The sequence below is a fragment of the Panicum hallii genome, chromosome 6, assembly GCF_002211085.1.
Source record: "Panicum hallii strain FIL2 chromosome 6, PHallii_v3.1, whole genome shotgun sequence".
In the NCBI taxonomy this organism is placed as follows: Eukaryota; Viridiplantae; Streptophyta; class Magnoliopsida; order Poales; family Poaceae; genus Panicum; species Panicum hallii.
Window position 1 is genome coordinate 290,054 of NC_038047.1, and position 129,937 is coordinate 419,990.

A 129,937-nucleotide genomic window follows, 5' to 3' on the forward strand; every position below is an offset into this window, starting at 1 on the left:
AACAAGTAGGTCTAATTTTACTCTTTACACGTCCGCAATAAAATGCAATATATGGGTAAGTAAACTTCTATATTCCAAATTAAACACTTGTGATGTTCAGCTTCTAAATGCATAGATGCCACCATATTGTGTGTCTTGCATTGCTTAAATATATTTTTCTAGTAAAAAATAAACTATTGCAAAATTTAAAGAGGAAGGAGCCAAGGGTAAAGAAGATTTTTTTATAAATCTCATATTATCATGCAGTATTATTATATTATTATGGAGTATAATGTCACCATAAGGATGAGTTTGACCAAAAACGAAAGTTGAGGGACTATATTGGCCAATTTGAAAGTTAAGGGATGAAATTGACTCTCGGATCAAAGTTAAGGGACCAATACGCTTATTTCGCCTACAAGTTGGTAACACCACCCGATACTAAAAGGTTATCCATGAGTTCCTTAAAAGTATCTCTCTTCCAATTATAAATATTGTGTAGGTAAAATTGTAAGAAGTATCGCGCGAGGTAAAAGGTTCCCAATTCGAATCCTCCTCCCGGGTTTGAAATTTTTGTTTATAGTTTTTTTATATCAAACAGTTTGGTATCGGATGAAAACATCACCGGTACTTAAAAAGATATTTTTAGTACCGAGTTATGCAACCAATATTAATTCTCGGAATTTTCAGGACCGCTTACTGATAGCCTATTTCACCCGGGAACGATCGACCTTTGATCAACCTTTCTCTAGTAGTAAACGGACGGTAATGCAAGGTGGGTTTTGCGGGAGTGCGGATGTTGTTCCTCGTAGATGGGTTCTTTTCATCTGTGTAAACAATAAAACAACGGCAGCCTTTTTTGGACGCCAGTGCTCATCATTTACCATTGTTGAGGTGTCTTCCACGTGGTTGGATTCATTGGTGAAAACCTTGTCTACGAGTATTGTCCTAGACAGGCAACAACGGCAACATGCATCAAGGTCTTTATAGACGTTTTACCAATTGCCATAAGTAGATTAAAGACTGCGATGTTTTGAGTTATTATAGGCACACATATTTTATATATGTTGGAATATATGTAGGCTTGCCCAATTATTCTATAATTCAATAAAAGAACTAAAGCCCATTAATAAAGGCTAGGGAGTCAATAGTGGTTAATACCACGTTGATTGTTGAGGAAACTTCCAATCAACTTATAGGATGGACTGCTGGTATACCCCATGTGAAATTGAAAAAGGGAATTGGCGAGCCACATGCGCGCGTGCCTTGCTGAGGCGCGGCGCGGCGCGATGTGCTAAGATGAAAAAGGTTTTGCTGTTGAACATAAGACATTGGCAGGTACTGGTGATTCATGGCAGCGAATTAATCTTGGAAGTTACTAGTGATTCATGGCACCAACACCTATATAAGAGATGCCCCTCCTCTGGTCATAACACACCTCAGGTACTCCTGTTCAGGAGATCTCTCCCTTTCTCCCTATATTTTCTACTCCTCTTAGCATCACTAGTGCTGCGCGCAAAGTTCTAGCGAGATGAGGTCTCCGAAACCCTGCACGCCGAAGGTCCTGCACGAGATAGCGGGCAATCAAATTTTTGGGGAGCGTCTTCACGCGACTGCTTGTGTCTGTGTTTCGATCACCAGCTAGTAATTAGCGCTGTGCTTCTCTGTGGCTCGATGGCTAACAATCGAAGGTACTGGTTCGGGCGATCGCCCTATGTCCAATATAGGGGTGTTCTTCATGTTCCTCATGTTCGAATGTTGGGTGCTTATAACGGGGCGCTTGCAAGCGGTGTATGTGTTTCACTCTTCCTAGAGAAGGCCCAGCTCCACCTTATACGTCCGGTGGGCTAGGCAACCATGTGTGAAAGAGGGGGTGCCTCGCCCCTAGGGTTGATATCCGGGAGGAAGGTCGGCTATCCTACACGTGTCCTGTCCGGACCCTCGGTCGAATGTGCCCCACCGCTTCCCGAAGTCAAGTCTCGTCCACGGCGCCGCCTGACACACGTCCTTGGTCCTGTTCGCCTTCCCTGTGGCAGGGGATGGCGCCATCGTACTTGCGACACACCCCTTCTAATGCGCCGGGGCGAGCCTCTCGTCTGGTCGGCAGGGTCAACCTCCATCATGATGGTCAGGAGACCGGACGCCCTGGTACCATTCTCGTTGGTCTGAGGCGGGGCCCGCTAGCTCGGCGTACCCACCTCGCCCTACACCTAACGGCGGATGGTGACTTGGTACGAACTATCCCGTCGAGGTGACGGTGGGTGGGGCGGTCGGCGTTAGCACCGTTTCACGGTGTCATGATGGCCTGGCTGACCAGAGGTGCTCCCGCTGGTCCTACGGTTCGTAGGCGACACCATTACCCTGGCTGTCAGGAGAGGGGTGCGCCTGCACGTCTTGTTGGATCTTGTGCAGTTAATGCTGTCTCGCGCCTTCCTAGGAGATCTCGAGGTTGGACTCCTTCCCGGGCTGGCTTGGGCCTCTTCATGTTGTGGGTCGGGAAGCCGCCATGTGTCCATGGTGCCGCCAGGCCTTTGCGCCCTTTTCCCACCGGTGGGTCGGCGCTGGCCGCGCTCCAGTCCTGGTGGACCAGGCCTCCTGACAGCGGCCGGCTAATCTTTACTTAGGCCTTTGAGGACCGTGCTTTCGGGTACCCGTGGTACTTAACCCCGTCGCTCGCTTGCTCCCCGAACAACTACTTCGTCTACATCCCGGTGGCCGAACCCCGAACGACTACTTCGTCTACATCCTGGTGGCCGAACAACTACTTCATCTACATCCCGTTGACCCGAATGACTACTTTGTCTACTTCCTGGTGGTCGTAGCTATGTTCCCCAGGTGAACATCAATATCGTCCCGACTACTTCCCGACAACCATCTGCACTACAACGACTTAGTTCGGCCACATCAAACAGACACAATGTCCAATCTCCTAGGAATGGCGCAATCAGTGTCTCCGGCACTATTCCCGCCTATATATACATGTATATATGTATGTGTATCTATATATATAATATGTATATGTATATAACAATATATGCTTATATGAACCGAATCGCCATCTAATTTTGACATGGTAAATTTAAAGTTCTCCAAGCAGGCTTAAACCCTGTTTGTTTACCCATGAGATTATATAATCTAGCTTAAAATTAAAAAAATAATCTAACAAGGAAACAAACACTCTAGCTTATACATCAGATTATATAATCTACACTCCTAGACTATAATAATTCATAAGTTGTTGAAAATATGCTTATTTCAAATTATATAATCACCATCAATAAAGCTAAATTATATAATTTAAACAAACAGGACTTTATAATCGGTCAGCAAAAGCCTGCAATTTCGCATAAAACAGTAGAAACGAGGCAATTGGATGAGCTACATACGCTTTCAGGCCTGCCTGTCAAAGTAATAAAGGCAGTAGTGGTGTGCATTTGCTTGCTGCCCCCCATTTGGATTGGAATTGGAATTGGAATTGGATGGACCACACGACACCACACGAAATATCGGGGAGACGAGACGAGACGACGACGAGAAATCAGCCGACCATGTCCTCCGGCGACCTCCACCTCGACGGCGCCGCCCTCATCCTCTCCCTCCCCGAGGACGTCCTCGCCCTGATCTCCGCGCACCTCCGCCCCCGCGACCTCCTCGCGCTCTCCGCCACCTCCCGCCGCCTCCGCGACGCGCTCTACGGGGGCGGCGCCGACAAGGCCTGGCTCGCCCAGTGCCGCCGCCTTCTCCCCTCGCCGCCCCACCTCCTCGCCTGGCGCGCCGCCGCGGGGGGATCCTCCCTCGCCGTCTGCCGCTTCCTCCACTCCGCCGCGCCGCTGCTCGGCGCCCTCTGGGCCCACCAGAACCCCGAGCTCGGCAACCTCGTCGCCGCCGTCCCGGGCTTCCTCTCCGTCGTCGCCGCCCGCGCCATCCCGCAGGAGCTCTCCCCGCGCCTCCGATGGGCCCCCGTCTTCGAGCTCCTCGCCGACGCCCACGGCCGCCCCGCCATCCTCTTCCTCCACGGCCACCAACCCGCCGACCTCTTCCCGGCCCGCCTCTCCTCCCTCCAACCCCACGCCAACGTCCTCTTCCTCGAGGCCCAAACCGACCAGGATCCCATCGCCTCCTCCTCGCACCAGTTTCCCCGCCTCGCGTTCGGCGACCGCCGCCGCCTGCTCGACTCCCTCGTCGCCGCCTGCCGCGTCACGCTCCCGCCCGACCTCGTCGCCGCGCCACTCTTCGCGCGCTCTGAGGACGACCTTCCGGTTCTCGCAGCTCGACGGGAGGCGATGCTGCGGCTGCACAGGGAGGCCGGCGGGGGCATGGTGTGCACCACGGAGGTCGAGGGACTCCTCGAAGCCAAGAAGAAGGGAGAGCCGACGCCGTTGCCGAGCAACGGTGGGGAGAGGATCCGCCTGCGGAGGAGCCTCTCCGCTGTAGCAGGGTATGTCAGGAACAGCCTGCGCCAGATGGTGACGAGATCGGTGTCAGCAAATTCCAGGGCTGAGTATGTGGACACCAAACATCTGCCGTTGGCTGACTTCTTGCACAATGGTGAGAGCGTCGGCCTGAGCCTCCGAGGCGCTAGAGTGCGGCTATCCACTTACCGAGCATGGCCGAGCATGCATGACAACCGGTTCGCACTCTACAAGCTCACGCTGCAAGCGCCCATGCCAGGAAGGGAGTATGCCGGGCTGTGGGGAGGCACCTTCGGGTGGCCTCCAGGGCGACCCGAGGATGAGTGCAAGCCCAGGAAGGCGCTTTTCTTCTTGCTGCTATCATATGAGGTGGACAGTGAGGGGAAGCTTCTGCTCATTGCCACTAAGGTGTTGGAGGGGACACACTATGTCGTGCATCCGAATGGGTCATCCATGTTTATCGCAAGGATGTGTGAGCCATCAACAGAGGCTTTTCCCTGGCAGACAGATGGGGAGTCCCGAAATGTGGATGTTGAGAGAGGCTTTGCAGGAGAGGGGATTGCCAACGGGTATGGCTTCAGGTACCCTGGCTCTAAGCCCGGCTCACTGTTTGTCCTCCAGGATGGTCAGCTTGCATTTGTTTGGAGAGAGACCGGAGCTGTGCTCACCTTGCAAAGACTCAATTTGGAGGAGTTGATGAAGAAAGGGGAGCGTGTGCCTGCATTGCAGCCAGTACCAAATTTTGCATACCTGACAAAGTCTTACTCCAACGTGTTCACTGGTTTCCCTGGCAGTTCGGCTTCACCCAGGTATATTTCCAGTTCCCCATTGCCACCTGTAATATGTTGAGATACATGTTGTGCATTTCATTCTGTCTTGCTTTCCAGTTGCGGGTGTGTTTATCCTGCTGTTCAGGTTTACTGTCTTTGAAATTCAGCTCTGCAAAAATGAATGTTACAAGATGCACCTAGTTTGTGGTATTAAAGTCCCAAGTCCACAAGGAGCCAACTGGTGTTGTTGTTAAGGCATTTGTTACATTCCTTCAATGAAACTTTTGGTCTGTTATTACTGTTATATGCGGAGTAGGTCTAATTCTTGTATGTTGTTTAATTTGTTCTCTGTGTGAGTATTCAAAGAGGTTACTATTTGATAAGCTGTGCATGCTGAACGTTGTACCCTGCAAAATGTAACACTTAATTGTTCTTTGCTTTTGTTCTAGAACTATAACACAATGCCAAATATGTTTATTTGCTGGTAAGGTCTGTGTATTCAATTTGGCTAACGACTGGCCTGCAATATGTTCCTAGGCTGACCAGTTGCAAAAATTCTGCTTACCTTATTGTGTTTCTCAAGCTACAAAATGCATCTGTGACTGGCTAATTAGTTTTTGTTCTGAAACATGTGCTGGGACTCTAAATGCTCATCAGATACCCTATGCTTTTTCTACTCTGCTCTTGTATTGACGACTTGACATGGTGTGAACTAAGCAATCCCCGATCTAACCTTGGATATCAAAATCATCTTACCTTGCATTATCCTTTGTAACTTCTTAGTCGCTTGACATCCCATCTCTGACTGTGTATCCTCATCTGACTAGATGGACATCCTTTGTTCAGGTAAAAAGCATGAATGGAGGATGTAAAAAATGACCGCCCTATGCAGAGCAATGGAGAAATTGTCTCTGCATCATGTTCTGTGCTTCTTCCCTGCCAAGCCATACATGTGCCTGCTTCTCCTCTGGCTGTGTAGGTTGGGCGTCACCAGGCGATGGTTCCATGTCTGGCTGCTGCTAAGGGAGAGGAGCAAAACAACAGCCATACTTGAGGAATTCAAATACTTTATCCTGAAGGAAATAGGCAAATAGGAACCACACCCCATATTCCTTACTAAAGCTATTTTCCATGACTGCTGTAAATGAAATCCATTTGGAGTATGAGATAGATATATAGTCACGACTCACTAGCGGAACTTGTTTTCTGGGGGCCGTATCCTATCCTATGGTATGGATCTTGGATTGTTGGCGGATCCATGGCGTGCATTTCAGTCATTTTGCTGTCTTTTTTTTTCTAATAGTATATAAGATGTTTGCTCAAGTTATCTTTTGTCTCGGTTCGAATTGGAATGTTTCCATCATTCCTCCATCATGCCTCGTGCGTCCATTATTCCTATTATCTTATTAGGTGATATTCTAGCGCTAATCTTGCCTTTTGGGTAGCCCTAGAATACTAAGACCTCAGAACCGGATAGGTTGCGCTTCCTAAACTGGATGTACTTAAATTTATGAAGAATTCAATTGATGGCTCCAGGGAGTAGCCATTTGTTTCATACTGCACACTCCATATGAAAGCATTACTTGATAATCCTATATAGGATTGTTATAGACATAATGACAAAGAGGTGCACCAGGGTGCTCTTGGATCTAGCTTCGCCTCTGGTCGCAGCCCCCTCCCATCCACTCGCGCCGCCAGGGTGTGGCACTGCTGCCCAAGCTTGGCTCCTCAAACCTGGATTCCTGCCGACATCAGATTTGCTGAAGGGGCACCGTGCTGCCTACTCAAACTGCTCCTCCAGCTCAGTAACAAAGGTCCGTACTCCCCAGATTTTTCAAACGAGGTCACTTAGTACTTCTTGTTATTAGCGACGATGGTGGGTAGTGGGATTGATCAATAGGGGATTGATGGCTGTGATGCTGAATCTTGATTGGAGCATGCGTTGTCTAATTATATGCAGAACGGCCGTGGAATCACAGCTACAACCTGCAGGATGGACGATGGCTTGGCAGTGGTCGTGATCGCCGGTTAGGCCTAGGCTCTACCACTCTCCTGGATGAGGAGGTCAGTACCACTAAAACAGGAGGAGAGACAGAGACCACAACTGTGATAATTCACGTCTTCTAAATTATTGCCTCCATACATATCTTGTGCATACCATGTGTTCGATAAAATGCATTAATAATAATAATGGAGATAAGTTGTGTATCAGTCATCCATTCATCCACCAAAATATTTTTTCTCTAAAACTAGCTGAATAGAGAACTCTGGGCAATCCATATGTTATGCTCTTTCAAGAGTCGATTCTCTAAAACAAGGCTTAGCTGTTATTTTTTTACCTGATTTAACCAAGTTCTTTAACCTGTTCATTCCAAAATTGGTTTCATGCATAAATGCTACGGAGTTCAGGTGCCAGAATAATGTTTATTTCCATTCACTCCAGTGCTAATTCTTTTTATGTGCAGGGTTCTTACTAGAACAACCGGTCATTGAGCATGTCCTGGGCAACATCGGGTGTCTGGATAGCTTAGAGGGCTCTCTGGGCAGTAGTTTATCGACTATAACGTAAACTTTAAGCACTTTTCTACTACACATCATCTAAAAAATATGTGAGCTGTTTCATAGAGCTTCCTACTATGCATATTCAGATTATAAATATATACAATGATGATGAAGAAAGCTATATAAGGACAGTTGGAACAATGTCTTATGCTATTGTTGGAATGGAGAATCATATGGCTCTGAATCAAATAATTTAGGTACCTAAAACTTTGCATATGTATATGCCTTTTTGTTAGCTAAGTTTGTTCTTAGTGATCTGGTTTGCATACCCATTTATAAGAGGAACTACTATTTGTATAGTTCTATTTCTCGGTTGTCGTTCTAGTTTGCCAGAAATACAGCAAATAAAATACCTATGGTTTTTGTCAGAACAGGTCTGAATCTATGTCCTTCTTAGTTCCGAAATGCGGCAGACAAGCAAATAACAAACAAAAATACTATCTAAGATTGTCGTAGACAGGTAGGACGAGGTTTCTGCTTGATGCCTGCGCATATGCAAAATCATTTAGTGCAGGATCTGAAAAATCAGGTGGATGGGTGGCATCTCGCTTGCATTTCCAATTGTGCTCTGGTTTTTTACAAATCTCTCTCTATTTGATTGATTACTATCTTGAGATGAACTACCAATTATTCTTGGATGGTTGTGCAGGTCTGATTGTCGCCTCCTCGCACAACTGCAGCTTCCCAGTTATGATGCAGCGGCGGTTCGGTGGCAGCACAGAGAGTTTGCATGGCAGTTAAAAAAAACGAGATTTGCTTCTACAGCATTTTAATACTGGACAACAATTTGGATAAGTAATCCTGGTTGCAGAAGCAATGATTATTTGTTCATGTTCGAGGTTGTTGGAACAGAGTCAACTCTTCGGACAAATATAGAGACCAAAGGTAAGTAGTTTTATTTTTTTCCCTCCTTGATTATAAGTTCAGACTGGTCTTGTTTTAGTTTATCACATACTAAAAGGCGGAGGAGATAGAATCTCATATTCAATGCTGCTTGATGCACTACAGAGACATTGTTATGATGGAATGCAATTTTTTTTAGGGATACTCTTTTCTTTTTCTTATGAAATCTGCATGGATTCTCATGGGGTTGTAGATCTTTGCCAAGCTGGTCTTTCCAACGTGATCAAAGATACTCTGTGAGAGATGAAAGATCTCGTAGTTATTAAGGTATCGATTGTATTGAATAGCAGAATTGGTGCTTGGGGATTGTGGTAATATGCATGTCAGGACTCAGGATTGAAAGCTTGTGATACCATACTGAGCATCATCAACCTATGATGTGTACATGATACCTTCATGAGGTTTTCTGTTGCGTCAATGATCGAAACTAATATTGTGATGTTGAATTGTCCTTTTCTAGTTTCAGTACAATTCATATCTAATAAAAAAGTTGTTAGATATTGCCTGAAGAATCAGTCTTATGGAAAAAGTAATGAAGCTAAGTAAAGGAGTTGATCTAAGCCTGCAAATCAAAGTTTTAGTTAGGACTTGATCCAGGCCTACAAACCAAATTTTCTATTAAGACTTGAATTAGTAGACTTGAGATTAGTATAACCACATAGCTGTATATATTGTTTCAAGAATTTAACTGATGCATTAGTGCATTACTAATTGATATTAACTATATGCTGCAGAGTTTCTTGACTTCTGCAATTTTATCTTACCTTCTACTGAAGAGTAATCTTCAGACAGCTGTCGTGCAAGCTGTCTCCAATGTTGTCAAACATATATGGCCTCAGTTTTAATTCTCTCTTGTGCTAGGTAGAGACATATCTTTAAACTAGATTTCCAGTTTTGTATGGCAGTTGGAAATTTTTGGATCTTTCAAAACATGAATCTATCTTCCAAGAAACAATATTGATGTAAGCATTTTCATTTCCTCTTCTCTAGATTTCTTTCTTGGCATTTCACTTGCCTTTATGTTGAGTTTCTGCAGCATAGTGCTTAATTTGTTACAAAAAAAATTATTCTTATCTATGCTACTACAGAAAAGAGCTGAAGATTTGCTTTCATGTCTTCTAATTCTGTTTTGTATAATATGCAAGGTTCTACCTATTCGATGGAGAAGATGGCAGCTAGCGGTGGAGAGGAGCAGGGGCTGAAGGTATGCGAGTTTTTTTAAAAAAGGATAAAAAAATAAAATTTGAAAAAGGGGAGCCGGATGGGAAAAATTGAAAAAATGGGTACCTTCCGTCCGTTGATCGAGCGGGAGGTGTGGGGCCGGGGACCTCCCGCCTATCCAGCGGGCGAGAGGTTGGAAAAATATTTCCAGGCCCCTCCTGAGGGTTTCTTCGCGAATAAGAAAAGTTTTTTATTCGTAAAGAGGTCCCTGAGGCTGGGCGGGAGGTATTCCGTCCGGCCAGTGGGCGGGAGGTGGTCCTGCTTATTTTTTGTTGGAATTTATGTTTCACAAACTATTTAAAATTTAATTTTTTTAAATACAAGATTTATTCGTCATACTTTGTTTAGTTCAATTTTACGAAGAAGATTACGGTATCTAAAATTCGTATGAAGATCGTTAAGCGATAACGTTTTGCAACGTAGAATCCAAAAATTACGATAGTACGATGTATGAAGCCATTAAAAAAATAAAATAGTATGATAACACACAAGTTTAAATATACAAATACCAAGTCACAGTTATCATTACAAACACAAATAATGATCTATCTTTAGTCAATGCGACAAATATTATAAATACACATTCAGGTCTGATATAAACTCGACGCGGTAAATATTACACATGAGCAAACAACGTTCAAATAAAATTATAACTAAATGATGCCTGATGATGTAGTAGCACTCAATCGGCGACGTCTCCCGCTCCTTGATGCAACCGGAGGTCTTCCATCTCTAGCATCACCTGCAGGGCCAGCTTCAGCACAATTAGGGCTAGCATCGCATCATTGTTTGGACAACGTTTATACGTGTGTCCACTCTGATTATATGCACTGCAACGCTGTATCCTTGGATGGAACTCTGACTCATCCATATCATTACGAATACGCCGTGTCTGACGGCACCCTCTCTTAACCCGAGCTGATCTTGTGTCTGGAATATATATCACAGGATTCACTATCTCAGTGAACGATCCAACCATACGGAACCCATAGATCTCATACTACCAGGTGCTGGCAATTATCTCCTTTCTGAAGTAATGGGACATTTATATATCGACAGGACGTCGAATATCCGCACAAGCAGCCATTACATGAGAACAAGGTACGTGCAGCAACTTTGACCCCATGTATGAGCAACAACAAGTTCCATCAAATTTAAGAATGCACTCCTTTATAAGAGTTTGACGTCTCATGCCACGTCGTGCTCTGTCTTTAGGAGTTACCTCAAACTTAAGCTCCTGTATACCACATTGCCGTGCATGGTGTAACTGGGTGCTAGCTGCCTTTTTAGTCATATATTCTGTCATCATTTTTCCAAAATATCTGTCAAAATGTTGCATGAATGCCTGATTTTTAATGAACCGATCCCTAAAGTAATCGGTACACCCGCGGACGATGAATTCCACAATTGCAACTAGGGGAAGTCCACGAACACCTTGCAGCACCCAATTTTAAACCTCGACGAAGTTGGTGGTCATTATGCCGTACCTTGCACCATCGGTATGGTAAAGTAACGCCCACTTCTCCTTCGGTTCATTCTCAATCCATTCAGAAAAGGTTTTCACCGCTGACCCAGACCTTCTGCGAGTACGTGCAGTATCTGTTGGTAAAGGATACAAAACCTCTGCTTCATCCTGTGCAGTTCTGTTTTTTGCTGCGTCCTCGCTTCTTTTCTTCCCAGTCAGTTCATCAAGTTTCTGCCACTGCTTGTTAAATTTTTACTGATTTATTTTCTTGCATAGCCTTTTGAACAAATCCATAAGGTGCTTGTTCTTAAATTGCCTGAAAAAGTTTGCACCGATATGTCTCATGCACCACCTACTGCGAACATCACGCCACTTGGGCGGCTCTCCGGTCTCCACACACCCCTCCTGCAAATCTAGTATTGCCCTCAGTATGCCGGCGTGACGATCATGAATCAGGCAGACATCTTTCCTATCCCGAACGACTGCAAATTTAACCCGTTCCATGAACCAGTACCAACTGTCTGTGTTCCTACTCTCAACAAAAGCAAAAGCAACAGGAAGCAATTGATTGTTTCCGTCCACTCCAATAGCTGTTAGTATTTGCAATCTATACATTCCTTTGAGAAAGGTCCCATCAATGCACAGGAGAGGTCGGCAGTGTTGGAATGCGTTAATGCATGGACCCAAGCTGAAAAAGACCCGCTGCAATATGTATGGCGGACCTTCTCCTCTGTCTAGACTTTTCAGGTCATAATAGCTTTCAGGATTTCTCTGACATAGGACAGGCAGCAATCGAGAAATATTATCATATGCAGTCTCGAACTTATCAAACCTCATCTCCAATACCTTCTGTTTTGCACTCCACGCCTTGCTGTACGAGATGGTTCAAATGACATGTTCTCTACTATCATCCCGTACATCTTATTTGCGATGTATTGCGATGGGTCTTCTGCAGCCCCGGCAAATGACAAGTGTGCTGAGTGACAATTGAGCATTCCCAATAATCTTTCCATTTACCCTTATAGGTGTGCACCCGCCACGGACAGCCCTCCTTCACACATACCACATCGTACTTACGAGATTTGCACTCGACTGTTTTAAACTCTCGCATAAAAGAGAGAGACCGACACTTAGCAGCTTTCGTCACCTCTTCAATTGAGTGGTACCTCGCACCCTGGATAATTTCATTCTCCCTGCAATCCGAAGGCACGCTAAATCCGTCATCTACGACAAGATGACTGAAGTCGCTGCTTATCCATTCTTCAGGCACATCATCATCATCATCAGACGAATCGGCATTCATTACTTCATCCAATTCACGTTCTTCGTCTTGCAGCTGTTCAACAATAAAGGGTATGTGTCGGAGGAATTCTCCAGCCGGGTGGCGGAAAGCACCCGCCTAATCCTAGTTAAGGATGGGTTTGGAGGAGACTTAGGAGCGCTCGATCGGTGGACAGATGAACACAGGAAGGACACGAAGATTTAGAGTGGTTCGGGCCGCCGGAGCGTAACACCCTACGTCCACTTTGGTGTCGTATTGGCTGTGTTTCTGATTGTTGAAAACCTTGGATGTTCTATCGAGTACACTCTCCCTTTTACAGTACAAGGGGAGTGCTTACACCGTGCGGGACCCCGACAGGTGGGCCCGGCCAATAGGAGCTGTTCTACGAGAGATATAGAGGTCATCTCCTCGAGCTCCTCTCCGTAGTCCTCTCGATCGAGAAGTTGATGTGCGTATCTACCGCCAGGATATGGCCGTGTACAGCCTTGTCTTGTACAGTGTCCGGCGTCAGCGTTACCCAACAGTGAAGCCGTGCTGTCACTGTTGGGATGGGACCTTCGGTCAGAGGGCGAGAAGGAGCTGTCCCGTGGCGCGCGCACTGTTACAGCGCACGCCTTGGCTCGCCTATTACAGGCCATCATCACGCGCGCAGCGCCGTGACGGGACTGCACACAGTCCGCGTACTGTGCGCGGTGATACGACGCGCCGCCTTGGAAACAGACGAGCTTACCGTGGTGTCAGCTTACCTGCCCCGTGTGTCAGTGGCAGGCCGCACCTTTTGACTTTGGCGCGCCCGACTCGGCTACCGCATTGAATGCGGGTAGGTGAGGAGGCGACCCGTAAGGGGCCTGAGGCCGCAGGCACGCGGCGGGGCCAGCCCCGCTCCTCCCGCTGGGCAACACGTGGTGGCGTCGGACCCCTAATCAGGGAAAGGGGGGCCCGGGGCCGCCGAGACCGGTTGGAACGGGCTGGTCTGTGATGGTCCGGCCATCACACGTGGCGGCCCCGGACCTCCCAAGGGAGGCCGGGTCCGCAGGGGCTACCCGTGAGCTCTCCCCCTCATCTGGGTGTGCAGAGGCCCCGGGCCTCATGGAGCTCGGGGGAGGGTCCGGAGGCCGCGGCCCCAGCTGTCAGGCCCGGAGGCCGTATGCCACGTGGCCCAGAGGCGAGGGGGAGTATGGATTATGGGAATCCGAAGGCCTGGACACCCTAGCGGGAGGTACCCCTATCTGTATGTACCGACAGTATGTTCTCGCCCTCGTCAGCCACGTATTGAGGTGCTGCGGTGCCACCTGCCTCAATATTTGCCTCCTCAACTTCTTCATCAATATTTTCATCCCCCAGAGCAGCTGCTTCAATATTTATCAAAGGGTTCTGGTGCACACTGACAAGGAGTACCAATGGCCATTGCCAATGACTTGCATTTTGCAAATAGGTTAACCAGTCCTCGTTGCTTGCAAGTGGCATCAGCTCCCAGATCAAAGCATGAGTGGTACGATTTATGACGCACTGAACACTCACAATGTGTGTCTCCTGATTAATTCTTAATCCCCTCATTAACCAGTTGTATAGGGATTTAAATATTCTCTCGTGCGGTCTGGTAATTTTTCTGACCGCACAGTTGAATTCACTTAAATCTACCCCATTCGGCCCATAAATCACATTTCTTTCTCCGTAATATATACTGAAAATACCCTTCTCGGAAGATATATCTGTCAATCATTAATAAACTAGTTATACTACATATTAATACACAACAACGCTAAATTTCAGCGATTCTCAGATTATATTTTCCAGAATCTAAACTATTCAGAATATAAATTATACTAAAACAATTGAAAATATTAAAAATTATTGAAAACATAACTGCCCTAAGAAATATTTCCTAGATTATAGTTATTTTCAAGTAATTATACGCCTAGAATGAGAATATACCTCCAAATCGACGTGTGAACAGGCCTTCGCCGCTTCCTCTTCTCTCTTCCTCTCCTCCCTTTCTTTTTTTTTTCTGGTTTTTGCTGAATAAAATGGAAATTTTAGGGCAGGTGGGGGCTTATATAGCCGGGGGGGGACCTCCCGCCCGACCAACGGGCGGGATGCCCCTCGGCACCACCTCCCGCCCGTTGGACGGGCGGAATGCCTCTGCAGGAACCTTTTCGCGAATAAGATAATTTTCTTATTTGCGAAGAGGCCCTCGGGGAACCTCCCGCCCGCTGGATGGGCGGGAGGTCCCTGGCCCCACGCCTCCTGCCCGATCAACGGGCGGGAGATACCTATTTTTTGAATTTTTCTCAACCGGCTCCCCTTTTCCGAATTTTATTTTTTTATCCCTTTTAAAAAAAATTTGAAGGTATGCGACCTTGAGAGCAGCAGGATGGCCCAGTAAGAGGCGAGGCATCAGTGTTGGCGGAACAGAGAAGTACGATTATGTAATAATTCATTGATGAGTTCATTCTTTGATATTATCATCTGAATGCTGGTAGCATCGTAGATCATGAAAGGCGCATTCATGGGCTGATGCTACGACACAAGATCTCCTGAAGTTACAGATACAATGCAACTCTGCTTGTTCTTCAAATGGATGTATCAAAGCATGTTAATTGTGAATAGGATGTATAAAATGATATAACTGTGAGCAAATGTCAATCAACATACTATCTCCTTTTATGAGCATGGTGTTAAAATTCATCAACGTAATATAATCTATGATAGGATTTTTTTTACCCGTAGCAACGTACGGGCACGGACCTAGTAGGTAACTAAGATATAATCCCCCTTCATACTATGCTCTAAGTTTAGGGTGTGTGATATAAATTTGGTTGGCACAACACCATTTATTAAAAGAAAAACAACATTGTGCATATTGAAGGTACTTTCTTAAGGTGTAATAAGAACAATAATCTCTTATGCTCATCCTGGAACGAACCTTTTATTTCTGAAGGTGTAATAAGAACTTTTCTTACTACATCATGGCTCTCAACCTTAAGTCCTCAACTTTATTAACTACGACTAGACCCAATCCCCTCTCGTGTGAGTAAATTAGAAAAAAAAATCTCTTATTGTCACCCCAAAACTAGCGTTTTTGTTTCATAGCCTTCTAAGGCTATCTTCAACCGTCGTTCTCTATATCCTTCTCTATTTCCGTTATTTTTTTACAGACTTCTCTACAAAATTCTCTCCTCTATATCTTATTTCTCTCCAACAACATTCTCTAAATCTCGTTCTCTATACATTAAACCCTATATTAGAAACGTATTTTGTTCCAAATTTTTATACGTACGTATTTATCATACCTCAAATGCTATGGACATATTTTATTTTTATTTAATCCAGTGTTTAAAATGTAAAGAAAAAATAGAGAAGAGGAGAGAGAATCTCTATATATAGAGGAGCTATTTTAGAGGACCATTTAGAGAACGCTGCTGGAGCATATAGAGAACGGAATCTTCTCTATATATAGGATAAAGAACGGTTTAGAGTCTCCTGTTGGAGACACCCTAAGGCTAAACATCAGAGAGATGACAAGGACGATTGTATTATTAAATGAACCTTACCTAAAAAACATTCCTCCACGAGCATGTAAATAGGTATTAATTAAGAAGAGGATATCTCACCGCGTGTCCGTTGTGTAACGGTAATTGTTACCGATATAACTTGTACATCCGTTTCTTCTTTTGCATTCTACCGTTTTGGCGGCTTTTTTCCCCCACGTGCTGCACGGGAGTCCTACGTAAATGTGTCGTTATGTTTCAATTGCTATTATGCTTATTTGCCATCTATGGCAAAGCGATCAGACACCATGCAACAATATGCAGACACTCGTCCAACATCATTCTTCCTTCTTACTAATTTCCGTTTTGCCGCTACTTCAATTTGAACCCGTTTAATTTGGAGGGGTTTATTATAACCCTATAAGCCCCTCACATAGAGGCTTGTTATAAGCTTAAAATGGTGTTTTGTTGCAGGGCCTTATAAGCCCCTCACGTGGAGGAAATATGGAGAAAATGTGAGAGATGTTTGTAAGGTCCACAGAAAATAAATCCCATAAGCATTCCTTCGAAGGGCTTATAGGCTTATGGGGTTTATATAGACATAAGCCTCACCAATAAACCCTCATGTTTGGATAAAAAGAGGATTATTAGTGGCTTATTGGTGGGACTTATAATAAACCTCTCCAAACCAAACACGCCCTTTATTCTTTAGTTAGAGTTGGCATCGTTAAACTGAAGGAAAAGATTAAGTGGCTGTTTGGATTCCAGGGGCTTATTACTCTGTCAATCGAATATTTTGATACCAATTAGCATAAAATAATTATAAAACTAACCGTATAAGCTTAGGATTTATTCATGAGACGAATCTATTAAATCTACTTAATCCATAATTAGCGTATATTTAACGTAGCATCACAGGCTAATTATGGACTAATTAGGTTTAATAGATTCGTCTCGAAGAAAATCTAGGGATTATGGAATTTTTTATCATTAATCTATATTTAATACTTCTAATTAGCATCAAACATCCGATATGATGAAGTTTATAATAAACTCGTAAGTTAACATATTTTGTATTTGTAAGTTATAAGACATGAAAAGAGAATAGGGAAAGGGGGAGGTGGGGAGACAATGCGGTTTTGGCTCTCTCCGGTTTCCCCCGCTCCTCCAATTTGGACTCACGCTCTCCCCCACCACTTCATCCCGCCCCTCCCTTCCCCGCTTAACCTCCGCTCCGGCGTGCGCTCCCCGGCTTGCCGCGCGAGATCTCCAAAATCCCCCGCAAACCCTAGCCCCTCACCCTCTTTACTACTCGCCACCCTCGCGCCGCCTCCCCTCCGAGCCTCTCGTCCTCCTCGCGCTTCCCATTCCGATCTCGCCGCTGTTTCTTGGGGGCTGGCTGGGGCATGCTTTAGCTGCCCGCGTATGGCCTCCGACGGCGCCGCCAGCCGCCTCCCGCCCCTGGCCCAGCCTCCCAAGCGCCGCGCCGCGGGAGACCCGCTCCAGCCCGACCTCCTCACCTACAAGCGACGCCGCCGCGCCACCAGCGCCAACGCCAGCGGGGGCAGCGCCATCACATCCCGGCCCGACAAGGTACGCATTCCCCTCCTAGCCCTAGGCGGATCATCTTTCCCTCCCCGCTTCTTCTTTCTTTGCTACTGGGTGGATTTAGCAGAGCATCTGCCCAGCTCCGGGGTGCCTTCAGCCCGCCAAGATTTCGTTTCTACTCTACAGTATGCCGCAAGATTTCGTTTCCCAGATTCCCTTTTTCATGTCGCAATGTTTTGTCTAGGCTAGGTTTTCTTGAAATTCTCTTGCCTCTTGCAGTCATGGCTTGGGCTCCCCAAGATGTATCATTTATACCCCTGCTTTCTTCCTGCGCAGAATCTGATGGGCATGGTGCCACACGCCAGCAATTCTCAGCACCAGATGCTTGCCAGGCATTGGAGAAGCTGGAGGGACATGCTGGAGGGCCTCCTGCAATCCCCTGCTGTGAACCAGGGCTCTGGAGGGATCCGGAGCTGCATTCGTGATGCGCTCAGACATAATAGCTGCCAGCCCCTGGAACATGTCAGGAATCCCGTCCTTCAGATTGAACAAAACTTCGGTTAATGATTACCCTTTTTTTTCTTCCCTAACAAAAGCTTCTCTTTTGGTTTCCTGTATCTACCAGGGGAACCTAGGTGAGAGCCGAGGACGAGGCAGAGAAAACCCAAGTGGAGAGGTAGGTGATGAAGAGAATAATGATGCCTTGGTTAAGGCAGAATATGCAACCGCAAAAAATGGTGCCTTGGTTAAGTTAGAAGATGGAACTGCAGCATCATTGGAAGCCAACAAGGCAATGTGCCATAATGCTCTCTTTGATATTCTAGTCTCCGAGAAGTTTGCCTTGTTGTGTGATTTGCTAGCTGCAACTTTCCATGTCAATAAGCCTGATGATGTGATTGGCTTGCAAAAAATTGATGCCAAGATGAGAAATGGAGATTATGCACAGAACCCGGCGCAGCTTGACCATGATATCAAACAGGTACCCATTTGTTTGTTTCACTCATTTTCTTCATTTATTTCTGTACTGTTTCCTCTGATAAGATAAAGCTGTACCTGGGCTTTTTCTTGGGACCCTACAGTAGGTTCCTTGAATGCTCGAGATTTAAAAATTGTCCCTTTCACTTGTCTGTTTGATCACATAGATTCAAAAGGCCATATATTTGGTCAATGGTATGATTCTTTCTGTGTTGTGCTGCCTATTTTGGTCCCTTTTTCCAGCATATTGATTGGCCCTTGCAAATTCTTCTAACCATCCAAGTTCCAAACAACAGAATCATGGGAAGAAGGGTGCATGTTTTTCCTACCCAATTTTAGCTAGAATAGGTGTGCTCAACCAAAACGGCATATATGTAACTGGCTAACCGCATAGCCATGTTTCTCTACTGACTTGCGGTAAATCTGAGATCTAGGGGCTGTTTGGTTGCAGCCCTGCCAGGCAGCTTGCCAGCCAGGCAGCGCTGCCAGCTGAAGGCGTCCAATTTCGGATGCCTGGGATTGCTGCCTGGGCAGGCAGCTCTGGCCAGGAGCGAACCAAACAAGCCCTAGTGCCTCCTTTCCTATGAAGGATGCCTAATATCTGTTATTTGTGGAAAGGGATCTGTTCTCTTGTCTTCATGAATTCATGCTATGTCTCTCTCCACCCACGACACTACAAGATGAAACATTTTACACTAGCAGGAACTTTACATCATTTATTACGTGCTCTGATGATTGCAGTCCATATGTACGTATTCCTCTTCTTCCTCGACCTCGGCAAATAAAAGGAACGAGTACCCTGTATAGGGGTACTCAATAAGTAGGTTTAAATCCATTTATTGTGAGGAAGGTTTTATTTACCGTGTTCACTTCTTTTCTTAAATGGAAGAAGGCAAAAGGGATAACCCATCTTAATGTTTTGGGGCGCAAGTGATGAGTGATTAGATTTGGTTTACGTGTTAGTACCTTCTATACATCTCAAAGGCCAAAGCGGTTGTCTTATACTTGTTTTTCATTTTTTTTTCTTGCCCACAAATTTGCTTGTTTCTTTTTGTTCATGTACCAAACATCCACCCATAAACAATGCTCTTTCTTTCTTTTACCATGTATTTACTTAGCACATTCTCCACCACATCTTGCTGGTTTGAGACAAAGATTTGACATATTTGTTTATTATGTAGATATGGAAGAAGTTTGAACAAGTTGGCCAAGAAATGGTTGGTCTGGCGAGCAGTCTTTCAGTCATTTCACAAGCATCTTATCGAAAGCAGGTAAGCTGTTAGTTTTCCTTAGTGTTTCCTTGACATAAATGATGGTGCTAGGCTGGTAGCACCAAGATGGATAGATGTTGTCTTGAGGGATGTTACTATATTGTTGAAATTATTCGTTTCATGCTGGCCATTGGTAATAGAAATATTCTTTGTAGGCTTCTGGCGTTTCAGAAATTGATATGGCTGAGCACAAGATAGAGGTGAGTGGTGGTGTGCTATGAGCATTTCTGCTAACAAGTGTTTCATTGTTAGTATTTGTAAAATCCTGTTACTAATTGCATTCTTCATTAGGAAACAAGTTTGGTTGGTGTTGCCCACAAAGTCCTAAGGGAGTCGACTCCCCCATGTGATTCTGGGCATTCTACCATACCAATACGAAGTGGGACATCTGGACCAGATGGAATTTGCAAGGATTGTGGCAGAAAGGCAGATAGCGAAGGCAGAATTATCTGTGATAGATGTGAAGCCGCGTTCCATGTTTCATGTCTAAAGCCTGCCATTGATGATGTCCCAGCAAAATGGTACTGTCCCGCCTGCAATGAATTAGACACAGCTATAAAGAATAACAACAATGGCAGATCACATGAAGATTGCAATGTATGCGAATGGCTTGAGTTCAAGGTGCCAGAAGAACATCCTCAGGATGCTAGCAGAACTGAGTTGGTCGTCAAAACACAGGAGAGCTCAGTCTCAAGCATGGATGGAGATAGTGAACCAGACCTCTCAACTACTGCGCTATCAAAGTTGTGCAAGCATTGTGGCACATGTGAAGATGAAGACAAGAAGTTCTTGGTATGCGACCATCCTTACTGTGCCTACAAGTTCTATCATGTCCTGTGCCTGAAACAAAGCCAGATTGCAATTGAGAAGCAAAAGAACCGATCATGCTGGTACTGCCCATCTTGCCTGTGCAGAGGCTGCTTCAAGGCCAAGGATGATGAATGGACGGTCCTGTGTGATGGCTGTGATGATGCTTATCACATATACTGCATGAATCCGCCACGCAATACTATCCCGAAAGGTTCGTGGTACTGCACATCGTGTAGTACGCGGAAGTCGGTGGATGGAATGCAGAAGTATGAGAAGTTGGTCCTGGAGAGTGTTATGCATGTTCCTGGTGCCAAAAGGTCGAAAGTGTTGGCAGGTGGTGCTCCAGAGAATAAGTAGCAGAAGAGGAGGAGCAGCGTGGATCAGCTTGAGGGGTGGTGCTTTCACAGGCTTAGGGTACAAGAAAGGAAATGATTCTTTGGTCCCTCTAAAGGGGTATACATTACTCTGACAGCTTGAATAATGGGTTGTGTATACACAGGAAGACATCTTGTTGGCTGGCAAAGACGAGATGGTGGCGTATGTAGCTGGAGATGAATTGTTGATTCCCTCTTCTGTTTGTTTCTTTTTCTGAATTGAAAATTCTGGTGAATATTTTGAGTAGGTTGTTGTTGTTATGTTGTGTTGTGTTGTGTGTGCCCTCCCTTACCTTGGGGCAGCACCTGACACCCTTGTTGACATGGTCTGTTGATGATAGGTACATGTTGCTCACCTTTTATTTTGTTGGACAAAATGTGTGTATTTCTATGATTTTGCGTAGGCTGTGGTTGATGGTTGCGCAGTTTTCTTGATGCTATATCGCTAGCTAGTGACTGAGTGGTACATGAACACCTTCATCTTGTGTGTGTGAATTGTGATGGCTTGGTAACCCGAGTACACAACCCAGAAGAGACTTTGCAGAAGGCTGAGGCTGGGTAGAACTCTTTTTATATATATATATATATATATATATATATATATATATATATATATATTTCTGTATACACACGCACACACACTGAATGGTTTGGAAGATATTGATGGAAGCAACCATCAACTTGTGTTGTGTGCTTTGGAGAAAATGTTTGTATGGTATGTGTTCCCTGCTGTTAATGCAATGTACCTGCTTTGGTGCCTAAATTAGTTAGACAAGAGGGAGGGAGTTTGATGCATTCCTTGATAGCTTGATGGTACCTAAGGGACAGGAGGCCTGACTGATACGATTACCTGAAATTCAGAGAAAAACTGGGCTTGTCCCATGTGTGTGCATGTGGAAGGCCAAGTTGCTGCTAGCAGATGTGGGCGTCCTAATGGAGCAAGCGCCTACTTGATGTGGCCTTCCTTAGAGCAGCAGGGACAAAAAGCCTTTTCTTCGTCAACCATCTACGTTCTAAAGCACTGCATAATATAGTACTTAGGCAGCATCCACGTCGATCTGAATGAGGTAAAGTCAGAATCGAAAAGCTAAAAGGAACGCTGACCCTTCTTTCCTTGTATCTCTGTAACTGTTCACCTTTCTACATGGTTTCCTCTAAAAAACTACTTTCTTTGAGATAATCTTGCTAAAAACCCTGGGCCGTTACTGGACTGCGAGAATGAATTCCGTAGGATTACTATGGATGGGGCTTGCGCTGATTCCGTAGTTGTTTCATCATCATGTATTTATTTTCTTCCAAGATGAGACAACTGAATTTATCCGGTCCAATTTGGAGACGCCTCGATTAGAATCAGAAGATGCATGCAATGGATTGAATTATATCTAGTTAAAATATTTTAAATTTCTACCAAAATACTATGAAATATAATATGTTATTACTCTCTTCGTTCTATATCGTAGGATACATAGTTTAACATTTTGAAACAGATAGAGCAGTAAACAACATCGTGGCTGGGGCACACCGCACACGTAGGCTAGGCTATAGCTGAGGGGAAAAAAGGGAGCAGACGAGGCACACGTAACGCGTGGCAAAAGGCGGCACCACCGTCAGCTGACTCCTGATGCTTGAGAAATCATATCTCACATATTCACATCACACCAACAGAATTCCCAACCTAAAACGAACGAACGAGCAGAATATCCCCTGGATCGTCTTCCTTCGTCCTGCTTGAGATCGCCCCCTCCCCTCTTCTCTTCCTCGTCTCGCCTCCTCCTATCCATCTATTCTAAGCCAACACAACACCACACCACTTCCTTACAAGAATCTTATCCAAGAACCTTCTACAAGAAGAAGAAGAAGAAGGAGGAGGAGGAGGAGGAGGAGGAGGAGGAGGAGGAGCCCTCGTTCGTTGATGTACGATGGATCACTGGGCGGGTATCGAATTGATCAATTAATACTAGAGATACACACATCATATACATAGGGAGGCGCCGCCCGGTTTCGCTTGGTTCCTCCCCAACGGACCAATCCTTGCTTCCCGGCCTTCCATGGAGGACGGCAAGATGGGGAACGCCGCCACCATGCGCGCGGTGCTCGCCATCCTCCAGTGGTGGGGCTTCAACGTCACCGTCATCATCATCAACAAGTGGATCTTCCAGGTCCGTTAAACAGCCCAATATTCTTCCTCTGCTGAGAATCCCTGACGCGTAGAAAAAAAGGGGCGACCCGCCGCCGCCGCCGCCCACAGCCCCTCCCACGAGCTTGGCGGCGGCGGGGCCTCCTCCCACGAGCCCCTTTTCCCCATGGTTTTCTTCCTCCCTCAACTCCAAGACAAGCTTGGCGGCCGGGAGATCCACACCGTGTCCGACCGGATCTCCCCCTCCCCCCTTCCTGCGGTTTCCCCTCTTCTACACCCTGCTCCTTGGGTTCACCGGCGGCCATGGCCTCCCCCGGTGCAGCGCGGGTCGGGCATCTCAAGGGCGGATCCGGTCCTCCCGGATCTGCGCGGCTGTCTTTGGAGGTCTGCTGCCTGCTGCTGGTATTCATGATCTACCTCCTCCTGACTCTTCAACGGCGAGGCTAGCACTGGCTGTTGGCTGCCATTGTGGTTCGGCGAGTGTCCTACTCTGGCGCCTCTGCTTCGTCGGTGTTCTCCTTGGTGGTGGCAGTAAATCAATTGTTGGGTGGTGTTTCCACCGCTTCCGTCATTCCCCCTCATGGGTTCCTCCCTTGGATGGCGATAATATTCACTCAAGGGTGATTTCCGGAGATGATTCCTTTGTCTATAATATTCATTCAAGGGAATTTAGGGGTTGATCCGTGAGTATAGGACTCAAAAGGTAGCGCCTTTCATGCCAAAGATTGTCCTCTTTATTTTCTTTGTTTCTTCCCATGGGTGCAGATGATTCGCCAATAGTGCTGTTGTAGTGTTTTGACAGAAACAAAAAAGATACCACCTTTAAGCCTGAAAATTGTTCCACTTGGTTATTTGCAGTTACGTTCGGGCTGTTTATGATGAAGAACAGTAGGATCCTTTTCTTTTTTTTTTCTATTGGGGACAATTAAGGGAATCTATTCATGGATTTCGAGGTTAACTGAGAACGATAGTGTGTAAATGCCGTGCAGGGAAAATGACTCAGTGCTTTGACAATCTTGCTAGCATAAAGTACAGCTGAAAAAAAAGATCCTTGAAGATCATTAGTTTGGTTCCAGTCAGATGGGCGTCCAATCTTCAGAGTTAATTGTAATTATGGGGTGGTCCTGGAAACAGCATCTGTGCAATCAAATTTATTTATGAATAAAATGAAAACTATAGTGCTACCTGTGCTAGCTATATATCCTGACATTTCTCTTTTGACAAATAAAAGTTAATAAAAGAGAATGAGTGCACGGGTAGCAATAGCATCCAAGTTTCACGTCTGTGCAGTCATCCAATTTCGTAGACCACAGCCAGGTACTGAAGTTTGCAATCATGCGTTCCTCAAGATTGTGGTTTACTAAAACTTGTTAGACTGAGCAGCTAAGGTTTCTATTCCGTCATGCTGACTCATTTTTGTTGATGAAGTGTCACCATACAGGATCACCGTTGACTCCAGCAGGCTCAGTACAAATTCCCTGAGGATAGTTAGGACCCAAACATTTCCCTTCAGGCTTTTCCTGCCCGAGACTGTTTCTTTAAAGGGAGCTTGAAAAATAGCAGTATATTGCTTCTCTCTTGACTTGACACGCTAGCTTGGTAGTAAGATGTATTGATTCTTTATTTATCAAATGATCTGTCTCGTGAACTAGCGCAAAACTGTAAATAAGCCTAGAAGTTAGAAACATGCTAGTAAGATATTGCCCTGCTTGCTGTGTTCTTTAAGAAACCGTCTGCTTGCACGTGGTATGCTCTCTGTCAGAGAGACCCTTAAAGAAGAAGCCTTCTGTTTCTCCCTTTTCATTTCTTTGAATTGACTTTCATTGCTTGAATGCTGAAAAAGGGGTATTACAACTTGCTTGGCACAAAGGCACCAACTTGACGATTTTGAATTTGAATTTGGCAGAAATTGGAGTTCAAATTTCCTTTGACTGTGTCGTGCGTCCACTTCATATGCTCTTCTATTGGAGCATATATCGCAATCAAAGTGCTGAAAACAAAGCCGTTGATCGAGGTTGCCTCGGAGGATCGATGGAGAAGGATATTCCCAATGTCATTTGTATTCTGCATAAACATCGTGTTGGGGAATGTCAGCCTGCGCTACATTCCAGTCTCCTTCATGCAGACAATAAAATCTTTCACTCCTGCAACAACAGGTTAGTGATCTGATCTTGTCATCCAATGTTTCCTGTGTTAGTGTTTCAGCAAGTTCTGACCAATCTCTTCCACTGCGATACAGTGATTCTTCAGTGGTTGGTCTGGAGGAAATATTTCGAGTGGCGCATCTGGGCTTCTTTGGTCCCAATAGTGGGAGGGATTATGCTGACTTCCGTAACTGAGCTGAGCTTCAACACGTTTGGCTTTTGTGCTGCCATGGTGGGCTGCCTGGCCACATCCACAAAGACCATCCTGGCAGAGTCCCTGCTCCATGGATACAAGTTTGACAGGTAGGAGAGGATGTCGTTTACCTTTTCATAAAAGGAAAAAGAAAGAAAGAGACGATCTTGTTTATTATATATAGGTTTGGCATCTGACATTTGGTATGAACAATTCTACCATTTCTATGTACAGCATCAACACTGTGTACTACATGGCACCATTTGCGACGATGATCCTGTCGATTCCAGCAATCGTGCTTGAAGGCAGCGGCGTGGTGAGCTGGCTCTACACCTACGACTCCGTGCCCCCCGCGCTGGTGATTATCATCACATCAGGGGTGCTGGCCTTCTGCCTCAACTTCTCCATCTTCTACGTGATCCACTCGACGACCGCCGTGACCTTCAACGTGGCCGGCAACCTCAAGGTGGCTGTGGCGGTGCTGGTGTCATGGATGATCTTCCGGAACCCCATCTCAGCCATGAATGCCATCGGCTGCGCCATCACCCTCGTCGGCTGCACCTTCTACGGCTATGTGAGGCACCTCATCTCGCAGCAGGCCACTGCGGCGCCAGGCCCGGGCACGCCCAGAAGCCGCATGGAGATGCTGCCGCTCACTGGCGAGAAGCAAGGCGACAAGATTTAGCAGCAGTTACCCCATCTTCTTCTTACCGTTGATATCATTAGGAAGGAATAAAGCAGCATATATACATCTGATCTAACAGCCGTTTCAGCATGGATCATAAGGAGATTTTTGGCATATAGCAGAGAAGCGAAATGGCACAAGTTTCAGTCGAGTTGGTGTAGAGCTCCGTAAAAGCGTTGCTGATTTTTTCTTTTTCTTTTTTTTTTTGCTCATACTATCATCTTTGTCTGTCTTTATTTTTTGGTCTTGATGACGATGATACATTTGGTAACCCAGATTTTGGTGCTGTCATTATTATTGCAATTGTCGCGTTCATCTTTTTTAGCATTTTAGATTACAATCAGAAATTATTTGCTGTCAGATTCTGATATGAAATATTTTTGGCTGTGTTGCTTGAATACAAACTTTGACAACTTGTACGAAATTCAAATCATAGGCAAGTGGAATGAACTGCGTCCGGATTGTGAAAGCTATTGAGATTCATCTCCGTATCGGATGGGAATAACATGTCAGCAGAATCTCTTCACTTGGCAATCGGAAGCCGAAAAAATTAGTCTGAATTCCAGTACAGATGTGTATGTGTGGATCCAAAACGCTACTTTGCAATTTGTTATAAAAGAAGAAACAGAGCAGGGTACGTTTCCAGGAAGAGAACTAGGGAAGATAAAAATAAAAATAAAAGCACGCTCGGTGGGACTCGAACCCACAATCCTTTGATTAGAAGTCAAATGCCTTATCCATTAGGCCACGAGCGCTTGTGTGGTACTGGAGTACAGGAAACATTTGTTATAAGTAAAAAAATGGTTGACATAGCTAGTGCGCATATCTGTTAGTTTTAGGTATTTTGATATTGACTAAAATGGTACGAATAGTAGCCCATGCTATAGCTACCTATACCTTTTTTTTCACTCTGTCTTGACGCTTTGTCGCGACAAATGCTATTTATTAGGTGAGTGAATTGTTCTGTATTTTAGGTGTTAGATTGGTTTATTCATATATATATACACACACACATACTTTTGCTAAACTGGCTCTACTATAGTATTTGATTAGTTTTTCTTGTCTGCATTGATTGAGAAATTAAAGCCGCGAGATTGAGTGAATCTAAGCAGCAGAAAGACGATGATGGTTGTCGTCGTTTGAAACGGGACAAGACTTGCTCGTCGCATGGCACTCGATGGAGCAGGGGGCTCCATGGCAATCCATGGATGTTGCCTCCTGCTCACGCAGCACATTTTCTGGATTCGGGGAGCGGCCTGGCAATCGATCGAGGCAGGACAGCGAAAAGCCATGAGCCGGCTGCAGATATGACAGCATGATGAGTGACTCTCATGGCGGCTCATTGGCTTGGGTTGGAGGGAGAAGGAAAGAAGCAGCAAGGCAGCTAGATCCTGCAAAAAGCGCCCCAACTTTGCAGCTCCCATCTCATCCCGGCCTCTTTTAACATTTCTTTCTTTCTTTCTTTCTTTCTTTCTTTCTTTCTTTTTCTTTCTTTTTTTTTTAGTCGTCAGTAGTCTTATAGCTGGAGGGGGAGGGCCTTTACAACTTGCATCTGTGCTTCCATGCATGCCAGCCTCTGTTTGTCTTGTTTCCTAGGTTGGTAGGTACTAGCTAGCCGGCCTCTTGTTTTCAAAATTGAACTCAAATCGGTTTCATCCAGTTTGAAAAACGCGCGCGTAATGCTTGTGCTTGTCTTGTCTTTGCAGCCTTTGCATTGGCCTGTGTATGCAGTGCAAGGCAATGCAACCTTCATTGCCTTGAGCATGCAGTGAGTATCTTCGATCCTCATCAAGCATCATGCATGCATAGTCGATCAATCATCAGCTGTCAGCCACTCAATTAGTGCAGTGCCTTGTAATTTGCAGTGCAGCCGATCTTGATTGACGGGACGGGCGCATCAATCATGGAGATGGAGTCGTATCGATCGATCGATTGCAAACAAAGAAATTAAGCAGCAGGTGGGCACGCATCATGAGCTCTGTTTGTATTTTCCAGAAACCTAGGAGCGGTCGAGGAGGACGAGCAGAGAAAGAAAGCACTCGCTCCGTCTGTGTCCTGTTGTGAACCTTGTATGTATGCAGAATATGCAATCGATCGATCGATCGAGTGATTGTTGCAGAGCAGTCAGTCCATGAACAACCATGATAGATTCTACTAGGTGCTGCTGCAGCAGCTGCTGCTGCTGCTACTACTACATTGCAGCTGCAGATGAGTTTCTGTAGTGCAGGCAGCCTTATGCATGGCCAGCTAGCAGCTCCATGATGATAGTCTCTAGCTCTGCAGAGAGCCCTGAGTATCATATCCCACTTGCATTGCATCATGTGTGTTGCTGCTGCGACAACAAAGGCAAAGCTGCTGCTGCTGCGCGTGACTTTGGCTCCTCGTCTGTCTATCGATTCGATCTGTAGACTACTGTGTCCAAGCAACCATCCAGTGCAGCTCCCAATGCAAAGTTTTCGGTCAAGACCTGAGCCCTGAGCTGAGCCAGCCGCCCTACATCACCTACACACCACGCAGGCCTAGCTACTGTATCATGAATAGCAATGCTTATAATTATTAAAGTTAAATATTTTTATATTTGACCAACAATATCTCTAAATTTAATTAATTTTAAATAAAAAGGTTGCATAGTCGGTTTTATGATGAATCAGATTAAGAGGAGTTTAGCTCCAGAGTGCTAAACTTTTAGCCCTGTTACGTAAAAAGAATCTTATCATTTAAAATATTAAATAAAATCTAATTATAAAACTAATTGCATAATAACTAACCTAATTCGCGAGATGAATCTAATGATGTATAATAATCCATAATTAGCAGATGGTTAATGTAGCAAATTATACGGATGGCTAATGTAGCAAATTATAGATTAATTAGGCTCATTAAATTTATTTCGTGAATTAGTACTCATCTGTGAAAAAGTTTTGTAAACAAATTTTATCTAATACTTCTAAATGGCAAGATTCTTTTTGATGTGATAGGGCTAAATTTTAGAACTCCTGAACCAAATGGAATCTTAATATAATTTTTATACATTATTAATTTTATATTTTCCTATCTACAGTTAAAAGTTTAAGAGGGTCTGGTTTGTCAAAAATTCTAAATGCAGCTATATTCTTAGGCAGAGGGAGTAGCAACTATACCATCATTGTTGCAAATTATGGATTAATTAGGCTTATTTAAATTCGTCTCGCGAATTAGCATCCATCTATATAAAAAATTTAAGCAAATTTTATTTAATATTTCTAAATGATAAGATTCCTTTTTATATGATGGGGCCTTTGGAAACTAAGTGGGACCTTTATATATTTTATATATGTTGTTCTGTTTTTGCCCAATTACAGTGTGTCAGTGTGGCATGCATGATACGCAGAGCTGGTGAGCTATCTACATGCATATATATCATGTACTCCCTTCGTTTTTAAATACACGACGTCAATAAATTTTTCCCTTAAATTTTGACCAACAATATTACTTGTTGAGGTAAATAAGTGCGACTGGATCTATCATCAACTAGATTTAACTTGCAGATTTATCTATTTGTATAAATATTTACAGAAAAGATGAAAAGTTAACTGAATGAAAAAAAAACAGTGAGGACACACATATATTTAAGAATGGAGATCCTACTAGCTAATATTACCATGGGATATGATAAGCATGATATTCAGAAGAGATGAAGAGAGATCTAGGAGGAATGCAATTGCAATGCAGGGATATACGGGGTGGCGTGGAGCCTAACGGTCAACCACGGCCACGCACGAGTATTATTATATGCTCCATGAAACCGTCATGCATGTCCTTCCTGTAGTGGAAGATGTTGTATTCCGGTCTAGTACTCAGCATCGGCATTCAACGTAGTAACTAGCTAGTAGTGTTTACGAGACTGATGGCCAGGTTTGTAACAGTATTCATGCATAGAAGATCCATCCATAGTTGGCCATTCGGGCTGCACGGCACGGCCCGACCTGGGCCCAATTCGGCCGGGCACAGTTAGGTCCGGGCCCAATCAGGCCCGATTACTTAATCATGCCGTACCAGGCTGGCCCACTTGCCGAGACCTCGGTCCAGACACGGCACGAAAGTCTATTTTTCGTGTCGAGCCAGCCCGATTACCCATTCGAATTCTGCGTGCTGTGCTAGCCCGCGGCCCGTCATCCTCTTCACCACTTCATCTTTCCAGAATTTCACCATTCATTTCAATTTCACAAGTAAAAATTTGAAGTTTCAAACATACACATACACGTAGACAGAAACATACACCGATACACATCCAAACTTGCAAACATACACATCCAAACATTCACACATACACATTGAGAAGGACAACATATATTAAGTTTAGCTGTTTTATTTGCTGCCTTATTAAAAATCTTTATAGGTAAAATAGGAGAAAACCCTACAAAGGAAAAAAGAGTACACCCAGCTCTAAATTGATCAAATACATCAGTTTAAGTTCAAGTTCTGGACCATATGTCCACACCAGTATACCATAGACCACATTACACAGATTATTCATCAACAAACAAGTTCCGGAGAGTCTTCGAGTTCTTGATCCTTCACGGAATGCTGAAGTTTTGCATCTTCTAGCTCCCAATCCTTCATTGGAGCCAGCATCTCCACCATCTCAGGCCAGACGCCGTTGCCGCTCCTCGACGATCCTACCAATAGTACTAAAAGCAGATTCTGATGATATTCTAGAAACAAGCACAGTCCTGACATCTCTAGCTATGATTGAAAGAACAAGATATGATAGTTTATGCTCATGCCACCGGTTCATAGAAGCACCAGAAGTAGCAGCCTGCAGCAAGGCATGACGTCCTATGCAAGGAAGGAGAAACACAGCCCAGCACCAAGACTAGCACAACTAGAACCAGCACCATCACTCCCAAAGATCTTACCCCAAGCAATCTTTTTTTTACCTGTAGACCCTAGTTGTGCAGCCCTTTGCAACCTTATAGAACCAAACTTATCTTCGTACTTATAAAAAATGACAGATAATTTAGCTCTTACCTCAGTTAAGTAGCAGGAGTAATCATTACCATTGAGCTGAGACAAAAGTCCAAAAATATTGCTAAAACCTTTCATCTTAGCCCTAAGATCCAATATAAATACAAAGGCATAAAGCATATGTATGTCACACTAGTATTGTAAAAACTTATCTTTCATGGGAACAACCACATTTCTTAAATCTTTGTTATTTTCACAATTATTTAGATGGCTAGCTATCTCAAGAACATGATGCAATACTAATGGAGATGTGGGATAATAAATACTAGACAGAACAACAGTAGAATCATAGAAATGTTCAAAGAACTCAAATATTTTTTCAGCCACATACCAGTGTTGCTCTGTCAAGAGTGGCTGGCCATCGATCAAAGGATGGTTAGTAGTGATAAAAATAGAGAATGAGTTCTTATGGGGCAAGAGATGTTTTAACATGAGATAAGAAAAATTTCATCCCGCATCCATATCCAAGCCAAACTTGCGAGGTCTTGCATTAACAATAATACAATATAATTTATATGCAGCAATACGTTGGTTAGATGAATTTAAAAATGATATGGCAGTTCTAAATGCAGACAACATAGGCTTAAACACGTCAAGGCCAGCCTTAACAATAAGATTGATGATATGATAAGCACATCTCTGATGTAGGAACAAGCTACCAACATAACAAGCTACCAACATAACCGAACAGAATAGGATTAAGTTGACCAATAGCCCTAGTGTTAGCAGCAGCATTATCCAATATAACAGAGAATACTTTATCAGTTAATCCATAATCAGCAAGAACAGAAGTAATACGCTCAGCAATATTCTCAGCATTGTAAGATACATCAATCAGCCTTAGACCTATGACCCTCTTCTCTAATTCCCAATCAGCATTCATATAGTGAGCAACCACACAAAGATAATCCTCGTTAGCATTGCCAGTATAGCAACAGAGGATGCAGATTTCAAACACTTAACAAGATGTGCACGACGATCATCAACATACTTAGCAAAATATCTAGTGGTTGTTTGCCTAGAGACACGATAAAATCTAGGATTATAGGCAGTAGTAATGTACTCTTCAAAAGCATCAGTTTCACCGATGCGTAAAGGCAGATCAAGACATGCAATTAACCTACACAACTAAGTACAAACAACATTAGAACTATACTCCTAAGTACGAACAGAGCCATCAGGGTTAAACTTAAGCTAAGATTGAGCCATGGCAAAACAACCTTGCAAAACAGAGCATATAAGAATGCGCCTAATCAAGTGGACAGTACCATGGGTGGATTTACCTTGAAAGTCCTTTTTACAATGCCTACATTTATCACAAGTTCGATATTTCTTACCATTGATTACCTCATAGATCCCATCGAAGTCTTTCCAAACTTTAGAGGTGGACGCCCTCCTCTTCATGGAAGCACCACTGCCACTGGCAGCACTGGTGCTCACGCTCTCAGACCCGGATGGGTGAGTAGCCTGCCCCTGAGGAACTTCCTGGACGTCTGCGTCAAGGTCGATAACCGCATTGCTGCCAAACAACTCCTCTGCATCCGCAGCCAGGTCTTCCTAATCATCTCCGTGAAGACCCATCGCCCGCAACTCATAATTGTGGGACGTAGGGTCGTCACCTTCAGCCATCGCCAGCCTCTGGTCCCTCAACGGCCTGCGCAAGAAATAAGTGAAGCAGTAAGCTGAGAACAAATCAAGTAAGTGTTGGATCAAGAAACAAAAGGAGAAAGAAAAGAGGAAGGCGAGCAGAGGGGACACCGGACTTACCTTGGTCGGAGCACCGGAGTTGCCGTCAACGACCTCTCCGGAGATAGCTTGGGCAAACCACACGGACTCGGAGAGGGAGAGGGAGATTGGAGAAGAGGAAGGCGAAGAAGGTCGAAAGAAACAAAACAAGGAAGGTGGAGCAGATCTGATGGCGAGCAGAGAAGCCGAAGAGGCCACTAGATCTGGCACCGCTGGCTTGCGTTGCCACCACTCGGCCTTCCCCGCCTTCCCCTTTTTCAATCCCTGCCACCGGCAACAGGAGAGGGAGGAGAAGGGCTGCCGGCATCGAATCCGGCGAGGAACGGCGAGGCGGAGGCGGAGGCGAGGAGGACCGCCGAGGCGTCGAGGAGCTAGATCCAGCGAGCAGAGGGGGAGGAGAAGGAAGGGGGCACCGGATCTAGGTAAGGAGAGGCAGAGGAGGCGAGGGGAGCGGTGGACTACGCTGGCGATGGCGGCGAGGCTAGGGTTCGAGGGGGGCAGGGGGAGGCGCGCGAGGGGAGAGGGGGAGGCGAATGGAAGGCTAGGGTTTAGGGGCTGGGCGTCTCCCCTTATATATGGAGGGGCGCTCAGGCTCCCGGATCTTAGCATGCCTTCCGTGTTCGGGCCGGCCCATGGGCCTGGTCGGGCCGTAGCTTAATCGTGTCAGGCCGGGCCAGCCCACGTGCCGAGACCTCGGCCAGGCACGGCACGAGGCTCATGCTGAGCCGGCCTGGGCCTGTTTAATTTTGTGCCGGGCCAAAAAGTCAGCCCGTGGGCCGGCCCACAGGGCATGGGCCGGATGGAAAACTATAGATCCATCTTACTAAACTAGTATTAGTTGATAATTAAGTAGTAGCATTATATTTTATTCAGTGGCATATATATTGTTGTTAGCCTTTGCTTGGGAGGGCTAATAAAGTAAGACAAAGCCATAAGTCCATAACATACATGCTCTTCGATTTCCCCCCAATCAAATAATCCTAATGCTCCTTACTGATCAATCTCTCGTTCTCCGAAACCCCACGAGCACCTAGACATGTACACTAGCTAGGCTCTTTTTTAACATAATACTCCTACTATACTAGGAGGAGAGGACCATGCATGCATCTATCCACTATTACTTCCTTTCCTTGGAATCCCACTCTACTTTTGGACTCAGCATCATCATTCATGTTGACTGTGTCAATGACGCGTACGTGGGGCCGCGTAATCGGACGGTCGATGAGCATTGTGGGATTTGAAGAAGCTTGAGATGAGAGGAGGAGGAGTACTTGAAGCTTGAGATTAGAGAGTGGTAAGTAGTAGTATTATAGAAGCAAGCAGGAGAGGGTGGAGAAGAGAGAGAGAGGGGAGGGCAGGGCACGGACCAGGACGCATATTATCAGGCATGATTGCTGTCCCGGCGCCGGCCCGGGTGAGGAGGGAGAGGGCCTCCCTCCGGCCTCAAAAGGAGGGAGGGAGGGGTGGCCGCGGCCGGCCAGAGAGATTTGTACGGGTACAAGGAGACCCATCATTCCAGCTGCAGCAACAAGTGTCGACGCCTCCTGCTGCCATGCCATGGGGACTTGGATTCCTTTCATTCCTAGTTCCTGCCTTCCTCTTCCTCTCTTGCACTCACTAGTCACCAGCAGTACTCCTCACTAGACTCTACTAGCTAGGCTGGCTGCAAAAAGACAAATCTCTTGGACTCACTGCCCGCCTTTGAAACTCTGTCCAACTAGCTTCTCTCTCTAATCGATCACCACCACTACTGATGCTCAACTAGTCAGATGAACAAGATTTAATTTGTCCTAGTACAGTACAACAACAATAATAATGCAGTCTAAATGCGTGCACCCAATTGCTTACTACTGACTGGTATCTCTACAAGGAAGGAAGGAATGAGAAACCATCATCATCATCCTTCCCCCTGCGCATCGGACACCCCATCATGACAATCACACCCTCTCTTCTTCCTCTCTCCTACCATACCAATCTATAAAACCCCATCGCCAAGCAGAACCATGCAAGCACAACATACCAGCAGACAGACCACCACCAGCCCAGCCAAGCCACGCCATGGCCATGAACGGCTTCTACTCGTCCATGGCGCACGGCCTGGACGCCCTCCACCGCAGCCCGCACGCGTGCCTGTCGGCGCCCTTCCTCCAGCAGGCCGCCGCGCTGCTGCGCTCCCTCCACTCGCAGCTCCTCCACCTCGTGCAGCGCCTCCACCTGCCGCCCGGCGAGCGCTGGCTCGACGAGTACATGGACGAGACCTCCCGCCTCTGGGACGCCTGCCAGCTCGCCCGCGCCGGGGCCTCCGCGCTCGACGCCTACTGCGCCGCCGCCGCCCGCGTCGCGCCGGCGATCCATGGCTGGCTCTACGCCGCCGCCGCCGCCCCGCACGTCCAGCGCGCCATCAGCGCCCCCAGGCGCCACGCCGCCGGCCTCCAGCAGGACAACCGCGCGCTCGCCGACGCAAGGCTCGACCCGGCGACGCTCCTCCTTGACGACCGCTCCCCGCTCGAGTTCAAGCTCAACGCCTTCAACGGCTTCCGGGGGGTCCTCTACGCACTGCGCAACGCCAGCTCCTTCCTCCTCATCGTCCTCATCTCCGGCACCGTCACCTGCCTCCCCGACCTCCTCACCTGCTGCGCTCCTGGCGCCGGCGCCCACCACCAGCACCTCCGCACGCCCTCGGGCTACGTAGCATCCATGGCACGTCTGCGCCAGCGCGTCGCCCAGGAGGTGGACTCCATCCTCAGCACCGCCCCTGGCGACGGCGACCGCCACTCTGGGTCTGCTGGGATCATGATGTACGAGTTCCGCCAGGCCAGGGCCGCCATCGACAGCCTCAAGCAAGACTTCGACAGGATCGTCGCCATGGGCTACTGCAACCCTGACGAGATCGGCGACAGCCTCGCCCAGAGAGCGGAGATCATCAATGGCTGGGTCGGGATGCTGCGATCAGGAGCTGAGAGCCTCATCGTTGAACTTGATGACTTCTTCGACGAGATCGTCGAGGGCAGGAAGATGCTTTCCGACCTGTGCAGCCATCGCTAGCAGCTGAAACAAACAAACAAACCTCACAAGACTTCAGTTCAGTTCAGTTCTTCTATGATGCTACTAGTACTAGTAGACACAACAAGACTAACAATTCTAGGGAACGGAAGGTGCTTTTTTGTTTGCTTGTTTTCCTCCATCAGCTGGTTGAGTTGCTGTGTTTATTATCTAGAATCTAGATAATAGCAAACCATTCTAGTAGGGTGTCCATACTTAAGTCGTGTCGTGTGCATGCAGAATCATCATGGTCATCTTTAGTTTGTATGCTTCCCAATCAAGAATCAACGCCACTGTGCCTGCCTCCCTATTGTCAGAATCAGAACCAGAATATATCCCAGCATTCTTTTTAATCCAACATATTTTTTAGATATTATAAAAATATAGTAGTTGATGGTGAAAAGGAGAATCTGCAAGCGCGACCAATCAGACCTCGGAAAAAGGAAACCAACTCTTTGCCCCTTTTCTATAACTGGAAAAGGCCTACCGAGGTGTGGCCAACTTGTTGGACATAGTAGACATAGTAGGAGACAAAAAGAAACACACTGGGGGGGGGGGGGGGGGTGTTTGGCGATTAGCCTTTATAGTTGTCGTTCTTTTTGCTTGTCCGTGGTGTTTCGGTGGTAAGCTTATGCTTTCATTATCATTGATCGTATCGCCCCACCAGCTCAAGAATATGCTGGATGGTAGCGTAAAGATTAGTCATGTTGCTAAGATAGATAACAAGGGAAGGAGCTAGAGAGATGGTACCTTTGTGCTGCTTTGCGAGGTTGTTTCTCTTTGATCTCCGACAACAGTCACCATTTGCTTTCTGAGATGATGAGAGAGACAGCCTTCTGGATTTGGAACAGAGTGATCACCTTGTGGACCTCTTGTCAGCCAACCAAAATCAGCTTCTGCGACAGGCTGAATGCCAAATTGATGGAGTTGTGCCTTCCAGAGCCAAAAGGATAGGATACATCCTGGTAAGCAGCAGCAGCAGCAGCACCGCAATCCATATTCCACACTTTGGGGTTGGGATGCTGCCTCTGCTGGGAAAAGCTGACCTTGATCAATCCACCAAATCAGATCCCCTCTTTCTGAAAACAGATACAATGATCATTTTTCAAGCAGGTGCCGATACTTCTTCAAGCAGGTTTCTGTACGCCCCTCGAATTGATCTGTTCACCACCAGCTGCTGCTAGAAACAATTTGCAGATTGTGAACTAACATTGAACAGAAAAATCCAGTGCAAACTGATCAGGAGAATATCATGTTAAAAAAATCAGTCAAACTGTTGAGAACGAGCAAACAGCTGAAAAGCTCTTAACATAAGCCCTAGCTGGATCATTATCCTCCATGTGCATCACCAGACAGCTACTTTCCCTAGAGAAGTCTGAAAATGAATAGGATAAGAACAAATTAAATTTGGGGCATACATATTGGAGTAATATTCAGAAAAAAATAGAATATAGAACAAAAGCAACTTGATCTCACCCATAGAATTGTTTTATGAAAGAAAATAGCTTAGCAGTGTGGACCGTACCTCGTGCTCTGAAAAAATTGTACACTGTACAGTACCAAAAAAGGTGAAGGGGGCATAGGGGAAAAATTATATTGTACCGTATGTGGCAAGACCAGGAGCATTATACCGCTCCTCCCCTTCCAGATTCCAGCAGCCACATTGAAGTAAATAGGACATGGTACTCAAATTGAACTAATTTCAAAAGAGAGGAAATGTCTATACTTGGACAGAAGGCTGCTTCAGACTCATAGGTGATGGGTCCAAAAAATGATCATATGGAATTTTTTAATTTCACTATAATAATTGTGAAATTAACAATGAACATTTGTATAGGTACACGTCTTGTGGACCTCACGCGCCCCAACAATTTGCCTAAAAGCTGCAAACTTTTGGATAGATCAACAGTGAGGTCCTCCTATGTACACCATTTTACAAAAGTGAAAATTAGCCCAATGATAACTAAATAGGCTTCAAGAAAACTGCATAGGATCAGGCACACGCCTCAGCCTCATTTGGATGCTGAAGCTGGCTATCACCATTCTGGACTTCTACCGACTTGTGATTGCTATGACCAATGGATTTGCATTGCTTAGAAGGATTATCAGGACTCCAAGTGTCAGGAACTGTGAGGAAGTACTTCGACATGAACTTCCTAAACCTTTTCTTGTACTCCTTGGGGGAAATTACAGTTGGTGAAACATTCTTGGGTACTACCAGAGAAGTCTTCACCCATGTCTCCAGTTGTTTGTCCCAAGTATATTGCCTCAGATAATCAATGATGCCAAATACAAGTTCGTGCTTTTGTTTATCCACTCCCACAAGCAGAGAATAGTCCATGACGTTGACCGACTGCAAGCACAACAATTATGTTAACAAATATTTTTGTTGAAGAATATAATTACAATTTACAAGTGATTACGGCAAAGATGTGCCTTATACATACAGTGAGGAAAGATGTGTCATTCCAGATTGCACGCTGCAAAAGATGCTTTGTTCTTCCACCAATATAGATTGGAGAAACGCCCATGTCCTCAACATAGTTTTGGTCCAGGTAAACAGTGTCATGATCATTTGAATCAGTGACACGCCGCGAAAAAGTAGCACCTTTGAGGTCATAAATCCGTGAAATATTGTGGCCAAAGAGAAGATTCTCCATCACCATCAGGTCGATCTTTACCTCTTTGCCATGCCTAATTTGCTTAACCTGCAAAAGGCAAGTGAGACTACATAGAAAAAATAGCCAGGAAGATGAACTTAGATAAAACTCGAGCTGTTGATATAAACTACCTGATAGATTCCTAATATTTTAGCAAGGCAAGTTTGGCTTCCAGTGTCCAGAGAATGGAAAACATGCTGGAAGTAATGAGGAGCAAATTCAATAAATGATTCAAATTCTGTTTTCTTGATTTGCTTTATGATAAATCGGTCATCCATTGTCTTTGCAAAAAATGCCTTGCTCTTTCCACCCTGAGCATCCCACTTTTTACAGCGGCTTAAAGAAGTAATATATGCAAGCTCAGATGGGCAGCACTTCTTTCGTAGTTCGTAGAATTCATTAGCATATATACTAGTGACTGAGTATTTGTCTCTGAAAGTTACTTTCCCGTTGACGGTCATTTCTGGATGTGCTGAGGACAATAAAGATGAGCTATCATAACCAGAAAAATCGTCAGATGAAACTGTAGAGAGAGATGAGAAGCTTGCTTCATATTCTTGAGATCCAGCAGATGACCATTGTGATGAGCTGTAAGAACTTGCAGATAGAAAACTATATGATTTCTCCATCATTCTAGCATGCTCTCCCCTGGAATTCTCCATTTCATTCTCAAAAAAGGAATCTTTTGAATGGTGACGTTCATCAGACATGGCAAGAGCACGAGCTATTATGCTTGATATCTCATCCTCCTGCACACACAGAATATTACTACCTGGACCAACTGTGAACTGTGGAGGGTATGCCTCGTCTCGTTGTTCAAACAAGGGAGGCAGGTAAGATGGTTTATAATGGTTAATGATATCAAATTTGTCCAAATATCCATCTTGAATGTCATTCCTGTAAGCCAATTGAGATTCATGCATTGGATTCCAAATCCACCTTTCTCTGTCATCCCAATAAGGATATTTGAATTGTTGGGTAGAAGGCTCCTGTTCTGCATGTGTTGGGTCTGCCACAGTAACATTTCCCTGGACCCCCTTCTCATTGGATATCTCAAAACAAGGACCTTTTGGGGCTTCTGTTGTGCTATCTATGTCTATTTGACCAGGAACAGTGGAAGATTCTTCATCTTTACTGCCTCCATTGCAAGAAAGTTCGGAGTGCCCAGCTTCCGGACTTTCATCAAGCAAGGGTGCTCCAGTCTCACCTGATTGATGGTCAAGGTAAAGTTTGTTACCTGCAGATTCAGTGGCACTAGCTGCCACAAAAGCTGTCATAGTTTCATCATATGTGAATCCACTGATTTTCTTTCCAATTTCAAAGTTGCCATCAGAAATCTCATTCACAATATCAGCAGGATTCTTGCAATTAGCAGCAGTTTGTAGCCCAACAGATTTACAGTAGAACAGTTGATGCAGACGACGGTCCCATAAGTAAAGTATAAGTAGAAGGTCCTGATAGGACCAATTTATATTCAAAAGTTCATGCACAGATGAGGATGGTCTCCCATTATGGTCAATGGCCTTGTCCAGAGAACCCTGCATAACAATACAGATATTGACAAACCAATAAACAATAATGAACAGAATAATTACGTAGAAACCAGGATAACCGAAATGAATACAAGGATACCTACCTCAAAGCTAGCCTTTTCTTTGATCAACAACTCATCGAGTTCAGTAAAGTCCTTAATAGGGAGTGAAAGGCCACAATTGATTGCAACTGTTATCGCATCAGGATGTTCATTCTTCAACTTTTGTAGCAAGGTTGCAACCTTAGAGTAAAGTGTCATACCTCTAGCATGAACCTTGAAAGATGCAGCATAAAAATTAGGATCACTGTACATTAACTGAAGATAATTAATGAACAAAACGGTAAAGAGAATAAGCCATACATGTCTCCTTTGTCCTTCGAACCACTCCTGTCTGATGGGGTTGATGAACTGTAGAGTGGGTTGTGGTTTGCAGGTAGTGTAAATTTTAACTGATGAGTACCGGAACATAGCAACTCTAGAGCCCAACCTGAAATCAGTACGAAACAGAAAGTATCCATCACCAAAATGGAAAAACAATAGTTTCCATGGGAATGCCATGCTACAGCCTAAAGGCTATCAAGAAGTTACTTCTATTTAAATCATTTGTACATGTAAAATAAATTTGTGTAGCATACCCAAAAAAGCGCAAGCAATCTCTGTTCACCAAATGTCCACATATGGATAACCTCCTGGCTGCAGAGTGGCTCGAAAAACTAAGTTCCAGGAACTTCCCAAATGAGAGATTGCGCGCTTCAGCTGATATTAATACTCTTGGAGTTGATTTGGATATCTCATGTTCATGATCACATCTTAAGCACCTAGTCCACATCCATATTTTTCCTTCAGATTCGCCAGGCAAATGGTGTTGGGGCATAAGCCGCTTCACTAGCACGGTCAAATTTCCATTTCGATGAGTGTAGGAGTACATGTGAGATTCTGGAGGCTCTCCACATGAGGAACAGCTCAGTTTCTGCTAGAATAAAATATTAACAAGCTGAGTCTTCTTCTTAAACCAATCAAGTTGTATTACTAACGCAAAATATGGCTATTTCATGTAAGAGAGCAAACACTAAAAGAAAGGCGAGGAAAAAAGTGTTACCTGATTCTGCAAAATGTCTTGCAAGTACCGCCCCAATGACACATCAAAATTCCCATAGTATTTTATACGGGTTAAGTGGCTCTGTTCACAAATAATCTGCTTTTCCGTGCACTGGCTAGACATCAAAATCAGTATGCTGTGAGAATCAAGTGCATCGTCAGCTTGATCGTCATCAACATCTTTCTCTTTGATAATGATACTGGTGCCACAGTGTGCTCCATTTTCTACCATGGCAGGTGATTCTCCACTTTTATCACTTGCAGAAGAACCTGTTCGCATGACTGCTTGATTAATCTCTTGTTTCTGGGTATCATTTGTGGACTCCCTATTTTCACTGGAAACCGCGGACTCTTCCACCTTTGCCCTATGAAAACCATTACTAATAGTTTCTTGGCTGGATTGAACCCTGACTTCTTTCTGTTTGTCATTTGTCTCTTGCAATGACGTAACAGGTAAATAAATATTCTGGTGACATAAATTGTCAGCGAACAATTTCCTCAACGGACCTGGGACTGCTGTTGCTGTCCTCTCAGAATTAGTGGATGGACTTGAGTCATACCGGATGCTTGCACCTTCTTGAAGATCAGAGCTGCCGGTTATTGAACTCTGTGCCTCTACATTTCTTGGAGATCTCAAAGTTTTGTTCACATCAACATAGCAATTAGAAGTGGCATGGAACAATCTAAGTGCTGGAGAGTCATCATGTGAAGGAAAGTTAGGGATAGCACCACCAAGAGCAGCAAGATCAAAAGCAGTTGTTGATAACCCTTCGATAGCACTAACAGAATTTTCTTTTGGAATATTTTTATCATTTAGAAAAACCCTTTGGTCTTCAAAGAATGAGGTTTCAAGGATCAAGTGATATGCAGCAAAGACTGTGAAGTGCATGACTTGCTTGACTTTCTTCAATTCTTTGCTATTTGCTCCTTTGAGCAATATCTGAACAGAAAGAAACCATTATTACTGTAAATATTAATCCAAAAGGTGTAAAATACTAATCGGTTTGGCACTTGCTATTTAATCAATGGAATGTTATCAGTGCACATGGAATAGACTGCATACCGTGCAACCCAAAGGGCATGGAAAGCCTTCCAAGAACATCAACGTTTTAGATGGCATCTTTCCACCCTCACTGATGGTGTTATGCTCCTCAGTAAATTTCTCAATGTGGAAGTAGTCACATTTCTTCAGCTTTGGTTTGTCTAAAACTTCTGAAAATGAGATTATGGGAGAACCCGTACAACGTGCAATTCGCTCTAGTCGGTGGAGCTTCATATCAAGAATTAGAGTGACACCCTCTTTCAGAAGAAGTTCTTGAATGTTTCGTGAAACAGTTTTCTCAACCAAAACAACATTAGGACTGCATATCTCCATCATTTTACCAATAGCTCTCTCCAAAAGGTTCTTTTCCTATAATTGTTGAAGGCACAGAAAATAGAAAGTGTTATCCCTCAACAGAACAATATAGAACTAGATTTACTTTTGCATGTATATAGATATGTGAAACCCAACCTGATCCATTGAATTAAATGATGACAAACCGACATCAGAATGCCCAAGGACTCCTTTAAGAAGTAGAAGCCTAGGACTGTGGCAACTGGTCGGCATGTGCTTATGAGCAGCATTCTTCTTGAAGACTAGCCCCTTGATCACCTCACTGCAACCAATACATCACCAGGTAAAGGGATAACTTTTAAAGGTCAAAACAAAAAAACGAAATTCCATGGGGTTGGCTGAAAATCTATTTCACCTTTGCCGGCGAGTACCAGATGCTATGCATTTGACCTTGATGTAAGATCCAGGGTCCATGTCCTTTCCCATGGTACCATCAGGTTTAATAAGTAGCGCCGCTTCCCATGATAGGGAGGTGATAATGTCAAGCCAACTGTCGCTACCCTCTTCCTTGGAAGAAGAGATGCCAGCCGATGCCAAGAAGCGGCTTACAAGTATTTTGAGCTGGCCATTCATAGCTTCTAGCATCGCCTTTTCTCGCTCCTCCCTTGGATTGCTTGGACTGGCCTCATCTTCCTTGCCAGGGGATGGGAAACTCGAGTGGCCCCATTTGATTCCGTCACTATAATCATCGTCGTCAAAGCTCTCGGCCTCATCCTCCTTATCTGCCGCTTCAGGTGGTATCCAGATGGTATCATTTAGCAGGTGTGAAATCTCTGTGTCGCTGCCTTTGGCACCATTTGTACTCTCAGCCCCATCGGAATCATCCCCGGACTTGATGGAGCGGTCGTCAACAGAAGATGCAGATGGACGGCGGCTCATACGGCCATGCTTGTTGCATGAAGCATTGGAGGAAAAATTGCCATCCGTGGATGGATGATTTATGGGGTTACTATTGGTGTCCCCAGGCCCATTTTGTCCAAGATGATGTGCAGCATGCATATTTCGATGGTCGCCATTAGCATCTAAAACATCTGACGCAGCCTCCCTGTTGGGCAAAATTGAAGAACATGATCAGGGGCATATATCTCTGCTGTACTGGGTCGTCCAAAACTAAAGCTCTAGACCTCTAGTAACAGGCTTAGCTAGTTGGCAAAGAACGAAACAAGCGCCGTTTATTCAGTGTTATCGAGACATAGAGTACTGAACTTGTGCAACACTGGATTCCAGAAAGATGCGAATTATGATTAAGAGATTGATGCATTTATGCAATAACATAGTAGTGTTGGTATTGGTAAATTACCAGGCCCAGCTAGGGGAGAGTATTATGAAAGAGTCAAACATTGAAGAAAGGGGCACAAGACAGGATTAGTTAACCTGAATTGTTACGATCCAGAGGAGGCTGATATATATTATATAGATATAAGATAAACGTTGGTTGATGTGATCTGGAGGAGTCAAAGGGAAGGAAGGGTAGACAGTACCTTGTTGCGTGGTGGTGGTGCTGATCCATGTCGGAGCACATTGCCTGCGGCGGCGTCACATGCCCTTGCAGCTGCTGCTGATCTTCCCCTGGGTTCCGGCGCGTGGAGTCGAATCCGCGCGGGGCTCAGAGCCAGGCTGGGCGGATGAGATCCCCGCCTATGTTCCTGCTTGACCTGGCGATAAAAGCAACGGACTTGGTCAAACAGACTTGGAGGGGGGGTTGGTGTAACAAATTGGACTGCATTCATTCATAGTCACCAACAAGTAAGAATGAACTTGGAAATCGATTGGGAATACTGCTTCTCAAGCAAAGCAAAGCAGTGCAGGCGATCGCCCGGAACCCCCCTTGACGAGGAGAGCAGTTTTAATATCTACTAAGCTGGATTGGGATCGGAAGCAGTAGCAAGAGGTAGGTACCGTGCAGCTGGAATCGATGGATGGAAGGCGACTGAATCCAAACCAAGCAGAGGTAGGGAGGTGGAAGAAAGGCCAGCCTGGCCCGAGAGCACTAGCAAATAATCGCAAACAAACAAGATCCAAATAGGAGCTCCTATTTACTACTAGTTTATACATACAGGCAGAAAAAAAAATAAAGGAATAGCGGGGGAAATCGAGAATCGAAAGAATTGAAGGTGGCCCATGTCAGCAAGGCCTTTGGGGGATTAACGAGGCGGGCGGCAACACGACAAGAAATCCACGCCCCCTGGCATATGGAATCCAATGGCAGACGATTCATTCTCCCTGTGCATGGTCATGGCGGAAGAGGGGCCAGCAGTGCTGCTAGTTGCTTACCTTAGCGCTGGAATCGATGGAGTGGAGTCCTCTTGCAGTTGCAGTATTCTTCTTCTTCTTCCTCCTCCTCCTCCCCGTCGGCCGTCGGGCGGCGGGGCGCTGGAACCCAATTCCTCGCTGGGGGAGCCGCGGTTGCTTGCGCGGCGGGGTCTTGTAATTGGCGGCGCGGCCGGCGAAAGAGGAAGAGGAGTCCCCGAGCGAGCAAATCGAGCAAGTCTAGAACGAGCCGGAGAAGAAGGTACAGGACGCCACGGCTGACTGCGCTGCAAGCAAGAATGGGAATGCCTCTGCCGCCGGCAGCAAAAGAAATTGAAATACTTATTTACGATATTACCCTCTGTCCTCGTTTGTCGCCGCTGGGTGGGGCCCGCGCACAACTATCTCCTAGCTACTCCCCCCTTTTCTTGATTTTGCTTTTTGTTTCTGGAGTGCTGTTGTACATATTTATTTATTTATTTATTTCTGCAAATAATAAGAAGAAAGAAATACTAGTAAAAGAAGAAATGGTAAGCGCCGACGCGGTGAGGTTGGTGCCGCGTCTGATGCTGCTCTGCTCCACCACCTTCCTGGTTCCGTTCCTCTCGTCCCGAAGAGAATAAATTTTAAACAAGTTAAACAATTTTAAACTTGACTAAATTTATATAAACTATTATTAACATTTATGCTATAAAATAAATATTATCAACGGAAACGCTAGCTGTTGTCAAAGGTAAGAAAGATAGATTTGTGTCACCATCCGTCATTCACTCTTCTCCCTTGTTGGTAGATGGACCATATATACGCATGCACCTCTTGGAACAAACCAGCAAGCAAAACCAAACAATCATGCATTTGTGTACACATGACAAGTACATCCATATATATTATATGTTACCAATCTAATCAAACCTTATCCACTTGAGTCACACCACCCAAATCATGCATTAGGGCACTTTGTGGTAGACTGGTAGCTACCTGCTGTGCTGTTGTACGCTATTACCTCCATCCTTTAGTAACTTTTAGACTTGGACAAAGTAAAATATTTTCATCTTTAATCATTAAAATATATAAAAATTAATTTTAAATAGAAAAGTTACATGCTATGATAGGTGATTTCATTTTGGATCAATTAATATTATTTTTATGTTGCCAATCTTTATGATTCTTATACTATCCATGGTCAAAGTTTAAAAATTTTGATTTGGAAAAAACACTAAAAATTGCTATATTCTAGGATAGAGTACTATGTATAGTCCATATATCATTGGCATATATAATTCAACACATGCACAATTTTTTTTAAACACGGAACAGATACGGATGCTCACAGACACGCACACAACCCTACCACTATGAGCACTTCCGAAAGACTAAACCGGCTGATTCTCGATATTGACGAAGTCACCACAGGTACCTCCCTATCGAGGAGCACGTCGCCTAGCATTGTGGTGCCTCGCTGTCGAGGAGCACGTCGCCTGTTACTGGAAGAATAGCGCCGGTTAAATCCTGCAACAAATCTAAAAAAAAGCAAGCACACGTGCTGAGTCCAGAACTCAACCCCAGCTCAGCAGGTTCCATCATCACACGTACGGCCCGCCCCAGCACAAAGCAGCAATCATATGATCAGCGATGTATTCTTCGTGTGACAAAATAGTACTCAAAGCACAACAATAATACAACAAGTCAAAAGAGCAAAAGTGTCTTTCGCTTCCACAGCAAAGCTGCGGTCGTCTATTCACTTGTAACGTGATCATATCTCTTCTTCTTATCAGCAATCGGGACGGCAATCAAGCAGCTGTAACTCAGCAAAACATCAGTTTTTTTTCGAGAGACAAACGGGCAGTTTCCTTAAAATTAAACAAATATAAATGGTAGCGGTCTTAATAAAAATGTTAGTATTTTCTCGATCTGTCCATTTTTTATCAGGACAAAGTATTTATTTAGAAGAAGATTTTGACCATTCATTTTCTTAAATTATCTATCAGTTGCTAAGAAATTAGCACCATCTATCTTAAAAATTAAGATAAATATGAATATCGTAAATATACGTATGATCATACTATCCTTTTGTTTATCAAAAGTTACAGACCTTTTATTATATATAAAGATCTGCGTAACGTTAATAGGCAAAAGGGAGCAAGAGTAACAGAAATCGGTAAATTTTCCTCAAAACAGATCGAGATCAATGGACAATAATTGTCTTCGGTAGATGCCCTAATTTATATGTGTATCCAACGTCTTATCAAAAGGAGAGAGGAATAATCATTATCAGAAAAGAAAAAAAAAAGGGAAAATCGGGGAGAGAAGAAGAATCAGCGGGCCGGCAAGGTGACGTCCGCATCTATCTCGTGACTGGTGAGTCATCATGTACTCTCTGATTGACTGACAACGAGGGGCCCGCCAGGACAATGCAAGGAGAAACGAAACGAAAAGCAAGCGTGAATTGATCGACCGAGTTGCTTACAAGCAAAGCCAGAATGATTAAATATCCAAAACAGCAAGCACGGATCGGATATTTAGCTAATTCGATCTTAAGTGCTTAACTACCCTCATTGCTGCGTTAGCTGGAGATTAATTATCATTCTACTAGTTTATCAAAAAAGTAACCGCTAAGATGAACAGGAATATTCAAGTGCAGATAATAAAAAAAAATTCCCACCTGCATGCAACCTTCTTTATTTGTTCTTTTTCATTTTTTTTGAAATTAACCCTAGCTAGCTGAAGAAATTAAAAGGAAACATATATAATCGACGCTCTAATAGTAATTAGAGAGAACATATATAAGTCTACCGTACCTGAAGCATGGAAGATGAATGCAACTAATAATAAAATAATGATTTAACAAAAAATATAGAGAGCATGCATACATGGTTTGACTGAGACCATGCATTAATTTCCATCGTCTGGTGTTTTTCTTTGTTGGAGCAATCTTCACGTCACGTACAAAAGATTCCTTGTCCTCGGGAAAGTTCTCCGCTGTTTGCTCTCGATCTCTGTTTTTCTATTTCTTTGTTATTAGACGCTTTTTTTAATATAATCATTAGTTGCTAATGCCGCAAGGAGCTAATAAGCATTGATATAAAAAAGCTACTCCCTCCGTTCCAAAATGCAGTTTATTCTAACTTTTCTAAATTCATGATATTTGCTATACATTTAGATATAGCATATGTCTAGATATATAGCAAAATCTATGAATCCAACGAAATTAAAACGATCTGCAGTTTAGAACGGAGGAAGTATTTTTCTTTTTTTTCAAACAATAATGCATACAGTACTATTTCTAAAATTAAACATGGAAGCGTGCATTTTTGCTTGTTGCTTTGAAAGGCACTAGTGGTTGATAATAATTTGCTTGTTGACGAGGGAACATGATGCATGGTAGACAAGCAACGAACACCTCCAAACATCAACTACGTACAATAGATAGATGGAGGAAGTAGCACGTAGCAAATCAGCTTGATTAAAAAGGTGCTCGCCTTTGCCCTCCTCCCCGCACTCCACGGGGAAAAGGTGGACACGTATCGTGTTCCCTAAGATTTGGCTATTTCAAAAAAAAGTTCTTCGAATTTCTATAAATTATAACTAAGCCCAACTCATCCGAAATGGCAGCACTCACGTTCATATATTTTCCACATAGACTCTCAAACTAGTATTTATTTTGACACAAAGAAGGAGAAGTTCGATAACGCCGTCGTATTTAACCCCCACCCCTCGAGGCACTTTTACATTTACCCCCTCCTGCGCCTCGAACCCTAACCCCTCTCCCTCTCCTCCTCGGCTCGCCGCCGCCCTCTCCCTCCCTCTCGTGCTCCCCACCGTCACCCTTTCTCTCCCTCTTTGCTCTCTGTGTCCCCGCCACCTCTCCTCCCCTTCTCCCTCTCCGCCTGCCTCCGTCACCCCTCTCAGCCGCCGCTCCTCTTGCTTGCCGCCGCCATCGCCCGCTCCGCGGGATCCGGATCTAGCGTGGGGCGTGGCTCAGAGGGAGGGGCGTAGGCACATGATGGCCTCTCCCTCCCTCTCCTGCTCCCTGCCGCCACCCTCTCCCTCTCTACTCTTTGCCTCCCGGGCGTCGCCTCCCCTCCCCTTCTTCCTCTCCGTCTGCCTCCGTCGTGCAGAGGGAGCTGGAGGCGAGCGGGACTCTGCGGCGTGCACGGAGGCGGCCTGCGGCGTGGGCGGACACGGGCTGAAGGTGGCCAGCTAGCCGACACGGAGGTTGCTAGGAGCAACCACGCGCGTGGAGGCGGGCGGGAGGTGGCGGTACGGAGGCAGCGGGCATGGAGGTGGCCGGGAGCCTGTGGAGCCTACGGAGGCGGGTGGGAGGCGGCAGCGCATGAAAGGCGGCCTACAGCGTGTGGAGGCGGGCGGGAAATTGCCGGCGCGGAAGGTCGGGGACAGAGGCGGGGCAGGAGACGGTCGGCGCGGAAAGCTTGGGATGGGAGGTGGCCAGCACGGCTCGGAGAAAGGGGTGCGCGGGCTGGCTTGGGCACACGGCGGTCTCTCCCTCTCTCCTGCTTCCTGCTACCGCCCTCTCTCTCCCTCTCCGCTCTACTCTCTACCTCTCCGTCGCTGCCTCCCCTCCCCTTCTTCCTCTTCACCTGCCTCAGTCCCCCTTCCCGCCGCCGCTCCTCTTGCTCTCTACTACCGCCGGGCCGTCGCTCCTCCTGCTCTCTGCTACCGACGGGCGTCCGAAGGGCGCCAAATGTTCTAGTAAATTGAAAAGATACATACCTGCTGCTGTGTCTTGTGTCTTGTGTATCTTAGCTTACAATGTGTATGTGCGCGACAGATGGCGATCAAACTTCTGAAAATGAAGTCTCCATCCTGATGAGGAAGGCATCCATCCATCCATCCTATTGGATGATTGATTGCTGATGCATCGCCGGCCACTCCGGGCAGTGATCTATCCTGATCATGGACCGATATGATCCACTACTTAAAAAAACTTGAGAGGCGGGTAAAATCGTATTTTCAGCGGCGGGTGCGATACCCGCCTTTATTTCTCGCAGCTAAAAATAGCTATTGTAGAGACGGATAATGCGTCCGCCTGTGAAAATCGATTTCTAGGGGCGGATCACGATGTCACCCCCGCCTCTACAAATTGATTTGTAGGGATGAGTTAGGGCATGACCCGCCCCTACAAATCAATATCCAGAATATGAAAAAATCGGAAAAAAATCAAAAATAGCAAAAGAAAAAAGAAAAAAATATCCCCGCCAACCAGCCACCACCACCACCCCTCTACCACGGACTTGGTGAAATAAAAAAATAGTTTTTAAATTTATGAACTAATTTGCCTATCTTAACCATGAAATCTTTACCGTCATATATTGCATGCCACGATTCTTTGGATCCTTTATTCAAAACCTTGAGGATTTAGATTTAAAGCTCGGGGGCTGTAAGGACACATGCCATCAGCAACTTATTTTTTAAATCTTTTAGAAGATAAGGACAGAAGACTTAATACTAAATTGACCCTCAGACTGATTCTACGAGTCAACCTAAGGCTTGAGGGCTACTCCATATGGAGTGCAAGTTCAATCGCACCTTGTATAAAAGAGGAGCGTGAGTTCAATCGCACCTCGTATAAAAGAAGATTTGACAACTACTCGGGGCATGAGCACCTCGCAGCCTCGATGCAGTTAAGAGTGTACTCGAAAGACACCTTTGAGATGGAGTCCAGAAGAACTCGAAGACGCCTTCAGAAGTACTCGGGAGCCTGCAGTACTCGACTACGAAGAGCTCGGGAGCTTATCAGACACGGGGCCACGGGACTGTGCACATGACGTACATCTTACGGAATAAGAGGTGGGACATGACCCATGCCCTGCACCAGTTGTAACTACTCGTACTGTAGTAGAACTACTCGAGTAGCAGTTGAACTAGTCGGAATAGAATAAAACTACGCGAGTAGTACTTGGGTAGGACTCTTAAACTCGTATCTAGTTAGGATTTTCATATAACCAATCCTCCGGACTATATAAGGGCGGGTAGGAATCCTTCTCCAAACAGAGAAGCACGAGGGACAACTCGTGCCTCACAGGAGATCACCCCGATCAACACCTAAGGTAATACAAACCACATAGGACGTAGGGTATTACGCTCTCGGTGGTCCCAACCTGTCTAAACTTTGTGTTACTTGCACCTTCGAAATTCTGATCTTGGTGACATCTTACCTACAAACTTACCACCTTAGAGATTTCTCGGTGGATATAGCGGTAAAACACCGACAGTGATCCATCATTGGGAGCGCCATGGTTTCCTGGCTTGTTGACAGCTGCGGGCGGTTTGAGTTGGACTAGCAGGCAGGCACATCCACGAAACAGACAGATCACTCATAAATAATCCAACACCAAATGGTAACGTGCATGTGAGGTCTTGTAGGCTTTCTAATAATCGATCGATTAACTTTCAGTTCCAATTAACTTTCTGTTCCAAGAATAAGTATCTACTATCTGCCGCCACTAATACGTAACTCCATGGGTCGACACTTGCATTGGATGATTAGCGGAGATGGATGTCACATAGGTTTTGATCTTTAGTAGTACATGTGAAAATCCGACCGTAGGCATTCTTAATTAATTGTTAGTAGTGCACGCGTCTATATATATCTATATGGTGATGTTGTGTTTGTCAACATCTGTAAAAGTGTTGCCATGGGGGTATTTGAAAACTTTAGAGGCAAACACATTAATTAACTCTTCTTTTTTCTAAGACATCAAGAGAGAGGGCCAACAGTCACCCCCTCCCCACCTTAAATGAATGCAGGTGACTGATTTGAATAACCTCTACGCGAAACTATAGTTGTGTCCGGGTGTTCTTTATATACGGTCACATAGTAGATTAAAAAAAAAGAAGAAGAGAAAGAAAGGAGGAATTGGCGTTTTGAATTTTAGCGGGTCGTGGACTAACCTAACACTATTCATATGATGATTTCTCTTTTATATTTCTTCTTGTATTTTTTTCTCCATTGGAAAATTGCATATGATCACCATAGATAATTGCATGCTCTATCCATCTAAGCATATTATATTGTATTTGGAATTTCTTATACAACCTTTGCTATGCACCATGTAGCACGTTAACACTAGATATCCTGTCATCCTACACGTACTAGATGAAGTGAGGCAGCCCCCACTAGAAGACCTGAACAAATGCTCCTCCCTGCGTCGCTCTCCAAGACAACACGGGGGCCGCCCGCAACCACCCGCCTTCCCTCCCCAGGCTGCCTCCGGTGGCCGCCGCCAGCGGCGACCGATCGGACGGCGGCGGCGGCCCGCGGCTGAGCTGAAGTTGACTCAGCTCGCCTTCCGACACTCTCTCCTCTCTCTTCCCCCACCTTCCTTCTCCCGGCCTATAACCTCGTCGCCCTTCACCGCCGCTGGCAGTCGGAGCCGAATCCAGCCTTCTCCTCGCTGGATCCAGGGCCCCGTTGGCCGGATCTGCTGTCGGGCCCGGGTGGAGGTCGCCTCCGCCGCTGTCGCCGCTTGCCCCAGGGCGTTGTGCCCCCGGTGGCTCGGGTGGGGCGCGCCGCCGCTGCCCACGAGCCTCTGGGTGCTATGCCTCGGGTGGCCGGGGTCTATGGCCGCGCGCCATCGTCGCAATAACCCTCGAGGTGACATGCCTCAGGTGGCCGGGGCCCTTGGCTGCGTGCCGCCACCGCTGTGGGCCCGCGGCTGCCGCCGCCACCGTCGCCGCCCATCGGGGTGCTGCGCCCCCGGTGGTTTGGGTTGCCGGGGGCCATGGTCGCACCGCCGCTCGCCTAGGGCGGGTGTTCGTCTCATGCCGTCCTCGTGGGGGCTGGTTGCCGACCGTATGTCTCTAGCCTAGGGTGCCAGCCTCCTATCGCCCAGTTGCTGCCTCCACTGCCGCCCCTTCTGGTTGCGGCCTGGGCAGGGTGCCGGTGGGCTCTCCTGCGTTGTGGCGGCATTTGTCGGCCTTCGGCTTTGGGATGGGAATAGGGTGGAGGCAAAAGTCTATGATGGCAAAGTCCTCTCGCGTCGTTCATCTTCTTGGAGGCGTCATTCTTTCCCCCTACTCCCTCCTCTCTGGTGGGTGCTCCGGGTGAGAACCTAGACCACGTTTGTCGGACGACGACGGCATCTTTGGTGTCGCTCCCTCCCTTGAGGCGTCATTTTGGAAGCTTTTGCTGGTGGCGGTCATCTGCTCTCCTCGGAGAGTTTCCACTTCTGCGCCTGCCTTCATTTAGCTTCTTCTGCATCGTCTGGGTTGCATTGGTCGTTAGTTGGTGGACGCTTTGCCGTACCTCTCTTCGCTAGAGGATACTTTGCCGCCGCTCTGCTCTAGCGGATGCTTTGCCGCCGTTGTCGTCTTGGTTGGAGATCATTCGGACGGATGCTTTGCCGCTGATTGGTTGGATGGATATTTTGCCACCTTGTTGTGTTGTCGACCTTCGCACCTTAACGTTGTAGTATTCTTTAGCAGCCACAGTTGTTTGGTTTTAGCTTGGTGTGTAGGTTCGGATTAGTCTCCTCCCTGGTTGTTTTTTTTCATATCTGTTGTTGAGGTCGTCCGCCATTTTTTTAGTGGTACTTTGTATTCATCTTAATAGCTCTGATTATTAAGATTTGTAATGGTCGTATTGCTTTTCTTCTAATAAAATACGTGCTCAGGCATGTTTGTGAAAAAAAATAAGGCAGCCCAGCAAGCCTTGCCACCCTCTCTCTCTGTATATATATATTTGATAGGATAGTTTGCTCGCTTATTTAGTGGTACTAGACTCGCTTTATTAGAAAAATAAAACAGAGAGAAAAAGATGGAGGAAGGCTCTCCTAGTTGGGAAATGGAAACCAAACCGACCTTAAGCTAATTATATATTTTTGTCACCATTTTTTAAATTTAGCGAATAATGCACGAAAAGCATGATGAAAATGGTTAGTCGTCGCTACCAGCTAGCTACAAATATGAAGTCAAACAAGGTTAGAACGAAGCATAAAACGCGTTGTTGCTTTCTTCTCCGCGTGAGAGACCAACAACAAGAAGAGGAAGAGCTATAGAACCGCCCAATGCCATGGGCATATTCGATATTCAAACCCCCACCCCCCGTCCCTCTCTCTCTGATACGTGCTGGGCTTCAAACTGACAGGCCGGCTTGGATCATGTCCACGCACTAAAAGCCCACGAACGAGGGTGTTTCCCCGGCCCAAATACCAAACATGGAATTTTGAAACAGGTGATGGAGAAGGTGAAATAATACAAGATGGATAGATAGATATATATAGCTGGACTGGACATATTAATAAAGCAACAAGTTGTATTATTATATTGTCAGCATTATTATTATCGACCATTGACAAGGTTATGTTTCTCGCGATAAGTTAAATTTACTTGTCTGGATTCAAGTCCTCGACTCGGCATTTTCTCCACTTGCACTCTATGTAACATATATGGCACCACGGTGGCCTCATACTAGCCGTCGCTCGCTATCTAGTGGCCTCTGCGTCGCAGGGATCCCGTGTGACCTTAAAACCTCAATCCGGCCAAAGCCAACCACATGCCAGCACAATGTGTGGACAGTATGCAACACACTGCCGCGCGCTGTTCTAGCTTGCTAGCTAGCTCAGATCACACGCACACACCAGCTAACACTAACAGCCACCAAAAAGCTACAACGAACGCACAAGTGGTAGAGATGATGAGCACATGCGTGGCCTCCACACGCCCATCGATCCACGGATGGATGGATGGCTCCACGCGACGATGGGCATCGTGTGATCCTCGTCGCCCCGCCGATCCCGCCGGAGATAAGCCGCCCACTCGCCGACCGCCACGTGGCACCCCACCCCCTTCCTCCCCGCTAGCGATAAATCGGTGGCCACCGGCCCCCTCCATTGCACTCTCCTCCATTCCCTAGGTGGCCACCAGCTCCAGCCGCAGCAGCTCTAGCAATAAGCTCAGCACCAATAATAATGGCCACCGCCCTCAGCAGCCTCCGCGCGCCGGCCAGCTTCTCCGGCGTCCGCGCGGCCCCGGCGCCCGCCACCGTCGCGATGCCCGCCGCCAAGCAGCAGGTTGCCCGCGGCGCCAGGCTGCGCGCGCAGGCCACCTACAACGTCAAGCTCATCACGCCCGAGGGCGAGGTGGAGCTGCAGGTGCCCGACGACGTCTACATCCTCGACCAGGCCGAGGAGGAGGGGATCGACCTGCCCTACTCCTGCCGCGCGGGGTCCTGCTCCTCCTGCGCCGGCAAGGTCGTCTCCGGCTCCGTCGACCAGTCCGACCAGAGCTTCCTCGACGACGACCAGGTCGCCAGCGGCTGGGTGCTCACCTGCCACGCCTACCCCACCTCCGACGTCGTCATCGAGACCCACAAGGAGGAGGAGCTCACCGCTTAATTATATTTATATATTTAAGCTCCATCGTCACCATGCATCACATCAACACACCTAAATGCTACTATCTAGTATCTGCCTGCCTTGCAAGAGATCGATCCATCTCCATCGAGTTGACAGATTAAAACCTGAGAAATTTCTAGCTTCCTTGTATCATCCATCCATCAGTCATGTCAATGTCACCATGAGACCAAGCAAGCATCGGCAGCAGCAGGGCCATCTGTTACCGTACATTCTTGGTCTCTGTACCATTCATTTTTGCTGCGGATGCATGATCGACTTCATTCTCATCAAGTAATTAATTAATAATGTTTTTTTCTCTTTGTACCATTATCAATATATACTGTACTATGGATCTGTTTGGACGAGTTAAATTTTAGCATCCGCTATCAGCACTCATCGTATCTTTGCTAAAAGTTTTGAGTTTTGACTAAAATTCAGCCCATCCCACTAGCCAGTACTTGTGTTTGGATGGACTAGTACTAAACTTTAGTACTTTTGAGCATTAGCACATGGATCCAACACCCTCTGTATGTGTACGTATGTATGTACCAGACTGGAGGATGTATTACAGAAATGCATGCAGCTTTGAGTACTCCTATGTGCGTAATTGACGATGCATGGATGAATGAAGATTGAAGCATAAGTTTAATCCAATGCGTATTTCTTTTCCTGCAGTTAAGCTCTCACCGGTTGCTATTTGTGCTATATATGTTTTCCTTCAAGATTGGATATGTGTGGACTAGCCAGGCTAATTTGTTCAGACCACCAAGAGCAGTAAAATCTGTGTGATGGGATATAGATGTGTATTATGTATATTATACATATACAGCTAAAATACGGTATCTTATTTAAATTTACTTTTTTGAAATATTTCTTCAAATTAATTTATTTCTATTGGATAAAGAATAATAGGCAAAGACCGGCCACGCAACCATAATATATATAAAACTGTCTCGCCCATACCCGACCCCTTCTCTCTTCCAACCCCAACCCCAAACAGCCAAACCGACATACATGGATACACCATAATATTTCTCTCCATTTTGTCTTACCATACATCCATATCAAAATTTGAGATCCATTAATTACTCCTACTGTACCCATCTTCCTCCTGTACGTTGCCATTGGCCGGATCCTATTGAGAAAACACAAACTCTCACATCATCACCTGAAAACGGGGCAAGGTTCAATAAGCATACACAACGACGATAATGTTCCTTTTGGAATTTAATTTTTTGGGGGTCGGTTTTAGCGGCATTCCCTATCTGTGTTAAAAGGAAACTTGGGGCTGCATGCTAACCTATCAAAAGATGCGGATGGCGGCACTAAGAGCAACTTCAGCAGTTGCCCCTAAATTAGACCCTCCAAATGCTAAATTGGGGCTGCCTCTATTTTTTAGAGACTTCTAAATTTGCTTCAACTCCAGCAATAGCTCTCAATTGTAACTTACAAGAGGGCTCCCTAGAGACCCCCTAGGAATAGAGAGTGGAGAAGGGTATTTGAAGGCCTTCCCAAAATAGAGGGTCTAGTAGAGGGTCTACTGGAGTGCATCTTTTTGTTTCATCATCTAAACTTGAGATAGCAATATGTTTAGAGGGTCCGCTGGAGTTGCTCTAATAAGAAAGGATAGCCGCCGTTGGGAGGTTCCGATAAGGGGCTAACACTATGAGAAGGGATAAATCATAGGGAAGAAATGGAAGATGGGACGAATAGAAGGAAAGGAAGAGAAAAAGCAATCACCGGATCCTAATATGATGGCTGAAGCAGTTGGTCGATCGGAAAATGGCAATTTTCAAATTTGAAGCAGTTGAAATACATCATAGCCCATAACTTTGCTTGTAATCGTTCAGGTCACTCGATCACTCCAATCAGATGCTAGCATAAGAGAAAAACCAATGCCAAAAAAAAGGTGGTGGGAAATTATTGCTAGACATTCCAAATGAAGGGTCCATTATACCTGATCGGAGGCTGCCTGACCCGATGAACCCAAACCGACCCGCCCAAAAAGAACCAGACCCTATCCGACCCGAAAAGTGCATGGCCGGGCACGGGCCTACTTTTTTTGACCTAAACAGAAATTCGAGCCGGGCTCAGGCCGCAATTTTAGCCCGTGGGCCGGCCGACGACTCGAAAAAAATCCTTCATTCTCTGCAGCCTACGGAATCCTAACGGCCCAGCCCAACAAAGCACACAGCAGCCCCACCTCCTCCCCTGGCCGCCGGGCGCACACAGCAGGCAAGCCGCCCCCTCCCCTCCCCACACCGGTAAGCCCCTGCCCTCCCTATCTCCTTTGCACGGCGCGGCGTCCAGGCTGTGAGGTGACCAAGCGGCGTGGCGCGAGCGGCGGCCAGGCAGCGTGGAGGCCCGGCTGCGTGGCGGCCAAGGATGCCCTCATCGAGACAAGAAGAAGATCTAAGTACTTCAGCCCCGGGCCAGCCCGCGGGCTGTCGAGCCACGCATCGGGCGAGCACGGGCCAAGATTTGCAGCCCAATGCTTGGGTCGGGTCGGGCTTAGGCCAGCAGAAATAAGTCAGGTCCCTTTCGGCCCGGCCTGAACCCAGCTCGACATGAGATATGATTTGGTCCAGGGTCCATTTATGTACAATGGTGATTGGTGATTTCAGATCTCTGGCCAGAATGGCATGAAGATACACTCTAAAGTAGTTGACGACAACCACACAGAACGAACTGTGTGTGTATATATATATATATATGAGTTTTTTCTACACTCGCGTGTAGCTACTTTCATCATCAGTATACCACCATGAGTATGTCCGCATACTCATTTATCACTTTTAGTATGTTTATATACTAATTTTAAGATACTTCATAGTGATATGTACAACAAATTTTAAAAGCATCCCTATTTTTTAAATATATCATGATTATATATTAGTACTAGTATATAAAAATAAGTATGTCCATATATTCCATGTATGGCCAGATACTTAAAGTATATATACCATCACAAATGGTCTAGTATGATTACATACACCTCGTACGTACCTTTCGTTGGGTCAGATACGCCCTACGTTACGAGATATATATTATATATAGGAGTAGCTATGAGCGCGTGTAAAATAAATTATATATATATAATCACGTAGCTAGCTCGTGGCCTCCACGCGCTCATCACCCAACCAGTGGCTGGCTGGCACACGGTCTATCTATTTTCTATAGATACCGTAGTCCGTAGTAGTGAGAATGAATTGTTCTTATTTCTCTGTCAGTAAAATTCATGGTCGATCAGAATTCTTGAGGACGTTTGGAATTTAGCGAGTAGACAGAGGCCCTGCTAATTTTCCACCATCATATCGATGGATGCAGACCAGACAGACAGCCCCCGCCACCGCCAATGCAAGAAGATAAGCCTAGCTCCACGCTGCACCCACCCCATCCCCTCATTTCACTTTGAGCTTCCAGCTGCTAGCTAGCTCCAGCTCCAAGAGCAGCCCCTCTTGCATTGCTAGCTACGCTACGCGCCATGGCCACCGTCCTGAGCAGCCTCCGCGCGCCGGCCAGCTTCTTCCCCGGCCTCCGCGCGGCCGCCCCGGCGCCCGCCACCGTCGCGGTGCCCGCCGCCAAGCAGCAGCAGGTCGCTCGCGGCGCCAGGCTGCGCGCGCAGGCCACCTACAACGTGAAGCTCATCACGCCCGACGGCGAGGTGGAGCTGCAGGTGCCCGACGACGTGTACATCCTGGACCAGGCCGAGGAGGAAGGGATCGACCTGCCCTACTCCTGCCGCGCGGGGTCCTGCTCCTCCTGCGCCGGCAAGGTCGTCTCCGGCAGCGTCGACCAGTCCGACCAGAGCTTCCTGGACGACGACCAGGTCGCCGGCGGCTGGGTGCTCACCTGCGCCGCCTACCCCACCTCCGACGTCGTCATCGAGACCCACAAGGAGGAGGAGCTCACCTCCTAGATCTTTCTGATGCCTGGCGTCGTAATACCACATGCATGCTACTACTATGCTTGCTTATTATTATTATTATTATCTCCGTTGATTTCTTGGTTACGTGTTGATTACCGTCGTGCTACTTAATTGGTTTGCAATTGAGCTATATATATGTAATTTGGTTTGCAAATGTCGAGTTTATTAGCTTCTTTTTTTTGTTGCTGATGTTGCTCAGATACATGTATATTGGGGTTCACTGTCCAGCAATTAAGACATTTAATACTTAAATGACATGCGCTAGTCTATGACGTAGTGAAATAAAACTTTGCATTATATTGGGATATCTTCATCAATTTCGAATGCCATGACTCTTTCGAAAACAGCACATGGAAATGTTGTAGTACGGCAAGTGGGCCCAAATTTATTTTAGGACTAGAAAAGCCGAAAAGGGGAGCGGTGAGCGGTGAAATCTTGCGGCCCATGGGCTGTTGTACATACCTCTTCACTCACTACAGGGACCTCGTGGGCTGGATCTTCGATTCTTTCTTTAATTTGACAAGCAGGTGCAGTCTTGATCGAAGAATCCAGATCCTCTGCTTACACATGGTTCTGGAAATACTAAGTAGATGCAGAGAAATAAAGCTACTAGTAGGCAGCCTGCATGCAACGGGACACGTACAAGGGCAGTGTGGTGTCGAGCCACGTCGCCGCCGCAAGGACGCCGAGGTGTCCCTGCTGTCCCGACGCGCGCAACCATGCATCACCGCTCCAACTTTAAATACGCATGCAAGCCCAAGAACCTGATCATCAACATCAAGCAAATCTAGCTACTGTAACTATCATCAGCATCAGTTTAGTTATTATTCAGATTGAGGTAGCTAGCTAGCGAGATGGCGCAGAGCGAGCGCAGGATGAAGCACGGCACGGCGCAGACCAAGGTGGCCGGCGACGACGAGATGCTGCGGACCGGCTTCCACAACGGCACCCCGCTGGAGGCCGGCAAGGTCGCCGACTCCCAGCCCGTCGACCTCTTCGCACCCGCCCACCGCATACCCTCACAGCAGCAGCAGCAGGAAGCAGACGAGGCAGCAGCAGCAGGGAGGAACAGCAGGGTCATCGCGGAGTCGGAGCCCGTGGACCTGCCCGCGAGCGCCCGGGGCCTGGCCGAGGCCAACGAAGACAAGAAGCCGGCGCAGCAGGGGCGGCAGGGGATGGCCGATCAGCACGCCGCCTGGGACGCCAGGCTTAACTGAGTCGTTACTTGCTTGTCTGCATGCAGCAGCATGCGCTATGATCTATATATGTTTCTGTATGAAGGAAATAATAAGCAAGGCGCGCCGTCTCTTGCACCAACACCAACACCAGCGTTTAATTAATTTCATGTTCCTTTCGCGTACATGAGTTTCGGAAAGAAAGACTTGATTTGGTTTCATGCTTTAGTTGCAATCAAATGACTTGTACTGTGGATGGTGCCACTCTGAAGCAATGCATGCCATCTGAACAACTTATCGATAGACCGGAGTATTCATTCAAATTCCCAATCAGTTTACATATACATAGTTACTAGTATTAGTATACGTGGAGTATATCCACGTACTGTATAAATATATATGCTCTTTGCTGGGTCAAATACGTGTGTGTGTGTATATATATATATATATGTATGTAGGAGTAGCTAAGTATAAGTGGGGTGTAGAATGAATTTTCCATTTATATATATATATATAATATAATATAATATGCGTATATGCGTGGATGCATGCCATTGAAAACGTTTCTCTACCAAATACGCTCTTCTGTCCTCTTAAATGGTGTACTTGTTGGTAAGACTTTCTATGTCAAAAGAGGAACGAGACAAGGAGATCCTTTCTCTACTTTTTGTTGTGGTCTTTTTTCTTGCCAGCTGATTTCTTACGAACTTAACTTTGGTCAATCATGCCAAATTAAGACCAAGGCTGACTCATCTTCCAATTCCATATCAGTGCACAACACAGATTTTTCAATTGTCCAAATTGTCCAGTATGCTGATGATACTCTAATCATTAGATTTTCTAATTAGATTTTCCGATTGTCCAAATTGTCTAGTATACTGATGATACTCTAATCATTACAGTGAATTTCAGTAAACTCTGATGGTGCCAATCAACATCAATCACGACAGGCTAAACCTCCTTGCAAGCACTTTTAGCTGTACAACTGGCAGCTTCCTCTTCACTTATTTCGGGATTTCACTAAGCACCTCAAAACTAGCTGTGACAAATTTCTTACCCTTGGTCAAAAAGTGTGAAACAAGATAAATAGCCACATCAACTTTTCTCTCTCATGTAGGAAGATTACAGATGACTAATGCAGTAGTCTTTACTTCAATTCCAATGCTTCAGCTGGGAACATTATTGCTGCCCAAAACGGTGATCAAGCAAATTGACAAGTACAAAAAGCATTGACAAGTACAGAAAGCATTGCTTATAGAGAGGCTCAATTAATCCAAAACAACCACCAAAAGTGGCATGGACTATGGTCTATTTAGTAAATGAAGAAGGTGACCTAGGAGTTCTGAACCTAGCAACACAAAATGAAGCTCTTCTTCTCAAAAACCTGCATAAATTTTATAACAAAATAGACATTCCTTGGGTACAATTAATCTAGGAGAAGCACTATAGCAATGGCAGGCTACCAGACCATGTGAAAAAGATTCTTATTGGTGGAGGGACATCTTTAAGCTCCTAGATACATTCAAAGGGATTGCAAAAGTCAAATTAGGGAATGGAACAACTTGTCTCTTCTGGACATGTGTGGAGGGATCAGATCCCTAGCCTGATATTTCCAGAGTTGTTCTCTTATGCTAAGAACAGAAGTATATCATTTCATAGGGCTACAACTTTTGAACCTTTTCATAGACTCTTCCATCTACCACTTTCAGAAATAGCATATGATCAGCTTCGGACTTTGGAACAAACCTTACTGTCTGCGGCACTTTCCCAGGAACCTGATAGTTGGTCTTACATTGGGGGAGCTTTCACTTCTTCTCTACAAAAGCCTAGAGACAGCTCACAGGACATGCCCAAGATCACCCAGCATTCCAATGGCTCTAGAAATCTAGCTGTCAGAACAAGCATAAGGTCTTTTGTTGGCTTCTCTTAAAGGATAGATTAAGCATACGAAACACTTTTAGAAGAAAGACTATGGCCTTGGATTCCTATAATTGTGTCCTTTGCAATGGTTCTGTTGAAGAAACCTCAGAGCACCTCTTCTTTCAGTGCCCCTTCCCACAGAATTGTTGGGACTTTTTACATGTTCATGTACCCACACAAGCTTCAACTTTTGATGCCATGGAACACCTCAGGATTGGGCTACAATCTCCTCTTTTTCATGAGTCTGATTATCCTCCTCTGCTGGGCAATCTGGACTGCAAGAAAAGACCTTATTTTTCAAGGAATGCAACCATCTCTTCATGGCTGTCGAATCACTTTCAAGAATGAACTCGAGCTGCTGTTGCACCGAGTCAAAGTAAAGCATAAGCGACACTTAGAAGAATGGCGGAGAAACTTTGTTTAGACTCTGTTCTCTTTTTTGATTTTCTTCACCTCTTTTTTTGTTTTCTAAAGTTCTTGTGTATAAACTCTACCTTTTATTTATTTTAATATATAACCAGTAGGGGCTCAACACCCCTCCTGTTCCTTAAAAAAAAATACCGCTCTTACTTCTATGGTACGTGGGTTTGGATGCTAAAGAAGTTGGGCAGAGAAAGTTGTAGCAGCAATTAAATACTGTTAGAAACTGTGTCTGCCTTAAGTTTGGACAAAGTTGCAAACTAGCAATTCAGTTCTCAGTTCAACATGATGTATACAGTATATGTATTTATAGTGAAACGGAAATTGGAGCAAAGGCTAGTGGGCCCCCTTGTCCAAAGGCCCATCGCTAGCATTGCTGCTAAAATACACAAAAATGTCAAGTGCGGAGTGTTGGTTGACATTACAAACTGTCAGCAAGTGATGGGATCCGCCAACAGACAGAAGCTGCTGCATGCCGGCCTCCTCCGAGCCACTAGACCACAAGTAGTAGGTGATGGATGATCCGCCCTCCGCCGCCGGCGACTCCCTCGCCGGCCGTGCTCTTCTTCTGTTTGCCGATCCGACCGCAAGGTAGTACGGACTTGCTCGACGTGGCTGCCGTCTTTGACTCGCTCCCGCGCGCCCCACACAGTCACTGTCACAGCGATGTTGACCGCTGGCTCGTGCGCTGTGGGCCCGCGTCTCCAGGGTGAGGTATCGCGCGTCCAGAAGCTTCGCGGCCAGCTCGTGGCCCTCGCCGGCAGGACACGTGGCGGCGACGGCGGCAGATGCCGCCGCCTGTCCTGTCAGAGTGTTTGGGACTGCTGCTGCTGCTGCTGCTGCTGCTCCTAAATTATTGCCTTGTCCTTCATTTTCATTGCTATTCTTCCCTTCCCGTTGGTGATTGAGCTCGATCTCTTGGTGGGTGATTCTCGCAGCGCAGCCGGACCGGCCGGGCGAGCTGGCGCGGGTGGTGCCGCCGGCGCCGGCCGGAGAGCCGAGGTGATTGATGGTGATGGCCAGCGCCGGCGTCAACATGCCTGGCGGCGACGGGAACCCATCAGCCGCAGCGTCCTCCTCCACCCCGGAATGCCGGCTCCGCAGGCGCCGCCGCCTCGCGCCCCCGCGCGCCGCGGCCGCCGGGGGGGAGAAGCGCGTCCGCCCGGCCTCCCCGTCTTCGTCGTCGTCGGAGGACGACTCGGTGGAAGGGGAGGAAGGAGAAGCGGACGCCGCGGTGGAAGGGGACGAAGAGGGGGGAACGACGGTCTCGGCGGCCGGCGGGCCTCAGCCGCCTCCGCCCCCCGGCCCGGCGCAGGCGTGGCCGATGGCGTTCGGGTGGCTGTCGGTGGCGGGGCGGTCGCGGGAGATGGAGGACGCGGTGTCGCTCCGGCCGGGCTTCTGCACCTGGGTGGACGGCTCGCCCATGCACTTCTTCGGCGTCTTCGACGGCCACGGCGGATCCCATGTAAGTATGTACGTACGTCTCGCCGGCGGCGGAATTTGCATTGTTAGCTCGCTGTCCTGTCCTGTCTCTCGTCTAATTAAATTAATCTCTCTCGAACCACCCAATCGGTTTGGTTTGGTTTGGCTTATCATCCCAAGATAAGAAGATTTCATGCATGCTTTCTTCGGTTGCTGCTTTCTGTTTGAGTTTTAGTACTACAAGATTGAATGATGAAACCAAAAGAGAAAGAAAGAGAGAATTGAAGAAGATGCTATGAACGAATGCAACGCATGCATGTGTACGTGTCCAACCAGCTGCAAGCAGGACACGAACAATTGAGAAGCAGCAGTCAGTCAGTCAGTATTCGCTGCTGCTCTCCTAGTACCAAGCAGCAAGCAGGTGTCCACATTCTTGAACATTCCGAATGAGTTCGTTGGACCTCGTGGATTGTCGTCTTCTCCTATATATTATTCCCTGCTAGCATTGCATTCTTTGTTGGGACAACAAAGTTGTAGGTATTAGTGCAAGCAAGTACGTGTCGTGTCACCACTGGTCGATCGTATATATATTTCAAGCTGGTGACGATGCAATAATCGCATGCATGCAGGTGTCCACGCTGTGCCGGGACCGGATGCACGAGTTCCTGGCCGAGGAGCTCGCCGCCGAGGGGGCGGCCTTCCAGATCCAGCAGCCGGCTGCGGCGGCGGCGGGGGAGGAAGCAGCTGCAGCTGCATCAGGGACGACGAGCTCGGCCGCCGTAGAGCAGGAGGAGGAGGAGGAGCGGGCGTGGCGCGCGGCGCTGGCGCGGACCTTCCGGCGCGTCGACGCCCTGGCGTCCCTGGCGTGCGCGTGCGGCCGCATCGTGAGCCCGCCCTGCCGGTGCACGCTGTCGGGCAACTCCGGCATCGTGGGCTCCACCGCCGTGGTGGCCGTCCTGGTCCGCGGCCGCCTCGTCGTCGCCAACTGCGGCGACTCCCGCGCGGTGCTCTGCCGGGGGCCCGCCGGCGCCCCGCCCGTCCCGCTCTCCGTCGACCACAAGGTAACCTGTCTGCCGATGCGACACGCACCCCAGTCATCTGGTCGACCGTTGACTCGTGCCTGGGGTACGTGCACGGATGTCGAAGCGCGCGGGGCCATGCAGTGGCAGTCCCGTGGATAGGTCGCAACTTTTGGGGGCCGGGCAGCCATCGCTGTCGCCGGGAGCACACGTAGCGGGAGATTCCGGGGTCGCGACGGACACGTGTCGGTGCCGTCGGGGGCACGTGGGGCGACGGCGGGTGCAGGGGGGACCCGCCGGCGGACAGGCCGTGGTGGGCGGAGGCGACACCTGCCGCTGCTGGGTGCTGAGGCGAGAGGGAGATGGTGATGGAGATGGGTCAGTGGCTCAGTCCAGTGGTGCTCTCTCTCTTTTCTCCTTTTTTTTTTCCCTCTCCCTGATGAGTGATGGCTGGGTGGTCAGCAAGAACTAGGGAGCTGCTGCTTTTAGTGGCAGGGAAATTAGGACCTGCCTGAATACCAAAAGCTTGGGTGCGCCAACGTTCGTGCTTTCTGATTACGACGCCATGTAATTAGGGTTCTGCTAATTGCTGATTTGCTGTCACGTACCCCTCCTAATAATTTTGCACTGTAGTACTTCCTACTTATTAATCACCAAGCAGTGCTGCTACTCATCCTAATGCATACTACATACGTGCATATGCATGTTTACAGCGGTTATTTGGTCATTCTCAACCTGACTAGCTGCTATTGCTAATTGCTATACATACAGTAGCTTGAACTTGAAGAAACGAGGCATCAAAAGGCTGCTAGTGCTATACATACAGTTAGCTACAATAAATCCTCATGTGTTTGGGACTGCTGCAGCTAAGCAATTGCCGTTTGTTTTTGATCAACTACTGCTAAATGGTTTGCAGCCAGACCGGCCGGACGAGCTGGCGCGGATCGAGGCGGCTGGCGGCCGGGTGGTGTACATCAACGGGCATCGGGTGCGTGGGATCCTCGCCATGTCGCGCGCACTAGGTATGGTATGCCTGCCTGCCTCCGCGTTTACACACACAGTTCGATCCAGGGTCATTCTAGTTCCCTGAACATTATTAGCTCCTCATACATCAAATCTGAAACTAGTGTCATCTATCGAGGGCTGCTAGCTAGCTTGGACAGGCAATGTTAGCAAATGCTAGGACCATTATATTTGTGCAGGTTGTGCCGTCTGAATCCGACTAGTGTTCTCATTTAAGCAAGAAAGCGACACCTTTGTGTGCCCACGTGTTTGGTTTCTCGCATCTCGATCTTATTTGAGGTTGATACATGCTACTTTGGATGAGCCTTATCGTTAACTGAATATTCTTGTTCACGGAGCTATTGATGCGTTTGGAGGACTAGTCATCAATACATGCTCTTTTCAAAAGTCATCAATACATGCATATGAGAACTTAGTATCATATCCAAACAAACAAAGAGTTCAGACAGCAGGGGAGTCCATGAACTTCTACTTCACCATGAGCCACATTTTCTCTTTCTCCACACAACTTCAGTATTGCCAATGTTGCTTCAACTGACGATGAACCCATGGTTTTGTGTGTGCTGCCCGCACTCTGTGGCTGCGCGTTGCGGCTTGACCACCTTGCAGTGGTGCTCATTGACATGATCGAACGTCACCCTGGACATAGGAGCCGTGCTTGCCCTGTCCGGAGGCAGCATTCAAGTGGCGGTCCATTCCACGGCAGAGCAATAGGCAGATACACGTCAATTCTATGGTTACATATTCTAGTTGCTTGAGAATTGATTAATTCATCCATCAAATCGGAAACTAGAGCTGCTTAGAGTGGCAATGTTGGCAAATGCTAGGACCATTTGTGTGGGTCGTTGTGCCATCAGAATCTGACTAGTGTCTTATTTAAAGATGACAGCAACACCGTTGTGAGCACGGGTTAGCTTCTTGCATTTTGATTTGATTTGAGGTCGACGTCACTTTCCTTTGGATAAGCCTTACCTATAACTGAATTTCCTTATTCATGGAGCCATTGATGTGTCTGAGGGAGTTCACTAGAAATGGAGATTATAGAAATTTTCCATGGACATACGCGTGTTGCCTGACTTTTTGGTGTTGGGTTTCAATTTGGTAATATATTGCACACTAAGGTTTGAAGGGAATATTATAGGAAAAGGTGGAATATTTTGTAGGATCCGTTTCAGAAACACGGAATGGCAGAGAAATTCAAATTATGTGAGCCTATTTTTTGACAAGGGATTATGTGAGGCTTAGAAAGAAGTCCTGCATAGAGTCCTTTGGTATGGTTAAAAACATGTTAGACAAAACTATATCTGAAAGGGCGATTCTGTTAGTCACTTTCCATCTTTTAAGAGACCAAAACAGAAATTATTCCTCTGCATCTTGACATAGCTCCACCAGTTAAGGACTGCCGGGTGTTGTGGAATCGAATTGGCAAATATATAATCAAGTCTCTACTATAGCTGTTCCTTTAAGCTCCATACTGCAAAAAGTATGGCTTGTAAGCTTCGTGTAATAAGCGAGGTAAGAGTATGGGAATCCATGCCTTTTGTTCTATGAAACTAATTAAGTTTTCTACTGTTGCTTTTGTGATATACATGGGAGTTTTGCATGTCCACTAGTATTCTTCATTAGCTCACACAATATCAACCACAGAATATAGAAAGTTCAGCTTTTGATGAGCTTCAGAAGCATGTTACTACTTGGTAGTTGCTGATGAGTAGATAAACAGTCACATCACCGGCCACATGCATGTTAATTGGCTTAAGGTTCAACTTTCAGCTAGCCCTTGATGGTGCCGGCGATTCAGTTACTTGTGTTATCGGACATGACGGAGGAAACACATGGAGCGGAATCTAGAAGCCACGAGTTCATCTCCAATTCGTGGATCGTTCCTCTGTTGCTAACCGAACCTACGAAAAGAAGTTGGTGGGGATATAGCAGGTCGTTCAACCCATTAGGTTAGGGGCTGGTAGGGATGTATGTTGTCTTGTGTTGCATTGTGTCCTGAGCACATGACAGTGATGTTGCAAAGCTTGATGACTTGCTAAATGTGTAGCCGTTGGTGCAGGAGACAGGATGCTGCGTCCTGAAGTGATTGCTGAGCCCGAGATCACCATAACCGACCGGACGCCGGAGGACCAGTGCCTGATCCTGGCGAGTGACGGGATGTGGGATGTGATCCCGAACGAGATCGCCTGCTCCGTGGCGCGGCAGTGCCTGGAAGACGGGAACCCGGCTCCCGTGGACGACGTGCCGCCGACGGCAGGCGGCGAGGGTGCTGCCGCTGCGGCCGTAGCCGAAAGCTCTGAGCCGGAGGCCCGGTGCTCCAGGGCGGCGTCGCTCCTCGTCAGGCTCGCGCTTGGCAGGACCACCTGGGATAATGTTAGCGTCGTCGTCATCGATCTCAAGCAGAGGGAGTAGCCTCTGATGATGGTGCCGATCTGATCATGTCATTCAGCTGAGCCTGGATGTCATCGTAGCAGCGACTCCGGTAGTGAACTGATCCTGGGTGGAGGTGCAGGGCAGTGGTCTAGACTGAACTTGGGATGATTTTCTTGGTTCTTACGATTCGAATTGTTGTTTTCTAAGTTACATTCGGAGAGAAAGAAAGTGCCGTCCACAAAGAAAAGAAACAAAAAGATCGAAGAGAGGGAGAGAGAGAGAGCACAATTGTACAGGGTATTATGCGACAATTATGTACATTACCATCATCCATATAATCGGCTGGACATTTGCAGTCTGGCTGCAGTTTATTTGCAAGCGATGCTCTGCTATCAGCTGCTAACGTGTGTTGTACATGCTGTCCTGTTATGTTCTACGTCGTTATGTTCTGCGTCTAAAGTCAGGATGTTTTTAAGCCAAACCCTGATTTTTCCAGAATTCGGTACTTTTCTCCTCCAACAGTGACATATGCCAACATGTAGAATGCTTGCATTGCTGTTTCTTTCAGGAACTGGCTGCGTTCATAGTTTAGTCCGTACAGCAGTCAACAGTACTGACAGCATCAGCTCTACGGATGACCAAGCAAGTATGAGCAGGTATGTTCACAACTACCAAGTGAGCAACTATCCTAGTACCATATCATACTGAAAGGGGAACACCAAGTACCTTAAGTACGATTTTTTTTAAAGAAGAAGATGAAGAAGAGATCTTACAGGCTCAAACCTCAAAAGACAAACTCCATATAAGGTTCCTACTAAGCTGCATCAATATACACGCTAAACATTCATCAAACTGGACAGGGGCTGACATTTCCCTCTTCAAGATGCAGCAACAAACACGTCAACTCTTGGGCACTAAAAACATATCATGATTAACTACATTACATGCCTCAAAGTAGGCGAAGCCAAAACTACTCCCGCTACGTGCACTCAAAACTGCTCCTTCAGGACTCGGCAAGTAAAATTGCTCACATTTTGAGGCTGCCGATTATCTGTTCTTACAAGCATTTTAGATTTTCAGTATAACCATCGAGGGTGCCCCATCGACTAGCTCACGTTAACATGTCAGTTTGGCACCAGATATGGTTTCTCACGGGAGCTTACAGGAGCCACCATTGCTGTTAAAATGGCGAATTTTGCTGCAGAAATCAGCACCCTGGTAGCGACTTAGATGATGTGTCAGAATCAGGACAATGCTGTAGGTAGAGCTAACGGAATGACTGAGTTGATGCAGCAGCTGATAAACTTGTCTCCGAGTCGCCACCGTGCTGCAGCTGGGTCTGTTGTGGTGACGGGGGCACCATGGTGAACAGGCTCGGGCCTGACAGCGTGCAGTGCCGCAGGTAAGGATGCCGCTGCCCTGAAGATCCAGGGTAATAACTTGGAGATCCATGGGACACTTGTGATGAACCTATATACCGACTAGGCGATCCATAGCCAGAACTGGAGACGTGTGGTGAAGTATACCTGATGTTGATTGGTGGAGACAAATGGCCACCGTACAAAGAATGTGCGGATGCAAGGTGCGATGTGCGAGACCATGGGGATGACATATTTGCAAGGTCTGCATTGCTTGCACTTGTGCACATGGGAGGTGAATTTGCATAAGACCTATTGAGGTTAGGGGTGCGGGTGATACTGGAACCTGAAATGGAGTAATTGCGAGATATGGACTGTGATGAAGCATGCCGGTTGATTGGCCTAGGAGGAGATGCTGCCACTGCTGACAGGAAGGAGGCCAAAGCGGTTGATTCAGCAGGTCGCCGAATAGCAGAAGAAAGCAAAGGGGTAGACTCTGATACAGGGGGGTTTGATGTTCCAGCCTTTGCGTCCCGCTTGCATACAGGGCAGAATGTTCGCCACGAGGTAAGCCACAGGTCCACACAAGCTGCATGGAACTCTGCACAATGAAACGACAAAACCTCAGGGCTCGAGTTAAGAATAAAGCTTGACATAGAACAAGGGTTAAGAAAGATGCAGCAACAAGTATGCCAGGTTAATTTGATATAAGTAGCACAGGGGAACCACTTTGCATCTAAAAAAATTCATATACCATGCGGCGGAATTAGGGAGCATATGTACATAACTGAGAAGAATGTGCCAAAATGCACGTGAAATGTAGAAAGATTCTATACAATCTAGCTAACATATCAAGCCTATATGAACTATAGGGGACTATTTTGATGGAATATTTTTTTTCCATACCAACTATTCTTTTATTAGCGTTCTGGTAGCACTACTCTGCATTACATCTGTAATGCATGGTAAAGAATAGTAGACAATGCATAGACAGTAGCAGGTAGTAAAGACCGATTCATTCGACTGCACAAAAATGCATAAACATATGTGACATATAAATGCCAGAGGTACATACTGTGTCGACAAGGTAGCACTCTTAGCTTTTCTCCAACAGTGTAATCTTCCAAGCAAATGGCACATGTTGATGATGTACAATTGTCTTCTTGAACTTTTGTGAAGATAAGACTAGGCATTGCTTTCACTAATTGACTGCTCATTCCATGGAACTCTCGAGCTCGGGGGATTCGAGCCCTGTCCCGTCTTATCTGGTGTCTCCTCACAAAGAAACAAGTGGCTAGGACAGCAGACATGGCAAGCAGTGATATGAACGAAATTGCCATGATTGACCAAGCTGAGTTCTCATACGTTGGTATTATCCACAACTCTGCTTTAGTTTGACCTGAATATTTCTTCAACACCTCTCCTGATGCCTTAGAGATGAACACTGCATATATGTGGACTTCGGACGAGCTTCCAGCCACTGCAACATCTTGTAGTTAATCGATATTGCAAATATATGCACTCAACGAGTAATGTAAATGGTAAAGTTTTACAATTGATTTTGATTACTGAAGAATAGGACAAGGTTGCCTCAGTTCTCTGCCCTTTAGATTCAACGAAGCTAATCTAATAATTTACAGCAGTTTAATGACTTACAGCATTATGGTTAGAAATAATCAAATACCTATAGAGCAACAGCCCTTTACGTGCACTAATAATGAATAACATGTAACTGAAGATATGCAAAAAAAAATCTGGAGCATTACTTGAAACAAGGACGCCATTGTCTTCATTATCATATACTATAGCAGCCTTGAACCCAGCATTCTGCGCATTTCTAACTTTGTCATCGAATTGGCAACCGCCTCTTATAACCAAAGCAAATGGCGAGACAGAGCCTTTAACTGCTTTAGTTCTCAATGGAGTGCATGCATCCAGAGGTTCAGCAGCATAAAGTGCACCATTTACACCTGAAGCTTTCACCGCTGGAGCTGCAATAAGACGGAAAGGTCAATAAGCCTTGCATAAACCAGATAATTTGGTTCAGGAGTGGCATTGCACATTAATAGTCGCAACGGTACAAGCATGGTGCTAGTGTATAAGAATAAACTAAGCGATCAACCCATTTATTCACTAATCAACAAAAGCACAACAATTTAGCATTGAAGAAAACAAAACATAACAATAAGTACATAAAGAATGTATCATAATTTGAAGAAGTGGCATTAAATGGACAAGCACAACGCTTTTCTTATGTTGACATTCAAATACTAGATACTAAGGCTAGTCTCAGTGGGAGTGTCATCGCACAGTTACCAAGACTGAGAACTTGATAACTGTGCCGGAGAAGTGTATCATAGTGATAGACACTCCTCTCTCATTCCATAAAACTCCCTCTCCTCTCTCCTCATACTGCCATGTCAGCAAATTTGTTGATGTGGCGTGATTTTTAATGCTTATGGCACTCTTATGACACTAGCATTGAGATTTGCCTAACTGATCTGTACTGAGATACATGAATATAGGGATATAGTGTAATATTATATAGCACTCACTAAATGTTGCCTCGACATCATCGAATGACAAGGTTGTGTTGTTCGCCATGAGTACAACATTGCAGGCTCCCAGCTGAGCCATGAGGAAAATCACCAGAAAGAAACAAAGGGGAAATGATCCCCATCTTCTTGGACAAGTCATCTTGACAGAACTCCGTTCCTCTGGTCCAGCTATAGAGCAGAGGAGTCCGCACAGATGCTGCACTGCCGAACTGCAAACCTGTAACCGTGGAAGGTGCTAATGCTGAGCACCAGGTCCAGAGCACCAGTCACCTAAACCACCTGCAATCATATTACTACCATTAAGCAAACAAACTTGGCAGGAGTGGCGTTAATTTCACAGCAATGCAAACAGCGTGCACAGTTTTATGACCCTGATAGAATACATGATGGAGAAACAACCTAGAATAAGTGAGCAATAAAACCACAGGTCAAAAAGATTCCTTTGTCAGGAGAGGTTTATTTCTTCAAAAAAAAAACAGGAGAGGTTTCTTTTCCAGAGAAATGGGCCTAAGATTTACCCCAAATCCAGTGTCGTCTCCAAGGAGGGTACGATGAGAATACGTGGAATTGAACTAGAATATCCATCGCACAGCTCAGCGAGCACCAACCGAACACAAAAGGAGCAGAGAACATGGCATTTGAAGCACGAAATCGCCCAAATCCACTCTGAAAGCGGCATAGCACGACTCCTGCCCTAAATTCCGCGGAAGATTCCCACATGAAATCGGGTAACGAAACAAGAGCAGTAAAAACTGAATCTTTGCAGATTGCAAGGCATCGAGGAGGAGAAAAGGACGCACCTTTTGACGGGATTTGATTTCTCCGGCACCGCAGCAGGAGAGTGAGACGGGGAAGGAGAGGAGGCGTCGGCGCAAGAGGAGAGGGACTAGGAGGAATTAGCGGGTGGTGGAGGGGGATCGAGAGTGGGGATGGAGACGTCGGCTGCCATGAGACGAGAAATCTGCAGCCGATTTGGAGCGGCAGGGCAGGGCAGGGCAGGGGGGAAGGATATGCCAGCCAAATGGAATTCCGCCCGCGGAAACCAGGATTGCAGGAGGCTGGAATGGAGGAAATCAATCAGAAATGGAATTGGGGAATGAAATATTTATTCCCCGTCGTTGCCTTGTCATATCCGTCCCTATCCCTCTTCTTCAGTCCCTGGATCCGATATTTCACTACACGCTGTACCCGTGCTTACCACTTGCCACATGCTATGCCGACCTCCTTCTTCTACTAACTCTTCTAAAAATGTTTTATAGAAACAAAACTCTTCAAAAAAATGGTACCTTTTACTTTTGCCTAGTCTCTCGGCGTTTGTATCTCTTTTTCTTCTTCCCAGAACAAGAAAGCTCCCAGGCAAAGAAGGTAATGTAATGTTTGCTCACTCATCCCCTCATTTATTGCCTGACGTTATCATGTCGACATGTGACCATGCCTCTCCAAACAATTCTCGAGAGCTGTAGGTCAGATTACATTGCCCATCCACGTGTACAAATCCGGAGAAAACAGATCATGGATATTCATTCGTATATGCCCGAGGGGAAACTAGGCTATTATCTGCAGGAGGCTGTGCGTTTCTTCTTGTATAGGGCCTCCGGGCCGGGCCTGCAGAAAAAGCTGGGTGGGCCTACCCAGTACAAACAGGCCGAATCCTGTCAGCCTGCTGCGGCGGGTAGTTAGTAATGGACTGAATGCATGGACCTTTCAGTCTGGCCCACAGTGTGAGGAAAAAAAATAATGCCCCGTACGCTACGTGGCACCACAAAGTTTGGTCATTGGTCAATGGTCGTCGTGTAACCAAAAAAACATAGAGAAATTATAAAAGGACATGGAACACCATTTATCTGCTACTGCAAGGAACCTAGCTATATGCTACAGATCAGTAGTTGGCCTGCCCAGAGGCGTGTCTGAATTGAATCGCAAAGCTTCTCTGAATGAAAATAGCTAGTTAGTTCAACCTAGCTGGGTGGATTATTAATTAACACATAGTAGCTAAGGAACTATTGATGATATCGGAGTAGTCCTTGCTCTAATCAGCGTGAATGCAATTAATCTTAATATCGCCAGATTACATTATTAGAACGAGTGCCCTCTCCCCGTTGGTGTTGCTTTGCTTAATATTAATTGGCGTGATCGATATCCAATCAGCAACCCCCGTATGGTACCTGCTTATTATTGATAATACGAAACACTCTCTCCGTTCTAAAATATAAGGCATCGAAGGATTCAAAATTTATCCTCAAATATAAGGCATTCTAGAATTTTTGGATAAGTATTAAAGGAAATTATTTAATTTTCCTTGGCTCTTAGTTATATACTTACCTTTTCTATTTCTTCCTTCACTGCTTAATCTTAGGAACAACTTTAATTATGGCCGGTAAATAAAGAACACTTGGAGGGTATATACGTCTTTTATTCTCTCCCTCAATTTGTCTTAAAATTATCAAAATATCTTATATTACAGGACGGAGGGAGCAGTATAGAATGAACTGGCGGAGGGTGGGTGGTCCCAATTAATTGTGATATCAACATGTTATTAATTAGGACAATCATTTGGTTTTGGTTCATTTTATTTCAAATTACATGTCACTTTAGATTTGTCCTAAGTTAAACTTCCCTAATTATAATCGAGTTTATAGAAAAAATATAATACCAACATCTATAATATAAAACCAGTTTCATTGAATCCATCGTAAAATACATATTGATAGTGTATTTATTTGGATATGTGAAAATTTACATTTCTTTTATAAAGGTTGGTCAAGATCAGAGATGTTTCACTTAATTAGTACAAAATTAGAGTGATAACTAATTTCAAACGGATTGCAACGACAGCCAGCTCATTGCACCTGGACATCATCATTCATACCAAACTTTTTTTTCTGAACAAAGGCCACATGATTGTGTGCCATTTCTATTAGTAAAGAGGGAGATTACAAGTAAGCGCCCTCAGTGGAGCGAATACAGGTCAGTAAAAGAAAAGAGCTATGTACAGTATCTGTGAAGGTGCTCAAGCACCAGTAATCAGCGAAATGTGGCGTTTCGCCCCTACCAAGCCCCGTGCTCAGGCTTCCTCCTTGATTTTGAGTAGTATATACGATAGTTGTTTGTTCCTTCCGCTGGAATGTTGGTGCATTACGCTCCTTCCAAAGCTCCCATGCCGCTAAAAGAATAAGCCCACTCCTTGGAACTCCCGTTCTTGTTCCCAACATCAGCCACCATTCGGCCACATTGTCACTTGGTTCCCATTGGGTCAGTTTAAGTTGTGGGTAGTGTGTCCAATCAGCAATCATCTCCCAGATGCGTCTCGAATAGCGACAAACAGCGAGCAGGTGGTGGGCTATCTCTCGATCTCGTTGGCAAAGCGGGCAGCAAGCATTCCTCGGCCACCCCGTTGTCGCTAAGCGGTCAGAAGTCCAGACTCGGTTTCGCATGACAAGCCAAGCAAAGAATTTACATTTTGGCGGTGCCCACGGCTTCCAAATCAGAGGAACCGGATTTTGAGGAACTGCGCACGGTAGCCCGAGGCTGCACTGTACAATCCAGATTGGGTCAGCCTCCGGGAACTGGTGTCGTCGGCATCTGGCGTGGTTGGTGTGGTTGTTACGAGGTCTCACGGATGGACGAACCGTTGAATGTGTGTGACCGAGAGCTGCGCTGCCAGGTTAATATCACGCACCCAATTATTATTTGTTAAAGCCTCAAGCACCCTGTTCTTCCGCTTGGAAATGCTAAATACTGCAGGGGCGATATCTTTTGGCCTCTTTCTCTGAATCCAAGCCGAGTGCCAGAATGAAGTTTTGGCCCCGTTTCCAATTTGGATTGTCGTTGTTACTGCAAAGAGGAGCTTATCCTTATCGTTGCATGGCGTACCCAGGCCGACCCAGGGTTTGGTTGGTTCCACCCATTCCTGCTACAGCCACCGGAGTCGTAAAGCTGTTGCAAATTTTTCCAAGTCCATTAAGCCCAACCCTCCTAAGTCTTTTGGCCTATTCATTGTTGGCCAATTCACCTTGCACTTCCCTCCAGTTAGTGCCTCATCCCCTGCCTAGAGAAAACGTCTCCTGAGTTTGTCGAGATCCTCCAACACTTTTTTGGGCGTGTTGAGGGACGTTAGTAGGAACACGGGTTTTGAAGACAGCACCGCTTTGGTCAGTGTTACCCACCCAGCTTGAGTGATATTTCGGCCCCACCAGCCGGTCAAGCTTCCTGCCGCTTTATCAAGCAAAGGTGGGAAGTCAACTCATCGGAATTGTCAGATGGCTAGCGGCAAGCCAAGGTACTTAATCGGGAAGGATGTGCGCTGTGCTGGAAAATCATAGAGTATGTCATCAAGGTCTAAGTTCTCACATCGAATTGGCGCCACTGAAGATTTGTGTATGTTGGTGCGCAGACTAGTGACCTCACCAAATATTTGCAAAAGGTGTTTAAGTGTGGCCACCTCCTCCTTTATTGGCCTAAGGAAAATAACCGCATCATCGGCATACAATGACGTACGTAATCTTGTTCTATTCCTCCCCACTTTACTAAGGATGCCTGCCTCGGTTGCAAGGTTCAAGAGGCGTTGTGGATCAATGGCCAAGATGAAAAGCAGGTTTGAGAGTGGGTCGTCTTGTCGAAGCCCTCTTGCGTGACTAATATGCTGCCTAGGATGCCATTCAGGAGGATCTGTGAGGAGGATGCAGAAAGGATGGCTGCGATCCAAACTCGCTATTTTGCTGGAAAACCGATGTGTTGAAGTTGGGAAAGCAAGTAATCCCATGTGACTGAATCGAAGATCTTGGAAATGCCGAGTTTTATGAGCAGCATAGGTGTTAAGCGCTTTGCGGGGTCGACCGCAAAGGCAATTTTCAAAACTTGTTCTCTACCTCCGATATTTTTTGAGCTGCTACATTTTAAGTTAAGTGATGTAAATGTTAAGTTTCTACTTTGTTGTTTATTTTACTCTTTCTTATTTTATTTTTTTCACCACCGAATAGTGACATTCCCGGTTCACTTGATTTTCTAATTTGTCGTTTCGTGTAATTCCTGTCGTCGCCGACAAGAAATCATCACCACCCCACGGCGCCCACGCGAGTCACAATTGGAACCCCACCACGCCACGCGAATCACGTGACAGGAATTCATCCGGCTGCGACACTGGACTGAGTTCATCCCCCTGCCTCGCACTATATATATACATGGATGATGGTCCAGCTAGCTACGTACTGATCATGCACTGTTTTTTACTCCTAATTAAGCTGCAACAAATTCTCAGCGAGCAACATACACGGCAGCTCAAATGTCGTTGCTGCAATGGTGTCTCTCGCACGGCGCCGCCGCGAGCCTCGTCACCTTCTTCCTCGTGCTTCTCGTCGCGGCGCGCCTGCTGCGGCCGAGCAAGCAGCTGGCGACGCTGAGCCGGATCCCTTCGCCGCCACGGCTCCCCATCGTCGGCCACCTCCACCTCGTCGGCTCCCTGCCGCACGTCTCCCTCCGAGACCTCGCCGCCAGGCACGGCCGCGACGGCCTCATGCTCCTCCGCCTCGGCGCCGTCCCGACGCTCGTCGTCTCCTCGCCGCGCGCCCCGAGGCCGTCCTCCGCGCGCACGACCACGTCTTCGCCTCCCGCCCCTTCAACCCGCTCGCCGACATCCTAGCCTACGGCCTCCTCGACGTCGGCTTCGCGCCCTACGGCGAGCGGTGGCGCCAGGCCAAGAGGCTGCTCACCACGCACCTCCTCACGGCGAGGAAGGTGCGGTCCTTCCGCGGCGCGCGCGAGGCCGAGGTCCGCCTCGCCGTCGCCAGGGCCCGGGGCGCGGCGGCCGCCGGCGAGGCGCTGGACCTGAGCGCGCTGCTCAAGGCGTACACCAACGACGTCATGTGCCGCTCCGTGTCCGCCAGGTTCTTCCTCGAGGACGGCCGGAACAGGCGGATCCCCGAGCTCACCGACGTCGTCAAGGACATGTTCGGCGCGTTCAAGCTGAGGACTACTTCCCGGCGCTGGCGCGGGTGGCCGTGCTCTCCAGGTCGTCGCTCGTCAAGGCCACCGCGCTCCGAACAGGTGGGACGACCTCTTCGACAGTTCGACACGCTCATCGACTTCCACGTCCAGCGCCGCCAGGACGACGGCGACGTCGAGGAAGAAGAGAGCGACTTCATCGATGTCATGCTCGCTCTCAAAGACGAGTACGGCCTCACCAGAAACCACATCAAGGCCATCATGATGGTACACTTCAATTCATCGCTTGCCTTCATCCCTACACTCTACTGCGTGCGTGCTAGAATTACATACAGAGCTTAACATTTCGTTGGTAATTTCTCCGAATTTTATCTGGATGTACAGAACCTGTTCAACGCTGGCACAGACACCACATACCTGGTGCACGAATTCGCCATGGCAGAGCTCATGCGACACCCGCACGCCTTGGCCAGGGTTCAAGCTGAGCTGAGAAGCGAGGTAAGCAAGGGGGTCTCAGAGATCCTTAGCGAGGACGACGGCCTTCATAGCATGACCTACCTGAAGGCGGTCATCAAGGAGACCCTTCGGCTGCATCCACCCGGTCCGCTGTTCCTCCCGCACCTCAACACGGCCGACTGCGAGGTCGAGGGGTACATGATCCCTGCAGGAACCACGGTCACGATCAACGCGTGGGGCATCGGCAGGGACCCTAGGTTCTGGGAAGACCCGGAAGAGTTCAAACCAGAGAGGTTCCTCGACGGTGGCCATGCCGCGGCGTTGGATTACAGGGGCCAAGATTTCAGTTACATACCGTTCGGCTCAGGACGAAGGATCTGCCCCGGCCTGAACTTTGGGATCGCCTCCCTTGAGATCATGCTTGCGAACCTCTTGTACCATTTCGACTGGGAGGTGCCCGGCGGGAAGGGGAAGGACGGCATTGATATGACCCAGAAGTTTGCGGTGACAGTGCACCGGAAGGAGAAGCTTGTGCTCATCCCAAAACACAAACACAAACTTTAATAATTAATTAATCTCCCGAAACATGCATTTTCTTTTCGCCTAATTGATTGAAAAGGCCAATTGATCGAATGGTGTGAGCTAGTTGATGTTCTCTAAGCCTTTTGTTTGGCTGATGGCACCACGTGTAGTGTATGTGAGGAAAACACTTGGAAGCAAAACAAAACAATAACAAATTCATCAAACAGAGATCAATCAATCAATCCATCCCAGTAATAACAATGTTCCAATATATAATCATGAAGAGCTCGGTGATTTGTACATGTACTAGTTTGAGAATGGTAGTGATGAATGAACGCGTAAACAACAACTAACAGATGAGGATGTGTTTGCTTATTAGTTGCCGTTGGTGACGGGGTATCCGATGCCGTGTCTTGTGGTTGGGAACGCGACGAAGAGCAGGCTGCAGAGCACGCCGACGCCGAGTGGCAGGATGTCGAGCACCTCCTCCGTCTCCTTTGGCGGCGCCGGGTAGAAGCACATGACGACGTTCTTGTCCCTGGCGGCGACGACCCCGAAGACGGCGACCGAGAGCGCGGCGTGCACGAAGTCGACGAAGGCGAGCCTGTACCTGGCGGTGTCGGCGGGCGGCGGCGCGCCGGGCGGGTAGTCGATGAGCCAGATTCCCCTGGGCGTGGCGACCCCGTAGTAGACGCGGCCGTCGGGGCCCTTGAGGGAGTCGGTGAAGGATGCGAGGACGCAGGAGAGCGCGAGGAGGGCGAGGAGCCCCCGCGTGAGGAGCGCGGTGGTGGCGTCGCAGGCGCCGTGGTTGGTGAAGGTGGGGGACAGCAGGTTGAAGGCCAGGAGCGTGCCCGTGGGGAGCAGGTTGGCAAGGTTCGCCGTCGAGGTGAGCGCCTGGGACAAGGGCGACCGCTGCGGCGAGGGTGGTGGTGCTCCTGGTTCTTGCTTGGGGAGGAGGTCTTGCTGCTCTTCTCGGAGGAGGAGCTGCGGCTGCTGCTGAGCGGAGACTGGTGGGGCTTGCCTCTGCCTGACCGAAGAGGAGGAAGACGAAGCAGCCATGATCGATGGACGATGGCTTGATCTTTGGATCGATGAACTGGTGTGTGGTATGGAAATCTATGGGTGTAGTAAGTAGTAGGCGTGGAAGGGAGGGGACGATGAAGCGAAGCAATGGAGGGGAAGGAAGGCGTGTATTCATGGAGGGAGGGAGGGAGGGTTGTGGAACGCGTGAAGGAATGAAGGAATGGAAGGATGACGTGCAGGAGACTGCGCCGCTGCAGCCATTGTTTGCTCCATTCAGGAACTGATTGATGGTGGTTTCATTCGTGTGATGCATGATGATCTGGCCGCGGCCACCCACCCAACCCAACCCAACCACCGACCGACCTTCCATTGTTACATCCTGCTGCTGCATGCGTCCAGCAACAGCAGATGACAACACGAACAACATGATATGCCGCATTGCTTCCTTGTTTCCTGCCTGCCTTGGTGCTTTCACGGTACGGGAAGGCCGAACCTCACCTAACACGCTTTCCTGACGTACAATAGCTAAGCTAGTCCTAGAAATAATTTCACATTACCGAAATGGAACACTCTTCCTTCCTTCCTTGTTTGTTCTTGTCATATATAGCAGTAATGAAGAAATGACGAGACTCCTTTGAGATCCTGTTTGGCAGAGCTTCGTAGCGGTTTCTCAACTGAATCTAGAAAAAGCTCCGCCAAACAATTTTTTTTAGAGAAGTGTCCAGATTCACTTCTCGATCCGTTTTTCATAAAGTTAATCATAAAAAATCATAGAGAATCACTTTTTTCAACTAGAGAATCACTTTTCGCATAGAATCAGCTTCCATAGAGAATTGATCAGAATCGGATGAAGATCTACCAAACTGCCCCTAAAATCTAAATCCTCCGCGAGTGAACCAAGCGACGACGGCGGGGAATGAATGGGTTGTCTAAATTAAATTTCAACACTGCTGAACAATTGTTTGATGGCCTCCTGCCAATGGTTTGCATGCTTCGCCCAACACACAAAAGCCAATGGTAGCTTCGTCAACATGGTCAAAGTAGCCATTTCTTTATTATGGTGGAAAAGAAAAGTCATCCGTCGTCTAAAGAAATTGGGCTGGCTCCCTCCTCAAGACGGCATTATCGGCCTACAAATACGACAGTGCTCTACCGGGCCTGCCTCTCTCAGACATTATCTCTCGGCCCACTGGATCCAACTCATTCATTCATCCCCTGGCTGCAGCAAAGCTACTGTGTAACGCAGCTACTGATTAATAGGTAGCTTCATTCATTTCCCGTTCACACATGCGAAAATCTGATGAGGCTTTTCTTGTATCCAGTTTTCTTTTTTGCATGGTGCCATCGCACGTTTCTAATTCTAGGGATCATCCTTATCTTAGACTTACAGCTTGTAAGATTCCACCCTTCAGATATAAGCTACAGTACAGAGTAAATTTCTTCCATGTACTGTAGATAGACTATAGTAATATGTATATTAATTGTAAATTCATTGCTAAGCATGTCTTCGAGTTAGTAGCATATAATTGAAAAAAATTCTCTACTTTCTAGCATATTGGAAATGGCATTAAAAGCATACTCCATGCTAGTAGGGGTTAAACAAACTCTGGAGATCAAAGCAAGAGAAGCACTTGCTAAATAAAAAGAAACAAAAAAGCAAGAAAAGCATGGCCCTTGTTTTAAGGCCGTTTGACGCGGATCTGACGGCCAAAAAGCGCGCAGATTTTACCGTTATATAAACTAGCGCGCGGGATCCCCGGCCGTCATTCCATCCAGAGCTGCAGAGCTGCAAGCTTGAATCAAATCTCAGCCGTCTCGCAGCCCAAGAAATCCTCGCAACCCAACACCAACGACGCCGACGAGGAGGAGGAAGAAGAAGGAGGCGTAATCTACACACAAAGGCGAGAAAGATTCTATTCCATTCCGCCAGCGCAGCGTCGATTCCTCCCAAAATCCCCAGGCGCGCGCCCGCCCGCCGCCATGGCCGCGCCGCCGGAGGAGCACCGGCAGCAGGAGCAGGAAGACGACGACAGCGACGAGTTCACGTTCCCCACGCCGCCGCCGCAGCTCCTCGCCGGTGGCGCGGGCCGCAAGGACGGCCGCCGCGTGGCGGACTTCCACCACCTGCCCTGCTCGGCGTCCGCGTCCTCCTCCCCGCCCCTCTGGCTGCTCTCCTCCCCGATCCGCCGCAGCTTCTCAGCCGCCGACTGCGCCGTGTCGCCGTGGCGCGACAGGGTGCTGCTCAGCCGCCAGCGCCGCAACGGCGCGTGCTCCCCCGCGCTCAGCGACTACGCCGGCTTCTGCGTCGACGAAGAGGAGGAAGAGGAGAGGATGGATAGCCTCTGGGAGGACCTCAACGACGACGACGCGGCGGCCAGGAAAGATGACCTGTTCCCGGGCTCCCTCGACATGTCGCGCCGCCGGTCCGTTGCCGGACAGGACGCCGCCGAGAGGGCGAGGAGGGCGGCCAAGGACCCGCACGAGGCCGCCGCCGCGGTGCTCGGCGCGTCCAGGAGCTCGCGGCGGCGCCCGCCGGGGCTGGTGGTAATGATGCGCGCGCTGAGGAGGATGTTCGTGGCGCACAAGGGCAAGAGCAGGGTGCACAGGGACGAGCAGAGCGCCGCCTCTGCCTCGGCTTCTTCCTGCAGTAACCCTTTCAACAAAGGATGAGCTTCAGTTTGCAGCACGGATGCATTTTTGGGTGAAGAAACTCAGCCTGATCCTCTAGTAATGTGTTCGTTTTGTTAAATACTCTTTGTGCTTCCATTTCTTGACTGGATTAATGTTCCGGCCATGGTGATCATCACAGTTTTGTGACAAACATAGATATTAATCTGCATCCTTGTGTATAGCTCTATCTGTTTCTTTTGTTGTTACAGAAGAATTGATGTTCTAATTAGACTGTACATGTTACATGGATACATAGTTGGAAATCGCCGAGGTTGTTCTCTTTTGTCCTCTCTTTCTAGAATTTTCATGTGCTTGTATTTGGTTTTTTTGAGTCTGATATATATATATAAGAACCAGTGAGATTGTGGTTTTCCATGTAGTTCTGAATAACTCAGCTGCAGACTGAATTAGGGGGTAATCCACAAAAACTATTCATTTTTTAAAAGAAGAATGCTCTGAATAATGTACACGTACTAGATATAGTATACTGTATTCCTACATGATTAGCAATACTGAAAGATTGAAACTTGGTCATTTTTTCTTTAAAGAAGAAAGATCAAAATTTGTCGAAGATTTTTAATTGTACCTACAGGCTACGTGTGGTATGTAAATTATCCTTTTCCTGGAGGAAATTTAAGATGAAGAATTAGGCACAATCCCACTGTCTTCTTCTGGATGATTGGGAGCGGTAGATTAGGACAAAACCCACCAGCTTCGATCTTAGGTTGGACCCTGTCTGTCTGTCTGCAGAATCGACAAAGTCGGTTAGGCCATGTAACTGACGAGTGACGACCTGCGCGCGCCACCACGTGCGCCAGCTGCCGTGGATCGTGCTCCCGGACGGATCCTTCTGCACCGCCGGCGACGGCGGCGCCTTCTTCGGCCGGATCCCTGGCCTGCCGGAGAACGCTACCTGCCTCGGCGCCGCCGCCGACGGCTGGCTCGCGCTCGATTGCACCGACGATGTATTCCGGCGCACCCCTCTCCGGGACAAGTGGTTGTCCCACGACAATACTTACCAACGTCCGAGGGCCGTCGTCATGCACAGGCACGCCTACCTGCTGCACAACCCTATCGTCGGTGACGTCGCCGAGACTTTCGAGATCCGCGAGGTGCTCATGCGATGCTGTCACCACCAACGACTGGGACTGCAATATCATCCTGTGCCGCCCTGGGAAAGGTAGGTGGATGGTGCCCTACCTGCGCCTCTGCGATGTCGCGTTCCATGGAGACAGCAGGCTCTACGGGATCACCCCTGGAGAGGATCTCGTCGCCTTTGACCTCGCTGAGGATAAAGATGGCAGGCCCATTGTTACCAAACTTGAGCGAGTCATCATGCAACCGTTAGCGACGGTGAGGAAGATCCATGGAGTTGGATGTTCACTGTTAGGAATTCTAGCACTGGTACCAGGCGGAAAACCCCGGTTACTACCGGTTCCCCTCCCAGAGTACAGGCTGGCCGGTACTAAATGGCGCGGTGCCCGGTACAAAATGGCCACGTATTCAGTACCGGCCAGCCTGTACCGGGTGGTACTAAATAATTTTATATTTAAAAAATAAAGAAAAAAATTACAAACCCCGAGGAGGCCCGCACAGGCGCAACGTCGCAAGTGACTAACTCACGTGAATTTTTCACGCGTAAATGTGCGTGCGTGGTTGCGAGGATTCGAACCCCCTTTATATCTCGCGCATAGCTTCCTTACCATCCTACCTATGTATCACATGTGATTAAGTGGAAGATGCTTTCCTTTTGAAATAACCCGTAGAGGACTATTTAGTACCGGGCTAAGATACCGGCCGGTACTAAATGGTGTACTAAATGTCACCATTTAGTACGGGGTGGTGTCTTGGTCCGGTACTAAATGGCCGCGCTATTTTTTGCCGGGCTAAAACACCAGCCGGGCTAAAACACCAACCGGTACTAGAATGCGACATTTCGTACCGACTGGTGTCTTGGTCCGGTAGTAAAATGGCTCCGGAGGTTTCAAATTTGGACCCGATACTAAAATAGCTCCGGAGCAACTTTAATGCCGGACCAAAAGTTAACCAGTACTAACCGAATGGACGAAACCTTATTTTTCTAGCAGTGGTTCGATGATAACAATGACGATGGCAATCATGATGATGATGAGCAGTTAAGTGGTAACGAGGAGGAAGAAAATTCAGATGAGGAGGCACGGAAGCAAGAGGAGGAAGATAGCTTGAATAATGGTAATAGCGACGACAACAATGAGCTTTCAAGTGTCAACGAGGATGAGGAGGAGGAGGAGGAAGAAGAAGAGCATGAGGTGGAGTGGAGTGACGACGAGGCATCTGACCAAGAGGTGGAGTATAGTTTGAATGGTGATGATATGGTGTCAGAGGGTGAAGAGGTGGAGTATAATAAATTCCCAAAAAAGTATCACGTCATGTTTTGTGCAACACTCATCCAAAATCCTGTTGCAAGAATACAAAATATCATACTAGAAAATGACCGTCCTAAAGGCCATGCATGTTTTCAAAAAAGTCCTTCCGATCACGTGTTTGAAGCAGCAACAGGGCTTAATTTTGCAGCCAGTGCAATGTGATCCATGCAATGCAAGCAAAATGAGTAAATGACCGTGAACGAATGAACATATTCACATATATATAGTATACTAGCCAGCACGTACTGAAGAACAAATCAAATCCTTTTTCGTCCTACTACAGCCAAGTAATCATCAGACAAAAAGAGCAGCATTTGAAAAGCACCTAGAGAACTCTAGAGTAGGCATGAACCAAGATGAACTCGACCAAATTAAAGGAACCCAAATAAAGCAGCGGATCTCTAGAACAGTTTGCTTGGAAAAAATATTATTTTTTTCTTACTTTAGCACAAGAGTTCCCGTACGTAGGCACAACTAGTTACAAATACATACATTATACCATATGACACGACTTCATTTGTAATCCTAATCATTTGCTGAATCCAGCAATCACCGTGGATAACCTTTGCCTGGGTAATGTTGGGGTGGGTCCAGCATGCAGCGCCATGGGCCTTGGTGGGTCCATGTTGAAAGCAAAGAAGACCCGATCCAATTGGAACTGGGCAAGCATGCAGAACAAAATAAAGTTCTGATCGCGTACGACCTGAGGATCGGAGGTCATCAAAACCAAGAAGCAAGCTCGCTTTCGATTTCAATCTATTCGGACGATGGTGTCAGCACCATCGATCTTGTCGACATCGCCTCCGCCGTGGTCCGATCTCCTGCCGGAACTCCTAAGCCAAATCCTAAGCCATCTCCGTCCCGCCGATGTCACCCGCTGTCGGGTTGTCTGCCGTGCATGGCACTCCGCCGCGCACCATCCAGCGGCACCGGCGGTGGAAGCAATAGCGCACGGTAGCGCACGAGGCTATGGGGCGAGGGGAAGAGCTGCCGCGCAAAGGGAAAATGCTGCGGGGAGGTGGAGCAGGGCATGCCCCAAGAGGAGGAGGAGGGGACGGCTGGCGCCAGGTCGCCGACGCCCTGATGATCTGGTGGGGGTGCTGCCCGTGCAAGCTCAGGGACGGCCACTACCGCACAAGCTTCACCAGAAGGCATGAGCGGGACCATCAGGTGCGGGAGAAGCAAGAGCGGGAAGCGTGTGATCATGAGGCGCTGCGGCGTCAGGAGGACGCGGACACTAGGGCCAATCACCTAAAGTGGACCGATCGCGTCAGCCGCCGAACCAAGAAGCAGTAAGCCTGCAATCGACCACAAGGTACTTTATCTTTCGTTGCCCGGTTATGATGTGATGTTATCGACTATTGCCTCTTGATTATGGAATTAAAACCAAAACTAAATGTGATGTTTTATGGGAGATTTGCACCAAAACTGGATGGGTTGTTTTGTGGGAGGTCTGTACACTCTCTCCTAATGTGTCTTTCAATTCTGAATATTTTCTAGTCGATCTTCATTGTATTGCTCATCTCATCTCTAAATATTAAAGTCAGATAATAATACAGATGTTGAGTAAACCTGAATTACAAATGAATGGGATCTAGAAAACAAACCATGTATTTTTGCGTAGTAAAAATAGAAAGAGCAAAGCATTTTATCGAGTCAAAACAACATCTTCCTGGTTTGCTAAAACTAACAGCCTAATATTTGGTTGGTAGGTATTGTCATCACTCAGTGGATTATTATTTTTAACGCTAACCTCATAATATCTAGTAAAAAGTTGAAGTTGCCTTAGCGAAGCTGGCTAGTGTCCTTGGGAAGAGCTAGCGAATCCGGATTCAAATCTTGGTTCCTCACATTTGTTCAGGTGGGGTATTTAATACCTCCCTGTAGCCCACATTATTTTTTAATCCAGTAAAAGGTTGGCTTATGTTTTGTGCAACAAAGTATGTCCCACAAACTGTTGCAGGAAGGGAGGGGAGTATCTCTATTAGATATTGTGGTGTTGCCATGTAGCAATTTCTACACTTTTCTTTACAAAATATCTAACTCTAGAACTTTTTTCATCCTTATCCAACTATGTAAAATATCTAACTCTAAAAATTTCTTATTGCCATAAAGCATGGTAACTCCTCTCTCTTGCCATTTTTAAATTTTTAACCTTATCTTGCTATGAAGCATGACAACTCCTCACTCTTGCCATTTTCAACGGACATTCTAAAACTCTACTTTCAAATTACTGCAAACAGTAAAAAATTAATTTCTATGTATAACTGATTGCCTAGGAGCTTTATTATAGTCTTTGTTTGGTCTTTATCTGGGAGAAGAGGCGAGTGGCGTAGAAGGCCGTGAAGCACTAGAGGCCAGCGATTATAAGTAATTGGCACAAATATTCCCTTCATTTTATTTTTTAAAATAAATCCTTTCATTTCAGTAATCTCTTACTCTCTTAATTACCTCCTCACAGTCAGCCGGCCATCTCATGTGGAACTGTTTGAATACAGGACCCACATGTAAGGTGAGAATACCTGGAAGTAGATTTTCAAGAATATGGATAAATGTAAATCTACTTAGTACTATATATGCTCAAAATTGTACCTACTGTAGTATAATTGTCTGTTAGAAACATAGTGAAGCTATCAACACTGGTAAAAAAGCCTCATTCGTCTTTCACATTTGTCCCGGATACAGTTGGATCCGGGACTAATCTAGGCATTAGTCCCGGATTCAACGACTAGAGGGCGAAAGTGCTCTTTAGTCCCGGTTGGTGGCTCCAATCGGGATAAACTTTTAGTCCCGGTTGTTATTACCGATTCGGACTAAAGGGTTCTTTAGTTCAAAAGGATATCATCCTAATTAGAGTTACATGTGTTGCGTAGGTGTGGTAGTAAGGAAGTTATACGCGAGGCAAGAGGCCTCGGGTTCGAATCCCGCGGAGCATAAAATTTTCAACTTTTTTGTGTACTATGGTGTTAGCTAGCGTGACCATTATGCACATTGCTATCCTCGTTTTATGGAATATATAACTAGTGTTTAGTGTGTTACACATTATATATTGTTATATACTGGCTTGAGGATAACGGAAATTCGGTTTGGCAATTTGGTTTTCTGCAGCAAGCAACATTAATCAGCATAAAAAGTGGACGGGATGTTAGGCAACTGTTCGTGAGAATCAGCTCAAACGCATCCTTTTGCACTACAAGAACTAACATACTGCTTCAGTTGTGCTTAAATTTTCCAAAATTGCTGACCCACGTCGACAGATATATTTCATGGAAGGTTGAGTTTTAACGATGTTCCACATTCCAGGGCTGTCTTTAGTAAACCAATGCAAAAGATATTTTGACCACCGGTAAATCTTAAATATTGACAATTTGTCCCAGATATTCTAGGGCTGTACGTAATAATTGTGGCTTACAAATACAAACGAGTTTGATCTGTCATAGGAAGGATAATCATTCAAATTTTTACGATGTATTCAGCCTTGGGAGCACAAGGAGCATCAACATGTCCTCTGTTTATTGCTTACACTTGTTTTATCTATAAATATAATGCGATGTCGACAAGAGGCCAGGTTCCTTTCGTTTCATAGATATATTACATATTTGGCAGCATTATATTTTCATAATGTGTTGTCACATAAACTACATTTTAGTCTTACGCTCATCAATTTCTCACCGGCCGTATGTGTGTATGCATGCTGTGACTACGGCGATGGTGCCAGCTCTTTAAACCAATTGTTTCATTTGTTTGTCGCCTCGGTCCATTTTCTTTTCTTTTTGTTTTTTGTCCAACTCTGTTCTTCCCTAAAACATTGGCCATGGCACCACGAAAGAAGTAAAAGTTGATGCGGCTAGCACGTATATGCTAGCTAGTACTTGAATCTATCACCTGCTGCCGCATGCACCGCGCACAGTGACAGGACTGAGGTAGGTGCGGTGGGCGGTGTGCCTCGTCGTCCGTGCAGTCGAGGCGCCGATTGGGATGGCTTGTGTCGTCGCCGACTCGCCGTCTTGACGGAGACGGAAGCTCGGGCTACTGCTGGGGGCTTAGCTTAATTCAATCATGGCGTGCCAGGATCGAGTAAAGGAACACAGGTCGATCTTCTGCACGTACAGTGGCGCTATAGCTAGCAGTAGCAGTAGCAGCTCATCAATAACTTCAATCAACACTTTTGAAGTCACTAAATAAAAGGAGCGGATGATGCCAATTGAACCCACGAAAAAGGAAAAAAGAAACACGTTAATTACATGCAGAAACTGGAACATAACACTAGCTAACTACTACTTAATAAGACATTTTCCCTGCTGGATGCATTTTGAAAACATCATCAAATGGCTCCAGCGTCCAGCTGGGTAGAATAATCGTCGTCAAATGCACGCAGGTAGCAACAAGGCGTGCCTTTTCCTTCACAAAACGGACTCTGATGAGAAACCATCAGCCTGCAGAGTCCGTTCGCCCATTTTGCACAAGCCATCACGGCCTTCAGCTCGGCACCAACCTGATCCGACGACGGGGACACTCCATGGGCCATCTCGACCACCATCTTCTCAAGAACCTGCGCGCGCTCGGCGATGAACTTGAGGAAACCAAGCTCGCTTCTCCTCCCGCGGAATCCGCGGAGAATCAGCTTCTTGATGTGCCGCTGCACGCATTCGTTCGATTGGGTCAGCCTCCTCCCAGAACTTGAGGATGAGGTCGACGACTTGGCCGTTGCCACTGATAGATGATAGAGGATCCCAGAACTGAAAGTCATCATCCTCAGACTGTAACACAAAGTCAACATCATCAGCCCTCCCAGTCCCATCTAATAATGCAAATACTACAAACTTAAGTCGATCTGGGTTAGATTTTACCTGGATATAGAGCGTCTCCGTGTTGGGAAAGCATCTGAGGAAACGAGGCACCGTCGTGGCCTTGATGCGGGTTCCAAGTTTCACCTGAACCCCCACCATCTGGACGCTCGGGAGGACCGTATTAGTATTGCCAGTAATCTCCGGTTCGTGCATTCCAGGCACCAAGAACCCCAAGAAGCGCAGGTTCGGTGCGTAACCGATCTTAATCCTCGATGCCATGGTGAACAGACCGCAGATTCTGCCCGAAACTCCACAAAGCAAGAGCCTCTCCAGGACCGGAGCGTGCCCCACGTCGATCTCCGGCACGGTGGACGAGCACACCTGGACGCACCGCAGGCTGCAGCTCCTGATGCGGATGGGCACAGGCCGCCAGCGGCTTCCGACGACGACGAGCTTCTCCAGGACGGGGCACTTATTCTCCAGCAGGAAGGCGAGATCCCATTCTTCGATGGCCACGGAGCCGAGGCCGAGCTCCCGGAGGCGGGGGAACGACACGGCGGCGGGCGGGACGGTGCCGGTGCCCGGGAAGGTCCAGAAGCCGAGGTAGAGGCGGGTGAGGGAGGTGCACGCGAAGAGGGCGCCGGGGAGCTGCAGGTGCGCCCGGATCGGGGTTGGGCGGTTCACGAAGACGAGCTCCCGGGCGCCCTTGGCGGCGAGGAGCTGGAGCCAGCGCGTAACCTCGTTCCGGCGCGCGGCCATGGGGGTGCCCGTGAGGTGGACGCAGCGGAAGGGGCCCGGGTGCGCGGCGAGGGCGCGGGACACGGTGTCCGGGAGGCCGGCGGCGGCGGGGAGGAGGTGGGCGTCGACGAGGACGAGCGGCACCGAGCGCCAGACGCCGGTCCAGTGCTTGGAGAGCGCGGTGGTGCGCGCGGCGTCCCTGGCGGGGAGGCGGGAGACGACGCCGCGGAGGATGTCGTCGGGGAGGCCGCTGAAGCGGTCGGCGCCGTCGGCGGGAGGTGACGATGCGGCCGCGGCGGCGTGTTTGGAGAGGGGGGCGGAGGTGGAGACGGGCGGCGCGGGGAGGGAGGAGTAGACGCGCTGCGCCAGCATGCGCGCGGTGCCGTCCATGAGCGCGGAATCCAAGGTGGTGGCCAGCACGGCGACGGCGTCGTCCTCCATGAACGCCACGCCGGCGAGGGTTTTGCTTTGGTGGGTCTTTTTGTTTGGGGGGTTGGATTTGATCCGTGTCATCGTCGGTTGGGTTTGTGTTGCTGGGCCAACAAACCCAACAACCAACAACGCCCCTACAAGATTTTGGCCCAATGACCGAGGCCAGCAGGCAGCAGCAAAAGAAAGAAACAAACCCAACCGAATTGCTGTCTCCAAAAAAGGAAGGAAAAAACTGTCCGCTTGGTACAAACCTCTTCCAAACAAAACTTGACTGAAACAGACTGACTTTGTGGTATCTTTATTTCCATGTCTTGTTGCCATCATATTCTCCGCAGTTTGCCATGAATTGAAGATGGATTTGACCGATGCTACCGAGCTAGTGTTTGCTAGTCATTGGTCACAGCTGAAATAATGAGATGGCACCTTAGAATAAAGGTTGAATGAATGCTTGAAGGGCCGTATGCGCCTCGCGCCAGTCTCAATGGGAGTTTCATGATATTAAATTCTATATCACATCGTTAATTTTGCTGATATGGTAAGGAGAGAGAAGGAATAAGTTTCTTAGGATGTGAAAGGAGTTTCATCACCATGACACTCATTTGGCACAGCTACCTAGTTTCCGATCTTGGTAACTATATCATTAAACTGTGCAAACTGCGCATTGAGATTGGCCTCGTTCTTTGATTGGAAAATCAAAGCAAAGCTCTCCTAGCTCCCAAGTATGCACTACCCTTCTTTGCATTTCTTTCATCTAAATTAAAGCAGCCTGTCCAACGACCTCAGATCACCTACCACAAGCTAGCCATGGACTTCTTCAATGAAAGAAAGTACGTCTCATCCAAACGGTTTCAATAATGAAATAAGAAAAACATACAAAATAGATGTCTTCATCTTTTTTCTTAGGGTGACTTTTTTTTTAATTCCTCGTTTTTGCATTAGAGTCAGACCAAGAGGCTGCCATGCAATGCAATGCAACACTTGGAGACGGTTGGAATGGCGGCTGCGTTACCGGTCAACCCATGCAAGTCGGCAGGTTACATTACCAGTCAGCTTCATCGACGTCAGATACATACATCTCCAACAGTGGTAGTTAAAAGTCAAACGACTGATCTCTAGGCTGCTACCCGGTCCTGGTTCCACTTCCACATATGGCTAAAGTAAAAAAACAAAGCATCTTGTTGCTCCCATACATGTATGAACACACTCCTCATATAGCTGATGATAACCTCTCTATTATCATAGCTAGGAACAGCAATTGTTAAGCATGCAAATATCAGGATAACATGCATTATTCCTAATCAACCTCAGTCGTCATGGCTTGCTCATTTAGCAGCTAGCTAGGATCGGAGCATCTTATGTTGAACGCCCTATGCATTTTTTTTTCATCGGAGGGATCTTAAAATATTTTTTATTATTAATCTAAGGGATTATGATTCTGACATTATTGCTGCTATATGGTATAATTTTGATTATAAAAGAAACGATAATAATTGAGGCTAATACCATAATCTTCATGCATGCCTCCGGTTGCCTTATCCCCAGGCCTACAAAAGAAAAGGCTCTCTAGAGCTGTCTTTTCTTCACCATCCGTAGGTTGGCCCGTCAACAACTTCAGAGGCTCTCCAGTTTCTTTTTCTTTTTGCAAAACACTCATCTACATATGCCACACCTGATGACCGATGGATCCCCGGGCCTCTGGTTGCCTGCATTCGTGAAGCTCAGATCATTGCCCTCAACGGTGCAAGCTAGCTAGTGCAGAGGAGGTACGTAGCTCTGGTCCTGATGAGCTGCCGGTTTCGATCACTTGTTCCTGGATTTCCGTTGGTCTGGGTTCCTTCTTCCAGATCGCTTCTTAATACGTCTCCCTCCCTGGATCTCCATACTACTGCTAACAAACGATCACCTTTTTTGTTATTTGCAGGACCAAAGAAAAGAACTAAAAGTACAAGGCGAGAGCCATGTCGACTCTGCTCTTGCGAAGCTCAGAGAGCTGATGACAGGGGACATGTGCGCCACCTTCGTAGGCGTGTCCAGCGGGGACATCCTGTTCCTCAGGGATGAGCTGCCCGCCATGAATGCTCTCCTCGAGAAGCTGGACGATGCTGAGGAGCTACTTGATCCGGACGCAAAACACTGGAGGAAACAAGTCAGGGAAATGGCTTACGACATCGAAGACTGCATCGACGATCTCAGCAGCAACGTGGCAAGCGTCGACGTCAGGGCGGGCTTCGTCGACAAGGCTTCCCATTTCCTCAGGACCTGCAGGGCCCATCTTGAGGCTGCCTGGCAGGTCAAGGAGCTCAAGACTCGTCTGCTGGAGATCAATGAACGGCGTAAGAGGTACAGAGCTGAGGACTCCATCTCCAGCACTGCCTCACCAGTGATCGTTGGTTTTGGAGGCCTAGCTAGGCAAGACCACCTTTGCTAGTCAGGTGTACCGTGAAGTTGGTTGATGATTTGTGGGATGTTCCTTCATGGAATATTGTCGAACATAGCAGAGGTACAATAACTACAAGAAGGCTGACTCTGCGCTGCTCAGGAGCGCATTCTGATGCTCTCCCCGAATTCGCTCGCCTTCCGGGGAGGACTGCGAGTCAGGTAAAGAAAGAAATGGTGGCTGTGGTTATAGTTATGTTTATTCCCTGCCCACTATGTAACAGAGAAATCAACATATATTCATTTCCTTTACATGTTTATTCTTCATGTTGCGTGAATTAAAGATTAAAAGCGGCAGATTCTACATTAAGTATAAGCTCATGATAACCCCCCCACCCTCCTTCCCAAACTAATACCGCCAGTATCCATCACAAAACTGCAGATTCGAAGGTGAGGGGTGTGCAGAGGAAATCCAGGATAGGTTTTGCAGAGCCGAGGAAATCAGACCAATTGGTAGTATAAGTACCATTCCCATCCCTTAGTTCCAAATTTCAATCACTCATCACAATGAAACATCTATTGAGCATATCCGGATTAACCTACTACCTCCATTTCACGATTCGTAGATGTTCATTCTTCATGTTGCATCATTTAAAAGCAGTGTATCATCCTACATGATGATTATTGTTCTTGTCCCCAACCAACATACCACCATACTCTCTACCAAGTACTAGTATTATGTTCATGATGGCATACATGTTTGGCGTTGGCGTGTAAAGTTACAGATTACAACAAGCAAGCAAGCTGATGCTGATGCTGATGGAGGAGGAGAGGAAATACAAGTAAATCAGGATTTCCAGTCATCCAGCCAGGAGAGGGAGGGAGGGGAATGGATTGGATGAAACCAGCATATATATAATGCAGCATTTTTCAGACCTGGAATTGCTCCATCTGTACGTCTGATGCCTTGAGCGGGACGTAGTCTCCGAGGTATACCTCGAGGTGGTCGGAGATGCCCGCCTTGTCGATGCTCTCGTGGTGGTAGCTCTTGCAGACGAGGTAGACGAGCGTCTGCGCGACGAGCGCGAGCATGACGACGCAGGAGAGCGCGGCGAGCGCGAGGACGCCGAGGACGAGCCTGGTTGGCGCGGAGGATCCCCCCTTGATGACCCAGGCGCGGAAGGCGAGCTCGACGACTGCGAAGACGAGGTTGAGCGTGACGAAGATGGCGGCGGCGGTGGGCAGCTTCCCCCGGATGAGGTCCTTGCTCTTCCGCATGGCGGCGAACCCCTTGTAGTCCTCGAGCACGGAGACGACGCTGGCGAGGTGCCAGACGACGCTGAGGTAGACGAGTCCGGCGAGGTACGCGAGGAGGACGAGGAAGGCGAGCAGGCCCGCGAGGCCGGAGCCGTTGTCGGCGGCGACGAGGAGGCCGACGAGGACGAGCACGGCGGCGGCGTTGTAGGCGAAGAGCAGCGCGAAGGCCGCGAGGAAGGTTGCGGCGAGCCGCCTCCAGACGCGCGGCACGACGGAGAGCACGCGCGGGAAGGTGAGCGCGTCGTGCTTGGCGGAGTAGACGGAGGCGACGGAGAAGACGGCGGCGGCGGTGGCGAGGAGCGAGAGGAGGAGGAGCGCGAGGAGGTATGCGGCCTTGAAGAGGAGGAGCGCGAGCCAGTCGGAGGCGAGGCGCGAGAGGAGGCGGCGCTGGGCGTCGGTGCCCGGGGAGGAGGCGTCGAGCGCGGTGTCGTCGGAGTCGATGTGGCGGAAGAGGGCGTGGGAGATGGCGATGTGGAGGAGGAAGAGGGCGGAGAGCGGGAGGACGAAGGCGGCGGCGATGCGGGCGAAGAGCGGGCGGTGCGGGCCGCGGAGGACCTGCGCGGAGGCGGAGTAGACGCCCGCGGCGCCCAGGAACTGCAGCTCCTCGGGCTCGCACTCCATGCTGGTTGGCCGGAGGGGGAGGGGGGGGGGGGTGGATTGGGGAATTGTTGACCGGAGGGAGGAGCAAGCGGGAGGAGGAATGGGGATGGGGATGGAAGGCTCCAGAGGAGGAAGGGAGGAGGCTGTGCTTGCCGGCCCCACGCCCACGCGGTTGGTAATCAAAATCGACTGTGCGTTGATCGGGTCAAAGTCTGATCGGGCCAGCGTTGACGCCCAGATACACATGGCCCATCTGCTTACCACACGCACACAGGCCGTCAGCCCGGGCTGGGCTTCTTTCCTGGGATCGATCGACCGGGCTGGGATGGCGGAAGAACGGAGGAGGAATCTTTCTTTCTTTCTTTCTTTTTTGGTTGGCCAACCAAACGGAAAGCAAGCAAGCAAAGCGATGCGCGGTCATGGCCGCCCACGCCCCCTCCTCGCCGCTCCTCCCCTGGCCGCGCCCGGCGCCCCTCCTCCTCCTCCTCGCCCTCCTCGCCGCCTCCTACCTCGCCCTCGCGCGCCTCCCCGCCGCCGCGCCTCTCTCCGCGCTCCCTCCTGTTCCTCCCCGCGGCGAACCCACCAGCAGCAGCTGCGCCGGGTTCTACGCCGGCGCGGGCGCGGCGCGCGCGGTGTCGGCGTCGGTCGAGGACTTCGGAGCCGTGGGCGACGGGGTCACCTCCAACACGGCCGCGTTCCGGCGCGCGGTGGCGGAGCTGGACGAGAGGGCGGCCAGGGGCGGCGGCGGCCGAGGAGCCAGGCTCGAGGTGCCGCCGGGGAGGTGGCTCACCGGAAGCTTCAACCTCACCAGCCGATTCACGCTCTTCCTGCACCACGGCGCGGTCATCCTCGGCTCCCAGGTACATCCATTCCATCCCTATAATAGTTTGATTCGATTCGTCTTCTTATTATGCAATAAGAACATTGCGACAGCAACGAGTGGTTTGAGAATTTTTGCATTCCAGCTCAGCGTGCAACCAAATGCGTGCTGCGTGCATACTGCTGCTCAATTGCTATGGATAATTACATTACAGTTTCATTCATCGGTTCAGTAATAATTGCTCTAAAACCTGCACATTGCGATTTCGTATTCTCGTCGGTTGGAATTGGATTGCGCGTCTGAGGTCAAACCAGCTGGATTCGGCGCTCGTGTCTTCACATGCAACGATCCGTGGGAGCAATAAACAAGGGGAGGCGATGTGTTGGAGTCACATGCTTGGACGGCCGGGGCCTCCGACTCTCCCTCTGGCTGCTTCCTTGTCACCTCTGCCACCTCGTGAGATGTTTGTTATTCTAAGCCACTGTGCCTTTGCGTTGTCCCTACTGCTGCTTCGACTTGGACCGGCACTGGCCCCCCACTTGATGCCGTGCCTCCTTGGCTCTTTCCACTTTACATTGCTTCCACTCCCGTCTTATCTGCTTGTGCGAAAGCCAACACAGGGCCACGCAAATCTCCACACTTTGGAGCTTTCTGCAGGAACCAATCCCCACCTTTTGTCCATCTCAATATCTGATAGCCGTGCCAGTGTGCCAATCTGTACGGCCTAGGCTGCATTCATGTGGAGGTGGTTCAGTAGGAATTGGTTGCAAAGAACTATATGATTGCATGAGAACGTAGCAGTTCTCCTGTACTCCCACTTTTCAAGAAAGCAGAAAACTGGTATAGAATTGAGGACAACTTCTTGCTGGCACTGGTGAGTTCCAGTTGGAACAAACTGATAATTGCAAACCTGCACATGGGTGCCTGCTACCTCACATTTTTCACATCTAATTTATGCATAGTTTGTTACTGCATTTGTGTGAACCATGCCAAACAGCACTCGCATACAAAGACACAGTTGCATGATTTGTGCTACAATACTGTAGACTCATCAAGTCATTATAATACCAACATGATGGCATTATAATACCAGCATGATAGCATGGGGAAACAGTCTTTTTAAGGGGACCATGCACTGGATTCTAGATTGAATATCTATGCTTTCACATTTAAGTATACGGATGTCCAGCACTTTATACTTGTGTATGCTGGTTATGAAACGGCATCGTATTGACTGGCATGCTGCTAAAATGTGATATGCAGGATCCAGAAGAGTGGCCTCTCATTGCCCCTTTGCCATCTTATGGGCGTGGAAGGGAACGACTAGGGCCACGCCATATCAGCCTCATTCATGGTGAAGGCTTGAATGATGTTGTTGTTACTGGTACGATGACTTCTTAACTATGTCTAACTTATTTCAAGGTTGATTAACAATCCTAACTTGAAAATGCCCTTAACAAATATCAGGCAACAATGGGACCATAGATGGCCAAGGAGAGATGTGGTGGGAGCTGTGGTGGAATCGAACTTTGAATCACACAAGGGGCCATCTTGTCGAGCTTGCGAACTCAACCAACATCCTAATCTCTAATATCACACTACGCAACTCCCCATTCTGGACAGTGCATCCAGTCTACAGCAGGTCAGTTTACCATGCTGTTAGCACATTCTTTCTCCATTTCCTAACAGGAAATGCTTCTTCATTTTTCACTCTACTTAAACCAAGCACTGAGCTGGCGAGTTTTTTCTGTTTATTTATCAGCAACGTGGTGATGAAGGATCTGACCATACTGGCTCCCCTGAATGCTCCAAACACCGATGGCATTGATCCAGGTTTGTGCTGTTACTTTCATCACCTTTTCCTACTATCTTCTCCCTTCTGATAATTGGATCGATTAAAATGCAGCTGTATCTCATTGTTTTCTATACATTTGGGATTTTTTTTTAGCAGCTGGATTTTTCACATTCATTTGCGACTACTGATTGACCTTGCCAATCTCTCTTGATGAACAATGACAGATTCGAGCTCAGAAGTTTGTATTGAGGACTGCTATATTGAAAGCGGAGATGATCTAGTAGCTGTCAAAAGTGGCTGGGATCAGTATGGGATCTCTGTTAACAAACCAAGTACAAACATTGTCGTCCAGAGGGTTTCAGGCACAACTCCAACATGCTCAGGTGTAGGTTTTGGAAGCGAGATGTCAGGAGGCATATCTAATGTGCTTGTCCGTGACCTCCATGTGTGGAATTCGGCACAAGCAGTGAGGCTGAAGACCGACGTAGGGCGGGGTGGGTACATAACCAACATCACCATAACCAATGTGACAATGGAGAAGGTCAAGGTACCGATAAGGTTCAGTCGAGGTGCAGATGACCATTCAGATGACAACTATGACCGAACCGCACTGCCAAGGATCAGTAATGTGCTTATCAGTGATATTGTCGGTGTTGACCTGCAGCGTGCGCCAATGCTGGAGGCAGTGGCCGGTGCAGTTTATGAAGGGATCTGCTTCCGGAATGTTAGCTTAAGAGGCATAAGGCGGCAGGGTAGATGGCACTGCGAGTCCGTGTACGGAGAGGCGCATGGAGTTTTCCCTGCACCCTGTGAAGAGTTCAGGAAGAATGGGTCTTCATCGTGGTGTGGATTTTCATGAGCAGTTGTACAGATTACAGAAGTCGGAAGTTTCTCTGGCTGACTGATACAGGCAGGAATACTTGAAATGTAGGGTGTTCATACTGGTGTTCGAGGAAGGAGATAGGACATAGGGTTTTGGGATAGACGGATAGTATAGTCAAATTCAACATTACCTCATTTAGCTTTAGTCTTGTATTTTACAAGGGGGGTTACAAATATCATGTGTGCGCACAGCGCACTGCAAAAAGGAAAGGAACAGTTATCAATACAGAGAAGTTACTTCCTGAACCATTTTCTTACATGTGATGGTACTCTAATAGTTGTCAAATCCTTCTCCTAGAACATGTAAAGGCTACAGGTGGTAAAACTGTGTGTACAATTGAACGACTTGAACCGGTTTCCTCTTCATGCCAGCTCTGACGAAACTGAATGGCCATCCTCATTCAGACGTTGCTGATCCTGCCGAGTTCATGGGTGGACGGCTGCGGCTGCGGGTCCGAGTTTTTGTTCCGGTAATTAGTGGTTGTATTCGGGACCTGTTAATCTGCACAAGCAAGCGGGGATAGCTCAGTTGGGAGAGCGTCAGACTGAAGATCTGAAGGTCGCGTGTTCGATCCACGCTCACCGCAATAATTTTTTTATCCAATGTATTTTATTTTCTTTGAAAGTCTGGAACCTGGCTGCTCCTTGTCTGATTTGCTCTCCACTCCTTGCTGAAGGCCTTTCAAATATTCACTCTTATGCAGACCAAACTTTTCGAATGTTCACCTGCTGGAAAATGTTTTTAAAATTTTTGCTCACTGGGAGATACTGTTCATCCCCAACTTTCCTTACTACTTCCAGAGGAAAGAAGGGAGAAAGAAAACTGGCGACGCTCAGGTGGAATCATAGACAACCATAAAACAGCAAACAACTTTCCTGCACTCGAGAATGTACATGCCCCTTCGACCCAACCACCGTAATTTTACAACACGCCGACTGAATGAGCCTTTTATCCCAAACTGCCTGGGATTTCGGCTTCATCCGTTTTTGTGTCTTACACCGTTTACACACAACAATGATGACGTATGCCACCACAAGAGCAACAGCTGGGGGGTCCAGGTCAGCTCGGAAAAAAGGAACCAGAGAGCCCCAGGACAAGCTCTTAGTTAGAATGTTGCCCTTTTGCCTAGTCAGGTGGGAAACAACCATTGCTTCTGCACAAATTTCCCGGAGAGGTAGTTTGAGGGAGCGTTCTGTGTTGACAATTGTCCAAGTCTTGCCATCTACACTATAAAGCCTGCCCAAAATCTAGGTCGGTGAGTTATCTCGCAATTTGGCCCTCGCGAAAAATACTCCTGCCAATAGACCTGCATGGTCAAGTATTTGGCATCCTTATTAGTGATATATGGTACATGAAAGAAATGATAACAAATCCTTTAGCCCTGTCGTAAATATAACATACCGAACAGAATACTCAATGAATTCTGCATGCTTGTTCGAACGTTGAAAAGAACAATGCCAGCAACAGAGAGAGGGATCTTATTTAGGGAGCCTATGAGGCTGTATCAGAAACAATATTGGCATAAGAAAACAAAGGATGGTATAGAATACAAACAGCAAAGAACCTTTAGAGAATTCCACTAGTAGCCCTTTATTGACTGGCAGTTACCAATGCTGGAAATTTTTTGTAAGGAAACTTATCTGTGTTCACATTTATATTTCGAAATTCTAATGCACTTTGGTACCTGTATGTAGTCGCGCTTGTCTGATGAAGAAACCACATTGAGGTAAAGCTGATTCCAAGCCCCAAAACTCCACTGCCCGTGATGACCAGCCAAAATTCAGGCATCCTTAGGAGAGATCTGCAGATTCAGTTCACAAATATATAACCCACAAGATGAAAGAGTAAATGTGTAACTATTTCAAAGTAGCCTAACTAATGGAGCAATGGTTTGACAGTAGAAGATACATCATTTATTGGTCATTTTCTATCTTCGGATTTGCCTTCCTGTCAAGTTTTCAGAAGCGACGACTATAGAGGTCCTTCCAGACTCATTTCACATTTACATGCCTAAAATGATTTGCATAGCCAGGAAGGGCAGAATGGACAAACATGACAGTTGTCGATGAAAAATGAATATTGCTACATATAATGGAGAATTGGAGATTGCAGCAGTTTGCAGGTGGTTCCATAGGTTTATGATAGAGAAACAAGAAATTAATGAAGCTTGAATCGATAGCTTACGTCTCCAAAAGGTAATCCACTTCATTAAAACCAAGAACAAGAATAATCCCCAATGGCAGCGAAAGAATGTTATTGAGTAACACCATTGAGAGCTCGTTCAAATTCCCAGACTTGGTGGCTTGCTTAGCACTGTCCATGACATGCCGCAATGTAAGCTGAAAGGAATAGCTAATTAGTTGAAATAAATGTTGAACACCTTTATAGCTAAATATACTACTAGTCATGCAAATTGAAGTGGCAGTCTATGGACTAGAAATAATGACTAAAACTATCTGGTTGGACTTTGAATTTATAAGTTGACTACAAGAACTAATCAGGTTTTTCATTTGCATTAAGACAAGTAATACCGAATATGATGCCGTCAGGAAACAGTTTAAGGTCTGCCAAGTATATCCAACAGCATGGAATGACAAATCTGTTATTCCTCCCGCAACTGCAGAAATTATCTGCACAAACATATCAATGACTCAGGTGTTTAAGGGTCAATACATAATTACTTTAAATCAAGAGAATTTCACAAATAAATTTGGCAGCTATCAGGTGAATCAGACAATCAGCAAGTAGCATGTGTAAAAAATATTTGGGGGGAAATTGCTTGTGAAGAAATCAACTCCTCAAGCAATAAATCCCAAGCTTTTCTAAAATCTCAATATGACATACCATCAACATAAGAGCAATCCAAACTTGAACACCATGCTGCTTCTTGAAAAAATAAGTTTCCCCAGAAGCAGTCAGGACATTGGCAACATTCTTCAATATAGTCAGCATTGCAACATTAATGTACTTCAAACTGAAAAAATAAGGAAAATATTTAAAAAATCAAGTCAATAAGTTTATAAAAGGCTTCAGTTCTCAATCAGAAACTTCTTTGCTACAAGGTTGAGTTACAATTATTCACAGCTAATATGGAAAAACATCGATGCAAAATATTAACTGAAAAAAGGGTTCATGATTGTCCAAGTTATTAAAGGACCATGAACAGAGCAGATTCATGAGATAAGCAACACATTTTCAAATTTTAACACCAACCAAGTGTCAGGGCAGATGGAATTCGTCTTTGATATTTAAAAATAGCACAATCATTTTAAGAAAGAATATATCAAACTTAATAATGATTCTCACAACCACCATTACCAATTATGTGATCTGTACTTCTCAAAATGAAAGGCGAGAAAACATTGGATGCATTCATATCCATTAAACTGAAGAAGATAAATTTAGTTATATAGAAAACAAACGGCTGCTTAAATTCAAGAGATAATTTCATATCCCCATGGCGCCCATTAACAAATCTAGTGTAAAGACCTAAAAAACAGCACAACAAACAGTACTTAGACCAAAGTGATCTGAAGATTTGCTACATACCTAAACATGCTTGTGATCAGCATTGCAACAAATATGATATTCACAGGAAACCAAATTTTGATTAAATTCCATGTCAATGGTTCAGTTGGAATAGCACCGGACAGGGATAGTGTGGAAACTATTGTCACTGATACAATGTTCTGCAGTAACAGATTATGGAAAAGATGCATTAAGGAACAAAACTATGTTGCATGGGAACTGAAAATTCAGAAGTCAGCATTGCAGTATACCTGGTATAGCATCAAAAATATTGGAGCATTGAAACCATAGCCAGACAGAACAAATTTGTTAACTAGAATCATGCTACATGATGATATGCAGTATGCTAGACCAGATAGAAGAGCCTGATTCTGTATCTTCGGGAGCTTGTGTAACTGTAAAGAACTATCTCTTTCTTTTGAGGCCTTACCATCTTCCAAGTCATTGTCATCAACACAGAAGGTTCTTGTCATAGATCTGGAGAACATAGTACATTATTATTACCCGGAAACACAGCAGATCGTGTTAACTTTCAGCATAGTCACTGTGGAGACATTACCATTCAAATAGAAAAGATAACCGTTTGTGGATTTGTTGTGATTTTTTATAAAAAAATCTAACTATCTATGGTGAGGTCAACAATGAAATTTTATAGCAACAGAAAAGAACAAAACCAAGGGCCGCAGACATGCCTGTTTCCGATTTCTCTCCTCACAGGACTTGCAAGTGCAGTGAAGCCTGCATTCTGATTCCGAAATACACCCTTCTCACCATTGACGAGAGGGCTACTTACACTCCCTGGCACATTTCTCCTAGGAGAGGCCTCAGAATCTGCTGAAATGTCTAACTTAAGGGCTCTACAGGACAAAAAAGAATGATTGTAAGTATGGATGCAAGTTATATATTTTTTGGGTCACTGGGTCGACCCAAAAAGTTGATAAAATGAACTAGAATGGCATTCTGCGTAAATAATTTGGGAGGAGAAATGAACTAGAGTGGTATGCCATCGGAATTAATTAACTGACCCAAAAAACACTATTGGGTACCCACTTGCATCCTTAATTGTAGGTAATAATGCTCGAATTTATTTGCTGCAAGCCTGCATCAATCATCAACCACACTGCTTTGTGTTAACAGTAGGCCATGTTTGCTATTATGTAGCCCAAAATCTGAAATTCAAATCTGAACCAGAGGATCGAGCAAGAGAATGAAAAGGGCTGAATATGAGCCCTGCAACTGTCTTTATGTCTAATGTTTGCATTATCAAATCAAACTATTCCAAAGCTGGGTTATATAAAAGGAATAGGTGTGTAGCAGTTTCCCGTATATGGGGCAGGTTAGGCCATTTATCGCTGAAAATTGAAAGAAGGTATGAGCATGACGCGCCGTTTACTGGTCAATGATGTTTAGCCCACTAATTTACCTTTATTAAGCAAGCAACATGGTGAAAAGCATTTTTTTAGCTGCACTCATCAGCCTCTAGTTGCGAACTGTTAGTGGTAAGCTGAGACCAACACAGCTAGTAGCAACATCAAGTTGAAGAAGGTTAGTAGTAACCAGAGTCCAGAGCAATTAGCAAAAAATTTAGCAGTAACCTGATTACTGATTCCACCTGCTTCATAGTCCCATTTCACTACAATTCCAAGCATCCTAAAAACTGAAGTCATTAGCTTCATTTGTTTTCAGTTACTAACAACAGGTACAGGGCTATACTATGCTGTCAGACAAACTTGCGAGGTGCAATAACGGACAACAGAAACTGCAACTAGTGAGAACCCATTGGTCAGCTCTAGTTAAATATGGTTTGTTGTGGGGAGCTAAAGGCTAAGTCGCTGGCACCTGAGATGAATCCGAGATCACGCGGAACTAAACTCGACCTGCAGCTTATTTCGCTCAAACATTCGCATGGAAGGACAGTTCAAGACATAATTAACCGGCGCGCACGCTGCTTCAGCCCCAAGCAGAGGCAAGCGAAAAGGGAAACGAGGTCTCCACCAGCCTCCCCGTGACTCAGACGGAACCAACAGCCGCCCGAGGGACCGAGAGCAAGCAGCTTCCGGTGATCGGAATCGGAACGGACTCGGGAGCTCCGAGGCACGGGAGCCGCGAGAGCTGGAGCTCGAGGCGGGAGCTGGCGGGGGAGGGCCGCCGCGTGGGGGTGGAGGCGGAGAGGGCGGAGAGAGGGAGGCCGATCGGGCGCTGACCTGGAGCCCATGGAGCCCCGGCGGCGCGTGGGCGGCGGAGGGCGGCCGCGCCGGCGAGGTGCTCGATGGAATGCCGCGGCGCGGCGCGTGGCGGAGGCGAGGAGGCGTCGGGAATGGGCGGGGGGGCAGGCGACGACTCGGAACTGACGGGGCCGCTTCGCCTCGCCTCGCCTCGCCTCGCCTGGAATACTATCCGGGAGGAGGAGGAGGAGTCAGACTGGGATGTGGGCCCCGCCAGCTAGCTCTACTCGCTGCCCGGTGGCCCACCCGGGGCTTCCATGCCGCGAGCGGCAGCCAGTACGGTCACTGAGCCTGTGGGACCGAGAGGGCGTTGGGTCCACTTTGCAGTGACTGCGGAGGCGAGTTTGGGTTCTCGTGTCCCCACTTATTTCGGCTGACCGCACCAAACATTCCAACATGGCAGCCTTTGCGTGACCGCGCTTTGACCTTTGATTTGTTGATTTGTTCTTCCCTTCCTTTCTAACCAAGTTGGGAGATGAATGTTGAAAGCATCTTTGCAGAGTAAAATCATAGTATCTTGACATGCTCTTTATCGCTGTAAAACCATGAAAAGTTTTTTGATCTCAAGGGAAAAGGTCGATGATGCTAGGTGAGCAGATGATGCCGGCAAAACTTGGCACGCGGCATCAAACCAAAGGGCTAACCACGCAGAAACTGATCGTTTCGAGGGGCAATCTGAGATTTGAAGGGGTTATACGAATTACAAATGAACCTGAGCGCCTTTGCGCAAAACAGCCACCGCCGGCCCTAATCCTCCCCCCAATTGAATCCCTCCCCACCTCACCCACCCTCACTCGCTGCCTCCCATCCGCCGCCGCCGGAGATGTCGCGGACGCTGGTGCAGCCGGTGGGGCAGAAGCGCCTCACCAACGTGGCGGTGGTGCGGCTGCGCAAGCACGGCCAGCGCTTCGAGATCGCCTGCTTCCCCAACAAGGTGCTCTCTTGGCGCGCCCGCGTCGAGAAGGACCTCGACGAGGTGCTCCAGTCCCACACCGTCTACTCCAACGTCTCCAAGGGCGTCCTCGCCAAATCCAAGGACCTCATCAAGGCCTTCGGCACCGACGACCAGACCAAAATCTGCATCGAGGTACCTATCCCCTGTCCAATCCAATCTCCCCCGCGAATAGATGCTTGCTGCTACACTGTGACGCTGCTAGGATACGACCCGATTGATTCGCTGCTGCTTCAGATTCTGGAGAAAGGGGAGCTCCAGGTCTCCGGCAAGGAGAGGGAGGCGCAGCTCTCCAGCCAGTTCCGCGACATCGCCACCATCGTCATGGAGAAGACCATCAATCCGGAGACGCGCCGGCCCTACACCATCACCATGATCGAGCGCCTCATGCACGAGATACACTTCGCCGTCGACCCGAACCTCACCTCCAAGGAACAGGTACCTATGCCTACCTTCTTCACTGTTGTCTGTTGGAGTAGAATATATCTGAGTAGAACTAGAATGTGGTGGCTGTTCCTTTATTACTCCAATGTGCTACAATTTGTTTTAGGCCCACAACCAGTGTTGTTCCAGTACAATCATTTGCCAATTTCAGAACCCTGTGCACCTCACGCCCTCACCGTCACTTTGTAGACTGGAACTAGGATTGAAAAATGGTAATTGCACACATTTTTCATGCCGGGACCTCAGTTCAAATGAACTACTAGCTGCCCCTGGGCATATGCAAAACATTTCTAAATTTTTTGTTTACTTCGCTTTGTATCATTTCTGGCCATAGTCTGCAGAGCAAGAGCTCTGTTAAATCTTGTACTGACGCTGTTTTACATGCCCATCAGTTGTGTATTAACTACCTTAGTTTTTTACTCTTGTCATGTTGCTTTTCAATAGCGGGGCAGTTTTTTGGCTGCTGTATACTAGGGTAAAACAAGAAAAATTATGTCAATAATTTATTTCTCGTTTCTCTTTCTGCGGAGTTGCAACTTAACATCATTAACCTTGATATGTCCTGATTTTTAGTGATAATGCTTTCTGGGGATACTGCTTTTTTATGATAACAGTTGTAGCAGCTTTGTGTGTCCGAACAGAAATTTTCCTGTTTCGGTCTGTCAATATGACTTGTTGTTTTGGATTTAAGTGGTATCGCCGCAATATCGCTAATAGGCTGGGTGACCAATTGATCATTAGGTTTACAACACTGAATTCATCATCATATATAGCCTATCAAAAGTTAGCGTAGCAATGATTTCTTGTATATTTCAATGAATGATTATTGACCTTATGTTTGTATAGCATTGTATTTAGAAACTGGTCAGCATTACCTGCACGCAGGAAATGATTATAGATATTGGCCATATGATGTTCCTTATCTACCGATTCTTATGATATTTTCACTTCGGTCATGCAGGCTCTAAAAGTTATCAAGAAACTCATAGAGCACTTCCCCATAAAGCGTGCACCACTGAGGGTGCGGTTCACTGCACCGAAGTCCAACTTTGCAGGCCTTATTGAGAAGGTTGCTGAATGGAATGCTACTGTCATTTCAAAGGATGAATCTGGCACTCAGCCATCTATTGTAAGTATTTTTTCTGTTACATTGTCACATGTGTCTTGGTATGGAATCGCCAACAATGTTCCCCTTTTAGCTTGTACCATTTCTAAAAATAAATAAAGGAACGCAGAGTTTTATGCCCTGACCCGCATCATTGCGTACACATAATGTCTTAGAGCTGGTAAAGGTTTCTGGTATCATCTAGATCTAGCTGTATCACATGGCTTGAAGGCTTGGTCGGTCCATGATACCTAGTCAAATGTTTCAAAAAGTACAATGCTCTGGAGTGGGCTGTGGGAGGGAGGTGCCTACTGCCTGATCTCCAATTAGGAAGAGTAGGTGGATATTAGGCGCTAGGCACCACCCTTCTGCCTAGCGCCTCCAAAGTGGGCTAGGTGGTAAGTCTCTTAAATGTTCCAGTAATGTACTGTCTTTGTATGACGAACTTGACATTAAAGTGTACTTAACCTGCTTTAGTGCTGATTTATTGTTCTCCTTTTTTTGGTGGTGCTGATGCGACCTTTAGCTGGTGCCAAACTATCTCCCTGTCATACTGAACCTTATTATCATTGAACTTCTACATTTAACTGTGGATAATGTTTTAAGGTATGTGAGATTGAGCCATCCATTTTGCACTCATGTGAGGAGCGGTTGAAGGATGTGCAAGGGAGAGTGGAAGTGCTATCTGTCTCAGCGCATGCAGAAGGTGGCCCATCTGTGGAGCAACATGGCATTGTTGAAGTGCCGCAAGCAGCGCCTGCGAAGGAGTCTGATGCTGTTGCTGAGATAAGTGAGGCAATGCAAAAGCAGAGCATCTCAAGTGAAAGCCAGGGCAATGCACAAGGGAAGCAGCAGAGAAGATGCAAGGAATGTGACGTACTCGTGGATGACAAGCTGTACAGAGAGCACTGCAAGAGTGGCTGGCACAAGCATAACTACACGCGCCACAAGAACGGGCTCCCGCCTCTCAGCCAAGAGGAGTGCATGGTGGAGATTGAACTGGCCGACTCCAAGAAGGACCTTAAAGATTACGATTTCTGATTAGGTGTGGACGCTAATGCAGTCTGCCTAATGCTTTGTTGGTCTCATGTTATCCAGGGCTAAGTAATGGGAAGGGCGCAGGACATGAAGGTGCTGCTGTGGTCCTTTTGTTTTTCCCTTCTTTTTCCCCCTGAGGACAGATATGGTCGAGTGCGGGTACTGAATAGTGGAGCGGGTAGCCAAGTTTTACGAGAGGTAGCCAAGTTGTTGGAATGGACTTAGTTGGATAGTTTAGGTGCAAAAAATAGAGTTTGTCAGTTTGTATGTGAAGCCGAATAAACTTTTGGTTGTAGCAAGCGTTTGGGAACGTGAAACTTTGCTTGTTGCGTTGGAAAAAGTTGATACGACGTACCGAGATCCTTTCTGGTTTGTGATGAGCTGATAGCCTTAGGCGCACAGAATAAAGATGGTCTGAATTTGGTGTGGTAACATTGTGGCTCCGTTTGCTTCCGATTCCGGCAGCAGATTCGCGTCCAAAAAATCAGCTTCGCAACCAAAAGGCTCAGACAATCAGCTTTGCAACCAAACGGCTCGGACGGCCGTAGCGATTCCAATAAATACCGATTGCCGTAGTTCTCCCGCGTATTTACCCGCCTGCCATGCGTTAAAACGCACAGCGCACCGCTTCTTTGTTTCTCAGCGAAGAAGACAGGGCTCGGGCGGCTCTCCACGCCGGCGCCCCCCTGCCGCGCCCCCGGCCGCCGCCCGCCGCCCCACGGGCCGGCCCCGCCGCGCCCACTGCCGCGCCGCCCGCAGCCGCGCCGCCCGCCGCGCCCCCCGACGCCGCCGAGCTCCCGCCGCCGCCCCCACCCCCGACCTCGTGCCCACACCCCCCAACCCGTCCTCGTGCCGCGCCCGCCCCTCGCCCACTCCTCCGATCCGGATCTAGCGCAAGCTCGGGCTCGGCCTGGGCCCGGGCTCCCGCCGCGGCGTCCCCGCAGTCGTCAGCTCGAGCTCCCGAGGTGCGTGCCGCGCGGATCCGTGCTCCTCCCCTGGCGATTCTTCGGGTTTTGTCGTTCTTGAGTGTTTTCCGTTTGGTTCGCGCGGAAAGGAGAGGTTTTTAGGCTGTTCCTCCTGCTGATTCCGCCGGGCGTGGTGGATTTGATGGAGACTGGCTCGTTTTTTAGGAGGAAATTTGGTGGGATTGGTGTGAAAGGGAGGCGCTTTCGACTGTTCCCGTAGTTGACTTTCGTAGGATTTGGCCGGTAGAGAAGGATTTTCTAGTACTCATTTTTGGGGCAACCATCGTCGTATGCGGTGGAACAAATGCTGCTCCACCGTTCTGTTGAATAATTTGTGCCTGTGCTCATTTTCGTGTGCCTCCTGGGCTACATCTGATTTACTTCTCGTAATGCAAAAATCCCTGGTACCAGTTATGCTTGGTTTGATATGAGCGATATTGCTTGTGTTTACAAACGATGCATATGCATCTGCTATTATTGTACTGTCTTGTCTCTTTTCTTTTTATGTGTAGTGGTTACTAGTGGAAGTTAACATGTACTATGGAATCTTTTGATAAAAGTTCGGTATCTGTATTTCGTTGTACTAAAAGTTGAAACTCATGGTGTTCTGTAGAGAGAATGTTAGTTATTTTCTCACAAAGTTACTCTTAATCAAGTATAAGTATCATGCTTTCTTCGCAGTCCTTTGTAGTCATTGGACGCATCAGCAATCATGAAGCATGGAAAATTCTTATACAATTCTGTTTCTCATTTTACTTAAATGTTTCTGTGTTACCAATATTTGTATGCATGCACAGACAGCTTTGTGTTATTAACTGCATCATTTGGCAACCTTGATATTTTGTTATCAGATTCTTGCTTTTGCCCTTGGAATCCATGTCACAAAGTTGAGAACAATTGTCCAGTATTCCAGTATGCACTTATCTTTCAAATCTATTTGTTGTAAACTTGTAGTAAGCAAAAGTAGTAGGATGCACAAACATTATCTCTTCTTATTAGACAGACTATTCAATTATTCATGGCATCTAGCATTTTTCTGTTCTGTCAACTGATCAATCTTAGATTAGAAGGTCACCTTTTTATTCTTAGCTGTGTGATCTTTCCAGCATGTTATGAACTAATTGATTGCTTAGCTTTTCTGTTCTGCAGCAGAGCACGAGTAGCCTGATGTATTCCAGTGTACACATCTAGTTCCTAAGCTTTACTTTCTGTGTTTGATTCAATTGGTAACCTACCTTGTGATTCTTGTGAAGACAGGACTAGCACTAGATAAAAGCAACAATCTGAAGTCTAAATCACACATTTGGCTTGCAAAAGAAAACATTATGCATATCTGCAGGCTTGTAGCATTATCATGGATGCCATATATAAGTTACAGTTGTCATGCATAGTTGCATACGTGTGTTAGTGTGCCCATGTTGATGCAACCTTGCTAGGTTTTTCTAGAATTTCAGACCTAATGAGATGTAAATTATGAATATTTTTTATCATTCTTTTTATTGACACTAGTATGGCTGAGAAGGCGGTGTGGGATAAGGAAAATGTGAAGCAGTTCTGTGACATATGCATGCGTGAGGTTAATGCTGGGCATAGGCCATTAGGTCATTTGAATAGAGTCGGATGGAAGAATGTTGCAGAAAAGTTTGAACAGAAAACTGGTCGGAAACTAGAACATTTGCAACTCAAGAATAAATGGGATGCTCTCAAAAGAAGTTATACTATTTTTATGGAGTTAAAAAATGCTGCCACTGGACTTGGTTGGAATGATGAAAAGCAGACTGTAGATTGTTCAGAAGAATGGTGGAACGAGCATCTTGCGGTGAGTGTCACAACAATTGTCATTTTGTAGTTTTCTTGGATATTTTGTAGTATCTAATTGAACCAATGTATTGCAGAGATGTGACGATCCAAGTAATGGAAGGAAATGCAAACATGTTCAGTTTAGAAAACGTGGACCGGACAACTTGGAGGCGATGCACATCATGTTTGGAAGTGTTTAGAAAACGTGGTTCGGACAACTTGGAGGCGATGCACATCATGTTTGGAAGTGCACATGTTACTGGGGCTTCTGCTTCCATATCTGGAGATTTGTCTGATAATTGCAGTGATGATGAAGTGCATGAGGTTGAGAGAAGCCCCTCAAATATCCACTTGTCCACTATGCTCCAACAGAAAGGCAAGAAGCGTAAAGGCTCTTCTTCTACGTGTGCTGATGACAAGGAAGAGAGAAGTCCATTTTTACGTCTGTACAAAGAAACCTGCAGCAAGATCGAAGATGGAGTGAACAAGATTACCAGTAGTATAGAAGCTTCATCGGCTCCTTATATGACCAGCCACATTCCTACGCTTGCGGAGGCCATGAGGGTGGTAATGTATATCAATCCAAAGAATAGAGTGATAATTTACTGTGTTGTCCAGATCAGCGAAGAGCACAGACACTGTAGCTCGTTGTCTCAGCTTCTAGCCCATAGTTGTTTCCGGGTGGAGCCGATGTAGCAAGCCAGCCCTAAACATAAGGAGGTGGAAGCCGGCGACCAGCCCGGGGAAATCTTGCTCGGCTATAAAGATCATCAGCTGAGGGAGCGGCACCGCGCGTCGTCCATGAGCATATTGACGCACTTGTTGAAGTTCCATCCGTGGAGGTGATTACACCAGTCCATGATCCTCCGGTAGAGCCCGATGTCGGTGCGGCGGACGTGCTCGAGGATGCGTCGGAGAGACATGGTCGAGCGAAACGCCTGCCGTGGCTCCATGAGCGCAGGGTGGTATCTCACAGCGTACTCCTCTCCGCGGACACCCCTGGCAATGAAGTGCAGCCATTCCCCGATGTGATGGGGCACCTCTCCGCGCACGCCGAAGAATCGGTCAACAGAGGACGCCAGGAAGTAGTAATCCATGCTTCCGCTGTCCTTGTCGTACGTGGATAAGTAGATGCTCCCCGTGAGCCTCACCTCCGGGAAGCTGCCGTCGAAGTTCAGGATGACGAAGTTGTCCGCACAGAAATCGCCTCGGAGGCTGTACCCGGCTGTGTGCATCTTTAGTATCACGTCGCACCAGTAGCGTAGCAGGATCAGCACGCGGGGCAGCGGCATTGTCGTCGTGGCTGGCGGCAGGCTCCCCGGGATGTCCACTGTCTGCGTCAGCTCGAACGTGTGCCCGTACCTCAGAACCGACATCAGAGGGGTCCTCACGGTATTAAAAGAAAGCATGTTAATCTTCTAGAATACTTTTGACCATGCAAGAAATAAGATATTTTGAAGGTGAAGATATTACCATGGATATAAATATTTATGGAAAGTTTTAGAGTCACTTGTCTTATATGGCAAGTGAAAAAAATATCTACGAATATTCTAGAATAACTTTTGTTGTATGGTAAAATAGAAAATATCTAGGAAGATTCTAGAGTACGGGACACATGTCATCACCATATGTGTCGCCATGGTCTATATATATATATGAGAATCCCCTCTCCCTCCCCTAGTAACCTAAGAGGCAACAACACATACAAGCCACAAGCATAAGAGAGAGTTGGGGTTGTAGTGCTAGGTGAGTGTGTAAATGAGTGCTAGGATAGCCACTTAAGAAGTGTTCATACTCTCGTGTAATATTGTTGTTCGTGTAATAAAGTATTGTTCAAAAGAGTTGGTCTTCCAATCTGCTTCTATAGTTTCTAACTACTTAGTGCGTGGATTGTGATCTATCGAAAGCTGGCTTTGCCCCCGGGATCATAACGGTCCAAGCTTCATCTGAAGGTTGGCTCTGCCACCGGAAGCAAGCTTCATCTATAGGTTGGCTCTGCCACCCGGGAGTTAGAAGGTTGGCCCTGCAGCCAAAAAGGACCAAAAGGCACTAAGTAATTAGAAATTATAAAGCTGTCCACTACAGAGTGAGTGGGTGTTCCTAGGTATAGGTCCACCTTCAAGTGGGTGATTAAGGCCACCTCCGTTTACAACACACAGCGTGCGGACAGTGCACCCACTCGTGAAGGCCCTCAATGCGGTCAATCTGCAATGCAAAGATCGAAGAGCAGAATAATGAAGCATAATAACAAAAAAAGAAAGATCGAAGCAGAATGAAGCATGCATCGCGCCGCCGGTGGAATGGGAAGAAGCAAGAAGAATGTTTCAAGAATAATCAATCATGTATCCAAACAAACCAAACCCTACTACTGCATGCTTGCTATCTCTTTCACGCACGGACACCAAAATCTATCGGCGATCGATCGACTCAATAACCCGCTACTGTACAGCTGCGCGCACGCACCAAAATCTACCGATGACCGATCCATCGTTCGATTCAAGAACTAACCCACCGTACAGCACGCACCAAAATCTACCGACGATCGATCGCTGGATCCATGGATTCAAGAACCCACGCTACCAAGAATGAACCAAAATCCCAGAAACTTTCATTCATTAACCCTGCTACTAGCTAGCTCCAATCCAAACGGGAACCTAGAGAAGAACGAACCAAGAACTTATCCCAAGAACGAACCAAGAACTAACCTAGGCAAGAACGAATCAAGAAACCAAGAAGAGACCCCTAGCTAGCTAGCTAGTACCTCGATGCTTGGGGTGGCCGTGATGAAAACTCCTCTCTCCGGTCCCTGCATTCTGCCTGCGTCGGGTTCCGGCGCCGGAGCGAATGCCCGGACCCGGAGGAGGTAGGGGCGGTCAGAGGAGGCAGGCGCTTCCGCGGGTCGGAGGAGGGAGGCAGGCGGGCTGCGCGGACTGAGGCGGCCGGGACAGAGGAGACCGGGGCGGAGGAGGATGGAGGGAGAGGCTCGTCGGCCGGATTCAAGAATGCTCGCTCGCTCGATGGATGAGGAGGAGGAAGGAGTCGTTGCCAAGGGCCGGCCGGGAAATATAGGCGCGAGCTGCCCCTAACGGCTAGCGTCAATAGGCGGTGGGGTTCGGAAGCAGCGAAACGAGATGATCGAAGTTGTCCGCATAGAAATCGCCTCGGAGGCTGTACCCGGCTGTGTGCATCTTTAGTATCACGTCGTACCAGTGGCGTAGCAGGATCAGCACGCGGGACAGCGCCGTCGTCGTCGTGGCTGGCGGCAGGTTCCCCGGGATGTCCACTGTCTGCGTCAGCTCGAACGTGTGCGCGTACCTCAGAACCGACATCAGAGGGGTCCTCACGGTATTAAAAGAAAGCATGTTAATCTTCTAGAATACTTTTGACCATGCAAGAAATAAGATATTTTGAAGGTGAAGATATTACCATGGATATAAATATTTATGGAAAGTTCTAGAGTCACTTGTCTAATATGGCAAGTGAAAAAATATATACGAATATTCTAGAATAACTTTTGTTGTATGGTAAAGTTAAAAATATATAGGACGGTTCTAGAGTACGGGAGACATGTCATCACCATATGTGTCGCCATGGTCTATATATAGGAGAACCCTCTCTCCCTTCCCTAGTAACCTAAGAGGCAACAACACATGCAAGCCACAAGCATAAGAGAGAGTTGAGGTTGTAGTGCTAGGTAAGTGTGTAAATGAGTGGTAGGATAGCCACTTAAGAAGTGTTCACACTCATGTAATATTGTTGTTCGTGTAATAAAGTGTTGTTCGAAAGAGTTGGTCTCCCAATCTGCTTCTATAGTTTCTAACTACTTAATGCGTGGATTGTGATCTATCGAAGGCTGGCTTTGACCTAGGATCACAACGGTCCAAGCTTTATGAGCGCAGGGTGGTATCTCACAGCGTACTCCTCTCCGCGGACACCCCTTGCAATGAAGTGCAGCCATTCCCCGATGTGATGGGGCACCTCTCCGCGCACGCCGAAGAATCGGTCAACAGAGGACGCCAGGAAGTAGTAATCCATGCTTCCGCTGTCCTTGTCGTACGTGGACAAGCAGATGCTCCCCGTGAGCCTCACCTCCGGGAAGCTGCCGTCGAAGTTCAGGATGATGAAGTTGTCCGCATAGAAATTGCCTCGGAGGCTGTACCCGGCTGTGTGCATCTTTAGTATCACGTCGTACCAGTGGCGTAGCAGGATCAGCACGCGGGGCAGCGCCGTCGTCGTCTTGGCTGGCGGCAGGCTCCTCGGGATGTCCACTGTCTGCGTCAGCTCGAACGTGTGCGCGTACCTCAGAACCGACATCAGAGGGGTCCTCACGGTATTAAAAGAAAGCATGTTAATCTTCTAGAATACTTTTGACCATGCAAGAAATAAGATATTTTGAAGATGAAGATATTACCATGGATATAAATATTTATGGAAAGTTCTAGAGTCACTTGTCTTATATGGCAAGTGAAAAAAATATCTACGAATATTCTAGAACAACTTTTGTTGTATGGTAAAGTAGAAAATATCTAGAAAGGTTCTAGAGTACGGGACACATGTCATCACCATATGTGTCGTCATGGTCTATATATGAGAACCCCCTCTCCCTCCCCTAGTAACCTAAGAGGCAACAACACGTACAAGCCACAAGCATAAGAGAGAGTTGGGGTTGTAGTGCTAGGTAAGTGTGTAAATGAGCGCTAGGGTAGCCACTTAAGAAGTGTTCACACTCTTGTGTAATTCGTGTAATAAAGTGTTGTTCAAAAGAGTTGGTCTCCCAATTTGCTTCTATAGTTTCTAACTACTTAGTGCGTGGATTGTGATCTATCGAAGGCTGGCTTTGCCCCTGGAATCACAACGGTCCAAGCTCCATGAGCGCAGGGTGGTATCTCACAGCGTACTCCTCTCCGCGGACACCCCTGGCAATGAAGTGCAGCCGTTCCCCCATGTGATGTGGCACCTCTCCGCGCGGGCTGAACAATCGGTCAACCGAGGACGCCAGGAAGTAGTAATCCATGCTTCCGCTGTCCTTGTCGTACGTGGACAAGCAGATGCTCCCCGTGAGCCTCACCTCCGGGAAGCTGCCGTCGAAGTTCAGGATGACGAAGTTGTCCGCACAGAAATCGCCTCGGAGGCTGTACCCGGCTGTGTGCATCTTTAGTATCACGTCGTACCAGTGGCGTAGCAGGATCAGCACACGGGGCAGCGCCGTCGTCGTCGTGGCTGGTGGCAGGCTCCCCGGGATGTCCACTGTCTTCGTCAGCTCGAACGTGTGCGCGTACCTCAGAACCGACATCAGAGGGGTCCTCACGGTATTAAAAGAAAGCATGTTAATCTTCTAGAATACTTTTGACTATGCAAGAAATAAGATATTTTGAAGGTGAAGATATTACCATGGATATAAATATTTATGGAAAGTTCTAGAGTCACTTGTCTTATATGGCAAGTGAAAAAATATATACGAATATTCTAGAATAACTTTTGTTGTATGGTAAAGTAGAAAATATCTAGGAAGGTTCTAGAGTACGGGACACATGTCATCACCATATGTGTCACCATGGTCTATATATACGAGAACCCCCTCTCCCTCCGCTAGTAACCTAAGAGGCAACAACACGTACAAGCCACAAGCATAAGAGAGAGTTGGGGTTGTAGTGCTAGGAAAGTGTCTAAATGAGTGCTAGGATAGCCACTTAAGAAGTGTTCACACTCGTGTAATATTGTTGTTCGTGTAATAAAGTGTTGTTCAAAAGAGTTGGTCTCCCAATCTGCTTTTATAGTTTCTAACTAATTAATGCGTGCATTGTGATCTATCGAAGGCTGGCTTTGCCCCCGGGATCACAACGGTCCAAGCTTCATGAGCGCAGGGTGGTATCTCACAGCGGACTCCTCTGCGCGGACACCCCTAGCAATGAAGTGCAGCCATTCCCCGATGTGATGGGGCACCTCTCCGCTCGGGCTGAACAATCGGTCAATAGAGGATGCCAGGAAGTAGTAATCCATGCTTCCGCTGTCCTTGTCGTACGTGGACAAGCAGATGCTCCCCGTGAGCCTCACCTCCGGGAAGCTGCCGTCGAAGTTCAGGATGACGAAGTTGTCCGCACAGAAATCGCCTCGGAGGCTGTACCCGGCTGTGTGCATCTTTAGTGTCACGTCGTACCAGTGGCGTAGCAGGATCAGCACGCGGGGCAGCGCCGTCGTCGTCGTGGCTGGCGGCAGGCTCCCCGGGATGTCCACTGTCTGCGTCAGCTCGAACTTGTGCGCGTACCTCAGAACCGACATCAGAGGGGTCCTCACGGTATTAAAAGAAAGCATGTTAATCTTCTAGAATACTTTTGACCATGCAAGAAATAAGATATTTTGAAGGTGAAGATATTACCATGGATATAAATATTTATGGAAAGTTCTAGAGTCAATTGTCTTATATGGCAAGTGAAAAAAATATCTACGAATATTATAGAATAACTTTTGTTGTACGGTAAAGTAAAAAATATCTAGGAAGGTTCTAGATTACGGGACACATGTCATCACCATATGTGTCGTCATGGTCTATATATACGAGAACCCCCTCTCCCTCCCCTTGTAACCTAAGAGGCAACAACACGTACAAGCCACAAGCATAAGAGAGAGTTGGGGTTGTAGTGCTAGGTAAGTGTCTAAATGAGTGCTAGGATAGCCACTTAAGAAGTGTTCACACTCATGTAATATTGTTGTTCGTGTAATAAAGTGTTGTTCGAAAGAGTTGGTCTCCCAATCTGCTTCTATAGTTTCTAACTACTTAGTGCGTGGATTGTGATCTATCGAAGGCTGGCTTTGACCTAGGATCACAACGGTCCAAGCTTTATGAGCGCAGGGTGGTATCTCACAGCGTACTCCTCTGCGCGGACAACCCTAGCAATGAAGTGCAGCCATTCCCCGATGTGATGGGGCACCTCTCCGCGCGGGCTGAACAATCGGTCAACAGAGGACGCCAGGAAGTAGTAATCCATGCTTCCGCTGTCCTTGTCGTACGTGGACAAGCAGATGCTCCCCGTGAGCCTCACCTCCGGGAAGCTGCCGTCGAAGTTCAGGATGACGAAGTTGTCCGCACAGAAATCGCCTCGGAGGCTGTACCTGGCTGTGTGCATCTTTAGTATCACATCGTACCAGTGGCGTAGCAGGATCAGCATGCGGGGCAGCATCGTCGTCGTCGTGGCTGGTGGCAGGCTCCCCGGGATGTCCACTGTCTGCGTCAGCTCGAACGTGTGCGCGTAACTCAGAACCGACATCAGAGGGGTCCTCACGGTATTAAAAGGAAGCATGTTAATCTTCTAGAATACTTTTGACCAGGCAAGAAATTAGATATTTTAAAGGTGAAAATATTACCATGGGTATAAATATTTATGGAAAGTTCTAGAGTCACTTGTCTTATATGGCAAGTGAAAAAATATCTACCAATATTCTAAAATAACTTTTGTTGAATGGTAAAGTAGAAAATATCTAGGAAGGTTCTAGAGTGTAGGACACATGTCATCACCATATGTGTCGCCATGGTCTATATATATGAGAACCCCCTCTCCCTCCCCTAGTAACCTAAGAGGCAACAACACATACAAGCCACAAGCATAAGAGAGAGTTGGGGTTGTAGTGCTACGTAAGTGTGTAAATGAGTGCTAGGATAGCCACTTAAGAATTGTTCACACTCCCGTGTAATATTGTTGTTCGTGTAATAAAGTGTTGTTCAAAAGAGTTTGTCTCCCAATCATCTTCTGTAGTTTCTAACTACTTAGTGCGTGGATTGTGATCTATCGAAGGCTGGCTTTGCCCCTGGGATCACAACGGTCCAAGCTCCATGCGCGCAGGGTGGTATCTCACAGCGTACTCCTCTCCGCGGACACCCCTGGCAATGAAGTGCAGCCATTCCCCGATGTGATGGGGGCACCTCTCCGCGCACGCCGAAGAATCGGTCAACAGAGGACGCCAAGAAGTAGTAATCCATGCTTCCGAAGTCCTTGTCGTACGTGGACAAGTAGATGCTTCCCGTGAGCCTCACCTCCGGGAAGCTGCCGTCGAAGTTCAAGATGACGAAGTTGTCCGCACAGAAATCGCCTCGGAGGCTGTACCCGGCTGTGTGCATCTTTAGTATCACGTCGTACCAGTGGCGTAGCAGGATCAGCACACGGGGCAGCGCCGTCGTGGTCATGGCTGGCGGCAGGCTCCCCGGGATGTTCATTGTCTGCGTCAGCTCGAACGTGTGCGCGTACTGTCAGACCCGGGGCCACCGGGCTGGGCACGTTACGAAGTTTAAGAGATTAAGCCCGTCTTATCTCTTATTCATTTTGTTTATCTCTTGTTTATCCCGTTTAAATAGGAGATAGAGCTAACCAACACGGAGAGGATCTATTCGAGATGTGTTCTGGTGTGATCCCTCGACGGGAGTTGGTTAGCATCTTTGTAACTCTGACCTCTCGGATATATAAGGGAGGTCAGGGACCCGCTCAAAAAAGAAGATCATTAGGTCAGTCTACACCAAAGAGAATACAAACCACCATACAGGACGTAGTGTGTTACGCTCCGTGCGGCCCGAACCTGTCTAAAGTCTTGTGTTCCTTGCACCTTCGAGTTCCTGATCTCGGCGTCCCCTCACCCAAAACTTACCACCTTGGGTATATCCCTTGGTGGGCAGCCGGTTAAACACCGACAGCTGGCGCGCCAGGTAGGGGATGCGCGTCGAAGATCCACCGGCGAGCTCGATGGCATTTTTCAATTTCGCCAGGTCAGATCCCTCTCAGGGTACGACGTTCGTTTTTGGCTCGTGGGTTTGCATCGCAGATGGTGCGGGCAACTTTCGGCGATTCCTCGTCGACATGACGCCGAAAACCGTCGCTGTGAATCCTCGCAGCGGCCTCGACAAGTTCGTCGACAAGCTCGACAACTTGTCGCTCTATGCTTTTGCGGCACAGATCGAGATGGAATCTGTTCCAAGCTCGACTTTTTCTGGTGTCGCGACAACTTCCCCTGGTTTGGACTTGTTCCAATCTAGGGATTCGCTTGGCCGAACTCAACCCGGCTTGTGCGAACCGGCCACTGATCTTTGGGAGGCCAACGCATCTGGATTCCTCTCCATGTTAGAGAAGGGTCTGGACCTGCTACTCCGGGACGGAAGTCCCGAAGCCACCGCGTGTCTGGAGGCTTCGGGTTGTTCTGGTCCCGGTGATTTGGTGATCACCTCCTTGCCGAAGGGGCGCGTTGTGCATCGGAGGGGCATGATGCTCTCCAATCTACTCGAGGCAGAGAGCCGGCTTGTGGCTCACCTCGAGCCATTGCCTTTTCAAGAGGGCAGGCCATTGGCCACCGCGGCGGAGGGGTCGACAGAGCTAGTCGACGAAAGTTCTCATGAGCTTTCCTCCCGCCAGGTGCTAATGGCCGAAGGAGGCGAGGGCGGTGGGAACTTTCCCACCGACAACTTTGAAGCGATCTCTGAAGATGAGATCACTGCCAACGCCGGTAACGAGAACGATGCTGATCGTGAGGCACGGAGGGCCAGGAACAGGGCCCACGCAATCCGGTGGAGGAGAGCCATCGAGCGAAGGCGATCTATGCATCGCGAGCTCGACCCTGAGTTTGCTGCCGCAAGCGAGCAGGGTTTCAGGACTCCGGTGACCAACATCGCCAGGGTCACGGCCATCCTCGAGCGCAGCCACGACCCGGAGGTACGTCAAGCACTCCTCTACGCGCAGAGGGCCTGGATCCAGCTGGATCAACATAGTCCGGCGTCCATCATCCGGGAAGAGCGCGTGGACGAGAGTCAAAGCCAGGCTTGCAGTCGAACGGCTGGCGGTCGTCCTCAACACCAGATCAGCAACGACAACGCTCGTGGGAGCCAGGCCCCTGGCGGGAGGCAACAGCCACCGCAAGGGGGTCATCTGCGACAGGACGGTCTACGACCTCCTCCGGAGGACCTGCGCCAGCACATCAATGAAGGTCGCGACGCGCGCACCGTGATCTCCTCCAGGCGCAAGACCCGCGAAGAAGTCGAAGCTGAAGGTACTGACTGTAGCGATCGATTTCCTACTTTCTCTGCTCGTTTTAGCAGCTACAAGTACCCGGAGGGCTTCAAGCCGAACGGCATCACCAAGTACGACGGCAAGCAGGCTCCCCAGCAGTGGCTTCGCTGCTACTCCACGGCCATTGAGGTCGCGGGGGGCTCAAATATCACCAAAGTCGTCTACTTCCCGATGGCTTTGGACCCTGCGCCGCTCACTTGGCTGGAGAGCCTCGGCAGCAACTCCATCGATTCCTGGGAACGACTTAAGAAGGTCTTCATCGACAATTTCCAGGGAGCGATTACCCGCGCAGGTACTCGACACGATCTTGCCCAGTGCAAGCAAGAACGTAACGAGCTTCTGCGGTCCTACACGCGCCGCTTCTTCGACGTCCGCGCTACCATCACGAACATCTCGGAGGAGGACATCATCGACTGTTTCTATAACGGCATCACCGACCCGAGCATATACAGAGACTTCGGGCGGAACAGGCCGAAAACTGTTGCGGGCCTTCGTGATATGATGCACGATTGGTCTGAGCAGGAGGAGAAGATGCGGGAGCGGTTCCCGCGGCGCCACGATAACAATCTGCGGCGCCCAAACGACAACCGCAGCGATAAAGGCCAGCGGGACTTTTCCGGGCTACCCCGGAAACGAAAGCCAGATGATGTCATCGCGGCTATAGATCGTCCTTCGCGGGGCAAGAAGTCGACAACTCAAGAGGAGTTCGAGAAACTCCTGCAGAAGAAGTGCCCATGGCACCCGGGCGCCAACCACGCCGCCATCGACTGCTACCACCTTTGGAGGACGTTCAGCAACTCTGGTGGCGGCAAGAAGAACAAGAAGCCTGCTGACAAAGAACCCGAGGACGATGATCAGGACGATCACGGGCGCAACCCGAAGTTTCAGGATGCGTCGAAGGTGGTCAACGTCATCTTCGGGGGGGGCGAGGATTTCTGTTCCAGGCGGGATCAGAAGCTGCTCCTCCGAGAGATTTTGTCCATCGAGCCGGCGGTACCACGGCCACTGCGTTGGTCGGAGGTCCCCATCTCGTTCTCTTGTGATGACCAGTGGACGAGCTTTTCCGAGCCCGGTAAGTTTCCCTTGGTCCTGGATCCTGTGGTGGCGGAGGTCAAGCTTACCAAGGTCCTGATCGATGGCGGGAGTGGGCTCAATCTCATCTTCGTTAGCACTTTGAAGAAGATGGGTCTGGATTTCAAGGATATGCTGGTTCCCAGCAAGTCCCCCTTCTACGGCATCGTTCCAGGTAATGCGGCGCACCCGCTTAGTACGGTGGTCCTCCCAGTCACCTTCGGCACGCGGGAGAATTATCGTATTGAATTCATCAAGTTCGAAGTGGCTACTTTTGACTCTTCTTACCATGCAATACTGGGTCGACCGGCACTTGCCAAGTTCATGGCAGTGCCGCATTATGTCTATCTGCTTCTTAAGATGCCAGGACTCGGTGGAGTGCTCACCCTCCGCGGCGACTTGAAGAAGTCGTACGACTGCAATCGGGAGGCGATCCAGTACGCTTCGACTACTCGCGTGCCAGATGCTTCGGGAGAAGTATTCGCGGCCGCGCAGCAGCTCTCCCAGACCGGGCTGGAGATTCCTTCCAAGAAGGTCAACAAGTCGAGCATCCAGTCGACTGATGATGTGGCCCTCAAGACGATCCAGCTCTAGGAGGGAGATTCATCCAAGACCGCCATCATCGGTGCGGGCTTGGGTGACAAATAGGAACTCGCGCTCGTCAGTTTTCTTCGGGCTAACCGAGACATATTCGCATGGAAACCAGCGGATATGCCAGGGGTGCCCAGGGAGTTGATCGAGCATGCTTTGAATGTACACCCGAAGGCTACGCCTAAGAAGCAACGCCCGCGGAGGTTTGCCCACGACAAGCGTGAGGCCATTAAACGGGAGATCGCTAAACTTCTCGCGGCTGGATTCATTAAAGAAGTAATCCATCCAGAGTGGGTAGCGAATCCCGTCCTTGTAAAGAAAAACAACAATGAATGGAGAATGTGTGCCGACTACACCGATCTCAACAAGCATTACCAAAAGATCATTTTGGGCTGCCGCGCATTGACCAAGTCGTCGATTCAACGGCTGGATGCGTCCTTCTTTGTTTTCTTGATTGTTACTGAGAGTATCATCAGATTGCGCTCAAGGAGGAGGACCAAATCAAGACTGCATTCATCACCCCATACAGGACTTACGCCTACAAAACAATGTCCTTCGGGTTGAAGAACGCAGGAGCAACATATCAGCGTGCGATCCAGATGTGTTTCGCGGATCAGCTGCATCGGAATGTCGAGGCCTATGTGGATGACGTGGTCATCAAGACCAGGGATTCCGATAACTTGATCGTAGATTTGGAGGAAACATTCAGCAGTCTGCGCAGATTTCGTTGGAAACTCAATCCCACCAAGTGCGTCTTTGGAGTACCTTCAGGGAAATTGCTCGGGTTCATCGTCAGCAATCGGGGCATTGAAGCCAACCCTGTGAAGATCACGGCCATCACTGATATGGAGGCTCCGGCCACAATCAAGGATGTGCAAAAGTTAACAGGTTGTATGGCGGCTCTGAACAGGTTCATCTCCCGGCTCGGGGAGAGGGGACTACCCTTCTTCAAGCTCCTGAAACGCCAGGATAAGTTCCAATGGACGGAGGAGGCTGAGCGGGCCTTGCAGGACCTGAAACATCATCTGCAGTCACCTACACAGCACCGTTGCCAGGGGAGGATCTACTACTTTACATCGCGGCAACAACTCATGCTGTCAGCAGTGCTATTGTAGTCGAGCGAGGCGAAGAAGGCCATGCGTTTGGAGTGCAGAGGCCTGTCTAATTCGTCAGCGAGGTCCTCTCCGAATCCAAGGTACGGTATCCTGCTGTTCAAAAGCTTTTGTATGCAATCTTAATCACATCAAGAAAGCTGCGCCATTACTTCGACGAGTACATGATCACTGTGATCACGGACTTCCCGCTGGCGGATATTCTTCATAATCAAGATGCCACGGGGCGCATATCCAAGTGGGCAGTTGAACTGGGGGCTTTGTCAATAGACTTCAAGCCACGCACTGCAATCAAGTCACAGGCTCTAGTCGACTTCATGGCTGAATGGAGGGAGAACCAAGTCCCAACTCCAGTGGACATGCCAGAGCACTGGACCATGTATTTTGATGGGTCCCTCAAGCTCGACGGTGGCGGTGTTGGGGTTCTGCTTATTTCTCCACGAGGTGAGCAGTTGAAATACGTCCTTCAGATCCTGTGGGCGGTATCCAACAATGAAGCCGAATATGAAGCCTTGCTTCACGGGCTTCGTTTGGCGATATCACTAGGGATCAAGCGACTACTTGTATATGGCGACTCTCTCCTTGTTGTTCAGCAGGTCAACAAAGAATGGGATTGCAACAAGGAGACAATGGATGCTTATGTGCAGGAAGTGCGCAAGTTGGAAAGCAAATTCTCTGGCCTGGAGGTTCATCATGTATTGCGGGAGCACAATGTTGGCGGGGACACCCTGTCCAAACTGGGGTCCACGCGTGCCCAGGTCCCGCCGGGAGTCTTCGTCCAGGAGCTCAAACAGCCATCCATCAAGTCTTCTCCGCAGGTAGCCATCGACGCGGGTCCCCAACAACCCGATCGAGAGGTTATGGTGCTGGAAGAGGACTGGCGAGGGGCTTTTATCGACTTTATACGCGATCAACGGTTACCAGTGGGAATCGACGCCAGGAGCGCTGACGCGGCTCGCATCTTGCGAAGAAGCAAGGGTTTCGTCCTGGTCGGCGGCAAGCTCTATCGGCGAGGCGCTCGGTCAGGGGTTCTCATGAAGTGCGTCACGAAGGAAGATGGCTACGGCATACTGCGGGAGATCCACGATGGCGTCTGCGGCAACCATGCGGCTTCAAGAACACTGGTGGGAAAAGCGTACAGAGCCGGTTTCTGGTGGCCCACCGCAATGACCGACGCGGAGGATCTCGTGCGCAGGTGCCAAAATTGTCAATTCTTCGGCAAACAGACGCATGTCCCAGCTCATAGCCTCATCACCATACCGCCATCCTGGCCTTTTGCCTGTTGGAGCCTTGACATGATCGGGCCCTTCACGACGGCACCAGGCGGCTTCACCCATGTTCTGGTGGCTATCGACAAGTTTACTAAGTGGATCGAGTACAAGCCGATAGCCAAGCTCACGCCAGACCGGGTGGTCGACTTCATCTCAGATATTATGCATCGCTTCGGCTTCCCCAACTCCATCATCACGGACTTGGGGTCAAACTTCACGGCGAACCAGTTCTGGGAGTTCTGCGAGAATGCTTGCATTGAAGTTAAATATGTCTCGGTTGCACACCCCAGGGCTAACGGACAAGTCGAAAGGGCGAACGGCTTCATCATTGACGGCCTCAAGAAGAGACTTTATGATGAAAACAGCAAGAAGGGAGGCAAATGGGTGCATGAGTTGCCACATGTCGTCTGGGGGCTTCGGACTCAGCCGTCCAAAGCCACAGGACAAACACCTTTTTTCCTCGTGTATGGATCCGAAGCTATTCTACCAGCCGATATCATGTGGAAGTCTCCAAGGGTCGAAATGTACAGTGAAGGCGAGGCGGACGAGGCGCGGCAGCTAGAGCTCGATTCTGTGGAAGAAGCTCGTTGTACCGCCCTTGTTCAGTCAGCCCGGTACCTGCAGGGGATCCGGCGATACCATGATCGCAACATCAGGGAGCGGTCATTCAGCGTCGGTGATTTGGTCTTGCGCCGTATTCAGGACGAGTCCGGCCTCCACAAGCTCAATTCAAGGTGGGAGGGCCCGTTCGTCGTCAAGCAGGTCACAAAGCCAGGGTCTTATCGACTACAATTCCCCGAGGGTCGCGAAGTCCCGAACTCCTGGAACGTTCAGAACCTGCGCAAGTTCTACCCTTAAGTCGAGGCCCGGTGATCGCTAATTCCCCGGGGGCTCAGAAGATCTCCTTTTCCCGAATCACTTTGGAGGCCATGAGCCACACGACTCGGGTTGTACATGCCCTCTTACTTCCACGATGGCCAGTGTCACGTGCAAACATATATATATCAACTTCTTGTCGCGCATGACGCGGGGGCTACGGCCACGGTCATCCCCCTTCGACTTTCGTTTCTGACAGAGCCCTCGGCTCCGGCTAACTCCTCGGCATATCGAGTTCCACCGCGACCTTCGATGGTCGCACGCGACAGCAGTCGCACTTTTTCCAACACAGTCGATCCGCTCGACTGGCTTACACCTAGTACGTTGGACAGGCTCGCATAAAGAGCTACATCGACTACATCCTGAGTGGCTGCACTCAGAACAGTCTTGTTTTTGCCAAAAGGAATGGCAAGCTCGCGGCGCTGCCCGCACTCGCTCCTTGCAAGCTTGATCCGTCCGTCCGGGCCTTCTCCAGCTTACGGAGCACGCTCACAGCAGGAGCGACCTTCGACTACACCCCGGTCGCCGCACTCGGGACAGTCTTATTTTTAAGCCCTACGCACGGCAACCCCGCGACGATGCTCGCGTTCTTTCCTAACAAGTTTAGACCCGCTCGATCGAGTTGTGGCTATTCTGTTAGACGAGTACTAGCTGCCCTTCGGGTCGTCGCACCCAGGGAAGCGTCTACTACTTGAGTCTCGTAAGCCTGGATCCCAATTCAGCTAAGACACGCAAACAAGTAGAGATGTCGAGTAAAGCATTTACATAAGAGAATGATTAATTGTTTCATACACCCTAATCCTGCAGTACATTGTGTACAATTTGCTCTGCTACAGGTTGGGCCTCTTGCAAGTACTCTTCGAATCGCTCGTCTGTGCAGTCCGCCGCCATCCCTTGCGTAAAGATGCTCAGCTGCGCATTCGGCACGAAGGACTTTACATAGGCGAGGGCATTACTCACGCACGCAACTGGAGCTTCGGATAGGAACTTCAGCATTTTCTTCGGGGCCTCGCGGAGTCGCTCCAGCAGGGGCCGCGGGCCTGCTTCGCCTTCTTCTGGCGGATCCACCATGTCCACCAGCTCCTGGGCGTCTCCCCGGAGGTCCTCCAGCTCCTGGCGCTGCTGCTCGTTCTTCTTGCCCAGCGCTTTGACTTGTTGAAGGCAGTCGACGAACTGATGTTTAGTGTCGCCGATCACCTTCTGCAGCCTTTCGACATCATCTGTACGTCGATACAGCATATTCTTCACGTCAGTAAGCAACTCCTCTTTGTATTTCGTTATTTTCCTAAGCTCTGTGGTAAGGGCACTTCAGCATCTAAAGGGAGTTACTGAGGAAAAGTACTCGAGGGAAGCGCGGGCCTACCTTGGTGCGCCTTCTTCTCTGCCTTAAGCTGCTCTTGGTGCTCTGCTTGTTGCTCCTTGAGCCGTTGTTGAAGCTCGGAGTTGGCTTCTTCGAGGTTCTTTAGGTCATTCTTGAGCAGCCAGGTCTCTCGAGTTCTTTCTTGCTTCAGTATATTTAGCTCTCGCTGCAGATAGCAGTTCTTTGTGATTTCCTCGGAGATGCGCTTGTCCAGGGCAGCTAATTCCCGCGCGTCACTCACGACCGCGCGGAGTTTCTCCGACTTCTTCTGGGATTTGGTGATTACATGCTGCGCAAAAGGGGGAGAATGAGTCCTAAACAACTCCCAATGCGCACATCTGGAACATTACCCGAGTATTACCATGGAGAAGTCGTATAGCTCCTTGAAGGTGCTCTTGAAAGTCTTCAGGTTCTCTGCCGACAGCAGGAGGTCATCCACCAGGTCGGTGGTGAGGACGTTCTGGTGCCCTGGCCCGGCCCTCAACACCTCACGGGGACTCCCCGAGGGCCCGGCGGCATCCCCGGACGGCGGCGGCTGGACACCTGCAAGCATACGAAGTGGTCAACATATTATGCCCAGACCCCGGCAGCCAGTTGCGGGCGGGTAAGCGCGTACCTGTGCCATCGGTAGGAGCGGCACCAGGGGCCACGACTTGTTCCTCGCCACCGGGTCCGGCTCCCTCTTGTCGGGGCTCAGGAGGCGACAAGTCGGGGAGCGCCGCATCTGCTTCAGGGGCCACCTCTGCGGGTACTGGCCCCCCAGGCGCCGAGGGCTCGGGGGCTGCAGCAGCCGAGGCAGGCGCCGCAGCCGTGCCTGATTCCAGCTGGAGCCGCACTGCGCTTGCAGCCCTGGTGATATCGACAACATTGTTATCCAAGTGGGCATGAGCAAGATCTTCAAGCGATTGAAGGAAAACTTACAGTGTCGACTTCTTCTTGGCGGCCTTCTTCACCCGCCAGGCCCGTCGAGGAATACCCGTTGCTGATGGCGAGGCCTGGTCGGCCGATGGAGGGGTCCCCGCCACGGTAATTGTCACCGCCGCGGCGGCGGAGGGGCCTGTCTCCACCCCTTCGGGTTCAGTCCCGGGTGGCAGAGCAGGGAGACTGCAAGGGGACGCTGTCAGTATTCCGCATCATTGATACTTTGCAACTGGCCAAAACAGCAACTCCGTACCTGGAGGACTCGATTTCTTGGGCCTTGCGTTTGCGCATCTGTCGCTGGCCCTTCGGCACCGGGAGTAGAACGCCGGCCAACTCCAAGCTCTGGTCGGAGGAGTTCTCCCGGCGCGGTTCCCCTTCGGTTCCTTCACTCGCCTGCGAGTCCACGCACTCGGTGGACTCGCTGCTGCCTTGAACCGCAGCAAGGCGAGCCATCTTGGTGGCAACGACGGCAGCAGGGCGTGATCCTCCTTCGGTTTCTTCCCCCGCCTGCGAGTCCACGCATTCGGCGGACTCGTTGCGGCTTTGAGCCGCAGCAAGGCGAGCCTTCTTGGCTGCCGTGGCTGCAGAAGGGAGGAGGTGATACGCTAGGGGAGGTCCGGCTGTGGCGGGTAGCTGCAGTACAGCTCCGAGTGTCCCTGCAGAAAGTTCTTCAGTTCAGTACCGGTGCAGTAGCAGATTTCTTCAGTGAAAGAAGTCGAATACTTACCGGCGGGGGCGGATTTCGCGCGGAGAACAAGGTGGGCACGTACGGCACGGCGTTCACGTCCAGCAGCACCCGCTGAACTCGCTGGAGCGCGACTTCGTCTGGCACCTCCTCTGTGCACATGCGAAAAGGGTCAGCGGGGCCGGTGTACTCAAAGCCCAGGCAACAACGCTATTGGATGAGTTGGACGCGGCGCTTGTAAAATGAGAACATGACGGAGGCGCCGGTCACTCCCTCCTTCTTCTGTGCCTCGATGGCCTCCAGCAGTTCTCTGACCTGTATCATCTCCATGCCGGAGGGTTCAAGGTTCCATTCCCCCCTCACCACTGGCGGTCTGCTCGACTTCGTCGACAGGTGGGGAGCATGGTTTTCGATGTAAAACCATAGGTTTTTCCATCCAGGAAGGTTTGAGGGGAATTTATATGAAAGGTATTTTTCGCCGGCCTGCTGTCGCAGTTGGATGCCGGCGCCCCCCACCACGGCAAGTTTCTTTGTGGCCGGCTGGGGTTTGACGCGGAAGAGGAAGCGGAACAGATCCCAGTGGGGTTCGATTCCGAGAAATGCTTCGCAGAAGTGGATGTAAATGGAAATATGGCAAATGGAATTCGGGTTGAGGTGATGGAGCTCAAGCCCGT

General features: G+C 47.8%; 17 protein-coding genes, 2 non-coding genes and 1 pseudogene across 35 annotated transcripts; 13 read left to right on the plus strand and 7 right to left on the minus strand.

Moving 5' to 3' along the window:
• Positions 1–3,410: 3,410 nt before the first annotated feature.
• On the plus strand, positions 3,411–15,267 carry LOC112897555 (F-box protein At5g39450). 12 transcript variants are annotated; one of them, XM_025965885.1, is made up of 7 exons: positions 3,411–5,200; positions 6,798–6,975; positions 7,122–7,726; positions 7,810–7,920; positions 8,373–8,608; positions 9,772–9,830; positions 14,945–15,261. In XM_025965885.1, exons 1-3 carry the CDS (start codon positions 3,459–3,461, stop codon positions 7,191–7,193), a joined length of 1,992 nt encoding a protein of 663 aa, XP_025821670.1. In that variant the 5' UTR covers positions 3,411–3,458; the 3' UTR covers positions 7,194–7,726; positions 7,810–7,920; positions 8,373–8,608; positions 9,772–9,830; positions 14,945–15,261. The 12 variants fall into 12 exon arrangements, with proteins under 12 accessions (XP_025821670.1, XP_025821666.1, XP_025821668.1 ...); XM_025965881.1 differs by having other exon boundaries at positions 7,122–7,225; positions 7,627–7,726; positions 7,810–8,608; XM_025965883.1 differs by lacking the exon at positions 7,810–7,920 and having other exon boundaries at positions 7,122–7,225; positions 7,627–7,726.
• A 1,967-nt stretch (positions 15,268–17,234) lies between these two features.
• Positions 17,235–21,503, plus strand: LOC112897557 (PHD finger protein EHD3-like). The gene is made up of 6 exons (XM_025965890.1): positions 17,235–17,678; positions 17,970–18,155; positions 18,259–18,612; positions 19,790–19,879; positions 20,035–20,079; positions 20,171–21,503. Exons 1-6 carry the CDS (start codon positions 17,511–17,513, stop codon positions 21,044–21,046), a joined length of 1,719 nt encoding a protein of 572 aa, XP_025821675.1. The 5' UTR covers positions 17,235–17,510; the 3' UTR covers positions 21,047–21,503.
• Positions 21,504–23,111: 1,608 nt separating this feature from the next.
• LOC112897565 (UDP-galactose transporter 1-like) lies at positions 23,112–26,541 on the plus strand. Its single transcript, XM_025965900.1, has 4 exons — positions 23,112–23,222; positions 25,107–25,356; positions 25,440–25,647; positions 25,772–26,541. The coding sequence occupies exons 1-4, from the start codon at positions 23,112–23,114 to the stop codon at positions 26,220–26,222; spliced, it is 1,020 nt and encodes a 339-aa protein (XP_025821685.1). The 3' UTR covers positions 26,223–26,541.
• A 363-nt stretch (positions 26,542–26,904) lies between these two features.
• TRNAR-UCU lies at positions 26,905–26,977 on the minus strand. The gene has a single exon. It is a non-coding gene; the product is annotated as a tRNA-Arg (tRNA).
• Positions 26,978–35,033: 8,056 nt separating this feature from the next.
• On the plus strand, positions 35,034–36,106 carry LOC112896796. The gene has a single exon (XM_025964925.1). The coding sequence runs from the start codon at positions 35,034–35,036 to the stop codon at positions 36,018–36,020; it is 987 nt and encodes a 328-aa protein (XP_025820710.1). The 3' UTR covers positions 36,021–36,106.
• Positions 36,107–37,773: 1,667 nt separating this feature from the next.
• LOC112897554 (1-phosphatidylinositol-3-phosphate 5-kinase FAB1B-like) lies at positions 37,774–45,265 on the minus strand. Its single transcript, XM_025965876.1, has 12 exons — positions 44,980–45,265; positions 44,187–44,360; positions 43,061–43,750; positions 42,823–42,967; positions 42,373–42,720; positions 41,311–42,249; positions 40,847–41,181; positions 40,572–40,698; positions 40,314–40,484; positions 38,809–40,215; positions 38,465–38,725; positions 37,774–38,370 (listed from the first exon to the last, which is right to left on the minus strand). The coding sequence occupies exons 2-12, from the start codon at positions 44,225–44,227 to the stop codon at positions 38,011–38,013; spliced, it is 4,824 nt and encodes a 1,607-aa protein (XP_025821661.1). The 5' UTR covers positions 44,228–44,360; positions 44,980–45,265; the 3' UTR covers positions 37,774–38,010.
• A 9,532-nt stretch (positions 45,266–54,797) lies between these two features.
• Positions 54,798–55,664, plus strand: LOC112897570 (ferredoxin). The gene has a single exon (XM_025965904.1). It carries the CDS (start codon positions 54,885–54,887, stop codon positions 55,308–55,310), a length of 426 nt encoding a protein of 141 aa, XP_025821689.1. The 5' UTR covers positions 54,798–54,884; the 3' UTR covers positions 55,311–55,664.
• A 3,020-nt stretch (positions 55,665–58,684) lies between these two features.
• Positions 58,685–59,419, plus strand: LOC112897568 (ferredoxin-like). Its single transcript, XM_025965903.1, has one exon. The coding sequence runs from the start codon at positions 58,795–58,797 to the stop codon at positions 59,227–59,229; it is 435 nt and encodes a 144-aa protein (XP_025821688.1). The 5' UTR covers positions 58,685–58,794; the 3' UTR covers positions 59,230–59,419.
• A 371-nt stretch (positions 59,420–59,790) lies between these two features.
• LOC112897571 lies at positions 59,791–60,555 on the plus strand. The gene has a single exon (XM_025965905.1). It carries the CDS (start codon positions 60,093–60,095, stop codon positions 60,453–60,455), a length of 363 nt encoding a protein of 120 aa, XP_025821690.1. The 5' UTR covers positions 59,791–60,092; the 3' UTR covers positions 60,456–60,555.
• Positions 60,556–63,542: 2,987 nt separating this feature from the next.
• LOC112897563 (probable protein phosphatase 2C 37) lies at positions 63,543–68,840 on the plus strand. Of its 5 annotated transcripts, none has more exons than XM_025965894.1 (4): positions 63,543–64,222; positions 64,805–65,236; positions 66,111–66,221; positions 68,268–68,840. In XM_025965894.1, the coding sequence occupies exons 1-4, from the start codon at positions 63,763–63,765 to the stop codon at positions 68,630–68,632; spliced, it is 1,368 nt and encodes a 455-aa protein (XP_025821679.1). In that variant the 5' UTR covers positions 63,543–63,762; the 3' UTR covers positions 68,633–68,840. The 5 variants fall into 5 exon arrangements, with proteins under 5 accessions (XP_025821679.1, XP_025821684.1, XP_025821682.1 ...); XM_025965899.1 differs by having other exon boundaries at positions 66,111–66,216; positions 68,287–68,840; XM_025965897.1 differs by having other exon boundaries at positions 63,544–64,222; positions 68,280–68,840.
• A 476-nt stretch (positions 68,841–69,316) lies between these two features.
• Positions 69,317–73,666, minus strand: LOC112897562 (receptor homology region, transmembrane domain- and RING domain-containing protein 2-like). The gene is made up of 5 exons (XM_025965893.1): positions 73,310–73,666; positions 72,507–72,788; positions 71,718–71,942; positions 71,027–71,431; positions 69,317–70,552 (listed from the first exon to the last, which is right to left on the minus strand). The coding sequence occupies exons 2-5, from the start codon at positions 72,646–72,648 to the stop codon at positions 69,861–69,863; spliced, it is 1,464 nt and encodes a 487-aa protein (XP_025821678.1). The 5' UTR covers positions 72,649–72,788; positions 73,310–73,666; the 3' UTR covers positions 69,317–69,860.
• A 4,005-nt stretch (positions 73,667–77,671) lies between these two features.
• Positions 77,672–79,538, plus strand: LOC112897561 (annotated as a pseudogene).
• A 118-nt stretch (positions 79,539–79,656) lies between these two features.
• On the minus strand, positions 79,657–80,612 carry LOC112897566 (protein DMP3). The gene has a single exon (XM_025965901.1). It carries the CDS (start codon positions 80,484–80,486, stop codon positions 79,803–79,805), a length of 684 nt encoding a protein of 227 aa, XP_025821686.1. The 5' UTR covers positions 80,487–80,612; the 3' UTR covers positions 79,657–79,802.
• A 1,504-nt stretch (positions 80,613–82,116) lies between these two features.
• LOC112897894 lies at positions 82,117–83,399 on the plus strand. The gene has a single exon (XM_025966290.1). The coding sequence runs from the start codon at positions 82,431–82,433 to the stop codon at positions 83,118–83,120; it is 690 nt and encodes a 229-aa protein (XP_025822075.1). The 5' UTR covers positions 82,117–82,430; the 3' UTR covers positions 83,121–83,399.
• Positions 83,400–86,395: 2,996 nt separating this feature from the next.
• On the minus strand, positions 86,396–91,566 carry LOC112896797. Its single transcript, XM_025964926.1, has 4 exons — positions 90,376–91,566; positions 90,226–90,285; positions 90,021–90,164; positions 86,396–86,776 (listed from the first exon to the last, which is right to left on the minus strand). The coding sequence occupies exons 1-4, from the start codon at positions 91,564–91,566 to the stop codon at positions 86,396–86,398; spliced, it is 1,776 nt and encodes a 591-aa protein (XP_025820711.1).
• A 2,833-nt stretch (positions 91,567–94,399) lies between these two features.
• LOC112896499 lies at positions 94,400–95,799 on the minus strand. The gene has a single exon (XM_025964487.1). The coding sequence runs from the start codon at positions 95,797–95,799 to the stop codon at positions 94,792–94,794; it is 1,008 nt and encodes a 335-aa protein (XP_025820272.1). The 3' UTR covers positions 94,400–94,791.
• Positions 95,800–96,182: 383 nt separating this feature from the next.
• Positions 96,183–99,552, plus strand: LOC112896497 (probable polygalacturonase). Its single transcript, XM_025964484.1, has 5 exons — positions 96,183–96,638; positions 97,862–97,982; positions 98,066–98,240; positions 98,361–98,431; positions 98,618–99,552. Exons 1-5 carry the CDS (start codon positions 96,198–96,200, stop codon positions 99,250–99,252), a joined length of 1,443 nt encoding a protein of 480 aa, XP_025820269.1. The 5' UTR covers positions 96,183–96,197; the 3' UTR covers positions 99,253–99,552.
• Positions 99,553–99,789: 237 nt separating this feature from the next.
• TRNAF-GAA lies at positions 99,790–99,862 on the plus strand. Its single transcript has one exon. It is a non-coding gene; the product is annotated as a tRNA-Phe (tRNA).
• A 261-nt stretch (positions 99,863–100,123) lies between these two features.
• Positions 100,124–105,163, minus strand: LOC112896498 (GDP-mannose transporter GONST1). 2 transcript variants are annotated; one of them, XM_025964485.1, is made up of 10 exons: positions 105,009–105,163; positions 103,497–103,661; positions 103,056–103,281; positions 102,826–102,965; positions 102,121–102,250; positions 101,808–101,906; positions 101,461–101,615; positions 100,961–101,077; positions 100,678–100,775; positions 100,124–100,582 (listed from the first exon to the last, which is right to left on the minus strand). In XM_025964485.1, the coding sequence occupies exons 1-10, from the start codon at positions 105,017–105,019 to the stop codon at positions 100,524–100,526; spliced, it is 1,200 nt and encodes a 399-aa protein (XP_025820270.1). In that variant the 5' UTR covers positions 105,020–105,163; the 3' UTR covers positions 100,124–100,523. The 2 variants fall into 2 exon arrangements, with proteins under 2 accessions (XP_025820270.1, XP_025820271.1); XM_025964486.1 differs by lacking the exons at positions 102,826–102,965; positions 103,497–103,661; positions 105,009–105,163 and having other exon boundaries at positions 103,056–103,194.
• A 594-nt stretch (positions 105,164–105,757) lies between these two features.
• Positions 105,758–108,940, plus strand: LOC112896471 (ribosome maturation protein SBDS). Its single transcript, XM_025964443.1, has 4 exons — positions 105,758–106,116; positions 106,219–106,419; positions 107,387–107,554; positions 108,137–108,940. Exons 1-4 carry the CDS (start codon positions 105,853–105,855, stop codon positions 108,569–108,571), a joined length of 1,068 nt encoding a protein of 355 aa, XP_025820228.1. The 5' UTR covers positions 105,758–105,852; the 3' UTR covers positions 108,572–108,940.
• The last annotated feature ends 20,997 nt before the right edge of the window (positions 108,941–129,937 follow it).

Excerpts from the sequence above, each read along its gene's own strand:
- LOC112897555 (XM_025965877.1), top strand. The coding sequence starts at position 3,459 with ATGGACCACACGACACCACACGAAATATCGGGGAGACGAGACGAGACG. Across the intron at positions 5,201-6,797 it reads GGCAGTTCGGCTTCACCCAG|GGTGCTCTTGGATCTAGCTT; the intron begins GTATATTTCCAG and ends GAGGTGCACCAG. Across the intron at positions 6,976-7,121 it reads CCTCCAGCTCAGTAACAAAG|AACGGCCGTGGAATCACAGC; the intron begins GTCCGTACTCCC and ends AATTATATGCAG.
- LOC112897557 (XM_025965890.1), top strand. The coding sequence starts at position 17,511 with ATGGCCTCCGACGGCGCCGCCAGCCGCCTCCCGCCCCTGGCCCAGCCT. Across the intron at positions 17,679-17,969 it reads TCACATCCCGGCCCGACAAG|AATCTGATGGGCATGGTGCC; the intron begins GTACGCATTCCC and ends CTTCCTGCGCAG. Across the intron at positions 18,156-18,258 it reads GCTGCCAGCCCCTGGAACAT|GGGAACCTAGGTGAGAGCCG; the intron begins GTCAGGAATCCC and ends TGTATCTACCAG.
- LOC112897565 (XM_025965900.1), top strand. The coding sequence starts at position 23,112 with ATGGAGGACGGCAAGATGGGGAACGCCGCCACCATGCGCGCGGTGCTC. Across the intron at positions 23,223-25,106 it reads TCAACAAGTGGATCTTCCAG|AAATTGGAGTTCAAATTTCC; the intron begins GTCCGTTAAACA and ends TGAATTTGGCAG. Across the intron at positions 25,357-25,439 it reads TTTCACTCCTGCAACAACAG|TGATTCTTCAGTGGTTGGTC; the intron begins GTTAGTGATCTG and ends ACTGCGATACAG.
- LOC112896796 (XM_025964925.1), top strand. The coding sequence starts at position 35,034 with ATGGCCATGAACGGCTTCTACTCGTCCATGGCGCACGGCCTGGACGCC.
- LOC112897554 (XM_025965876.1), bottom strand. The coding sequence starts at position 44,227 with ATGTGCTCCGACATGGATCAGCACCACCACCACGCAACAAG. Across the intron at positions 41,182-41,310 it reads AAGACATTTTGCAGAATCAG|AAACTGAGCTGTTCCTCATG; the intron begins GTAACACTTTTT and ends TTATTCTAGCAG. Across the intron at positions 38,371-38,464 it reads ATGACACATCTTTCCTCACT|TCGGTCAACGTCATGGACTA; the intron begins GTATGTATAAGG and ends TTGTGCTTGCAG.
- LOC112897570 (XM_025965904.1), top strand. The coding sequence starts at position 54,885 with ATGGCCACCGCCCTCAGCAGCCTCCGCGCGCCGGCCAGCTTCTCCGGC.
- LOC112897568 (XM_025965903.1), top strand. The coding sequence starts at position 58,795 with ATGGCCACCGTCCTGAGCAGCCTCCGCGCGCCGGCCAGCTTCTTCCCC.
- LOC112897571 (XM_025965905.1), top strand. The coding sequence starts at position 60,093 with ATGGCGCAGAGCGAGCGCAGGATGAAGCACGGCACGGCGCAGACCAAG.
- LOC112897563 (XM_025965894.1), top strand. The coding sequence starts at position 63,763 with ATGGTGATGGCCAGCGCCGGCGTCAACATGCCTGGCGGCGACGGGAAC. Across the intron at positions 65,237-66,110 it reads CGCTCTCCGTCGACCACAAG|CCAGACCGGCCGGACGAGCT; the intron begins GTAACCTGTCTG and ends AATGGTTTGCAG. Across the intron at positions 66,222-68,267 it reads TGTCGCGCGCACTAGGTATG|CCGTTGGTGCAGGAGACAGG; the intron begins GTATGCCTGCCT and ends CTAAATGTGTAG.
- LOC112897562 (XM_025965893.1), bottom strand. The coding sequence starts at position 72,648 with ATGACTTGTCCAAGAAGATGGGGATCATTTCCCCTTTGTTTCTTTCTG. Across the intron at positions 71,943-72,506 it reads TGATGTCGAGGCAACATTTA|CTCCAGCGGTGAAAGCTTCA; the intron begins GTGAGTGCTATA and ends GTCTTATTGCAG. Across the intron at positions 71,432-71,717 it reads CAATGGCGTCCTTGTTTCAA|TGGCTGGAAGCTCGTCCGAA; the intron begins GTAATGCTCCAG and ends AAGATGTTGCAG.
- LOC112897566 (XM_025965901.1), bottom strand. The coding sequence starts at position 80,486 with ATGGCTGCTTCGTCTTCCTCCTCTTCGGTCAGGCAGAGGCAAGCCCCA.
- LOC112897894 (XM_025966290.1), top strand. The coding sequence starts at position 82,431 with ATGGCCGCGCCGCCGGAGGAGCACCGGCAGCAGGAGCAGGAAGACGAC.
- LOC112896797 (XM_025964926.1), bottom strand. The coding sequence starts at position 91,566 with ATGACACGGATCAAATCCAACCCCCCAAACAAAAAGACCCACCAAAGC. Across the intron at positions 90,286-90,375 it reads CGGAGACGCTCTATATCCAG|TCTGAGGATGATGACTTTCA; the intron begins GTAAAATCTAAC and ends TTTGTGTTACAG. Across the intron at positions 86,777-90,020 it reads TGTCCCCGTCGTCGGATCAG|GTGATTGGCCCTAGTGTCCG; the intron begins GTTGGTGCCGAG and ends GGTCCACTTTAG.
- LOC112896499 (XM_025964487.1), bottom strand. The coding sequence starts at position 95,799 with ATGGAGTGCGAGCCCGAGGAGCTGCAGTTCCTGGGCGCCGCGGGCGTC.
- LOC112896497 (XM_025964484.1), top strand. The coding sequence starts at position 96,198 with ATGGCCGCCCACGCCCCCTCCTCGCCGCTCCTCCCCTGGCCGCGCCCG. Across the intron at positions 96,639-97,861 it reads CGGTCATCCTCGGCTCCCAG|GATCCAGAAGAGTGGCCTCT; the intron begins GTACATCCATTC and ends TGTGATATGCAG. Across the intron at positions 98,241-98,360 it reads GTGCATCCAGTCTACAGCAG|CAACGTGGTGATGAAGGATC; the intron begins GTCAGTTTACCA and ends TTTATTTATCAG.
- LOC112896498 (XM_025964485.1), bottom strand. Across the intron at positions 103,282-103,496 it reads AGGAGAGAAATCGGAAACAG|ATCTATGACAAGAACCTTCT; the intron begins GCATGTCTGCGG and ends TATGTTCTCCAG. Across the intron at positions 100,583-100,677 it reads TTCATTGAGTATTCTGTTCG|GTCTATTGGCAGGAGTATTT; the intron begins GTATGTTATATT and ends TTGACCATGCAG.
- LOC112896471 (XM_025964443.1), top strand. The coding sequence starts at position 105,853 with ATGTCGCGGACGCTGGTGCAGCCGGTGGGGCAGAAGCGCCTCACCAAC. Across the intron at positions 106,420-107,386 it reads ACCTCACCTCCAAGGAACAG|GCTCTAAAAGTTATCAAGAA; the intron begins GTACCTATGCCT and ends TCGGTCATGCAG. Across the intron at positions 107,555-108,136 it reads CTGGCACTCAGCCATCTATT|GTATGTGAGATTGAGCCATC; the intron begins GTAAGTATTTTT and ends TAATGTTTTAAG.